The sequence below is a fragment of the Myzus persicae genome, unplaced genomic scaffold (assembly GCF_001856785.1).
Source record: "Myzus persicae strain clone G006 unplaced genomic scaffold, MPER_G0061.0, whole genome shotgun sequence".
Lineage (NCBI taxonomy): Eukaryota > Metazoa > Arthropoda > Insecta > Hemiptera > Aphididae > Myzus > Myzus persicae.
Genome location: NW_019104133.1, coordinates 874 through 145052, shown reverse-complemented (window position 1 = coordinate 145052; position 144179 = coordinate 874). Strand labels below are relative to the sequence as shown.

At 30.5% G+C, this 144179-nt stretch overlaps 1 protein-coding gene and 1 long non-coding RNA gene across 2 annotated transcripts; one reads left to right on the top strand and one right to left on the bottom strand.

Moving 5' to 3' along the window:
* Positions 1-17804: 17804 nt before the first annotated feature.
* Positions 17805-54313, bottom strand: LOC111039107 (the record flags this gene model as incomplete). The annotated part of the gene is made up of 3 exons (XM_022322430.1): positions 17805-17987; positions 32672-32734; positions 54179-54313. Coding segments are annotated over 3 exons (285 nt in total), but the record flags the coding sequence as incomplete, so codon positions are not given.
* A 19766-nt stretch (positions 54314-74079) lies between these two features.
* Positions 74080-142818, top strand: LOC111039091. Its single transcript, XR_002605069.1, has 3 exons — positions 74080-74576; positions 96282-96442; positions 142420-142818. It is a non-coding gene; the product is annotated as an uncharacterized LOC111039091 (long non-coding RNA).
* Positions 142819-144179: the final 1361 nt, after the last annotated feature.

Genomic DNA, 144179 nt, shown 5'->3' with positions numbered 1-144179 from the left:
AAGCTTGTGGGTTTTATCCTCGCTAACTCTAACGATATAAATATTATTATTATACATAAATCGAAATCGAAAATTTTTTTTACAGGTTGATGTAAATTATAAGAATATTAAATTAATTCGATATGTATGCAATTCGTGTTAACTATTTATTATAATACATGACCTGTCCTACAAGATATTTTATAAGATACACATAATAATTTAATCTAATTTATAAAATTGCACCTATTGCTCGTGTAGAAGAAAGTTTGTTGGTAGCTGATAAGCATTGTATCTTCTGGGTCTCTTAAGATAATGCATCTTAAGTCTAAAATATACAAATCTTGTTACAATTCCACCTGTCGTTATTCTCTATGGGTTCCTCCCATAATTGAATTGTTAACCAAAGCTTCTCGATTCCGATGCAAGTTCTTTGATAGATCCTGAATATGAATTCTCCCGTCTTTTCTAAATCGATTTTATGATATCAGCTGTGTGGGCTATTTTCGCTCGATGTTCATTGGTTTTACCCGGTTGTTGAACGGACATACGTCGTCTGATGACCGCGAATATTGCAATGGTGACCGATAAACACTTGTTATTTCACTCGAAATATGCACACGGAGATGTATAGTTTCGTTCGATTGGATATTTAGATCTCAAACAGTTTAATTTAACAGGGTATGGTTGTTAGCCTAAACCTATTGAGTTTAATCCCCCCCCCCCCAACTGGAGGATCACTAAAGATTAGGACTGAGCTATTGCAATACATACATTTAACTGAATTGATGTGGGTGCACTGCATTCCTTACGCCGAGAACCAACTCACATAAATATTACATTTTGAAATATAAAAATATTCAAGATATTTTACGATATTGGGATATTTACCTATCTACTGGGTATACCTATAAGTATTTATGCATGACTGAATGTCTTAATAAGTTAATACTAAAAAGTAAAATAAACTAAACATAGTTTTTCAAAATACATGGTTATTACCATTATTAATATTAGTACTTACACCTAAATATAGGTGTTATACAATATTAATATCAATATTATAATAGATACATTTTTTGGAGGTAGTTTTCATGAACCTTATTCATTCTTTTAAATTTAACCATAACACATGTAAAAATATGAAGTAAACCGTGCTTACACTTTATTAAAAAAACTGCTATTCTGCTCAATCATTACGAAATTGATTATGCTTGGAAATATTCGCAAAATGTTTGAATTTGAACTTAATTATATTTCGAATTTCAAACTGTTTGAATTGCTTAAAGTTTGAGGTGTTTGAGGGTTCAATGTATTCAATATGTTTAAATAAACTATGGTGAAGTACTGAATTCTGACTTCGAAATTGTTCGTTGCATGGGTTGATCTATTAAAGTTGGTTCATACGACTATCAATAGTATTGTTATTTTAATTATTACGGTTTGCTATTTATTATCTACAAACAATCTTTCATTTACTAAACAGATTCCACTATACATCTCTGAATATAATTTGTATACATATATAAATTCACTTAAATCTCTATTAAGTATATATAATTTTGCATAATGTAGAATGTGTTCTACTGCCGTTTAATGAAATCGAAACAATAATTAATAAAAGTTATAATATAGCTAATATAATACAGAAACTTCGAAGAGAACAAAGACAAAAACAGGGCGTGTGCATAATTTAATTATTAAATACTAATGATTTATAATTATAATCAAACACGTGGTGCTTCATGAAACGGTATCTGACTTAGTGACTTATACACCAGTATAGAATATATGCGGTATGCCATATCGGGCGGTATATGTCTCGTCCTATAATATTATGCAATAAATGAGATTTTCAACGTATTTGAACGTAACGTCGTCACCGCTGTGTAAAACGTTCCTTATCGGATCGGAAAAATGATACGTACTCAAGTCAGATATTAATATATTACAATGATGTTTTTTTATTAAATATATTAATACGTTGGATCTTAAATATCCATGTACATTTATTTTAAAACATATTATTTTTTATCAATTGCATTTGAATCATTTTTTTCATTTAATGGTCGTCGAAGAAACAAGGCAGATAAAATATACATTGCAATAGTAATATTATCATATTCTTAGTCTTGAATTTATTATTTAGATTAATTTATATAATACTTTAAAGTGTATTTATTATTTTCTATTTTCTATTTTAAAAATTATTATTTGCTTTTATTTTTATTTTTAAATTAAAATTATGTTTACAGTATGTATATAATACATGTATGATTTAAGCTACATAAAAATTACTACTTTTAATTAAATAAATAAAAAATGTTTCATTACAATATTTGAAGAGTATATTATGAACTTAGTGGTAGTACTCGTATATGTAAACAGAGAAATATTGCAACCAATTAACAAATAAGTATATACCTATAATATCTGGACACCCTCCCAAAAAACATACAAAATACGCCACTGACTCAAGTAAATGTAATGTTTTGTATATAATGTAATTATTATTATGTTTGGCGTTTATCGGACATTTGAGCCCCTCCTCCTCGTGGTTATTGGCGTTTACCGCCGGACAATTCACTCGATCGGAATTCGATCTTTGAAAATAAATATTCTAGCTTATAGGTGCCGCAAAAACGTATTTTTTTGTTGACGTATAGAATTTAATGCACCTATATATAAATACATAATATATAAGTAATTTAATGACATTTCGTCATCACCACCGACGGTTTACTGCAATTCGTATTATATCGTACTAGCACTTATCCTCGAACTTAGGATAAATTCATATAGGGTGATTCACCAACCATGCCCAACCCTTTTTGTATTCTTCAATAAAACTGCAGTTACTCAAAATCTGATTCTTGGAATTTTTAAATGTAATTAAAGACAGTATTTTAATATTATTTTTGGCAAGTGTGGATTTATTTGAATAGAACCGTTACAAATTTTTTTTTTTTTTTGAACCTTAAAGTTTAAAAAAAAATATTTATATTTTAATACAATTTGAATAACTATGAAGATACTGGTAACCAACGGACGGACATAACAGGGAAACTCATGTTTAGAAACCTAAAAATGAATAAATGTCCAAAATTCCAAAATACCTAAAACATTCGGCACCTGTGTTTCTAATGTCTCTGTGAAGTGCTATAAAATAGTCGAATTTTAAAATAATGTTAGTTACGCAGTATTTTCGGGACAGTTACGATAAAGGAGTAAAATAAATTCCTAATTAAAAAATATTATATACGTCTTAAATAATTATAATACTACAACACATTACAGCACTTCCCAAGAATTAAATTTGAGTCTAACAAAGGTAAATTTGGTTGCACCATGTCAGGACATCAATTTTCCGTTAGACCAACATATTTTCTATGACAGCTTACAAGGTTACGAGCTTACAGGTTCAAACATTTGAGCATGTTGGTGTAGACTTACGAACACCAGTTTTTATGAGTGGAATGTTATACGTCGCTTTTTTGCGAGTGAAAAGTAAAAGCCGTTTAAAAGTGATTTTACCTCAAGAAAATCCTCGTCACTCTCTTATTAATGCAGCGTGGAAAGAAACACGACTATTCTTATTATACTGCACAATATAACCATCAACAGGACAAGAAATAGATTTCAACGATGAATCTAATTTCTTGAAAATTCCGGATCAGTTGAAATGATTTTAACCTGACCTACATAATTGATCGGAAATCCCTGATTTATTATTAACCTCACTGAAAATTTAATCCTTATAGAATCCCTATATGAATCATCCTTATTTTTATTTTGCTGTGAGCTAAATAAAGATAAATGTAAAAAGTATACCTAACTGTAACATTTTGTTACTCAAATAAATATTTAAAAAAAACTGAACGTCTATCTGGTAGCTCTATCACCTGATACTATTATAATATATGAGTATATGACACGTTAACGTGTGTATAGAGGTGAATCAACTTTTTTTCCATTATATTTACTATTGTATTCGTTGAATCGATGTTGGTCATCCCGGACCTAAACATCTTTAAATTCTAATACACATACACCCACATATATATATACTATAGACTTACATTATGTAAATTGTGTGAGTACATTATACGAGTATTGGGTGTTTTTTTTTATCGTGGACCACGTAATGTCTTAAAATAAAATACGAGGATTTTGAGATACGTAGTTTCTTCACTTACTGACAACCGTGGGAAAATGTTAACCAATGTGCTCCTAAACTTTTAAAAAATCAATACATTTTTTGAATTTAATAACATGAACTGCCAGCTTATTTAGTGGTCTACGATAAAAGAACCACCCTGTGTGTATAATATATGTATGGCATAGGGCTTTTGTTATTCTCGGAAGTCAAAGTACAGGCAAAACCAAGATAAACATAAAAACTTTATGTCGAAGAATCGGCTGAATATATTATATTATAATATTATGACCATTTCCCATACAATTTATAAAAAAATCGAGCTTTGCTGCTATTTATATGAATGTGTACTGTGTTTTGTGGTAAAATGTCGCCGGAGTTATCATTTTTCGGGTCTGTATCACCGAAACGTTTATGCAGAAGTTACATATAATTTTTGGACACGAAAACGTCAAGCCGAAAACGGTGTTTGAATTTGATCGCTTAAATATTATTGTGTAATAATAATAATAGGTATATTAAATAATATTATTTTTGTTTTTATTTTTGAGACTCATCTCTTTATCGCGATCACTATGCATTAATCATTTATATTAATCAGCGATTCGACTCGAATATGGGATTTTTAAGTGATTTGTTTGTTATTTAAGTTTATTGCCTGCAATTCGTAGCAGTTTTGTGTTATAGAGAAGTCCAAATAGGCAAATATTATCCTTTGATCTTTCTTGAAAATTATTGCATATCAGTAATAACGGTTGAATTCGTACTGGAACCTAGTTTAGTTTTTTTATTGTAATTTGCAAGTATAATTTTAATAGTAGTTTCGTCGATTTTTGTATTATTACTTCTTAATAAATTTGAAATCATACTTATTGCCGTTTGTTCGAAGAAGCAATAGAATGGTTGTCTTTTAAAAAGCTACGATGAATGGCATTTCAAAATACATTTTGCAAATAGGAATTCAAGAATGTTTTATTTATGTTATTCAGTCTATGTAGACTTATGAGTATTATTCAACTTTCTGGGCTTCAACAAAACAGTTCGATGAAGATTCTGAATTTGTTCTTTCAGTCCGAATTATGACATTCTAAAGTTTAGTACCCAAAAATAATATAGAGCCAGCCTTATTTCCTATACATTCGTGAAAATTGAGTCGTCCTTCATATTATCTTGAAAAAAATATTCCAAGAAAAAATAATTCTGTCAAGGTTGGACTTAATGAATTTTCTTTTTCGTCAACCCAATTCGAGGGATTTTTTACTATTAACATCATTGAAAAAATAAGAGTCATTAAATATATACAAACTAAACAGTAAACAGTATCTACAAAGCAAAACAAGGAATTCTAAAGAAAATAAAGGGATGATAATCAAAGACTGTCCGGTTGTAGCACACAATTAATAATTTTAAATGTTTAACTTTTATTTTATGAAGAATATTTATTATATTTTGTTCATACATATTTTTATTTACTACTTTTCATTTTTCATTTTTCATTTTCTGGATTATTATTTATAAGTTGATAAATTTGGTAAGATAACCTATGTATATTTTTTTAGTTACTTTTTTTTGTTATTTTCACTACTGCAACGATAGTCCTATAGTCTTGTAGTCACATTAAGCTCATCAGTTACATACCCACTTAATGTACAATGTTAAAAATTCAAGGGAAACAGAAACAAGTTCGAGATATCGAGTCTTAATAGTTAATGTAATGTTATAATCCTTCAAGGGGGATTTCGCCTACGTTTGAGACAATAAGAATCTACTTTAGGTATATTCAAATTTAATACTATAATTTAATTTACCAATTATTTGTATATTATCAATTCGATATTCAAGTCAGATATTACAGCAGACAGCTGGTAATAACATAACTGGTATCAGTCTTATGCTATAATATAATTGTGTCCGGACTCCATAACCATCACAATCACCACCGCTGCAGTTTATGGGGACCTCAAAAGTCACTTCCCGGTTGTTTTGTAAGAAAACCGATAAGAACAAAGCAAATATGAAATAGCAGTGGTGAACCATGGTGTGGTGAAGTGGTTTATCGTGAGGAGATCGACTCTTAGTTGTGGGATGGAATATAATTTAATGAAATTTATGACTATGTAAAATAATATGACAGTGACTGAATTTATCGATTATTGATACTGGTAGGTGGGCGAAAGTTTACTAAACTATCCTATAAAAAAACTCAAATTCAACACGCCTCTGTGAAATAGTGTGTATGTGCTAACTGATACTGTTGAACTATAAACACCCCATGATGGTCGACGCCAGACGCTCGTGTTTCTAGGAAAAAAATCTACATAAACCTATTCTCTGTTCAAAATAAAAAACGCAGTTGGTGGCCAACTTGAGAGCAAGTAAATAAATTTACAGACAACAAAATATCGTCGAAAATAAGGTACCGTAATCTTAATACTACTTAAGTCTTAGCTAGTGCAGTAAGTGCATGCGATTACAGTCCGATAAAACTGTTCCGCCCGCACGCGGGCCTCATTCATACACACTAGCTAGGGCATAGCGAACAATAATAATAAAATACTAAAATAAAAAAGAAATTATGAAATAAAATTTAAACTTGAAACATTATGAATTTGTTTAGAAAAAAATGCCCTTTCTGGGATTTCAATATTTCAGGGCCTAGAGCCTGGCATTAAGCTCAGTGCTGAATCCAGTCCCGCGGCCAAGTTGATTTCCTTAACAAAAGCAGCATTTATGTCTTCACTCCGAGAGTTTCTGGGATGGTTCGTCCGATTCGTCGCTATATTTTGTACACACACCAGAAGACCACTGCAGCTGAAAATGCAACCACAAGATAAGAAAAAAAAATAGGAATAAGGAACACATAATAAATTCCTATAAAACAAATACGTATTTTTTAATAATAAATAATAGTAATAATTCGTCGATTTATAGAAGATTATGCATTACGTGTGTAATTACATTCTGAGACAATTTTTGAAACTATGCAAGACAGTAAAAACTGATATTATTTTCACCTAAAATGAAATAGATCCTCATATCTGTCTAGAAATTTTGGTTAGATAGGTAGCTCTAAGATTATTTTATTGCGTACCACTAAACAAAGTACCAAGTGCCTATATAATGACTGCAGTAACGAGCAACAACCAAGAAATCAGATCAAATGAATTAAGGCTTTGGGTACAGATTGCAGATAGGTGTAATTCAGAATTGAGTAGAAGAGCTATCGCTGGTTTTTATACTCTCGTATTCTCGGACTTCATCGGCCGAAAACCCGTCATCACCTTTCTGCTTGTGTCGTTCATCATCAGCTGGTCAATGATTTACTTAGTGACATGCGTCTGACATCAGTACGACTGAATCATGGACGGATAGGCTATTTTTGGCCTACTGGGAATTTTTAAAAGGGCCCCTATACGATACGTCACGCCATAAAAAAGGGACCCATTGCCCAAATACGGAGGGGGCCTAACGATAAATTCCTGCCTTCCCGGTGGGCCTATTCGTCTGATTCCCGGCACCTGTCTGGGCAGTCGGTGGCATTACCTCCACCGTCTGATGTACATTGGCGAGATAGTGATCTTGTGTACAATTTTTTTTCTTTGTTATTATCATAAACAAAATTATGGTGTAACGTTGTCGTCGAGGTGATTTTCATATTTTCAATCCACTTAACTGACTACTTATGTGGTATAATGTTAAAAACATATAACAAAAAAATACTGGCCCACCATATTTATTATTCAAATGTTATACATTATACAAGTATGATAGTAAAGTATATTAACACATTGTAATGGTTTTGTTAGTTACATTGATTGTATTTTAATTTTTTAAACTCAGCCTTTGGTGGGAGATCCATAAAGCAATTATAAATTAATGACGCCTGTACCTTTCTCTTCAAAGATGTTTTAAACTATAAACTATTAAAACAATTATAAATTATAATTATGATTTTTGATATTATATTCCGTTAGCTTAATATCGCGATAAATTAGTATCTATGAGTCATTAAAACATTTATTTGTGAATAAATGTGATAGAATATAGTAAAGTAATAAGATGTAAGTTTTAAATATATATTTATTATTTATTGCCACGATAAATCGATGAATTTGGACTGAAAAACATGACGAAAGCTCTGAAGTTTTTTCATTGTCTTACATAATTTGACACTGTTACATTATTTCAACGAGCAAAATTCTCAGAACTTTTGTAAATTTTTAGTGATTCATTTTCGTTGGTATTTTTGATAAATATATACGGTTTGTTCGTGTAAAAAATAAAATACATTAAGTTATTATAATGTCTTACCTCTGGTTCATGGTCATATATTCTCTGTCGTCTGTCAATAAATTTATAAATTGAAACTCGATTTTCCCACAAATTACGATTTCTATTTATCTCACGTTCATTATAATTAGTTTACATTTCGTAGCATACTTGCATTATGCGTAGGTTTAAAATATACAATATATATATTATATATAATATTATTCATCAACTCAAAATTATGTTGTAATTAATATTTTCTAACTATTCGCGACTCGCGTTATTTGTCGACACCCATACACTTAAACTGCAGTCCCTACATATTTATGTTTGTATTGAAGTCTGTGGACTAATAATAAGTATTAAAGTAATGTAAATACCTACCCACCCATACTTTACATTATTATTGTAGATTTAACTTTTAAATAAAAACTAGTTTCACTTTTGACGAACATTTTTCCATTTAAGCAAAATAAAAAAATCGTTTTAAAATTCGATTTTTGAGACATAATAGGACTTCAAGAGTTTCTTTGGAATTAATTAACACTTTCTATTAATGGAGAATAATGTGATACATTGAGACGGTTCTAAAAAAGTTATAGGTTAATTAAGGAAAAATAATAAGTCAAGTTAGTAAAAATGTACTAACTTGCTAACTTTACTCGCCTCACTACATATGACAATGTTCTTTCAGACTTCTGTATAATAAATGTGAAGTTGCATAATATTTTAAATAATTTATTTGTGAATATTGGGAAAGTATTGAATGATTACGTAAACATAAAGCATTTAAGGCTGCTTTAGGAAATCAACGATTCTTTCAGTTTTCTTTTCCATATTTCTATTTCAGCCATGGTTGGTACTCAATAAAAAAAAAACGAAGTATACCATCCTTCTCAACATTTGCCCACTGCTGGGAAATTAGGAGAATCGTAGAATTTATGTGTTTATTGTTGATTTGCGTTTCTATGGCGATAAAATTCGGTTATGGTCAGAATGGAAGTTGTTTCTAGCATGAAAATGATAATAATATGAATCCACATTATTTTATTATATTATCATGTCAATGCGTCATACATGTTATCTGGCCTTGCTATATTATCATAAACCTAGCGAAACGCGTTGATGATATTTAGCAATAATTTAGTCAGCACATTATAGATGTAGTAACATAATAGCGTAGATAATATTACCATACATTTATACTGAAAAATGCGCATTTTAATAATTCTGTAACTTCTATGGATAGTACATAAAAAATGTGTCATATTGATTATATAATTTTTGTTTTCGTAAAGCATCGATAACAATCGAGGATAGTTTGACCCTCTGAAACGCTATTACGAACACACACACACATACAAGTTTGTAGTTTGTACCCAAAAAGACGGTTCGCTATTTAGAGGTGTCCGTTAGGGAAGGTTTCGCTGTACAATACTATGGGACAAGCTAGGTCTATACGCGGAATACTCATATTATGCGAGTAAAAAGGTGACACGATATAACTCGATATTCATAATATTCATATTCGACCGTATAGGACATATACGTAGGCACCTGCTTTGTATTGTAACATAATATTATACACGATCCAAATGATAACGATTTTCACGAAAACCCGCGGATGGATGAGTTTCTATCTACGAGAGCTGTATATGTATTTATTATATCCATTTCTCGTGATCCTTATGGCTTATACCTGCAGTCACCATATGTCACAAACTACAAAGTATACGGTATTTGTGGCACGGGAAAACATCAAATACAAAAATGTATAATAATAGTATGGGCACGTCGCAGTCGTGGGAACCTAAACATTGTACATCATAGGAGTTCAAATTAAAAAGCACCGATTTTATATAATATCGAACAGGCGACAAACAAAAAAAAAAATTATATTAGGTATGTGATTACTTTTATTGTCTTCTTGCGCGTCTTATATCGATTCAAAATTAGTTACAGAAATCGAGGGTAATATTTCGAGTGATCTTGCATTGTTCAAAATAGGGTGGACAATGCTCAATGGCCATTTCTCCCAGATTTTCCGAGGCGTTATATTGGTTTAAGAGCTCGTGTTCCAGTGTTTGAGTTCTTATTCAGGACTTTGTGTTGCTAAAGGGATTGACTATCAGGCATTAACATATTATTGATGTCTCAGAATGAATTTAACTCGAGTCTAGTGCATTTTAATATATTTTTTTTTTGTCGATAAATGTTTATCATTAATTAAAAAAAATCAATGGTAATCAAAGTAATCATGCACACGATTACACGGATGAGTGTATAATGTATTTACATGAACAAAATACTTTCTTTATTTAGTTAACTGCTTTCATCGACAAGTTTACCATCAATGTAGATGTATAATATATATTAGATTGTTGTCATTTCGAAAATATTAAGAGAAAAAATATCCATCGATGATGACCGCGGGTGGTTTGATAGTGTGCGTCCTCCGTTTACCTGGTATAAGCTGGTCAACAGGTCAACTGAATGAATTTTGCTTCTGTTGAATCAAGTGCAGCTTATGGCTTGTGTTTAACACCCAACACCACAACTTTAATAACTATAAGTCCTCATCCACGATGCTATACTGTGAGTATCTACTGCACGTATTTTTAAATGGCTTTTCATATACTATTTATTTTTTACTATCACCTCCCAAAATCAGCGTCTCTATTTGGCATAGTATTTTTTTTATGAGAAACATTTATCTAATGTGCCTTTAAAATAAAGAATAATTATTCGTTAAAAGATTTGAATCGTATTTTGTTTTTGATGTTTAATTACTTTAATAAATTATTATTTTTAATGTCCATGCATATTTTCTGTACAAAATAATTTCGAAGTCTTACCTCTGCCAGGCGTCCCACGACAGCTAATTTTTTTTCAATTTGACTCAGTGAAATATTATTGCAAATTTGTATAGTTCTAGAGCTAACACTTTACGGCGAAACGCCGCACACATTGAATAGATAACAAAATTGCCAGTCCGTCATTTTATATAACATATTCTCTGTGTGGGTAGATAATGTTTACTATTTCATATTGTATCCACCCACAAATTTTCTAAGGCGTCGCATACTTGTAGAAAAAAAGCGTTTCCAATTCCCGTTTCTTCACTACCTACGATGAAACTTATTACATTTTTGTCGCTCGAACGATAAACGGAGGAGGACATTTTTTCACTGTGAATGTACACAAAGAATTTCATACACACTACACACCAAAAAGAACGTCTTACGTGATGTAAAAAAAAGATGACTTAGATAGGATTGCAGTATAGAGTACATAGTATTTATGTGTATACTACTTCCACATATTTTATTTTATCCTATTCTATATCTATATTAACAATGTGGGACGAGAGTAGCCCAATTACATAGGAATATAATCATATAAATACTTTTTTTTTTACTCAAATTACTGTATGCGTAGATATAATAACAAGTACAAATATTAAAAGACGATGGATCGTCAATCATTCTCATACGCACGGTCCTATAATTTATTATTCCTATATTAGGGGCGTACCTAGACATTTTTCAAAGGGGGGTCAGCATCTTTTAACATATAAAAATATTATACAATTAGTGGTTTACCCCTTATACATTTTAAATTCTGTCAATCCACGGGTAGAGGCCCAGACCCGAACTTCCCTCCCCCCTTGGGTACGCCCTGTTAATAATTGGCCCGATCTCTAAGCAATTGGTGTTGAGTTTAGTTATATTAAATGGATACTACGCGTGACGGACTGCAGAGTATGGAAGGGACTTTGAAGTTAATCAAAGAAAGTAGTACGGGTGAGTCAATATTGTCATCTACTGTAGTAGTTTCCCGAGAAAAGTTAAATTAGCAACTTTCCGTCTTTCAACTACAGTACTCAGACCACAAGCGTGCTTATTAATGCGGATAACAATCACGAGGCGGATTGTCAATATTTAAAATTACACAGTATTGTACAGCTTGCATAAAGTTAATATACATAAATCGACTTTTGGACAGTAGACAAAGCACGATATTAGCTTTTGAATGCACGAATAGATAATAAGTATATATACATATAACATGTACTATTATGATACGCACATAAAAAATTGCGGTTATAAACGTTTGAAAGTATCAACTTTGATCGTAAAAAGTGAACGGTAGGTACAAACAGTTTTGAAATAAATATATTTTGTATATATGTATACATAATGTGTAGTAATGTAATGATAATGAACACTGTGCGGGGTACCTATATGTAGTTCACAGGGAGTAGACCATTAAATATTCAGTGTGATGCTATGGAAATTTTGGATTTTCAGTACTAGCACAACAATTTTTAACGATACCCAAACGTCCAAATACGTATTACAACCTACCTCATAAGACAACAATAATATAGTATGGCATATGAATTTTAATACCATCAGATCGTGATTAAATTATTTGTGCTAGATATCAAAATACCAAGATAATTGAATAGAACTTTTTTTCTTCCTCGCTCAAAAAAAAAAATTAGATTTGTCTGCCGAAACACAGTCATTTTGGTTTACACTTCGATTGGAATGCAATGAGTAAAGACACTCATTATTTTTATATTTACGTCGAGTAGGTAAGTACCTTGTTTACCATTGGGGTGTTTTTTTATAAAATATGTATGTTTATCCCATTACCATAAGCGGAGTGCAACTTACAACTTTTAATACACATCACAAAAATAAGCACCTATTATGCAAATACGGAACGTTTTTGAAAAAATAATTCGTTTTTTATACACGGTCCATGATTAATGCGCTGTTGTTTTAAAGGCAGTATAATATTATTATGATCCGAGGGGCAATAAATACGATAAAAAAAAAAAAATTATAAATAAATTTAATTCTAGTTTTATTTTCAGAGGCGTACTAATGTGTACTACGTATAACCACGTTTTCTAGCAGGTCGGCGATCGTATTTATCATACTATTACGTCGGAAGACATATTATATGTTGTTACTTATATTGTTTTTTTTAAGTTATAAAACCACATGAGGTCGTCGACTATGCATAGTAATTGCCGTACCAGAATATAAATATATTATAATCAGGCCATCGGGGTAGTAGAGTTGTTGCACATTTTGCAATTTTGTTTTTCTTATTCGGATTTATTGCTAAAATAGTTTACAAATGTGTTTTGTTTACAGTACGTGAGTATGGTTTTGTGTTGTTACAAATTACAATAATGTATAATTTTAGGCCTTTACCATATCAGGCATGTACGTTTGATGAAAAATGTTTCTTATACTTTTAATTTAACTTAAAAAAGGATGAAACTAATTGTGTGTTTTGTGTGAATTTTTAAATTGTATTTATTATGTTTATGCAATTTACTTAGTCTAAATTATAAAAAGGGTTAACGATGATTGTTGATTATTTATTTATTTTAGTACATGTTTAAAAATGTAATGTTCGTCATAATTTTGTATACATTTTTTAATGCAACGAATCTGACCTACTTTTAATTATATGAATTACGCAGGCATAATATACATATTAAGTATGAATACATATATTAAAAAATAATGTCCGAGAATGCGTTTTTGTGGTTTGATGACATTTCCAAGGAAATATAAGCCTGTTCTGCGTGATTCGAATTTTTGAAATGTCGAATGTTACGAGACGACCTTTGTTCTCGTCGAAGTGCGCCTGTCATCAGCTGCAACTCTTCCGCCGCCACCACCACCACCAACGTTCACCGAAAAATTGACCTTTATTTCCATCGGGTTTTGTAATGCAAATGACATTATTATCATTGACGTGATAATATATTTATGTAATAAATCAAAAATTGTGTTTATATCGCAAATAAATAATATACTTAAATTTAATATTTACTCGATAATTATATTTGTAGGTATCTAGTAAAGGCGATAGATGAATGTCATCATTGGCGTTATTATCATTTGTTCGAACATAATATATCATAAGAACAGAACAATCGTACAAAGTACCTATGTAATTTTATTTCATTTAGTTCATTGAGTTCATCGCATACAAAAAGGTTTAAATAAATCAAATATATATTGATAGTTGAGGGTTGAAGAAGACGACTATTGAGGAAAATTGAAAGATAAGGATTACTTCTTCAAATTCTGTCTGGATATCATCAGATGCAATTTCTCATATTTAGACACTACCGGGTAAACAAAATTGTTTGGGCAATTAATAAACTTTAACAAATGTTCAAAGAAAAAAAGAAAAATAGTTAGAATCCTTGTTTTGTATTTATGAATAGGTTTTGTTATTTATGTTTCTCAAGCATAATGGGCATGTATAATAACAAATCGATCATTTACTAATACATACAAATTATAGTTTGTAAGTATTTCGTTTTAAAATTATAATAAAAGTATTATTTTCAAGAATATTATTGATTTGCGTAGAAGCAAATAAATCTCTGAGTATAGAAGCCTTTAAACTTATTTTAGAATGAAATTATAAAATAAATAAATAAATAAATAAACAAAAAATAATAGTATAATAATTTTAAACATACATTTAATGTCTTTCATCTTTCTTCCTATATTAGGAAATTTAAACAATATGTAGGTAGGTAGTCTTGTTAAAATATTAATTTAGAAACAAATTTGTTTGAATAATAAATGCTATACAAATGTTAAATTTCCTACTTTAATTTAATATGTAGACTGTAGGTACACCATGAAACCGTAAATAGTTTTTATTATTTGTGATTACCTGAAAATATCGTACCCGATGCTTCAGAAAACTCCATTTTTTTTTTGAAAAATGTAATATCACAATGTTTCAAATCATAATTAATAAAAGCTGTACAATTTATTGTATCGCTTATAATATTTAAGCAATTTTTACAAAAAGTTTGCATTAAATATTAATGGATTAAGGTAATGGGTAACTAAAAATCATGTGGAAGTGAAATATTCAAAATTTGCCCAAATAGCTGTTGTTAATTATTAAAACTATTCAAGACGTACAATTAAAAAAAAAATTTTAATGTGATATGCTTAAAACTTAGCTTTTTATTTATACATGAAAAAAAAATGTTTTTAAACAATATTCTGTATCGGAGTTAATACTTACGTGAGTACGTTGGAGGATCACAAAGGAAAAATATGAAAATATGTACTAAAAAATTATTTTACGACTTAAGTCATAAATATATCCTTTAAACTCGAATATGTAAAAATCCGCAACAATAATTTTTCGAATTTTTATTCACAACGTTGTGTAATGTATTTTGCGCTTACCCAGCATCAATAAAGTCGAGTAGAGAAAATATGCAAACCACAAAAGTCCTCGGCATACACAATCCGTATACATAACTAAACATGATATTGTAAGACAAAAGCTGCAGTAATATCGTGATCAATAATAATAATAATAATACGTGCAATAATATTTTTCAATGTCCTATGGTGAGAGGTGAAGCGAACAAATGTCTGCAGGGCGAGTCTCGGGGGCAACTTTACTGTCTTCCGCACTCCGACGCTATTCATAATATTTAATTTGACGTGTATTATTATATGCAGTCATGGTGTAATTTCTTGGAAAAAATTTTAAATATTCTTTTAGTTATTACTTATTACCATCTTGAACTTCTGCAAGAGATCATTACTAGGAATTATATAATATTTTGTATACGTGTTTGAAATTAAAAAGAAAACACTGTGATATCTCATTGTATAGAGTTCCGTAAGTGACCAGGGAAAATTACAGTGTTGTAGCTAAATTGCCTATCTAGGAATTCATGTGATCAAAATATTGCTATCGAAAACCATAAAAAACAATAAGCGTTTTCGCCCTACTTTAACCGAGTGTCGAGATGAAATAATTTTCAATTTTTTTCTCATGAATATGTTATATATGATTTAAATATGGATGAAATTTAATACATTTTTTTTTACCCAAATTTATGTTTTGTTTATAGTACTTACCTGGAAGTTGGAAGTACCGAAGATCGTTAACCAATTTTTTGTGGTTACTTAAATGTACCGATATCTATCTTGCTATATTTTTTTAACACGAAGAACATGCATAAATTCATTTTTAGCTTAATAAAAAAAAACAATAACCGTTGTCTTCTTTTTAATAACTAAATAATAAATTACCCTCTATAACTATTATTAAGTGTGAAAAATATATTTTACTTTGTAAAATGTAAAATACTAGGTCAACTCTTCACACCAAACTAACTATTTCATTACAAATTACAATTTTTATTTGTATGTAAATTGTAAATAGCAGTTTAGTAAAAAGTTATGGTTATAACACCTTCACAATCATTACTTCCTTTAATGATGTACATATTTCCTTAAATTTAGCACGTAAAAGACCAACGGTATTTACAAGTCCAAAGATTTAATTAGCAATATTTCACCATTTCATCAAGTACAAGTTAAGTTTTGTGGCAAAGAACAGTCTAATTTACCATAATAAATAATGATAACAAATTGGTCCGTTTCCCGTTCAGACAAATTACTCGAATTAAAAGTTTGTTTAAGACAACTTAAAATTTGCTGCCCCACAAAGTTTTTTTGCCGTTTTTTCGTCTGCTCTGCATATACAAATTGATCCGGCCCAGAATATATATTATTATATATTTTAACAATATCTTAAGGTTTATTACATCGTCAGTGTACCCATACTAGCAGATGATGATGGCTAGGAGGCGCATTTCAGTTGGTCGAAGTAAGCAGAATGATAGGTCTCTTGAATAATAAATAAAATGTAGGAATGGAAAAGAACACGGAATCAGTCCGATCGCCGATACGGACGAGTGAAACTTTATAATGATATGATTTGAATTTTTATGATATGCAGTTTTGTGGGGTCAGGTGACTATAGGTACTCACTACTACTCACCCTTAAATCAGGCCTTGAGAATAACATTAAATTTCTTTCATCATACGAAATGAAATGTTTACAAACAAAGTTAATATTTTTTACTGGGTGTTACAAACACGAATAAAAAATATATATCTTAAGTATATTTGTATTTACCTAAATGTACATATGTAAAAAAAAGAAACTGTAACTAATGGCGTTTGTAGGGCCAATGTATTATTACCGATGTATTTTAAGATAAATAATAAAAAAAAAAAAAAATATATATATATATGGTTCTTGAGGGAGGATGATGTTCCAAAATATAATGGAGAAGCTTTTCAAGCATTGCAGTGTGGAATGGAAAAAAAATAAGGGATCACTTCCATTTTATTGTCTATCCCACCCCAACCCCCCCTCTGCTTTATAACTACGCATGTTCCATTAAAAAAGGTAAACTTGATATTTTTTAAAAATGTATTTATTAAATTGAACTTAAGTTTACGTAATTGGACGAACTTATTCTTGGACAAGTATAAATTGTTGACAAACTGAAAGAAGTAGACATTACTGTTTACTTTTATTATTTATTGTAGTAGCTATACGAAAACGACATAATTATATATATAATATATTATAATATTGTCATGCTTTTAGTTTTTGATTTTCATGTGTTGTTGCATGATATTTCGAAATCCGGAAAAGCTTTCTTCAAAATATTTGCAGTAATCGAATGATCGGCCGGTCCATATTGCTGAAACAGAAAACAAATGATTTTTAAGCTATAGCGGCTTAATTATTTAAGTAAAAATGCACAGAGTTGTTTGTGAATTTTTTCTACAACACGTGTCAAAGTTAAACGAGTTGTATCGTCATTGGAGAAATATTATTATGGACCGATATCGTATATGATTCAATAGTTCTAGTGAATGGGATAAAAAAACCAGTTTTTATACTATGATATTATGACCACGAAGTTAAAGTATTTTAAGAGTTTTGATCGTTGTTGCGTTGCGTATGCAAGTTGACGTTTGGCTTACGAGAATTTGAAGCGGCGCAAGATTGTGCAGTAGTATTGTCGTCGTATTGTGTACACGAATTGCGAATCGAGTTGCATAATATGAATGCGTTATATACCTACCTACTTAAGTATTTTATTATGCAATGGGGGAAAAATGCAAATGTAAACATTTCTACGACTGGAGAAGAAGAATTCGGTGGTATAAAAAAAAAAAATATACCTAATGTCTTACGCTATGAACTCGCGTTAAATGAATGGATTGCGTTTTTCGTTTTCGTAGAGGAGTATAATATTATGTATAGGTACGTACATTACGCGTGGTGTGAATAAAAAAGAGAACAAAAAGCGATTGCCGTACCTATAGCTTATAATATAGTAAATTCACAGACATGTTACCCTGCTGCCATATACAGACAAAAGGTTAATTTCGAATTCTGGATAACGTATATACATTCTCCGACGTGGTAGCGTTCTTTCATGTTTTCGTTAGACCTTTCCCAAAAGCGTTTCCCCTTTATAAACACATTTTCAAGCATTTAGTGAGTTATTTTATTTTCTCAGTTTTTAAAAAAAATTTTTTTTTTTAAATAATAATACGACTACGTAGGTCTCTGAACAGTTTTTATTCTACTTCCTCTACATTGCCAAACGGAGCATGAAAGTTGTTGGTGAAGTTCCAGTGATAACGTCAACGTATATTTTGTTTAAAAAATCATGTTGAAATATTATGCAAGGTTTTCTATGGCGCGCAAAAAAACAGCGTCTATAGTTTTTATACGATTTCCGTGTGATTGCACCTCGTGTTCATATTATCATACAATATTATACGTTGATACTTCAGTATATTGCGATACGAAGTATGAGCTTGAAAACCGTAACTGGTATCGTTACCCAAACGGCCTAATGATACTAGCAAAATGTAAGGATTAATCGTTAAATTTTAGCGATGAGATTTTTTTTTTACTAGGCATTTTCGCCGAGATGGAGACGGATCGTCGAGTGTCCTTTCTGAAAATATACGTCACGCGAGACGTTGAAGTCATTATATTATATTTTAGATCGTATTATCGTCGGGCTAATGGTGCATATACATCCGCGGGTGTATATATTGGGTGCTATGTACGAATGACATGACGATGTGTTTTTTAAATTTACAAACAGTCTTTTGTTACTTATATTCACCACTCTAATTCCTTTAATTATCTCTCGTAACGATTAGCGGTAGACCGCGAAATTAATGTAATATGTAACACACTCTTTGTTGGTGTTCCGAGCCTCACATAAAACAATTTTATTTTAAGTTTCCCACCGCGTATGGTATGCTATACGCAATATAAAACTTCAAATTATCACGCAACCCACACACGTACACTACAACATATGTCCCAACTCTGGTACATTACACGTCTCCCGTGTTATGGTTAGTTAAACGATCTATGTAATATGTCCCCAAAGAGTTGATGATCGAAAATTAATCGAGCTGGACAACCCGATATTAGTAGCGTACGATTCGGCCACTGGTCTTTTAACTGACTGATACATGACTCCATTATTCTATATACTTTAACTCTGAGTAAAAACATTTAAGACCATATCCTTTCATTTCTAGAAGAGCTCTGATAGGCCGGGTGAATGTAGTTAGGTGCAAAGTCTGGTATAAAGCGCGTGATTGATGTTTGCAACCGGAAGCCGAGGACATACCATTCGCAGATACGGCTGGAAGATCAAAGGAGTTTGAGTTTGTTCCGGAATGAGATTTTCCTAATATCCGTTCATCTGTATAAGCTTGTACCTTATTAACCTGCCCACGTATTGCGCAGTCTGAATTCATTTGTACATTTTATTCATTAAGTTTTCACATCATCATTTTCGAAAGCAAAAGAAAACCCAGTAGATGTAAACAAGAATTTAGAGATTTCGTTCGTTCTTCGGGTGAGCACCCTTGGAGGTAGGCGCACACGGATCTCCTGTCTAGAGCTGGACACTTATAAGTATTTGGTTTCAGTGTTGCTAGGAATGTAAAAGTTGTCTTTAATAGTCAAAATCAAAAGTGTTTTTTCTTTAAAAATGTAAGTTCCTCTGTTTTTTTCTTATTTTACCATCCTCAAATCAGCTTTTTATAATTATTATTATACAATGTTTTAAAAAAGGTAGTTTGTAGGATAGCCTCAACATTTAATATGTTTAAGCTGCATATGGGAAGTTGGTACAAACATTTTGTCGAACGGCAAGTAGGTATGAACAAAATAATTATTATCGTATGACAATCTTTTAAAAATCGAAAATGTTCCTATCGTTAGATTGTCCAATGCCAGTAACGGAAATAGCCAACATTTTCAGGGCCTTCTCAGGACTCCGAAGAACAATTTTAGTGTAAATGTACATATAGCGTACATGGCCTTTATATTGTATTAGTGAGATTGTTAAGAGAACTTATATCTGTGTGTGTGTTGTCTTACTATAATACTTGTAACATAAGCACAATTTACAATTTTAGAATACTTAAAACTTGCTTTAAAAATATTTTAAAAAACCCGGGCAGGGAGCTTAAATAATATTTTTACTTTTAGACTTGATAATAGATAACTAATTCACTATGTATCATGCGGCTATAAAAATGGATACGTTACGTTCAGATAATATTTCTTGAGGGGAAGGGGATTCTAACCTCATTTCGATTCACGCCACCGTCGATATTGCTGTATTTTCTGAGTTGTCGAAAACAACTGTTTCTGGATACCGAAAAGACGAACTGAATGCATATATTATTAATTGCTTCTCTTTTTAATTACTTAAATCCGGACTCGCGGACCGGTATGAAACAAAATCAATTAGTTGTTTAGCCTCATATCATTCTGTATACAAGAGAGTGATTATCGTAATATTCAAGGTTTTCACACCGATATGATGTAATGCACACACAAATTCTATTTATAGTCCAGTTTTATTGATACTTTACTTACAACACCACGTATATAGTGGGAGTTATGCAGTGTACCTGTACACACGATTTTTCTCCACACGCCCACACGCATTCCTGTGTTTATATAGGTATACCTATACACGTCATACGGACTATCGTATTACGACCTCGGGGGTATAGGGCCGTGTGTAATTCGACCATGGGATAATATTGACATATATATCCTCCTTTCAATCGACGACGGCACCGGCGACAGTGGTGGGTAGTATACGTTTCTTGGATACTTAAAAATCCAATTTCTATTTCGCGACACTCGAGATCGTTTTCAAACGCCGCCACAAAGCACGCCGAGCGGCACAAACCGCATCGTTACACACGAACTGGAGTCGTATCATAAAAGTGAGAGTCGATGCGAGTGTGTGTCGACAGACCCATCTTCAAAGCCTATACATACATCATTCACGGGCTCGACACACCCGTTGCGCGACGAAGACATGGTACGAATCATCGAATTGTCTCGATCGGATAATAATCGTTTTAAAACCGTAACAATTATACGACGGGTGTCGTTCTGGCGGGGGAGCGGGGAGCAGGGGATGTATTTACGTTTTGTTTGCATTGCTCCTAGCATAAGAGTTTTGACGGATTTAAATGATCATTGTGTACGGCTCGATTTGATTATACAGCGTCGAGGGACGACGCTTTCGCGCTTAATTAAACGATGGAACGCCCGAGGACAATTTTAGAGAATCTTTTTTCCGTGTTTCGTTTAATCACGTCGCCGAGACGGATCGCGGACACCGTAAAATGCAGGAATCGTAGACGTCTTATCATTATTATGTTAATAGCGACGATTCCGACTGAAACATTGTCTGACAGCCACGGAGCTGTCACCGTTTAATCCGATCGGTCGTATTATTACTCAAGTTTGTGCGCCGTACGTGTATACGTCTACCTGCGAGGAGTTTGATGGGCGGGAGCCCGTTGATATATTTGTAGAAGAGTGGCAGGGATGGGGGACGGGGAGGAATAATAATTTTGTCAACGTTTCGTTTAATTTCACTAGCTCAACATCATTGGTAAATGTATTTAACACTCACAGTGTTTGATCAAATACCGGAAAAAAGTACACAATATTTTTATTTTTTATTTTTACGCTGGGGTTCAGCGTGGCTAATGAAAAAAGCTCGATTATAAAAACGCGTATAATTTATTTAAATTACCATATTGATGATGAGTTAAAAAAATTCATCAATTTATTTTAATTTAATTTTGAATTATATATTAAAACGACCACATTGATCAATATGATGTTTATTAAAATAAATGTACCAATTAATTTTTATCGTATTTTTAATACTTAAAAGTTGTTTTCAGTCCACGTTGAAACACATTATAATTTAAAAAAAAACATTTGGAACCTTTTTTCCGTTAACCCACAGTTTATTCTCGTCAATGACATTTTTTTAATTAATATTTTTAAAAATGATATACATATAAAATTTGAATTATTGTTTTTATTAATCTATACCTTATTGAAAAATACATTTTTTTCGTTTTAATGTTTCTTAAAAATCTCAGAACCAATTTAACAGGCTTAATTACTATGTATAAACTGAAAAAGTTATAATGTTTTTACAATACATTTATTTATAACTGGCAGCAGGTAAGTATTGACTGTATGCATATAATTTATGGGTGTATCACGTATCAATGAAGTAGTTAAAGAACTGTATATTTTTTTCAGAAAATGAAGAATAACTAGGGAATAACGAAGTTTGTTTTAAATTTTTTTATTGTTGCATGAAATCGTGTTGCATTACAGATTTAACTTTTAAGTAATATTTATAATTTTGAAAACTCTTAAATCGTTTCATGTTTGTCATTATTAAATAAGAGTTTTAGTATTCGTTGTAGTGGTGTTATTTATTATAGTTGAATTAAATTTAGCTAATTTTTAGTATACTAATTAGTGTCAACAATAGATGCCGAACTCAAGACAAAAACGATGCGCTAGGTTACCATACCTTGAAATTGTGGGGGGGAGGTTAATCATTGGTGTTCACAATATGTGCAATCCTGTTTATTGTTTTGATAATATATTTTTTATTAAAGTGACGATAATAACACAATGTTTAGTATAACAATTTACGTGAAAGAAATATTTTATCATAAACATAACCTGTTAGTATCATAATATTATAGGTGTATAAAAATTCATTGACAAATTTTTTGTACCATTAAAATTACACAATTTAGTCATCAAAACTCAGAAGAATTTAATCAATAAAATAACTATATAACGTACAGTGTTCGACGGTGTTTTTTGTACTTAAATGTACATAAAGTTATCTACTTAATATATGTAATTGTGAACTTCTATAAATCAATAAATAATCGGTGACTTATGAATAAAACTATTTGAATACTAAATGGAAATTAATGATTCAATGTTTTAAATATTCACATAATATTTAGACCTAAATTGGTACATATATATACTTCATTGTCTTTTTCGAGTTTTGTGATGTAAAATAAAAAAAATAAAATTAATTTTCGTAATTTGATTGTACAGGCAAATCAACAAATATTTAAAATTAAAATTATTTGTGGATATTTTAATAGCTAATAATAAGTACGGAAAGAATATTAGTTTTCAAAAAATATTAATTAAAAAACAGTTATTGATGGAGATACCTACTCGTCATTGAAGACATGTACACTTTAAAATATGTAAAAATATGTTAAATATTTGTATTTTTTGTTCTTCGTTGGCTACCTTTAAAAGCATGTTATTACTCAATAATGTTTGAGCTTTTGAGTTTCACGAAAGCAAATATCAAATTAATTTATAAAATGTATAAATTCAAGACACGAAAATAGTATTTCAAAGTATTTAAATATTAATAGGTATTTAATACTTTAATATTTGGAATAATAATTGACATCGGTAACGTCTGAAATGTTATCAAAATCCATCTATATAAATATTGCAGTACTTAAAAGCCTTATGATCAATCATACTGTGATCAAATGTCCAAACTTCTCCAAAGCACGTAAAATCATCGGCCTCACTGAAGCATTCACTCAAAGAAGAAATAACACAGTAATTTATGTATTTTATGTTAATTTAAATTTGGCAAAATTTTTAAATAACTGTGAATATACTGTTTTTAAGATGGCCCACTTATAAAAACTGATAATAAGTATATAAAAAATTACATATAAGCTACTAACGTGACTACGAACTAGAAAAAATTAATAAATATAAAATACGGCACTTGGTGTTTTTCGGTTTGTCAGTGTTTCTCAGTTAATGGACAAGTCAGTACTAGTGGTCGGGTGCAATCCCAGAGACCCAAAAAACGAATTAATTGGTATAATTTTTATCGAAAGTAGTGCACTCTTTTGCACGTATATATAGTGAATTGGAGAATATACACCGGAGACTGATCTTTAAATACTAGGTATAGGTATAATTTTATTTTCATTTATTATATTATATCGAAAAAATACAGAAGGAACAGTCACTAACAAACTATACGGTACAGTAAATTATTATGTAATTGAAATTAATACGATATTAATGTGACCAAAGCGGCGAAATGGCCGGTCGACTTTGTCTATTCACCGAAATATTTCAGTTGTTCCGACTATCGCACCCAGCCGGCCCTTGTGATACTAAAGCTTAGTTCTCATAAGACGCAATGAACACCACTTGTATAGAAAGAGATATTTATTATTTATAAACGCGTTGCGACACACCGTTGGGTCGTTTGAATCAATAAAATTAATTTCGATTATTGGACAAAAAAACATTAATTGTATACTCTGTCGGATACGCGGATTTGTATTTGTTTGCGTGTGTACATCAAAAATTCAATTATTCGAGATACATATTTACTCTGTTGCAGTGAAATATTCGTTGGGGATCAGTTTCAAAATTAAGTCGTTGGTATAAATATTTAAACAGTATGTTGTTTTACATTTGGTTCGTAAGTCTGAATAAAAAAAACAAAATACACAATCTCGAATGCGGTAGCAGAACACGACGGCAGTTGCGGGGAACGCGATGTAATCGTGTAATTTATGAGGGTTACGGTTTTTATTTTTCGTGTACACACAACAACACAACATCAGAACTGTTTTAAAACGAAAACGTTAATGTAGAAATGTTTAAGAGCTAGTAAATTATACGTTTTACGTTACCTCACAACAATAACGAATATAACGAAACCAGAATTATAATAAATTTTATTTTTTATGAAAACAATAAACTCACGAATTACTCCGTACGTGGTTTGTACAGAGATTAAGTTTTATATAATAACATATAAAGTGGTCGCCGCTTAATGCAATCACTTTGTCGGTACTGAAAAAAACGGATAACATGAACCGACCACCGAAAATTCACGAAAATTTAAGTATTCGCGTAATACACTAATTCAGCCCGTCCTTACACTATTCGAAAACAATATATAGTACGCGATTGACGTTATTGACCGTGATTACGGTAAGTGGTGACCTCAGTTTGTGTTTAATAAATTGCGAAAATTGCGGTTTTTGGAGTAATACGCGAGTACGATGAGTGACCATTCGTTTAAACGTTGCAGCCATCGGAAAATCGTCCGAGTCGCACAGCACATAGTTGTCGTTATTATCATCCCGATTGGGGTCGCCGTACGTCATTACGCATTTAACTCGGTCGACGGTACACACACGACGACACGTTATTTGTTTGGCATCAAAATCGTAAGTGTGCATGGTTGCCGGGACACGAGGTCGATTTATACTCTTCCGCAAGTAAATCGAATTGGAATTGCTTAGGAAAATCTGATTTATTATGTCTCTCGTTCGATTCAATGCCGCGGAACAATACATTTGTTGTAATAAACGTCGTATTATATAAACATAAACCAATATGGCTTTATCTCAATATAATTTTCAAGTTTTCACGCAAAAAGGATCATAACGGAAAACTAATATGATTTATGTGTATAAGACAATTAAAAAATTTAATTCATTATTAAAAACTGTAGAAGGTACAGTATAACGGCACATATAGCAATAAAAAATGTCGATATCTTTATCGTATCATATCGCATCGTGTTTGGATTGTGTTGTATGCTCTCAGGGCTCATACGTCAAATTCCAGAAAGCTGAAGAATGTTCAGAGGGCGATAGAAATCTGCAAAACGATTCGAATCGAGTTTACACGGTGGCGAGATGAACAGGAAATTACAAGATTTTAGATTGTTCGTGTTATTGTTACAGTCACCAAGCCATTATTATTATCGTCACTACAGTATATACCGTCGTAATGTGTTAAGTTTGTTTTGCTCCGTTAGTTTTGTGTGCACCACATTTTTCGCCGAGTATTATTTTATCCTGGTGAAATTAAAAATTATTCAGTGGTAGGTATATATTGACAAATAAATGATTGAATTTTTCGATTTTCAATGTACCAGCACGCACCCATGTCTGAGACTGATTTACCGGTATTTTTACACGGAATCTTGAAAATGTGGTTATTAGTTTATTTTTGATATGGCACTTGCAGTGGTATATTATTATTTATTAATAATAAAAATGTAACGAATATTATTTAAAACTTTCAACATTCGGACCCTACAAAGTGTCAGCTTCCAGCAACCTACATTTTTACCCAACCGTAAAAAGTGTCAGAGTTTTTTATTTCAAACAATGGATCAGTTAAAATGACCATTTGTTTACACACCATCCGCGCCTGTCTGATGACGGCGTGATGTATAGGCAATATAGGTACACGGCTGCGTAGAACTACGCGTTTTAAAATCGACATTTCCGTATTTTTTATAAAACTTTTATATAGGTATTATACTTTGTTATTACATTTATTTTATTACTTCGCTCGTCAGTGCATTAGTATGGATTTTCTTGTTACTTTAAATACTATTTTAAAGGGTACCACAAGAAATAACAGGTATTTTGCAATAGGTCTGTGACGACTAACACAAATTTCCTAACCCAGAAATCTCTGGTTGACCGAATGAAGTATTGTTTTGTGTTAATACCCGCGGTGCATCCAATTTTGTTTTCATAACATCAAAAATAAAATAACGTTACAAATTGTATTCCGGCCCTTAAAACGGTCCAAATACTCCCATGCAATAGATATCATGAGCTGTTTAATTATATATCTCGTATAGGTACATATTTTAAATTTTTCCTTATCAAGATTCAATTGAATTTGTGTAACGAGAAACACAAAGTTAGACTATATATTCTGAGTTAATATACATATTATAATTTCTGAGCTTGCAAATATGTAAGAGAGAAATTTTACTTCATTTTATTCAAATGTTTTTTAAAAATTAAATTTAGTAGTTACTACAAGATGCAGTCTTACACGTATTGTATTAATTTTTCACTTATTAAAAAAAATAAAATATATCGTCATGTAACAGTTGTATAAGATATGTTAAAAATATTAACGTTTGATGAAAATGACTATTTGCATGTTTACTGTTCTTAGGGCACAAAATAAACATAGCGGCTATGCTAAGGATAAATGTTAATGTATCTATTATATACTTATGGATCATGGCGTGCAACTCCGACAGATTATATTTTAAGTAATGGTATGCAAATTGGACGTATTATTATATGTTTTTTTTTTTGGCACGCTATTCTACGCAACTAGGAGCACAGCCTCGTCGGCACATATAATAATATATATAGTACCCTCGTTTTCTGTGAATAATTTCGCCCGATTTTCAGAGTGTTTTTGATAGCCCGAACAATAGTTGTTATAGATATGGTTCGGATGGCGGAAAAATGCTTTCAACCTGTATGCGAAGAGCCCGTAAAAAATATGGACCCAGCTAGGGCATTAATTTTTGTGCCAGTCGTAGCGTAAAAGTACCACCGCCGTTAATATAGACTTAGTGCTGTTTATTTTATCATATATATACATGCACCGGGTCTATTGTGCGAATCCTTTGGATTACTATCGATTGCCGTGCGTGAGCGTCGAGAACGAAACTGGGGCTTAACAAACACTGCAATATAATTATTAGACACACGAGACCATCTCTAGAGGCCACAACGAAAACAATTCGTGTTGTTCAACGGTTTTCACTGACTCTCGAGCCGGTCTGTAAATAATATTATACGTGCACGTTTATTATTGTGCTAATATACCGCCCGGCCGAGACGAATACGCTGGTATAATACGAATTATAGGCGTATTACGTACGATGACGGACGTTTTTTTTCTCGATACGAGAATAGTTATTCGTTTTTTTTCAGTCCACGGTTGGTTTGAAAAACAAAAACAAAAACCCGAAAGTATTTCGTACGGGATTTCAAGAAAGTTGCGATACTCAAAATATGCGTTGCCTTTGGAAAAGAAATATTTTTTAAATAATGAGCGCAGACACTTAAACGATCGACGATAAAGATGCGTCGTCGCGATTTATGCACAGCGTACGCCTGCAAGTGTTAAATACCTAGTAATGAATGTGCTGATGTACGTGGATGAAAATTATTTCGAAAAAATGACGAAAGTGGTTTGTTTGTTTTCTGTATACTCGCGATGGAGCATTGCGAAAGAGTTTTGGACGTGCGTGTCGAATGGCTATATTTTTCATTGCATCGATTAGAAACAAAATGCGGCTCAACTCGTTGAGGTAACTGATATGCAGGTATACTATACACAACCACAGAGTAATACGATAAGATACGAGGACAGAGTATATGCAACCTTCTTCCCCACGGAAGTTATCAGGTCAATAAAAAGTATAACAAAACCACGTCGATTATTTAATCAATCAAATAGACGGTAAATTGTTGACACAGCCTATAAAGTCAAAATTGAAAAATTCCTCACATCTATTCAAATGATTACGTGCATGTGCTGCACACGAGTATTATAATTATATGATTAAATAATTCAAATCGCGAGTTTCATACATCATATTACAATAAAATTCATATTGTTGCAATTTTTTGTTTGTGAACAAAATCTACATTTTTAAACGAGTTCGAAAGCTTAAAAATATTTACACGGTCGTAACATATTTCAATATTATTCAAATTTGTTTAATGTTTATCACACTAGTGTACCAAAAAGGACATATTATACGCCGTTTGTTATATTTCTGTTTTTCGACTGATAATAATATATATGTGTGTTGGTGTGGGTGTGTATTTTAGTATATTTAATAACCTCGGAATTAAAACCACGCTATAGCATTATTATCGCGATGAAAACTCGAATAAATGCATTTAACAATTCCACCTACGGCGGGCACAATGAAAATGTATTTAATTTGTAGAATTAGTGAACAAATCAGTGAGGGAAGTTCGGAGATAATTCAAAAGTTTTTGCTGAATACTGCGCTATTACGCAAAAAAAAGTTAATCTAGTACGTTTTAGTAAACAAGTTCGATGGCGAATAAACACACACACGGACTGAGAACACATATTTTCTTTAACCGTCGACACGATAACGTTGAACAAACACAAATACAAACAATTCAATATTGTTACTGTTTTATACGACACAACGAACTGAACGGGGGAAAAAGATATTATGTATTGAAACGATTGTGTGTGTACCCTAAGAAATTGAATTTCAAAAATTTCAAACAAGTGTGCGCCCATGCTCGAATAAATATGGTCACATGGACACTGTCGCTGTCCAGTAATTCGGGTTCCGAATATCCGAACATCGGTTTGGTTTAGACGAGATTAATGAAAACCTTGCTTGGTGAGATTACAGTGACAACCGTGACAAACGACGCACGTGCAACGGTATATGACCCAAGTGTTTCGACCTAGATACGAGCTTGAAAAAAAAAAAAAACACGAATCAAAAAACGGTTGCTGGCACGACGACTTCGGCCAAATCTAAAGTATAAAAAATCTAAAAACGGCAAAACTAAATTTTCTATTTATTATTACTTAAATGTAACATGTATTTGTAAATTATTATGTAATTTAATAAAAATAAATATTTATACAGATAATCATCTGTAATGGTGTGGAATTTACTCGTATTTTATATGGATGGGGTTTATTGTTTCGGAATGCATCATATTTTTATACAATATATTCTATGTCACACATTATTTTTAGTTTTCTTCAATAATTTCTCTTACTTACATTTAAAAACATTTTATTTCTTGAATAATATGTCCCCTGGGAATATTACGGCATTTTTGTTTCATCCGGGGTGACTTTTATCACAAAAAAGGTTTTTGTTTTGTTTTAAAAACGTACGATTTGTATTTTCCAACACAATAAGGAAATAGGACGATCAACACAATATTCATAATCAATAACATGGTATAGAATCACATGACGACTGAAGACATCCTGTGATGGAAACCCTCCAGAACAGATGATTTGTGTATTATTTATCTCGAAATTTAGGAAGTAATATCGGCACCATCACAAAAAAGCTAGCAAATTAATTAGCTCAAAAAAAAAAAAAAAAATCAACAATTATTACAATCATGGTTGCTATTTTTTCGCGCACTACGTGATTATATTACTTACGAGTGAATATGGCGCAGCGAAAGGAAATACAGAAGGGTTTGACCGATTTTATTTCGGACCTAGTTTGACGTACACACAAATCGCCCGCCACCCTTTTGTTTCAGACGTCTTGGGACGTCTGCGGGAGACGAAACAAAAACAACAACAACAATCGAATATTGTTTATTATTTTTTTTTTGTTTTCAAAGTTTTCATGAACCCTCAATATCGGCCCTCACGGTATTTTATTTTTTCAATCGTATCTCTTCCGTTTCACGCATCGGTTATTAAATTTTCATTCAGTATTGGTGTACACAGTAAGTATTTCAAGATGACACACTATGACAGCATTCCGAGCAGAGCTTTTTTATTTCACTTGAGCAGATGTTCATTATTTGAAACTAATTACTATCGCTGACGAAGTTGATGCCAATTGACGTTAAACTTATAAATACATATTTCGGGTAAGGTAAGTATTATATTTTATCGATTTAACTCTAAGGTCGTGCGCGTTTGTGTGTAAGCACACGCATTCTGACAATGAATCGCGTGGCCACAGCCCATAATATTTTGCGGTTTCCATTGCGTTGGTCAAAACACGGTAACGGTATTATTTTAGAAAAACTAACGAAAACATCGCTGCCAGTGCTTTAATAATGTTTTTTATTATCATTTCAAGCCCAGTAGGTCTGTATGTATAATAAGTACCTAATTAAGTTATAGTAAGTATGAATCGACTGTGTTGAGTGCATTTTGGGAAAAAATATAATTTGACGACATTAATAATTCGGCTTAAGAGAAATATAACTACATTTTATCAATTGCCGCGGTTTTGCACTCGGACAAATACATTTTAGGTAAGGCCAGTAGTTTTTGGTAATTCAGTCGACTTTTAATCATGTCATAAACGTACTGTTTGTTATTCATAAATCTCTTTCCATAATGGCCCTTTCGCCCATTAAATATACTTGATAATATAGTTGGTAAAATAAATGTTCATTACTGTGCAGCGTACACAGCACCTCTGCATTAAGTTTTTGACAGTTTATGACATAATATTGGATGTGATTTCATTCCTGGCCCAGATGGTACCCCTCGCATTATTTTAAAAAGCGTGTCAGTTTGTGTTAGTGGTAATTTTATTTCCACCTTTTTAAGTTATTCATGACCCTTTGACAACAAGACAATTTTTTTTTATTAACTATGCATCGGTCGTTAACGAACGACCCACGCCAAACGTTTCAAATTATCGTTTTGACAATTTTTTTTCCAATTAGTATATCTACCTGCTATACATAACAACAGCGTCGGCGTTTTGAAAACTAATTATCATACCAATTTTGAGTGTAAAATGTTCACGGCGCAGTTATAGTGATTAATGAACTGCAGTTTGGGAGTTTCGTGCCAAGAGATAAGTTGATATTCAGCAGTAGGTTAGGTTATCTATTAATCGTTTTTTTTTTGCGATTTGGAGGTCCGTTATTAGCGGCGTGTGTAAGAGTTGGTCGGTCAAGTTAATAAATGTCGGTCAGTATCAAGGAAGGAGTTCGACGTACGGTGTAGATCAGAGCATATATAATTAAAAAACTTGGTCGTCTGGGAACCACCACCGTAGTCATGGTTTTATAGTTTAACACCTATCATAAAACTAAATTAAAAAATATACGATATATATATATATATAATAAGAAAGTAAATGCCGCTCCGTCGAAAAATGAGTTTAATTTTAAAATTTAATAAAACAGCATACCTATACGATACGCTTAAATAGACCAATGTCGAGTGAGTGCGACAAAAAATTTTCATTAAAAAAAAAATAACACATTGCCATTTTCTTCGCTACCACCACATTAATAAATTAATTAAATAAGGCAGGTTAGTGACTGAAGGTGAGTTTACAAAGGGATATTTTCCCACCATGAATGCATAAATAAATATTCCTGTAATTTATGATGGACGGTTGTTACGTACAATAATTTGTCGAACTAGTAGATTTGATGCACGGGATCGGACATGAGGATTTTCTCCTGTAGGCTGAAATGTAATCAAATAGCAAAAATGTTTAGTTTATGTATTTATATCCGCGAAAACCATTTCAAAGTTTCAATGGTTATTAAGCAATCAATAATAATAAAAATAATAATAATAATAATAATAACAATAATAATAATAATAATAATGTGAGTAGTACATAATATGATGTAGACCTACTATAAGTTATTAGGAAATAATTTGAAAAAAAAAAATTTCCATTGTTACGAATCAGTTATACAATTTTTGTTTATTTTAATTTCGGTTATTATTATAATTTATAATACAACCTACGCACACAACATTTGTATTATTTGTATACTCATTTAAATAGTTCATATTGATTGTTATGCCAAGGCACGTATGATGGTCGGGAATTTATAGTTTCTCCGAAATGTTGTTATCATCGTTTGGAGACTAAATGATGTCGAGTGATTTATTATAGAGTAGTAAATATATTAGTAGGAAATATATATTTGGGTGGGCAACCGTCTGAACAATAATATTTTATAAAATCACATTGAAACAATCAAAATTCGTCGAATTCCATGTAGTTGAACCCTCGTGCAGTAGTATTAATACACCGATGACGTTCACAAAACGGTGTAATTGGTAGTTATTTTTACTCTACGACTGTGCAGACACAACTATAGCAGGATCAAATGACCCGAAGGACATATTATAATGACTATTGTTTCTAAACAGTTTTTTTTTTATTTTACCGTCCTGCGCACGACCGCGCGGGAATATAGCAACTTTAAATATTATAATTCGGGAGAATAATGTGCGAATGGTGCATTGAAACCGTAGTTTCATCGGCACAGTGAATTTCCTCGCGAACAATACGCATATAATTACAGCTTTAACCGGAACCACGTTGTCGGTATACGCGGTTGATCTACTCTTATATATAATAATATAATATACGTTGAAATTCTGCCGTTGACGCAACGACGACCCCACCGAACTACCGTTTACTGACAATTTTAAGCGCAATAGCATATAATAATACAGTTGTGAAACAGTGCGAAGTCGAGGGGCGGGCATGGTTGAGGGGGGGGGGGGTCGTTTGAAGTTCGAAACGTAGTATAGGTGATAATGCCCGCACAACAAACTTAAGCCACGCGGTTACACCGTATTAGTGTGTTACAGATATATGTATAGTATATAAACGGTCGCCACGACGGCCATTAATTTAAACGTCGACAATTAAACGTCACATCGGTCAAGACGACAGCAAAATACGATGTTAATAGCATTATACCTGTACCGACGAGGAAATTAAAGGCGAGGGGTCGGCGGTCACAGTCAAAGGTCGCGAGAGTCGCAACAACGATGATAATAATAATAATAATAATAATAACAATAATAACAGTCCACCGTTCATCGGACCGTAATTTCGCAAGATTAATAATATAATAATATTATGATTACGACGACTGCGAACGCGATCGGAGCGGAGCGGACGACGACGGGGGCCCCGCTGATGGCGGTGTTTGGCGCACAGATAAACGGGCACTTTCGATTTGCGGGAAACGTTATTAGCTTCGGTGTGCATAATAATATTATTATTGTTGTTGTTATGATTAAATCGGCAATGGCATTCAAATAATATGTGTATAGGTACGTCACATTGTGCGAGAGCGATTCAATATTGTTTCCTGCAGATTTGAAACGATATCCGCCACGGATCGCTTCTGCAAAACCCTGTCGCGCGCACCATTGATAACGTTTAAACGGTGCGGTTTCGTTCACGTCGTCGTCTGTGTCATTTATCCGACACTTTCGACATTTTTGGCACCGCCAGTGTCTTTAAACTCGACTCCGTGAAAATTCAAAACGTACCTCCGCCGATCCGTCTACTCCGTTTCGACGCGATGAAAAAAAAAAAAAAAATCGATGATGGCGTTTCAAGTGGTGCTGAATACGAATACAACGCGAACAATATATATATATATGTGTGTGTATAAAATATAGAATAATATTAGCAACTGTCAACGCGCATAACAATATAGGGTCAAATGTGACACGACTGAACGTTATATTAAAAATATAGAAGTTTTATTTTTATTTTTATGTATCATTTATTGAAACGTTACAATAACTTGCAAGACGTATACATTTAATTTCAATAAATGTTGAACGCATCGGTAATTCGTTGAAAAAAAAATGCAATCATACTGCGATAAACACGATTTTTAAAAAATCTCTCAAGTTTTTTATAGATGTAAACTTTCAAAGTAAATTGACTCTAAAAACCGTTCCGAACATAAAAAAAAATATTGTGTTCAAAGCTGTACAAAAAGTCGCTCGAGAACTAAACGTCGTCACTTGTTCCAAGAATAGTAACAATTATGTTATAGACCACCATAATATGACACTACAAACTCCTTCTCGGTCACTCTATAAATAATAAATATGAAATGTTGACGGAAATCTACTAAAGTATAAGAGGCGTTGGCATTCGTAATGAGACTTTCAAAACGACGACATCGAGTGTAAGTCATCGAACGTAAAAGCTTCCTTTCGTATATTTATGCTGGTAACATGTTTGAAAATAGAACAAAAAACTCATGAACTTATTTGCTTTATTTTATTATTGCGCAGATCATTTATCTACCATAACTATATTGTTTTAATTATATTTAACATGTCCTTAATTTAGTTGAGAAACAATGAGTTTTATATAAGAAAAAATATTATTATAATGTAGATCTGATAAATATATTTTATTAAAAAAAATGATAGTCATGCAAATTTTTGTTTTTGATAGAAGACGGAAATCTATAATATTATTATTGCTTTATGTAACGGAAGGGTCAAATTTTACGGTAAACGGCCATACCCTAAAAAGCTGTAATTCGTACATTATTTTCAAATTTATTGCAGCAACTTTTGAACTCTATGTTCACACACAATAATAATTGTTTGCACATTATAGATACCTATACGTTTACTATATTTTCCCGCGTTTAGGATTTCTGTTGGGATATAGCCAAATTTAATAATTATTATATACGATTAACAATCTGTTTTCATGTAGTCGTTGCGGTTTATCCTTTTAAATGGGGTCTGATATTATTCTTAATATTCGGGAACGCATTCAAACTACACAGCCTTGCCGAATAATGATTTGTGTTTTATCAGCAATTCCTAATGAGGCTCTAGAAAAGTTCACGTCCAATCGAATTCACTTCTCACAGAGAATAAGTTTTTGTTTATTCCTTATTTATAAAGTGACCAACGTGGTACCATGTTTAACTCATTTTATTGATTCGTTTAGGGGGGTTTTTTTTAAAAATTTTTCTTTTTATATTATAAACGTACACATCCCATCGAGTTGATTTAGTTACAGTGATTAGAGGCATAGGAGTATTTCAATCTGAACGGTACTGATTGCGAACATTTGAATAGCAAATTATAATTAATTGTAGCATATACGATACACATTGCAGTGAATTTATTACTCCGTGGATTAAGGACTCTACACACAAATACTCCATTAAACCAAAATCATACCAATTATTTTATTAGGTTTCTCCTATCGATTATTAGTAATTAAGGCAGTAGAATCATTGTGTCTGACCTAATATTATTCCAACATAGTGACCATGTATCAAAACACTTTATATACGTTCTGCTGAATTTATTATTTCATGTATAAAATATTATTTCCACTTCAGTTCTCAATCATGAAACTCTAAACAGTTTCTTCTATGAATATTAATTTTATAACAATAAGATAAATACATTTTTCAACTCATGTAGTTTAAAAACTTAAAAAAGTATAAAGGCCAAGATTTTCAGCGCCGGTTTACATACTTTATTTTTATCCATCCTTTTCAAATAATATTATTTTCGATAAATAAAAACATTGATAACTAATAAAAAGAGAAAAGATAACAATTTAGGAAAATACGAAAAAATGGAATAAATAAATTCAGTAAAATCAAAATGTACCCACAAAGGAGTCGTGTAAAAAATGAAAGGGGAAAAATGTTCAATAGCTTGGTACTTATTATAATATACATTATATATTTTTTTCAAGCTATCCATAGTTTATCAAATAATTTAATATATTTTTTAAATTTAATAAAAAAAAATTAAAATTAAATGTATTTAATGCCGATACCACATAATTTACCAATGTACTTAAATATATTAAATTATACATTATGGAGCCAAATAAAAAAAAGAAAGTTTTTCAATATTAAAACTCTTTAACAAATAGAACATATTAAAAGTTGTATTAAAAAGCAAAACAGATTTTTTCTTTTATGTCATATAAATACATATTTTTAATTTCAGACGAAGAATTTTGGGAGTATATTTGATAAATCCATCGGTACCATGGTGCATTTGAATGTATCATTAGCCCCCGGAGAATACCATAATAAGACATGCAGTTGTATCCTTTAAACATTTAATATTAAATTTAAATTGTATGTAATAAAGTAAAAAGAATCATCCCCGTATATGCTTATCTTTTTTTCATCAATCATCTTTTTTTTATATAATTATAATTATAAGCATAAAACAATATACATCAGCAGCTGGGTGTTTTACAACAATTTGTAATTACTTTAGTGTTATACCGTTATGCGCTTACTAGGATACTTCATTTTACTAATGTTCAAAAGTGAGAAAAACTTGTTTAAGCCTTTTGCAGGAAACACTCTCGCTTTTTAGATTAATTATTATGTCGCAGTAAATACTGATTTTAATTAGTTTATGATAAAGGTATTACAAAAATATTTAATTTTCAAAATGGTTATCTTCGATAATATCAAACCATTATCGTGTTACTGCAAATAATCCCTAATATATATAAAGGGCGTCTATATATTGTGATGACTGTCAACGTCATTACTTGTTCCCCGAGTATTATATATATTTTTTAAATATGAAAATATGGTTATCATATTAACTTTTTCTGTAAAAGTAGGCTAAATTTATTAAGTTTTCTATTCTTGTTTTTACAATACTGTTTCCATTTTACAATATTTTTTAAAAATAAAATCCCCCTTTTTTAAACACGCGGTAACATTGGTGGTCATTGGGTGTGGGGTGGTACGGTAGGGAGTTTTTCTTTTGAATAGGTTTAGTAGGGTTTTCTTCTATTGGCGGGATTGTAACACGTGTTTTTGTATGTGTGGCAAAGATGTGTTGCTAGAAACCCGGATGGTTACCAATCCAGAAGCTAGCAAAACTACCTTCTCATAACTGCTTAACTCGTATTACTTTGATATTTATGAAAACTCGTAATTTTATTTTCTTGTAATTATTATTAGTGGTCTTTAACTAACGATCAAATAAGAAAATAAATAAATAATTAAAAAAAAGGGGTCTAACAGCTGCAACAAGCGAAAAACATCTGTGAAGCATTGAAATGTTGGGCAGATCTGACTTCACTCATTCTCATGGCCATTTTTATTAAACTTGAGTAAATAGTGAAAAACTCCCAACAAAGTCACGGATATGTCAAAAAGAAAAAAAATTAATCAACTAAGAGCATTAAAACTCACGCGGATCGCATAGAATATTTTAAAATATATTCTTCAACATACTGATGTAGCTGTTTTGCCTATACGATACGCCGTCCATGATACAGGATATTTAATATATACCTATACTTAATGTAAGAAAACATGATTGAAGAAATAGAGCGTTCCGCATTTTTTTTCGCTCAGGTCAGTTTTTTATGCGAGTGTTTTAATATTTATTTCTATAGAGTCGGTATTATTATTAATTCTAAAAATATTATTCGATGAATAAATTGTGTGTTCAACATTTCAAGTTAATGAAAATAAATAATGATCGAAAATCAACATATTATTTTCACTTTGATATTATAAACAATCTGTAATAATCTCAAGTTGTTGAAGTTAACAATTGTAGCATGCAGAGAGTAGATTGAAATTGACGTTGATTTGTGAATCCAAAAAAATGGAGTGTAATATTCGCTGTGAATTGTATTAGTGGCATAAAAAAGAAGTGTTAGAAATCGGAAAATGTATCATTCATAATTTACATTTTTCTTTCGAAGGCGATTTAAAATCTCATTATAAATACGTTTACATAATATTATTAAAATGTATCCTGTAAGCATGAAAATAAATTCCGATGAATATTATTTAAACAATTTTTTTCGTATAGATCAGGATCGCATACATTTTATAATAATGTTCAGAGCATAAAAATCTTTAAGCGCTCCGGTAGGTTTATCTGTCGGTAGGCACGCTCGGAGGGTTTATAATAATGTACACTTGTTTGTTAAAGCTTTCATTGTTTTCGAGGGATTTGGTAGATATTAAAACGTGCGAGTTTTATTTTTAAACCTCATCATATTCAGAGGTCTACGCCGCAAAACAGGTGGACATAACCTACAAACTACATGAAATTACATCACACGAATTGTAGACGATAATATTAATTATTGAGTATAATAAAGTGCACAAGGAAAATTCATTTAACGTCCAACGCGATTTTTTTGGTCATTTTTTTATACTGTCTGAACTTTGAAGTGAGTATCAAACTAGATTTTATAAATTTTATCTATATTTTTTCCAATAGAAAGGTTTTTTTTAACGAGTATTTACATTGAAGCAGAAAGGTTTCGTAAAAGGTTCGAATTTATTAAAAATAGATATCGATATAATTGTTATTTATTTATTAATTTTTAAAGTTAGGAAAATGTGTGAAGAGTGTATTGATGTACCACCGTGCACTGTTCCGATTGAATCTGAACTTAAAACGCACTTACATATAGTACATAATTCACGACGTAAACATTATGCTTTTCATTGTATATACGATATCAATAGAAAACATATATATTGGAACTTGGTTTAAGATCGAGTCGTCTACATATTGTATTGATTCACAATTACGACGTTTTTGTCTCACATTTACCTACATTATTCAACAACTATCAATAGACACGGCACTTTCAACAACAGTCCCGCAAAACTCTAGTTATCACCTTCCTCGACAAATTTTTCAGCTGATAATCGGAAAAAGACGATCTTGTTTTAGAACACAGAGATTACACTTGCTAAGTAAAAAAAGAAACACAACTAATCTTTCATCCTTGTTCGCCCTTCGGACATTAATTGCGCAAGCATACATCAAAATGTCAATATACTAAAATTCTCTTAACAACCCAAAAATTCTTTAAGGAAAGATACAAAGAAAAACAAAATTCTTACTTTTATTATTTGTAAAAAGCCCTAGCTTTTTCTAACCTATTAATAAGAAAAATTGTATCCGGCACCGATTTCTCGATTAACAGGTCCCTCCACACTCTTTTCCGACATGCTTGACACATGACACGTTTGTTGAATCTATCTTATCCTAAAATTAACCTTAGACTACCTACTAAACACAAGCACACGGTTAAAAAAATGTCATATACTATTAAAAACTTTCTAATAACAAGGCATCGCAGGACATGACTTAATAATATAAATACCGAAAAGGTATACACTCGGGTATACATTACAGGCGCACACATCTATAACTTATATCCTTCCCGTTTATCTTACATTACATACCTTTCTCTTGGAAAAACGCTGTCAATATTCACAAACTAGCCAAGCCTATAAACTTCCATCGTAATACCGACAAATTAACCGACTCGCTTCCTTCTCAAAATGTCTTGAAAACATTATACTTAAAAGGAATTATCCAATTATTACAGATGAATAAATAATTCCAAGTACTCAGTTTGCTTGAATAATTAACTATTTAGCCTTCCATCAAATACCTCCAGCATCAGTAAGAATTATAGATAATATATTGTATCTTCAGTAAAAAAAAATCACTTTTATAAAATAGCACAATAAGTTTATTGTGTTTGTATTTTACGGTGTAAATGTTATTATTATTTTTTTAATAAAAAAAAATATATTGTTTTATACCTGGATATCGGGAAGACATCGATGAGTAGAGAGAACTCGTCGGCAGACGTTCAACTCAAATGATTGCATAGTTTTTATTAAATGATCGCGTTAATACTCATTCTCGATTTATTTGAAAGCTATAAGATTCGTATCAAGACGATATAGAGAGTTTTCCAAAACGCATTACATTCGACGAACGAGTAAACTATATGAACGGCACCATATAGTATATAATATAATACTGTTGGAAAACTTTTTATAGGAAACTCTTTGCATTCCCGCTGTGTCTTTTTTTGCAGCGGTCGTCGTACTAATATCACGCTGTACGCCGGTATTATTATAAAAACATTATCGACCTAGTTTCAAAAACGCATGTCGTCGTCGTATTACCGTGTGCGTTAAATATTATCGTCCAACAGACTTTGCAAACATTTACCGTTATTTACAATCATTTGCTTACATCTGTTACGCGTGTAATGTAACGTTATCAATAATTTTGGTAATCATCAAAAAGTTCTATAGGTTGTCTACGGTAATAACGTTCAAAAAATATAATGTCATCGGGTATAATATGCTCTTCCGCAGACTTCAATAAAATCTGGAAAAATCCAACTATATATGAAGGGGAAGAAAAAAACCTTTTCAAATAGAAGATTTGTTTTGAACATTTCCTATCGGGTAAACTTATAAGTTTATTAGGCTATCCGTGTTCATACGTCGGGTAAATCTCACCAATCGTGTTCAGTTGAACGACGTGTTGTAAAAATTAAAATAGGTCTATTTTATCAAATTAAAGGGTCTACAAGGATTGCAGATGCACTCAATATGTATACACTGCTGCTGGCACTTTAGTCACTTTTTTTTTACCAAAAAGTCTCTTTTTCATTAACCGATTTTACGGTTTCGATGGTTATTAACTTCGCATACGTTTCAATACTATTTTATACGCACAGAGAGTATATTATATATTATATGAAGTACGATTGTAACATTTGGCTTTCGTCCCCAACAACAATAGGTTCGGAATGTATTGCTTTTCAACGTATTTGCATATAGGCACCGAAATGATTACTGAAACGGTTTAACCAGGACCACAACCCCTTTGAATACCGAAAAACTAATTATATGCGCTTTGTCAAAGCACCATAAACAGGTATGTTTTTTTCCTGGTTACCTTTATTAAATTTTCTGTAAAAAATGCGAAGAGTTAATAAATCATGCTGATGTACTATTACGATCGTACAATATTATATTGAACGAGTTGGTTAGGTGGTTAGGTGTTCAGACAAGATTATATCTATTGATTAAAAAACCAAAATGATTATATTTAACATTTATATATATTATATTATACGTATGTATGAAAATATTGTCGGAGTAATGTTCAAGGGGTATTGATGTATGAATATTTTCGTTTCCCATTTTACATAGTATAAACACTAATAATATTAATAATTAAATCAGTCCAAGCCCATGGTATATATTTTTCACGATTTTCAAATTTAATACTTTAAAATTAATTAGTTTACACCGTGTGTTTTATATCTCATTTGCATATTTCTAATTAAATGAGTAACTGGAAATGACAATTTTCATTACATCTTTGTTTAAAACATATATAAACGTTTTATACATTCGTACGTCTCGAACGCGTATACATTAATTAGTTTTTAAAGAAGCATATCGAAAATTAAACTTTTTGTCATATCATATAATTATATGCACATTGCATATATATACAAGCATGTATTCTGATGTGTATTTAAGATTGTGAACTCATAGGCTCCCACACGAATAGGTTCAGTAAGGTAATTATTTTCTTGAAGTATAAATAATAATAATAATAATAACAAAAATGTTTTTATTAATAGAACGTGAGGATTATGATTCATGAATGACATTATATTGTTGTGTTCGATAAAATATACTTTTAAAATACCATAAATATATAATATAAATGTATACCTACTTTTTTCATTAAATTGTTTAACCCTTTAAAATTCGGAATTCCTGAATTAAAAAAATTAACATTTTAAAATAAAATACATACTTTTTTATGACAGATAAGAATAACATATTATTTAAATGCATGTTTGTTATCAAAACCACATAATATATATTATATATGTATGTTTCATGTTTATAAGCATACCGATTTGATTACAAAATTATCCCGTGATTTTATTCTTTTACATGCACTTTTTAAATCCTTCCCGTTATTATATGGATTTTTTCATAGAAAATATTCCTACATCAGCAGTTTTGATTATTTATGTATTATAATTTAAAACCGGTTATAAATTGATGAAACTGTTAAACGCAGACAATAAAAAAACAAATTTAATGTTTGTTAAGGAATAAGTACACACAGAATATTTATTTTAGTATATTCGAAAAGTGCATGAATATTAAATATCGTACTTTATTTTAATATGTGGAAGTTTTCATAAATTCATATGAATTTATGTACTATGTTACTAATGTTATTAAATTTTATCTGTGTGCTTTTGTGCAAGAAAAGTAGTTAGGTACAAATTTCAATTTGATAAGTTTGTAAATTTCCAAATTTGATTAACTCATTTATATAGCACTGATGGAATAATCAAAATAACCAAGTTATGTTCACTCAATTAGTTTTGCATATTTCAGAGCACTTTCATTTTGTTAACTTCAATACCACTATGTACACAATACATGCACATCAGCACATTGCATGTGATAAAATACGACTCAAAATGTATTGGACTCAACACAGAAATTTAATGAAAACTTTAATTCTCATGATTTTATTAAATTAATTTAATCAACAATTTATTAATGTTAATCATTTCACAGAAACTAATTTCCGACTTCGCTGATTTACATCATCGTGTGGAGTATTGTAAAAATAATAAATAAATAACTAAAAAGCCCGTGTAAAATGTTATAATAGTATCTGAATAAACTGTTTAAATTTCATTGTAAGCAAATTACCTATCCTACAGCACAATATAATAGGTAACTATATATTATAGTGTATTAATATATAACACGTTAGACGATTAATAAATAGCAGATACTACCTATATTGAAAACGGAAAATATATATTTTGTTCAACCTTCGTATGAGTTTCATCATTTTTGAATAGTTTTATTTAAAAAAAGTGTATCTATTAAACATAATATTATTATGCGATCTGGAAAACAAAATTATGTACATTATGTATAATTTATTTGTTGTACTTGTTTTTGTATTTTAATTTAATATTATAATGAACAATAAACTAATATTATAGTAAGTATAGTCATTTTCACGAAAAGTGGCGGATGACTGCAGCGCTTGCAGTGGTTGATTTAACCGTAAATAGTGATTCTCATTATTTCATAAGCTATATTACGGAGCGGACTTATTCATAAAATATTGGAAAACGATAATATAAGTACCTATACATGCGGTATTGTTTTTTTGAAACTCTTCACAAATATGATTAGTAAATATAACTACACAAATCTCATCCGTTCAAAAGCCCAAAAGTACGCGAAATATTACAAATAATTGTTTAAATAACCCTTTACACGAATTCTAACCACTGGGAGCGCTGCAATCACCCGCCACTTTTTGAGAAAGCGACTGATAGTCTGGTATGAATTTAACGGGGTAATTGCTTAAGTTTGGAGGCCTTGGAAAAAAATGTGGTTGTAGTTTAGGAACTAGTCTACACTATAACTACCCAAAATTACATTAGAAGATAAGAGCGTTGATAATTTGTTCTCCTGAATTCAATACGAAAAATGGTATTAATTAATAAACTATTAATAAGATGTTTCGACCATCTGTACATTTTTTTAAGCGAATAGTAGGTCAGGTAATAGGCATAGTTCAGTTATATAACTGAAATATCAGGCTTTTTATTGTGTTTTTAGTTTTTATTTCGCATAAGGCTTTATTCTCGTCTTCAATTTAAATTTAACTGATGGGGTTTCTTTGAACTTGTGCTTTATTTTCGCTACGGTACTACTAAACGTTAATATTGTCATCTACCTTGATCAACAACATTTTATAAAGAATTACGTAATTAATAGTTATTTGAATTATAAAAATAAAAAACTCGAGAATATTTTATAATGCGGCATTCTTGCTCGGTATTTTAGTAAAAACAACTTTTTTTTACCCCGTTGAAATATGTATACCTAATTTGTTTGTACTATAAAGAGTTTTTATACTGTTATATAAATTACACTTATTTATTATGAAATTCTTTGAAGGCTACATATTTTAACGAGTAATTATTTTGTAGAATACACAAGAATAGTTGACTCTTGACGAGAAACTAAATCACAAAAAGGGGTTACATTATTTTTTCTACCAGCAAAACATATTTATAGCAAATTTTTCTAAACGTTGAACAGATTCCACTTATGTTTCTAATATATAAAATTTATCGAATAGTTTTATTGAAATTCTTCTGCAGTTTACATAATAACGCAGATATATACGTAAAAAATAACAGTTTTCAATAATACTGAATAAATTCATACACGAGTAACTAATTTAATTGAATTTTATGTCGAACGGAAACGATTTTTGCGGAAAAACTACGATTTTGTTTTAGTCTATATAAATTACGCGTTACGTGTACAGACAAGACAACATTTTTTACATTAATAGATTGTTGAAAATATGTAATACGTTTTGGAGGATTACATTTAGTAAACTATATTTATATTATATACATATATACATATATTTTTTTAAAGAAAACATAAATCATAACGTTGAGCGTGTATATTCATCGACCAATGCGAATTATTACACCGTCTTTAGAGTGTTCCACTTACCAAGTATTTCAGCTTATTGCATTCCATGGTATGTTTACGATCACGCCAAAGAGATGTCCGTAAAAATGTGCAGTACAATATATTATATAGTGACCGAGATTGTGTAATGTCCGTTTATCATATACAGAACGCACGTGTACTATTACGAGCATATACAGGATATTACGCTCGTTTCGTTTGTTGTAAAATATATAATATACTATGTACAGTTGTACACCGATACACACAGGACAGCGATTTTTTTTTTCTCAACATTATTCATTGGACAAGTCAATTGTTCGCTATTTTTTTTATATCTGTAATTTTTTATGTTTTTTCTTACTCTACAACCCATATTTTTTATTTGAAACCATGAAAAACGACAAAAATCGACCTGGGTTGCGGTGACCGCGTTTGCGTTAAAACACACAAATTTATTGTATATTTTTTATATCACATTTACGACACATACCCGACGAGGGACATGGCGCGAGAATGACAATAATCGTAAACAATATTCTCGTCTCGTTTGACGCGATGAAATCCGACCAGATTTTACGTGTCTGACGATACTGAGATGACGTATACTATATAGTGACACAATTAACAGCCATCCGATACATCATAACCCAAGTGCCGCTGTTCCAGGCATGCAAGCAGGTGGATGGGTGCGCGGGTGTGGGTGTATGGTAGGTGTGCTCTAAGGCGGAATCGGTTAGACGAGAACGGAATAAAACTAAAAATCGCATAAACAATGTGAGCTCGATAAACACGATTACATATTATTATTGTTATTATTATTATTATTATGATCGTTTCAATTCTTGTGGCGTGCTACGCCATATCTGTAAATTATATTTTTATTGGAATGATAGGTATGCGCACCATTGCATTATACAATGCAATCGATATAATATGCGAGCAGTACGTTTGTAGGTATGATGTTTTTCTCCGAAACGATTTTGTTTTTACGAAGTTTTTCTAGGATAGTAATAATTTGAAATCCTTTCACGTGAAAACTTCACATACAGACACAATATAATACACTGTAAATACGCATACGGCGTGTCAAAAATGTAATACAGATAAAATACAATAACGTAACAATCACATTTTCATTTTGTTAAAAAAAATAAAAAAATAAAACAAAATAAAAGTTGTCCACAATGGCGGAAAAAAATACACAAATGTCAGATATATAATATTATGCGGTGGAAATGTACGCATATTCGCGGGGGTGGAATTTTTAATAAACTTATAGAAACAGAGCTTTTTGTTTGTTAAAAGAGCTTTAATATGAATTCATCCAAAATGCGATTAAACAAACTCGCTTCATAATAATACACTCTGTTTATTTTTATACAGATAATACAAAATAAGCTACACGACACTGTTGCAGTCACGAGATGTGGAGCGCTCGTCTGGTTTGGATCGTTTTAGCGAGTGATATATGCACTAGTATTTATTTTAATTATTATGGAGAGAAAAAGAAATCAATGCATTTTAAAAGATCGAATAACCATAGTTTGCCATTATAATTCAAATATGCTCGTAAGTCGTAAGGATAGTATAAAAAAAAGAAGTTGATTGAAGTTAATTAAATTAATGTTCTCAAAACAATGGTAACTATAGTACGCTTATTATTATGATGATGGCGTTAGCATATTTTTGATCACCGTTGTTTGTGTTGTACATTCAATACAATTCAGTGAAATCAGCGTTAATGATAGGCAGTTGGAGCTTTATTTTATAGCTTGTTGATTTTAGCGGAGAAGCCGCCCACTGACGAGCGACACTCCTCTACGTAAAACAATTAATCCAAAACAAATTTGAAATGTTCGGGAAAACTCACATTTTTAACTACGGGTGAAGTAGAAACGTACAGAATTTGATACGGCCATGACTCCATGGACTACGACACTACTATATAAATATATAATATTATTATAACAAGAAACATTTTATACTGTCATGTACAGTTACGCCTTAGAATTCGATCAAGCCTATTCGTCACACCGATCAAATATTATTAAACGTCCACATTATCGATTTAATGTTTTAGTATGTCTATATATTTGTACTTTATCGGAAGTTTATTAGAAATAAATTATATAAGATTCTGGACATCAAATATTTAGTACCACCGTATAGTAGCGTTTGATGTTGTTTCAATACAACAAAAATAGAGATTCGCAAAGGCCGTTTTCTTCTTAAAGAATGAAAAGTAATTAAAACTTAAAAGCTTTTAATAATTTCTAGAATTCCGTAGCCTTATAATATTATAGAAGAGATGCAGACGTCAATCCGTTTGAAAATATAAACAAATCGAAAAATTCACAATAATAATACTGTGCATTGGGTGTAACATTACATTAATGATACGAACTAGTCGAATCGAGACGTTGTCCACTTTACTGTACGGAAGTAAATATTATGTGATACTATTTAAATCGAATTCTCATATTATTATATTTCTTGCGTAAATTCCAACGTTAATACCACGAAGCTACAAAATTATACACACTCGTTTACCGCACACTTTTCATCCTATGCTAAGACCAATATAATAATAAATAACAACGAGTTTTATTATTTTATCGTTTATAACCGAAACATTACATGTCATGTCTATTGTCTAAACACAGTGCGATTCACCAGTCATGCCCACCCTCATTTTTCTCAGATTTTTTGTTCTACTTACTCTAAGAGTGTCCCGTGTAGATACAAGCTTTTGTTTTTTTTTTTTAAATTCGAACGAGTGCAGTTTCTCAGTAATAAAAATATTTGTTCTGAGGATTATAATCCTTAAAAATGATTTGACAAAGAAGTAAAATACACGTACACTTATAGTAAAATCTTACAAATTATTAATGCTGATAGATCAATAATATTCACTTAAATTTAAAAACACCATAGCCTCCGTATGTATTATACAAACCCATTATCATAGACTTATTATCCATATAACTCAAAGTTAAATACCAACCTGCTTAAAAAAATGTTAATTATGTAACCAAAAATGTTCAGAAAAATTATCCACTAAATAATTTACATTAGAAAAAGAAGGGGGGAGGAGAAACTGAAGTTTCTATATCTCCACACGACAGGAGTGTTGAGAGTAAATAGATCAAAACATATCAGGAATTTTAAAATATGGTCTTCGAGCATGCCTATTTCAGAATTTCAAAAATCAGATTTTGAGTAACTGCGATATTTAAGAATAAAGGGCGGGATGATGTTTGATGAATCACCCTGTATAAAATAACGCGAGGCTATATATATTTGTACACTATATATTGTATTGTACTGGCCAATAGCTGCTTGGAAAAATTACGTCCGACGACAAAACGGTCGCAGTTTAATTCCGAAACGTTACCGCCATCTAACATAATAATATATTATAATATACACAGCGTATACGGTATATTATTTTTATGATGGCGTCCGATGGTATACAATGTGGCGCCAGTTTTCTGCCGTTTACTTTTTGAATACTCTATAGAATTTCTATGTCAAACATTGAGCGCGTTATATAGTTCGGCTCGGCAAAGTTGAGCTTATATTATATTTACCTCCTCGAATCCGGGCCCTTCGGGGGGTCGATAGTCTCTCGGGCGTATCAATTTGATACCTACGTCCTATACCTACTACGTAGTAACCGCGGAAACTCTAGACGTGAAATTTATATATGTCAATCTAAACCGGACGGACGATTATAATATTGTAGAAACCAGAAGGATTCGTACCCCCCCAAGAGAAGGCATAAGCACTAATTGATTGATATTCAACCCAACTGCAGACCGCGGCCATGCGCAGAGATATTGCTTTTATATTATATGTCTATTTTACGGACACACGATTTCAGAACCATCCATAATATCCTATAATATATCCAGAGTGATCAGAATTTTATTTGATAGTAATTTTCTCATATCATTATAGACCAAACAGAGCATTGTGTTTTTCACAAATACATTGAAAGAAAAAATGTAGAATCGTTTATAATATTAGTCCACGTTTAAATAATAAATTCAAAACAAAATGTAATAGCTTTTCTTTTTAAATATATTATAACTAAAAAATAATTAATACTTAATTTTAACTAATGCTAAAAATGTCAACAAAATATTAGAAATAGTTGTTACAAATAGCAGCGGACTGGATAATATGACTGGAGGGTTATTGTTGACCTTTTATGCTATGCAGGTTATGCTGGTATAATATTGTTTAGAACTATTATTCAATGCATTATAATTTATAAGTATTCATTGACGATGGTAAATGAATAAATAAAGCAAACAATAGAAGGTACATTAATATTTGATATAAATGTTTCCAATTAAACGTGTTGGAAATTTATTAGATTGGTTGATGGTGATTAGGTGATCAATGATCATTCATCATCGTATACTTAAACTCTTGTTGTTTTAAACATTTGGTAAACCTTAATCAAAATCATCCAATTCTTTCTTTCCGAAGGCTTTAATTTATAAATAATGGGATTACGTATTGTACTGAAAAATAAGTTCAAATAAATCAAAAACGATTTAAAAAACTCAAATAATTTAATAACTAGAAAAATGTGTTAGTAATAACTAATAGAAGACAATAATCGGATTAGCTATTCGATTAGCTAAATCATTCTTTTGAACACGCAACGGACTATAAAATTATTATAACATCGAACACCTCATCCGTGTAAATAACGATTGTAATGATTATATTGATATAATATTGTCGAGTGTTAGTCAATATGCAATTAACAATTACATTATTTGTATAAACCTATTCGGTAAGTTTAGTTTCATGATTTAATTGATGGCTAGACCGCGGTTTGATGAATCAGTTATCTATCATAGTTTTATCTTTTAACATATCAATTATGGCACTTCGTTGCGGTGACGTGTGATGATTCTGAGGCGACCTTTTCGATACAGTGTTGCATTCACACGGGCGGTCGATAACACCAGACTGCGTTACATAATGAAATACGTTTGACTAATGTTTATGACCTTTAAGTAGATATTTTGACTTTTGAGACCTAAAACGGGTGGAGTGACGGCACAGCGTTCCACAACGATAAACCACATTGCAAAGCGCGAGAACTCGCGTTCGTCTCGAAATCGGAAGATAAATAATAATTCTGCATATATATGTTGTATAATGCGTATACTAGTTTACACGTTGATATTTTTACACTTTTCCAAATTTACTGACATAAATTATGTACTTATACAATATCATATATGATGGGTGATAAGATTTTCAACTAAACACATTTAGTAATTCGACAGTTGAATGCTTTTTTTCGTCATAAATAAAATGTTAATCCATTTATTGGTTAAGCCTAACCCATTACCCTTAAAAACAATTGAAATTTTTACTGTCATATATTATAATATTAATTGAATAGGAGAGTATTACAGTAGTAATATAATATTATAAAAATAATCGATATGGAAACGAAATCACATTTTCGGTTTCAATCATTATAATTATTTGTTCGCGTGTGCCTTTCATAAATGTACGTATTAAGACTATCGCCGTTGACCGTATAATATTTTTCAAATATATTATTATAATGTTGCGTAACGATTGTGTAGACAATGCAGTGATTGATTGATGGTGCCCCGGTGAGAATACAATGACGGCAAGTAATACCGACCTTGAATCATTTATTAATAATTATATTTATATACGCGTACACGACATCAGGATCGGTCCTAAACGACCAGTTTTGTTTTTATTTTAGAACTTTCAGAGCTAATAGCAACAAAGATTGCAGTATCGGTTTATTTTCATTCGTCTCGTTAGTCTTGTCTGTTATCATTTTTTTTCCAGCTGAGGGAGACCATGGCTTCACGATTTTACTTTATTTATTGATAAGATATTTTTTCAATATATTAACAGGTAAAGGTAATTAAAAACGGGCATTTTAAGATTTTCTCATTAGTTTTGCAAAGAAAAAGTATTGTAAAAAACAAAAACAGATTATTTAATGCAATACTCAACTCAATACTTATAATGTAAAAAAAAAAAAACGAACTCGAATAGAATACATATTAAAATGGTGATGGATTATTTTAAAATATTTAAAGAACTCACGTAGGAATCATAAATTATGAAGAATTCACTAAAAAAAACAAAAACTTATTCAACGGATTTTGGAAAAAGAAAAAGAAATATTAGAACCATATGCATAATTGATCACAAATTGTGAGTTATTTTATTGGGAATTATTTATTATGGTAGCATTATTTTAATTTATACTAATTAACAGTCTAACATGAATTAAATTTTAATCATGATGGATCTAAATAATATAATATTACATTTTCATCGACTAAAATATGTACTACAAGTATTAAAAACAGGAATCTTAAAAGCGATTTAAAAGAATATCAATTTTAAATTTAAATTTATGATTACATTTTTATGTAGAATAAATAAATATTTTTACCGAAAGCCCATTTCTATATTATACATAAAAACGATTTTTTTTATTAAGTAATTTTACAAGAGAACGACTGAGTTTCTTAAAAGTTAAAATATTTAAACATCAATAATTTATGATTTTATATTATACACGCATTATACAAAACATTTTTATTTTCATTTAAGTTTTAAATTTAGATGAAATAAAATTCAACCAAATTTAATAAGTTCATAATTCAGGTTAGATTAGTTTGATAAAGATTTATTAGTTTTCACAAAAGTCTTTAAAAAAAGTTTGTTAATTATTATAGATATTTAAAAATTGATAAGTATGTTAAATTTGTGTTATCAATTAGAAAGTAGACATTTTTTTTGTTTTAGTGACCTATGCGCTTGAAACTTTAAAACTGGTTATTTAAATAATAATACTATAAGCATGGTAATGAGGTTAAGATAGTTTTAAAATATCGATAACTGTAAAAGGATTGAAACCTGAATAATAAAGCTTTTTCTATTTTTAGATTTCTATATTTTTTTCGTCAAACTTCTAGAACACTTGCATAGGTACAATAATAATTGATTTACGGAGCCGATTATAATAAGTCCAAGAATAGCTAAATTTAATAAAAATTGGCACAAAATCGATTTTTTATTTATGCTCGTGACCAAAAGTAATGAGGTAAAATATTTATAAAAAAATATTGTAACTAATATCTCAACTTTGACCCAGTGGGACGTAGTTAACCAGCCACTCTGCGAATACCATTTTTATGCGTTTTTCGCTAAGTGATCGAAGTCAAAAGTACTATACTATGAATAATTGTACTTAAGGCTCCTATGCTCATAATTTTTCTATTACTTAACCAATATATTATTAATTTTATTCAATGTAAAATTAGGTAGCTACAGTTGCGCATGTTTTTACTATACTCAAAGAAATAATTACAGTTAGTATTAATAAATTACTTAGTATGTTTCAGTAATGGGTTTGAAAATATTGAAATTTATTTTTGAACCATGTTATTTAACTTTTATACTTTTAACTATTAATTAAATTATCATATACATGTTGGTTCACCAAGCATGATCACCCATATTTTTCGACAATGATTTAGTTATTCAAAATCAGATACTGGAAATATATAAATATACATAAAAACCAATAGGTTTTCAAATTATCGGGATTTTTTGTACTACTCAAGGGACTCTCCTTTGGAGATCCAAGATTATGTATTTTTTAAATGGCAATCCCCGATTATTTAGAGTTTATTTTTTGATAATGTTGAAGTATATGAATCAAAATTCTAATGGGTGGATAGTATTTGAGTATAAAAGGGTTATAATGGGTTGGAAGATATGAAAGCTTATTAATTGGAAAATTAGTGTATAATATTGATCTAACAAAATGCATAGTTAATTATTAACTTGTAATAGTTGTACAAGTATTATACATTCTAGATCCAACATATTATATATATATTTATTATATTTTTGTAAAAATATTCTAAAAGATATTCTATATTACTCTTAATACACACATTTTAATAATTAAGAAACAACTCGTTTGAATTTCGATTTAGATAGGTAAATTTTCAAAAAATTATCCAATTAAATAATGAATAATTTAAAGTAAAAAAGAGGGGTTTTAATTTGAGAGACAGTTTTGTAGTCACTGAACACTCCGTAAGTAGTTAAAAAATTCTCAAGAATTTTAGTACATGGTATTTCACTTATTTAAAAAATCCAAAAATCAAAATTTGAATAAAGTCATAATTTGTGAAAAAATGGGAGTAAGCATGCTTGGTTATCAGTAATCACTGAATGTAGTGTATAATACAAAAAAAGATAATAAGAAAAAAGAACGCTTTTTCGCTGTTAGAATATCGCAAATATATTAGTTAGGTAATTTATTGATAATTCGTTTTATCGATACTCGAAATTATTTCTCAATATATATAATTTACCGTTGGAATCGACGTTTTGTTTATAAGTGAAACAGAGAATCGGATTTATTATGGGGTCATGTAAATTCAATGAAACATTAAATAAATTTTAACGTCAACTTTATAATATAAAACTCGGTTGCTAGTTTGAATGTGTTTCAGACGTGTTCTAAGAAAATATTATTTAACACAGACTATTGCCAATTTTTTAAGACTACATTGCAAAGGTCAGAGATGTAATAACTAATGTGTACTGTCTGGTACTACCAGCACAAGAAATATGTTTTTAAATAATCCTTAAATACAACATACTACGATAAGTATACTACCTATATGTAATCTTTAAATAATTTATGTAAATTTCGACTCACAACAGATGCGCCTTCGACGAGGATGGATTTTTCGCCGTGTTCCAACCAGCCACCTCCGAGAATTCTAGTCGTGACATTTAGTTCGTCTGGCTTCACGCATTTTTTGAAGTTATCATAGACGTCAGCTAAAACAAACAAATAAACAAATTGTAAACATCATAATATAGTATAGTTACAAACGATTTTAGACTCGGATCATATCATAAACCGTTTTTCAACGATGACGGAATCTCGATCGTACGTTATATCATAATAATCATAATTTATGTATTTAAGTGCGTGAATTTAGCATCTTATCATTGCGCGGTAAATGGAAATAACAAATTGGACTTGAAAAAATTAATTTCAAAGTTTTTGCTAGTTGATTTTCAGTATTAGTATAAGTTTATCGTTTATGGGGTTAGGCGTGCCCGAGCATTGGAACTAAGGATCCAAATCGGCCCGGACAATTTACAAGTCATAATATCGGTATTTTGCGAGTTGATATTAAAAATGTCAAACATACCCCTCCCTCTTCCGGCTGCTTAAACTCATTACTTACTACTATCACAGGTATTGTCAAAGAGCGGCAGACTTACGTAACACAAGACGAGAGTTATTCGTTCGGATAACGATATATGACGATTTTCGGTATAGAACGCATGGAATATAATACGAAAGAATATGGGCGAACAGCCAGGCGTAATGCATTATATATATTATTATGTTTTCCCGTCGACCGAACTACGGCCTATAGTAATATATAATGTGATAGTTTATTTTCTTACAACATATATATATATATATATAATATATATGTATAGATACCGACCGAATCGTCGCTGTGCGTCACGTTAGAATACGCACGGAAAAACATGAGAGTACGATCTCACGAGTTTTCCACTGCAGTCGGCACATCGGTGAGTTGTAGAGCGAGTCTAAAATGTGAGCGCGCGAAGGGTATATGACGACAATACCGAAGGCACACTTTCGAGTAAAAGCATTTGTATACTGCAATATACGGTTTATATAGGATCATAATATAGAGATCGAATAGAACGTTGTTTTAAATTTAAAAAAATGTTAATTTATAGATTAAGAAATAATAATTACACAATATTCTCAGTACGAAGCACGGATTAATTTGGTATTATTTTACCTTCAAAACTATAATATTGATTGCTATTATAATCTGAAACTACCGTATACGCACGACACATCCATCATTTCATCCACTACAGACTTCGGGGATAGTTACTCTTTTTTCACTTTTTCCAGAAATTTCCCAGTTTTTTCTAAGAAATCATATTTTGGGGAACTTTAAATTTAACCAACATTTCCAAACTTTTCCGAAAAAAAAACTCAGTTCTAAAACTATAACGTATATGTGATTGGGTGGGATAGAACTTTTTTTTCGTAACCGTGATGGATTTTTCATTACAACGTTAAAACGTAATAATTTTGCGTTACAGTACCTATAGATTGACCCAAGCAAAGAATGAATAACAAAATTAAGTAACCATAACCATCAAAAAAAATCTGGATACAAATTTTTTTAAAACGTAAAATCGGATTTATCGTAAGTTATAGCAACCGACATATTTTTATGCCACATGTAGTTTTATTATAATTTAATAAAATAGTATTAAATATAAAATAAAATAATATGATTCAATGTTTTTTCGTACGGCAAAGAAAATAAAATGTACCTAGTAGACCTTTACTAGGGATCGATTAAATTTTACTTCCAGCTTCTGGGAAACATCGATCATTAAGCATAGGTATATATTCACGTATGCAATACTCGTGTAACGTATTAGCTACCTATCGTGTTGTGTTTGAGACACGATTGAGAATAAAACACCTTTTTTGCAACACGATTGAGCATAAAAAACTTTGCAACGTTGCCATTTTCAATTTTGGACTGCACAATACAAAAATATTTAGTTATATAATTATTATAATTCAAAATATAACATGATTGCAGAGTCAACTATATAGTCACATTTATAATATTACATAGATTTGTTCGATAATAATAATAATAATAATAATAATAATAATAATAATAATAAAATGTTCATACTTTCTCTAGTTACTGCCTATCGTGAAGTTGAAATTTATAATAATAAATTAAATTGATATGCCTTGGTGTCTGTTTCCAAGTTGGCTAAAATATATTAATGAAGATTCCGTATTCTTACGATTTAAATATTGGTTGAAAGTTTGGAATATTAGGTCCGGAACTAATTTATTAATCGATAACATTGTCGATAAAGCTGGGCTCGGCTCACGGCTCGAGTCTGATATCAAAATACTTGGTGTAATAATACGCGAAAACAATAAATTTCCTAATTTCGACAACGTGAATAACCTCGTATAAAATAAAATATTCTATGCTCAATCGTGTTGCTAAAAAGGTATAGGCTCCATCGCTTTATGCTCAATCGTGGTTTACCGCGTGTCGTTTGCAAATTATTTTATTCCAAAATAGAACATATACCTAACTTTCAAACCACGAAGTCGGTCAGTCTTCGTTGGTCGGTGTTAATTTATTTCGATCAAACTAAACGATAATTATTGCAAAACCTTACTTTTATTGTTCTAATCGATGAGACAAAAATCGATATTTCTGTTAGGGTCAGGAGCCCTGTTCTCGAGATCGTTTGATAAAATATCACGTGTGATATTTGCTTATTATCACCAAAATATAAGGTTTTGTATTCTGGAATACATATTTGATAAACGATTGTTTATTTTCAGTGATAATTTGTCACGAGGGTTTTGCGTTGCGATATATTTTCATCAACAATTTTTTCTGTCGTATACCATTTACCTAAATAATAATTATTTGAAGGCTGTAAAATGAGATTCGGAAGAATATTATACCTAATATATCGCGTAAATTATATTTCACTGGGCGCTCATGATATTATAATATAATATTATGCCGTGCATCAAGATTACGATATTACGTAAGTTCTGTTCGTAAACACATTTGTTTGGTTTGTAATAATTAAATACACGAATATATGTCACATCATAACGTCCCGCGAGAATTATTATTGGTTTGGTTCGGCCTTTAAACCATACTGACGTCTGTCTCGAAGCTGTAAGTATTTTAGTCTTTTACAATATAATATTATATGAACACTAACTATACACGATGGTCTAAAGAGATCCACAACGACGATAAATAATTATTTAACGCAGCTGCAACGGGAGTTAGTCATTACGATATTCAGAAAAATGTCTTAGGGCCGATAGAACCGAGTGCATGACGAAACAACTACTTTAATGAATTACAGAAGTTTAGATTAATTTCACTGATGGACAGTAGTTTTTCGGCTCTGTTTTATCGATCTGCTGCACGGACGTTTCATTAAAAAGCTTACCGGGCTCTTTCAGATTCTCTTTCCGTGAATATTTTTCACAGTACTTAAAGCGTTAAAAGGAATCTCGAGAAGAAAATTGTAATCCTCATATTGTTCTTTAAGTAGGGCTTTACAATAATCAAAAAATCCCGTTTTTCCCGAAAAGTTTGCTGCGATTGCGTTTGGCGACGCGACAATTCCCATGTCAATTGTAATAATGAGATTAATTGTGTTTGAAATGATGTGCCATCAGTTATTTTAAAAATGTGTAATCAACTATAGTATGAATACATTTTAAATACCTATCACTATTTTTTTTAACAGTTTAGGTACTTCTAAATAACAAGGATAACATTGAACCTTAATATGCACTTTCGTATTTATTAAGATATTAAATTCATCACTTTCAAATTTATTTTAAATGCTAAATTCGGTTACAACCAAACATATATAGTACACATATATATGTGTACTAACCAATATTTTTTTAGTTATTATGAAAATTGTATACCTTATACAATGACAATCAAGATGATAATTGCAACATAATAGTATTTGATTCAATCGTACTTTCAGTCATTTTTTTTCACCAAAAATAAATTACAATTTACAATCATACCTTTATTCACAAACATTTTGAAAACCGTTATTTACATGATAAATATTGTGTTAATGAATGAACTGCGATATGAATAATTTATTTGAAATTATAATAACAATAACAAGGCACAACTAACAGGGAAAAAGTTGGATAATGATATAAACAGAAGAAATAGAAATGATAAAATAAAACACGTAAATAAATATATGTTGACCGCTAATTTATTATCATGCAACGGTTAAAAGGAAAGGGTTGAATTAAATTTCTGGGCATAAAAAGCTGATATCCATATTTTTCACTTGATACTGGAATAGTCTAAAAACATGTTTATACGATCGCGTACGAATCAATTTAAAAAGCACGTTCTGTACAACTGCAGACGATAAATATTTAACATTTTGTTACAAGAATGAATATCGACTTATAATACTCGTCACAATACAATAATATAGTTTTTAGACAATCTGTACTTGATACACATGAACAGTTGGGGCGAGGAGTTTTTATAGGAGTCGAGTCATCAACGTACCACCGTCATGGAATTTGTTTTAAATGAAAAATACAAATAAAAACTGCACTTATAGAGTTTATCTGAGACTTAATATACGGAATAGGTACCTATACTAAATCTGAGATATAACCGTAACTAGTAGGCTAGTAGGAATTTAACGAAATAATTCTGTGGTGACACAACGCGCAGTTATGCGCATACAAGGATATTTGCAACAGCTTTCGACAACAACAAAAAATGTCACCAGAGTGTCGTCTACTGTGAAATACTTTTCAATATCCAAACGTATAGAGGTTTTCAGCCAGCTATAACATTCCCAGCGCAGACAGCATGGCGCCCCAGCGATGATTGCCTTCAGCTCCTCAAAAATAGTACACTTAAGTGCATTGGAGACCGCCGAGCTGTGTTAGTACAATTCAACAGATTACAGTTGTAAAAGTCTATGAAACAACTATTGAGCAGGGTATCTCATCATATATGTCCATTGTCCTCACCAATTTTTTTTTTACTAGCGTCAAACTAATGTTAACGAAACTTATTAGAATAACAAAGAGCTACACGTGTTACAACATGTGTTTGAAGTATATTTTTGGTTTTACTAACGTTCAAAACATAATAAGCTAAAATGTTTAATTTCGTGTACCCAACTTAAATATTTGAAAATCCAATTGATATAAATATTTTAAAAGTTGAATTATTAATTTCCATTAAAAATTCACTCAGTTATCCAAGTTTTAAAGTTTACGAGGCGTAGGGCAGATGGGTAAAATACATAGGAGGGTTCGGGGGAAATATGCGGTCAGGTAACCTGTATAATAATATATGAAAAGCAGAAACCTAAAACGTAATTTTATTTACTAATTAGCAAATAGTCGGTTTCGGTCAACTATACTTAACGATTCGATTAGATTTCAAATGACCGGTGTTCATTAGGGGGCCCCCTATACAATATTTGTTTTGTTTTTTATCTCGATGTATTGTTTATCAAATAACGCGTAAGAGAGAATACTCTAAAAAAACATAGTCTCGGCGGTATCATTCCCAGAAATGTCTACACAAGACCGGAAGAGGCTGTTTGCAGTTTTTTCAAGGGGGGCGAGCTAGTCGAGAATTGACGATTGAAGTCCAACACCAAGACCTTCAAAGAAAAGCTCATATCCGGCGCTCGGAGTTATAACGAGGTCATATTATTACTATAACAATTATGATCGACAGAAGAGGAAAAAAAATTGATCAAATTATTTAAAATAATATTATTATGTAAACCTTACGTAGTACACTCCGCGGTGGGTCGCACTGGGAGTTGCCTAGAAATCGGTCACGTCACGCACCGGGTGGTGGTGGTGGTGGCGGCGGCGGATTTTGTTTCATATTTCAACGGTTGGCCGTATGCATACAGGACGATTTTGTTGTTTTTAGTAAGTACACGATTTAGTATGACACTGTGCGTATAGATATATTTAAGAATTTGATTTTTTTTCGGAAACTTGAATTTAAATAATATATGATTATAAGATATAACAATACTTGAACCATATTATATATTGAAGGTATCAGTTTTCAAAATATTTTTACTGACCTGTCTCCCGCCAAAATCATCGGAAAATTTTTATGACTATCGATCTGATATGTTGGACCTGCGATAATCGCACTGATGTATTGGACAACATGTAAATATTGTCAAACTTACCTAATATTTGGCCATTTTCCGAAATTAGATAGGTACAATGAGTGTATCGACGTACACTTTCAGATTAAATAAAACGTAAATACTCGCAGTTGGTGAGAAATATACAGCGTTTGTTGTAATAATAACCGTTTTAAGAATCGAGAAATCAAAAACACAAAAAAGGTGAACAACATTTAGGGAACTATAAATAGACACGATAGGTCTTTGATGATCGTGTCAAGAGTATCACTCTGTATAATACCTACTTTTATTATTATTACTAATATATTGTGGCGTAAAAAGAGCTCGACGGCGACGAGCAAAAAAAGGAAAAAAAATGTACATTATGTGATTGGCAGCCGTCATGAAAAGGCACTATGCGGTGAATTTATGCCGCCGAGACGTCGGTCGTCACGCACGATTCCGTCGAAAAACGCCATCGTTATGCCGCCGCCAGAGTGTATAATAATAATCGTAATAGGTAGTAATATTATAGACGAACGAACGCGACCGCGGGCGTTCTGACCTATTTCGAGGGGGCAAGGGTAGCTTTACCGAAACGACTATCAGTATTATATTCCATTATATCAACACTATTATCAATAAACAAATCGTCCGAATTTCTCCCCAGCCAACGTGTTTGTATAGGTCCGCAAATTCTCAACAAATTGTCGGCGCGGTCTTACGATGGATAGGTATGCTAGATACTACTATTGAATTTTTTTATAAAGGTAAACACTCATTTTTAAACTATTTTTTATTCATAGCTGTCATGTAATTTATTGATTTTTTAATTTTTTTGAATTAACATTTTTTATTTCATTTCTGAAGCAGAACATTTTCCGGAGAATCACTTCAGTGCAAATTGAATTTCGAACGAAGAGTTACTAATAATTACTTGCAGCTTAGACGAGCAGAGTAGTAGTGTATCAATATTTTGTGGGGTGCCCTCTTGCTGTGCCCCTCATCTAAACTTATAATAAAGCTCTAATAGTTATAACTAATGAACCATACCTATATTACAGATACTTATTTATTATAACAATGTGACGGTAAAATTCGCAATACTATCATAAGAAAATAAATAGTTTATCGACACTAATACGTACAATAGTCAGTAGTATTATTATTATTTCCATATAATAATCTACATTAATATCTCTACATATAATAACAAAGGATTCCATTGATAAGAATGATTTAGGATGGTAGCCCACAGTGATAAATCCATTATTCGGAAATGTCGACTTATTCAATACTTTATTGTGCATTAAGCATACTATTATTATCTCAGCATATCATATTATTAAACCGAGTACAACAACTTCGCAGTATTCAATTTCATCGTGGCTTTATCTATATTATACTATATTCGAATGCTTCGAGTATGTATTATGCAAATAGTTGGGTAAATAAATAGGCATAACGTATACATTTATACATATTAAATATAGATTGTATGTGCATCGTTAGGTTAGTGCATATTGTGAAAATCTCATTTTCGCATTCTACGGATAATAATATCATCAAGAGTCGTTTCACAATCATAATAATCGTAAAACGAAATTAAACAATTCCTGCGATGCGCACTTATATCTGTTGGTTCGTAATAGAAACTATGCATACTTATACAAACAGACACCCAAGACAAAATGTTCTCACAACGCGAGGACGCTAAGAAACATAGACGGCCTACTGTAATGAGTTAATTTATCACCAATTTGAAATCGTTATGATTTTTGACAAATCGTATTTAAAAATCATTGCATTCGAAAAACCTCCGAACACTGGCCAGAACTGCCCCTCGAAAAGTCTTCACAATTGTTTGCAGTTATCTCAGTAGTTTTTCCATCCGCTTAGGAAAACTACCGAGAGAATTGAAAATACACCTCTTTGAAATAAGTACCCTAAAGAGATTTATTACCTTTAACGGTGTTACGTGCGGCGTTCGCATCGTTTATTTCTACGGACGAGGTTTTCCGGCGTCCGTAAAAAAAAAATTCATAAGACACCTTACACGGGCTTTATTACTACAATTTTCGAAAGAGTCAATGGTCCGGTGAAAAAAATTCCGAGTGCAATATCAGGTTCATCGATTTTGATAAATATACAAAGCGTCCTAACCACTTTTGTGGCCGATGACGAAGCAATGTGCATAAAAATAATATTTGTTAAATCGGAAAAAAAAATCGGACGGTTACCTATATGTCTGGCTGACATCCAAATCTGAAACTGATCATCGCTCGTCGACGGGACTCCCATTCATAGCGGAGATGTCGTCGTTCGACTGCCACTAAATATTGTATGTGCATATGTATATACACAAACCGTCCGTTGTGTTATAAAATATACGTTTAGTACGCTTACGGTGTTGGGACAAACAAGAGCTCGGTGATGGAAGTCAACGTGAGTGGAGGTCAAGCTTCTCTCTGCCGAATCACAACGCGGAAATGAATAATCGATGTGCACAGGTATTTACTTAAGGGGTGCAGGTGGGGGGAGGGGGGTCGGAGGCCTACCCACCGCGATCGTAGGGACGGTTGGCGAGTGGGCGAGTTTGGTCAGTCCGGAGAGCTTAGGAGTTTCGGCACGATTGTCCACGTATGATCTGATCTATATAGCGAACGACACACAAAGCGAACAACAAATGTATATGTATGTCAATCTGCACCGACTGCCTTTTTTCATAGGTACACTAATTATTATTATCAGCACACGTGACTTATAGAATTATTATTAATATTCATATCGTTATTGTGATTTACGAGTTTTCGTAGATCACATAACAATATAACACAGTTCGATTTATCATTCATTTTAATGCAATTATGCATCACGTCCCGTGTTTGCTTTTCGAGTGAAGTCAAATGAGAAGTGAAATCTAAAAAGTCAATAACACCAGTAGAACAACGCTAATTGATAATAATATAGGAAATCTGTACATGTTAGTTAAACTTATATAAATAGGGTCCAGTTTTGACTACAGATCCAGTAGCACATTAAAATCAAGTAAAACGTGTAAAAAATGTTATCTGTTAAACTTTGATATATAGCGAATGTTATTAAATTACATTTTAAATTAAATCCCTGTAATGGTTGAAATTCTAATACTGTAGCTATTTTAATGGTCACATATTTCTAGTTCGGAAGTAGCCAAACTCCGTTATAAAAGATTTAGAAGTCGTCTCCGTGGACATCTTTATCTTAATCCCATCTGATAGAGAACTTGATGGCTTCCAATAATCTCCCTGAAAATCCCCCTTGTCGCCTAAAATGGAAATGGCGCGGGGACCTTATAACTTAAACTAGTCACAGATAATGAACGGAAATCATCCTAACACATACGAAGCGTCGTCAATAGTTTTTTTATCATACGCTTAATATACGTACAAATTGTATATTTTTATTTTCTCATAAAAAAAAATCGGAAAGGACGAGGTCATCCCAAAAACTAAAAAGAACAAATAACGAGAACATCGAAGTTACAAATTGTCTGTAATGCATTGGCGGTTGGAGGGCTTTGTTAAAAAAAAAAAAGAAAAATGGTCAGTCTTACGACTATATTCTGAGGCTTTATATTACGAAAACGTCAAATGAGAGCTATGTTGTATTAAAACAATAGTTTTCTATTATATTCACAGGGTTGGTGTCGGAGTCACCCCGAACAATAATATAATTGATCCTCGCCGTTGCACTAGTGGCGGCGGTCCCGGCGCCTTCGGATGCGCCGAGGTGCCGCCAGTATACACAATATACATATTCTCTGTTATTATTATTTAATTAATTAAAATATTTCGGTTGAGCACAACGGTTTTTACTTTGCGCTAAATTGTAATAGGAGCCGACTGGATATTATGTACACTGTACACTATATTATGTAACTTTACGGTATACACGCTACGAATATCATAATTTAATAATAAATTAAGTTGCTTCCACGAAAGCGCTCCACGATAGAATGGTAATAAGCAATGAATAATAAACTCTCGACGTACAGCAGCTATTTTCCCTAACGATCTCTATATATCGTTGTACATTTTTTGTTTTGCTTTGACACTACGTAGCTGTGTCATGTCCGTTTGGCGTCGAACACACACGAAATATCCATTACCGGTCGACGAGGACGGACGAATTTTTATTGATATTATTGTACATATATACAACGCGATTCGACTGGTTTTTGTACATGCGAATATAAAAGTAATCTGCGTACATCGATTATGTCGAAACAAAAGGGGGACAATGCACATCGAAAGATGTTCAACCGTCGAAATCCGACGAAATGTTGTGTCAGCATAAATCCTCATCGACATCGACAACGTTGCAGGATGTGACGACTGTTTTAATAAAATATAATAATATGTGGATGACACAACTTATAGTCGGATTTTCTCTCGAGTCCCATATTATATAGTCTACATTATAGCCGTGGCTATATGACTGGTGGGCCCGTGAAATATTTATTTTAGTATATCATTTAGAAAAAACAGCGAATGATTTTGATTTAAGGGGCCTTGACAGTTTGTATTAAATTTAGAGGGGCTCAAGACAAAAAAGTATAAGAAGCAATGGTCCACAACATGCCAACGTATTGACGACAAATAGTTTCGCGACTTCCGGCTAAGTCTTATGGACCGCCGTTGCAGACATAAGTAAATTATTTAAATTTTTTTGTTAGGTCGTTTTACGGACTTGATGACACCAAACAAACACATAGACGACCGTGTTTTTCCTATGCACGCGGAACTCATGTAAAATTCGTGTATATATATTACGACATGGGTTTCGGAAACATATGGCCCACATTAAATGTCGGTAGCCGAATGTGTTTTTTATGCAACGTAACGAGATTTTTTTTACCCAAAGGTCTGGCATTCATTCATTTTTATGGGTACTGTTTTTTTTTTGTTTTGTAATTGTTGATACTGCATGGAACCATTCAAATTTGAATAATAGGTACACTATTACCATACTCGATTGGCGCATGTATTGTCACTGAAAAAATAATTCCAACAAAACCGAAAATATTAATATTTTAGTGGATATACCGTTGTTCTGAAAACCAAATCCCAACCGAGATATTCTCATACATACTTTGTGAAAAATGAAAGAAGTATTAAGGTTCAATAATTTCGCAAAGTAGTTTTATAACTCAATGGTTTCACAACATGCACATAATATAATACATATTATTTATATAATATGTATATATATATATACACGTGCAATTCATTAGGGCATTGTGAATAATGAAACATCAACTGTGTATAAACAAACCAACATTTTGGGTTTTATGGTATTAAAATAAAAGGTTTTATACCATTAAACAACGTTCAACTTGGGATTTCTTAAAGATCTCCTTAACAAAAACTTATTTTAGAATGTTTTCGTTAGTTTAATTCTAGGACTTGTTGGTAAGGTCTTATTATATTATATGGAAACATTTCATTAGTGAATCGCAGTCAATCGAGATTATTTTAAAACTAAATATTTTCATTATAAAATAGTTTTACATTATTATTATAACATTTTTATTTTATTTTATTAACGTTGGTTAAACATTCAAAATTGATACAATTTAGTTGTTTTGTTGTTATTTAAAAAATGTTATTCATTGGAACTTCAAACATTTGATCACTATGTATATTGTGATTTACTATAAGGTACACAATGAAATTTTCAGAATATTTGGACAAATGTTAAGTTATTAAAAACCACGAACATAAAATAAACGCCGAAATACGCATGGCACGTCGGTAAATTGACTAAAAGTTACCTAATAACAAGTATAGTAACATATTATGAAATAATAATAAATTTATTATTTTTTAATAAATGCAAATTTTTTGGACAAAAAAAATTAGTATAACCTGCTGGATTATAAATAGAAAAATGAATCATTATTTCAATGTGATATCAGAATCATTTTTTATATTAGATGATTTATCAATTTATCATTGAATTCGAATTCAACACATCGATGTACTGTAGTGGTTTTTTACTCAATGACGAGGTACACTCGAAGACATACTTACTACGCAGCAGAAAGACTTCCCCGGTTTTTTTTTATTTTTTACATTTCGGTAAACAATAAAGAAGTGTATAAAAGATCACAAAAACATTTCCCTGTTCAATATTTTCGTAATTTGTACATATTTGAACTCGTTTTATTTTCAACTGACTGAGTTTGCAAACGGTTTATCAAAAGATAATCGGCGTTGAATCAAAATGAGAATTTGCGATTATTTCTGTAACGAGATTTGTTATATAATTCGATTTTTGATTGGAAAAATAAATAGAAATTATAGACTACACAAGAGCCAAAGAGAAATCATAAACATTCGTTCAAATAAAGAAGTTCAGCAACATAATATGTTTTAACAGATTGATGTTCATTTTTCTTACGTTCGTCACACATACCTATGTATGTTTTTTTCTGTTTTAGGTTTTTGATGATATATTTAGAACAATATATATAACACAGCTCAAAAGTAGAGGTTTCGTGTACTGAAATCGTGACATAAAAATTACAACTTCAACCGTGTACATCGTACGATTTGACACGTACAATAATTAAAACTGTCCACCTGTCAAAAAATATTTCTCGCCCAAGCTCGACTAAATATTATTAAAAATTAGTACTTATTTCTATTCAAGCGACGAAATGTATGTGTATGGTGTTAAGACAATAATACAAATAAATACCACACACTAAGAATACTCAACAAGTATTAAACTATTCTCATCTGTAATAAATCAAGTCATTGATGTTTAATTAAATACTACCAAAAACAACGCAGTCGTAAGATTGTTGATTTAAGAAAAATAGAAAATGTTTATTTTAAAAACGTGTCGAATGATATAACCATGTTTTAATATCTTTTTTTTTGGCATAAAAATAAATGTTTATTTAGAAACATTTCATTAGATTCCAAATAGCTTAATTTTCCATGAATTTAAAGAAGTGTCTCTCTGGGTGTATTTCAAATATGAAATTGTTATATTAAACATGTAAGACACTGCACAGTGCACAGTTGAGAATGTTTACAAGTGAACAACTGAACGTGTCAGATTTATTATTCAATCGCATACTTGCATTAGTCTCTTTCATAAGAAAAAAATCCACAAGACCTACAATCCTAAAATACAAACAAACTTTTCGCATTTCATACTACCCCACAGGCCTTTCACCATTCTTATTTAAAATACGTTTTTATTAAAAACATCCTTAAAATAATATTTGTTCTATCTTTATTCATAGCAACATAAATCTGAGAATACGATTTGGTCTTAAATTGTTCAAGAATTCAGAAAATTATTGAAAAGATTTTATTTTAAATTTATTATATTGTCAATTGTTTATTAAATGTACAATGGCGCTATTATAAATATTAAATCAAATTTATACGTTTATTCAAAAGTCGGAACAGATTTAATCTGGTCTAAATCACAGGTCAGCTACAACTCATTAGAGTAAATATACTTAAAATGTGAAAACGTATTGATTTAAATTTACATTTTGTAATTATAAAATTATATACCTCTTTATATTATTAAAATAGTGTACATTTGCACAGAATATGAACGAACGATTACAGTAATAATCACAATTGGAATACTGCGAGTAAAATAAAATAAAGTTATTTTATTTTATGCTTACAATAATTGCCTCATCTTAGTTTTGTTTTTATTTCATCGAGTTTATTAAGACTCGGAACTACCTAAGTAAGTGTATCTTTAAAATCAAAATACTCGTTTTAAACATCAGAGTTAGTAGTAGGTCACGTAGTACATTAAAGTAAAACTTAGAAGTCGTGGTGAACGTAGGTAGTAAATGATAATTCACTCCGTATAAAATGTTTTTGATACTTTGAATTTATTTATCTATTTATGCAGTGTCATAATTTAAATAACTCCAGACGTTATTGTCCACCCGAATCATCCGGTGGCAGATGATAAACAACAATTGTGGTTTGAGCGAGTTTAATTCACTAAATCTATAAGGGACAGGACACTGTGAAGTTTGGTGTGCTCAATTATCAGCAAATCCATCTGACAGCCAGAAGTTTTTTGTTTAGGCGTATTTAATTAAATTTATATACTAGTATAATAACCGAGAAATGTAATAACTGCATGTTTGATTTAAATTTAATCATTAATTTTAAATTTATATTTTCTGCATTTTTGGGATAATTCGTTTTGTTTTTATTTTCTAATGAACAAATAATTACAATGCCGTAGGTATACAACAAAATCATACTCAAAACTGCTAGTAACATTCTTAAATCTTCTGATACTGTTGGGATATACCTAAACCTTAAGGCAAAGTTTGATTAAACTTAAGAAACTTCATGAAATCCGAATCGAATTTTAATGTTTATATTAGAAATCTTCCAAACTTCAACTTTTTGGAAGGAGGTTTTTTTTAAAAGTTGGTTCCACACAACACAATATTTATATTTAAGTTATTTAAAGTACTATTAATAAAACAATTTCACCCTAAGAGTAGGATAAAACCATGTTTGATTTATAACTGCGCATATACAATGATTTTATAAGTTATTAAATACATTTAAAAAATGTAAAAAAAACATTAAATTAATTTAAAATGTATTTAGACAAAATAAATTATATCAACGATTCTTGTGATGATATTTTAAATATGGATAAATAATAATTTTGAAGAAAAAAAAAATTAAATATTATAACTCAAGCCAAATGTAATAACATATTATTTAATTTAATAATATTTTGATATCAATAGGTACACCATTTTATTCGTTCAATTTAGATTCTCGGAATGTATTAAAAATGGGTACCTTATTAAATTAATGTATTTCATTTTTCTCGGGTTGTTCATTATATTAGTGAATTGAGACAAACAGTATAATACGATAAACAATGGATGAATAACAAAAACCTAAACCGTAAATAAAAAAAAAATGTTTAGCTATTTAAATTCATTCAATTTATTTTACACTGATATATTTTTATATCATATTCATGGGTTGTATAGATCTCTCAATACAGAACTGAAACACACATTTTTGATGAGATATGTTCAGTTTAAATCCTTTCCCAAAACACATTATTATTATTTTTCTTATGTCGTAGCAATGTACATTTTCTGCATACAATAAATAGTGTTATTATAAATTCATAAATACTGATTTTCTAATAATTGAAGACCAACATTTACACGATAGTTATATATGAACACTACCTTGCTAACTTGTTTTAATCAGTAGATTCGTTGTGGTTTTCACACCGATTTGAATTATTTCCTCTAAGAACGTAAAATATGAAATACTTAAACTCAAAAGTCATATATTCCCCACGAAATAATAATGTGTGATATACGCCGCATCTAAAAGAAAAATGAGCGTATAGGCAGAAATTGACTCTTTACATATCATAAACCAATAACTATACTAAAAAATGCAACAGAAAACGATATTGCACTCTCGTGCACTTATGTTTGCTTCGTGACATAATACGATTGACGATACTTGCCGTGTATATAGAATCGGATATTATTGGCAGTCAAAACTAGTTCAAGAACAACGCAATGTTATTATTTGCGGTTGTCTTTTGAAAGCAAGTCAGAAGCGATTTATTCGGTTATTTGAAACGGAAAAAAGTACTATTTCAAACGTGCTCTGAAAGATTTGTAAATCGTCCAAAACTGCATAAAAATATGTAATGCATTGCACCATGCGACAGTGTGATATATTATCGTCATTAGTATACTGTCCGAAAACAAATGACATCGGTTACTGCACAGCCCGACTGCCGGATGTCCGGATGACGAACCATTAAATCCAAAATCATAAATATATAATACGATTAATTACAAAACAAACGAGTAAAATCGGCAGGTGTATTATCACACAGCCGCGGTATTATCAAGGATACATCGATAGAGATAACCGACGTGTCAAGACTTTTGAGTTTCCTGGTTATTTTTCCGCAGAAGTAAAGTTGTACAATATACTAAAGAAAATATTATAGGCCGGTGAATCATAATATTTATGTGGCATGCCAGCTGAATATTTACATTATAAACGCCCCGAACTCATCAATATTTGTTTGGCGGTAGTGTATATACCTACTCGTCACAATGGAAAAGACATTTTTGATCAAAACTTTCGGCTGATAACAAATTAACGTATCAAATGTTTAGTTTGTAATTAAAGTGTTTTGAAAACATTGTGTGTTTAGAATCGATAATCACAAAAAAGTTTTGTCATCTACCGATTCACCATTGTTTGTTGGTTGAAAAAAGTTTAAAACTTGACGTGAAGAACTTCAATAAATTGGTTGATTATTTAAATGTATACACTACATATGATATCATGTTAATATATAGTATACTTATACTCGCGTGTGCAGGTTGAAAGGGAATTATATATGGATAGTATAATACACATATAAGTTATTTAACATTCACTCAATAAATACATTTTAAATTTTAGTCTTTGAAAAAAATCATATACAAGTAAGAATAAAATCTACGAATCAACGTATAAAAAACAAACAGTCTGAAATCATTGAGTTTTAATTGTATAATAGTGAACGACGAAAAACACAATTATAACTTACGCAGCAATATATCGATAAATAATGTGTTTTCCAGTACAACATGCTATAGCGTTTTGTTTTTATTTTATTAAGACTATAGCTATATACTACTTAAAGTCAATAGTTCACAGAATTTCGGATACCCAAAAGTTTGAAAATTCGGTAGACAACGAGAGTACATTAGATCTATTAATTTTTTATTTACGTATTGTGACGAAACAAACCACACGACAAGTTATTAAGAAACCATGATGACTTCATAATATAACATGGTATTTGGGGTGCACACAGGACATATTATTGTATTATATTAAATTATAATTGAGATCTCTATACGGCAGTCATAAACGATCTAATCGTATTATGTGTATCGATACGTCATATTCACATCGTCGTGTCAACTAAATTACAGATAGTACAAAACGCACCGAAATAAAACCACAACGGCTGTGTAAATTGGTCGTAATCACAGTGCAAAAATGATAAATCAAAACGAATTGAAATGAAAAAATGTCATAATTGGCTCAAAGCTCGTTTTAACACGAATTTCGAGCCCTATAAACGCTGTTTTTTTTGTTACATATCTCGTTATAACATCTATAACAATCACGTGTCTATGTCATGTCGATTGACGTGATTGTATACTTAATTTTGGTCCCATTACACTGCACGCATGTGTTTAATATGATACACATACTAATTTACACATTTTATATACAATAATTACCTATTATTATATGCTATATATTTTTTAGGATCCTAAATTGAATACATAAATGGGAGAACAAAAATATACAGCATAAAATAGTAGATACCTCGTTAAGTTGTTGTGTAATCGTAAATCGCTGAATAGCGGCCAATTTCGTAATAAGCGGTACGGTTTATTGGATGATATCATATCGACATTTTAACAAGGCCCATACTCGCAATTTTGAAAAAAGTAAACATTTTTAAGATATTTATCATACAACATTTTTAATCACTGTTTAACAAAACATACTTGAAAATATTGTTACTATTACTTTTTAGTCTTCATTTTTATAATTTTTATCTTTTGAATGGTAACATACATTTAAAATTTAAATTTTAGAATATATTGCGGGGTACCCTATGTGTCACTCCATTTGCCCAAACATTAAACACGAGTTACTTCAGTAGAGGAAACTCTATTTAAATATAACATATTTAAGAAAAAAAGAACTGCTTGTAATTCAAAAAAGTAAACAGCTAAAAAATTGGTAATGATAAAAACTAGGCTAGTAAAAGTATCTTTATAATGAATTGAAATAAATTGAAAAATATATTTATAATTACGAAATCACTTATTGATTAATGACCGTGGTTACTCATAAATGAATCACTCTGTTTAGGGCTATTTTATAGCATTGCAAAAATCTGCGTATAAAAGATGTGAGTACATCTCATACGGTAATAATTCATACGGTTTCATTGAAATCTAATCGTCCCAGCGGAGATAAATGATTTCCCAAAAAAAAGGGAATAAAGTTGTAACCACGGATTTACGGGAACAATAAGGGTAAATCTGAAAACTTTATGACGTTATTAACTTAGTATGATTGACGTGGAATTATCGAATGCGAAAAAACCGCAGTAACCGAATTCCACAATCTTCGCTCAATCAGGAAAACTTTGTAATCATGTCATTGATGTACAGTTTTCAGAAATTGATCGATGAGCAACCATCACGTTTTATAGTGGATAATAAAAACTTATTATTACATCATCCACTTTGATACTGCATAGTTATAGATTTTTTAATAAAATTCAAATTATAGGTATGCAATTGTACAGTCGGTTTAAACTTCAAGTACAGATCGATTTAAATTATTTGGTAATAAACGAATAATAAGTGTATATAGTAATTGTATGAAAGTATTTGTTGATCTTTAATTCCGTTCGGACAACTTAAGTTACCTATTCAAGTAATCTACAGAATAGGATTTCGTATTTTTTTTACAACTATTTAAAAAAAAAACCAATTGTCTCTAAATTATTTTTTAATGGCATTTTTCGCCGAATTGGCGACGAGGTAATTCAGACAGAGATTATAAAATCACGTCAATAATACCGAAACGGTATTTCGGGGATATTATATTTCCACAGTATCGTACCCCGCACTCGGAATCATCATTCACCCGTTCAATTTCGTATCGCTCGTAAGTCTCAATTCTACCCACGTAAATGTTTCGATTTAATTATAAAATAATGGTTGATGACATCTGAATGAGAGTGAAATTATAATCAAAAGCGCAATAAAACGTAAACGTATATACATAGTGTATATTGTAATTATATAGCACGCGCTTTAATTATACGCGATCTGGATCGAGGGGGGGGAAATAAACGGTTAAAAGTACGACTGCGACGGTTTTCAGACTTAACGAATATCTAATGAACATTTTCAAAAAACCGACAACATAAGAACGAAAAAGCGGTGAGGCGATTTCGAAAAGAAAGAACACAATCTTCATATTATCACTTTGTTGAATACTATAAATAGCAATTAGCGTAAATAGTTGACAATCGTTTGAGTATACACAATTCACGATGATATCATTACACATGCTCATACTGAATTATTTTGTATTGCATAATTATAATCAGCGTCTTGAAACGAATAGGTTACATACAAAATATTTAAAGCCACTAAATAGCTGGAATAGAGCTGAATAATAAGCTGGATACACACCAGAACTATATGTGTAATACTTAATAGAAAAAAAAATAATAAGAATGATATCATGACGTATAAACCGACAAGTTTAATTAAATTTTTACAACAACATAATATTATACGTCGCATAGCGCACGATTCTGCAATATTACTGTTTCGTCGTTCGGACAAAATTAACATGGATAATCTTTGATTTTTTTTTCTCAAAAATGTTAGGACAAAAATAATTTTGAAAAATTGAAATCACTCGAGCGCGGACGCTCGCACATTGTATACCTATCATACGAATTTCTGTGTGTACCTATGTATTGTTTATCGACGAGTGATTTTTGCGGAAAATAACGGAAAAGAAAAACGGCGGCCGTGCCCGGAGCCTCGCACAGATAGTGCGCCGATCGTTGGAAAACGTGATGATAAAAATAAAAAGGGGGAGCGCGCAGGTGAAAACGTTCCGGCGACGGCAGCGGCTTCGGCGAGTGTGCGACGGGCGCGCAACAGTGTTCAAAAGCTCTGCGAGACGACCACAACCCGCAGTGTTGTACGCGCCCGGCCGAGTTGCCCATTTGTTTTGCCCCGTTGGAACTTTCGTTTTCGGATTTTCGGTTTTTCGTTTTTCCATCCTCCTCCGAAAACCCGCCAATCGCCGTCGTCGATATACGTACATAGAAAATCGAGCCCCCGTCCGCACACCGATCGCGTCGTTGCTCTCTCGTCTCCGAAATATTATCGTTTAATAACGCGCGCCCCCCCAACACCCGTCGACTTCTTCTTGCACTGCATGTTATTTTTTTATCGTCAAACACTGCAGAATAGATCGTCGAGTACGTCGTGGCCAAACGCCACCACGTCATGGTCTTGGTTTTGAATCGTACACGATAAACGCAATAACATATTTAAAAAAAAAGTCTTCGATCACCTACCTCACGACAAACAGCCGAAAAAATTACAGAAACCGATTGCGACCGTTGCCCAAAAATCAACAAGACCCGTGAGTATATCGATTTGTTTTTGACATTTGATATTATAATGTATCGTTTTTTTATTTTTAAAAATATGCAGTTGCAGCATTGTAATCTGAACTTAGAAACGTGCTAACGTTTTCAATATAATATTTATCATTCGTAACATCACTTTTAGTGTATTATTCATCCTTTTGATTGAATCGTATAATATATTATAATCAAATAACGAAATAAAATATTATGGGTCGTAACTTAAACCGTAGTTTAGTCATACTTTTAAAGTAGACAGTGTTACCGGTGGTTTTTAATAAAAATTCTCCGAGATGCGGATTAGTATTATAATTTATAATGATTCGGAGTATGTATTATGTCTTCTGAAGTAAGTGCCCATAAAGCTAAAAATAACCATAATTTACAAGTAAAAATTAATATTGCACCAAACGTAGCAGATATTACAAAAGAAAATAATAAAAAGGACACCATATAATATATTATAAATTTATAATACATACTATTGTTCAGCAAAATTTTTATACCAGTGATTAATTCTGAAAGTATTAAATATTAATTCTAGTTGAGATTACATTTTTAATCCATATTGCATCTGTATAAATATCAATGAGACATTTTTAAAGGAAGATCTCTATACACTTTCCAAAATAATCCCATTCTTTTAGCAAGATATTAATTTAATTATGCTTTTCAAGTAGTAGTAGTAACTTGTGCGATATTGAACTTGATAAGATTGCGAAATATTTTCCGTTATTTTGATGCACAATACTTACATACAATATAATAAACAGACGGAATTGTAGTTTTAAAGTTATTTGAAGATTAGTCGAGATGTGTAGTATGTTTTCAATATAACTTAAACAAAATATAACTCCTATCCATACCTTATAAAAGTTGTTAACTTTAGCTAAACATGTCATTTGTGTGGATAATAAATAAGAAACCAGAATTACCTACACTCAATAGTTTTAGGTTTGACTACAATTCATAATTAGTTGATATTTTTTTTCTGTAATTGTTCTCTGTAAGTGTTACGAATCAATATCAATGTATGCGGATAAACAATTAGCTTTTAATGACTTTGTAAAATCAAACTAATATATTACGGTAAAATACAACTTTAATGATCCGTTCATTTTACAACAATTTTGTGTACTGGTTCAATCAATACATTGTTTATATGTTTCGTAAAATAGGTTTCAACGCTTACGTAAATATAAACGATGTCCGAATAAACGCACATACTTTTTCGATGCTCATACTAAATAGCAGTTGGCGATTTTCTCATGACTTGACTTTTACATAATTCTTTATGAACTTCATACACTTGAGGTTCACAAAAGATTTATTTTTCCTTCAAAAACTACTCACTTGTCACAGGGTATAAGTATTACCAAATTAAACCATAATTATACCTTTTCTAAAAGTGAAAGGGTTTAATAAAAAATAAAAATAAATTTAAAAATGGTTGAACACACTTGTACACATTATTAATGTAAAACAAATAGTGGATGGGTGTACATTAAATTTTAACAAATACAAGTCTAAACACAGACATTGATTCCTTAGACGTATGTAACCGTTTTAACAACAGTCAATAAAATAATCGGATTTCCATATTATACACTAAATAGCGACATCATCGCCATCGATTTTTTAGCTCTTTATTTCCAGCTTGAAAGTTCACAATACAAATTTACTACACGAATGATAGATATATGATTATCCTGAAGTTTGTTTCGAGTTTACATAGAAAAGAGACAAGTTTACGGTGTACGCAATTAAGACGCAGACACGCGATAACAATGGCGTTAAATGTATTCGCCTACTCGTTTCGGGTACATATAATAATAAATCGCTCGAACGTGTTTTTCCATTAAACCGTCGAAAAATGAACATTTTATTTTAAAATCATTCCGACTGAACTACTGAAGTAAAATGTCTGAGGAACCGTAGTTTCTGTAAGCTCGCGCACGCGTGTATTTATTACCCGTTTTAATTTTACATTATCTTTTGGCTCGGGTTCGTTTTTTTTCTCTATAAATTAATTACATTTTTTTTCGCCGATATGGCTGGTTTTCAACGAAAAATTTACCGTCAAGAGACGAGATTTGTGTACATAAATATAAGCTTCGGCACTGATTAAATTTCAATTAACGTCAAAAATGCCCATTGAAGTGTACCTATAGGAAGCGCATCGCGGACTTCTATAATTCCTCTAGTGCACGGCCAATTTCAAAGTTTTTCCTCGCGAAAACTTTGCACGCGCTGTACCCCCCCCCTCATTTTTTCGTCTACCAATCACGACAAACCACTTCACATTTTCGCATAAATATTTTCGAACAGCTCTCGACCATTATTATTATAATATAGAGTATACAATTACAAATACTTATCTAATAAAATGGCGGGTGAAGAAAGGGAGCGAGAGAGAGGAGCGCATGTGACGAAATTAATTCCAAAGGATTTTGAGCGATGAGACTTTATTGGCCGTCAAAGGGTTTGTCGCGGGCGGTTTAGTCAAAATTCGCACACATTTTGTGTACATCGTTATGCCTCTGTGAGTTCGTTCAAAGCGTAAACTCGTCGTATACATAGGTATCTCCCGAGAACGGGTTAGTGTAGGGGGCAGATGGTTAAAGAAATAAAAATGCGTTTACGAAAGTATTATAATTTTTAATAATGTAATAAAATGGACGGCGTGTTCGTTTGCCCGACTTTTCGGGCGTGGCAAAATATCGTCTCTGCGGGCACAAATACATATTATACAAATCGCGTACATTATCGTACACGTCGTCGTGTTGTGCACCTATTATATAGGTATGTGAATGTGTGATTTACGGCTCATGATATCGGCGAAGGGTTGACGGACGGGGGACAGACACGAGTTCAATGCGTGTGTGAGAGATAACACAAAAACGGCGTACGTCACAACGACAATATATAAATATTATTATTATTGTATTATTATGCGAAATGGTGAGCGTGCATAGTGTTTGCCGCATTTCGGAATCATAAACCGGAACTTTGAGAGCACCTACAGTTTTTCATTTACCGGATTGCTTAATTCGATTATTATTGTTATGTAGTCGTAACTTACGCATATTATTATAATATTGATTGTACAATGTACATATATAGATATATTTTATCCGGAATAAAGTTATTACATCACATAATAAAATATTTATCCAAGTTAATAATCATATAAATTCAGAAAATCCGATCATAATATTATATATGAATCCGGATATCCGGGAATCGTACATTTATATATTATATACTTTTCTCGGATCGTAAAGTTTAAATACGTACGTTAAAATAGTGTAAGGCGAACCATGCCTCGAGCACGTAAAAACCTATTAAATAATTTTACAGACATGACTTTTTTTCTCGCAGTGACTTGTTTTTATGAAACAAAATAATTTGAATATAAATTGTCGGGTGGCTCGCAAACGCGCCTACGATGCTCGTCACGTGTCCGGTGGATGATCATCTCGAAATGTCTCGATTGGTTTGTGCAATCAGATTGGTAGGCCGATCGATGCACGCGCGTCCGAGTCGTCCGACAAACTTTTGCCATTATTCACCGACCAGCCACTACGACGGCCGCACGTGTAGTCCGATCGAAAAATCTCGATCCGATCCGAAATCGTGTACCTCACCACGGTACTGGATTTTAATTATTTTGTAGTGAATAATAATCGAATAAATAAAAGACGATTGCAAACCTCGGCGGACTTATTCCGGAGATACGTGCACTGGTGGTAAGATGATTGCTTTACAGCTAATTGCATCGCTGCGGATTAAAACTGGTGCGCAGCAATATTCGCATATAATTCAATCAGCCGTATTGGGGGTTGTGTTAATTTATCATTAATATTGACATTACGTCGATAAACACCGGAAAACTTGACAGTTCAATTATATATACATATATTGGTAGTTGGTACGATTCTCTGAATAACAAACAAAATATATACTACTATTATAGTATAATACAGCTACATACCACTATTACTACTAATAATAATTTATACTACAAATGATTAATGGAGAAATAGCTGATCGAATGTTTTTTATCATTAAACGTTTCGATTTAAATAAGGGCCTTTTAATGTGAATGTTCATTTAATGTCTTTGTTGGAGAAAAAAAAACGCTCTAGGTAATCCCAAAGAGAATATTACAAAAACGCTTTACGCTTACTGCAGTAAAATAATATTAGCTCTCATTGTGACATATTTTCTGTATTTCTGAAAGCTATTATCAATACGTTTGATATACCTACGCACTTATTGTAATCAACCACAGCGAAACTTCTATACATATCCAATACCAATATACCAGAAACCAATATAAAGTGACGTTTTTTAAACAGACACAGTTTTGAATATAGGTATACATTATATTAAATACTTGAAGATTTCAAAAATGAAATAGCAGACTTGATATTTTCAATTTCTGCATTCTGCAAGTGTCCGTTACACCGAGGTTTCACAGCACTAACCACTTTTAAATACTTATTAATCATAATGTTACAGTTCAGATATTATCGTTAAAAAATAAATAGTATTAATAACAATATTTAATTAAAACAAAAATGCAATTATTAGGTATTGTTTATCTTTTATATTTCTATATAATAGTATGGATAGTATGCCGCCGTAATAAACATACAATTTATTTTTCATTTATTATTTGCAGTAATGTATACTATATACGCTATATATACATACCTATGAAAATGTTTTTGTTTCACTTGGAATAATAATTAATTATACAATTGAATCGTAATAGAGGGCAGATTTTATATTTCAAGCTGCAAATATTTTTAAAAAAAACTTAGGAAACAGATGTTATTTTAAAGGAATTTTTTATTTATTTTGTGAGTGAATATCTAGAATGAAACAAAAATATTTTGGAAATGTAAAGGTCCAGCACAATGCTTCTACGAGTATGGTAATTTTTCTTCTTCAAAAAATAATGAATTAACGCATTTTCTTAAAAAAAATTGTTCTATTAAATAAAAAATATCACTAATAATATTGATATTGTATACTGCAGATATTCACCGAATAAGAATGTATACATATTTACACGGAATTGTAATCAATGGTAACTTTCATTAATATAGTATAATATATTATACAATAGTATTAGGTAGGATTTCATGTATTTTACATAATAATAAGTTAATTAAAACTATAATTAATTTCGCCAAGAATGATCTAATTATTTGCTAAAAATGTATTTGATCACAAATACAATTTTATAACATAGCTAATGCTCTGGTGAATCTATAAACTAGATTAACTGACTGAAAATAATAAAATAATCAATGCCGACATTTTGTTGCCTACGTTACTTTCGTCATTTAAATCTATTTAACCAGCAGTAGGTTTGTTATTGTATACATTTTGATCGATGCCTCCTAATAAGAATTGTTTATTTCACAGGCGTGGCTGGTAGAAAAACGTGTGTTGAATAGTTTAAGGGCGTAGGCTGCATAATATAATACATTTACAGAGTTTATTTAACAGAATTCCTTACACCAAGAATAAAACTAGTATTTTCTTCGTTTATTAAGTTTTGTCATTTGTCATCTACCAAAAATCAAACTACCGCCAGGAACCTGCTTCTCGAAAGACATCTGCAATTTCTAAATATACTTATATATATATATATATATATATAAGCATCTCAAATAATGCATATAGTTTATAGAGGTTTTTATGTCTCATTTAATATCATTTAAAATCGAAAAAAATCTGTTTTTATTCATTGAAGATGTTTTTTTTGAATTTGCATTACTATTAGAACATTGTACTCAATAAAATGTAAAGACATATACATTTAACGTGTTATGGATTAGATTGAAAAATGTGTCAATTTTTTCAGCATAAGTGTCTGTGTAATTGAAAAATCTAACAATTTTTGCGTTCGGTTGATTAAAAACAACTAAAAATTGTTCTTCTGAAAAAACTTACATATGCACCAACCTGTGTGGCAAAAATTAAAGCTAGACGATGTTCAACAAAATTAACTGAGACGGGTTAGGCAGCTGCAGCAATTACTCAACGCCCGCGCCACAGTGCAATTGCAAATATGGCCGAGTCGTTTATCTTTAGGTAGACTTAATCAGTCCTCGTTAAATCATACAAATACAGGGCGATGCCTATCCACAAACGATATCGTCAACTCTCGTTCTGCGGGCTAACTTTCAAATGAAATGTATTTTGCTTTAATCCAAAATTGTGTTTTTGAGACTCTCTTTAGTTGAGCAGTTCGGTTCTAGTGAAACGCAGTATAATGTTTACACCTATATATTATACCTTACGCGAAGCGTATTTGTGTAAACGTTTTTAAAAACGGTTTGCAGAAGTTTTCAACGGAAAAAAAATCAATAAATCGACGGCGGAAACGACGAAACGAGTCGTAAGAAATACATCGGAAACATACGTACTTAGAGTCATATACAACAACACCGTCACGATTCGAATCCCCATAAACACAGAATTTCGGTGACTATTTTGAAGGCTTTTTATGTACCGGGAACAGGATTTGCGAGTACACGCTGTGCACGTTGTTTCGGGGAATTCCCGTTTTTTCGTTTCGGAGCTATTTAAGGAAACATCTAGACGAAGGTAGGTACGGTTCGTCACGTCTTATTGCAATAAGAGCCCGTGGGCTCAGTCTCGACGGTGGCGGCGGGCGTGGTTTTAATAATATATAAGATTGTAAAGCTCCTTCCCTCTACCACCACCAACCCCCTGCGGGCCAACCGACGTGCGACTGTGACGACGATACAAGCGCGCGTCACGATGTCATCCTCCAGAACCCCAACATCTGGACCAGCGTAGAGGGGGGGAGGGGGTGGGTTGGAAGGATTTGCCGCAGTTTATGATTTAGCTTTCCTTTAAACCGTAAAATATATTCTTCGTATACTCATAATATTTTAGCGTCTGTCAAAATGAGTGAGTGTAACACGCGTGTATTTCGGAAAATGTTTTAATAGCATTAATATAGCGGCGGATCGAGGACGCGAGAGCTTTTTTTTAAGTCTGACTACTCTCGGTGATGGTTTTCGTCTACGAATCGGACACCGCGCGTGTTATTTCCCCGACCCCGAGAAGCGACTTTTTTTGAATTTCCCCCGGCAGTTGACGTCGACACGAATAAAATCGTAGGCCAACACCCGTTTTTCGTCAAGAAAATAGTAGGTACCCGTCTCAAAATGTGACCTCTGTGACACATACATACATATATACAGTAACATTAAGTATGGTCTAAATAGGCAGATTTGTGGATCGTGGGGGATGTGGGATGAAACATAAAACAGACACATATTATATTGTTTTGTTTCGAGTGAAATTATCATTCACTACGCCAATGCGCATTAGCTATCGCAAGAAAGAGCAATATTTTTGAAAAATTACAAAAACATGATGCCCAGGGAGCCGCACAGGTTTAAACAACATTTTTTTTAGTTGAAGTTGTTTGTATAGACAATATATTATAGAATATTAGAATAAAAATAGCATTATTATTTCATTGAAAAATTGGTAGGCATTAAAAACATAACGATACGTCTTAAATTTAGAAAATATAGAAAAACTTTATTTCATTAATTCATTATTATTATTATTATTATTATTATTGCTTATACAAATATAATGTTATTTATTTAACTAAAGACAATAACACACAAAACAACGTATGTACTTGATATTAGTGGAAATTGTCCAAAGAGCCGCAAGTTGCATATTAAAAAGCCTCAGGTTCCCGACTCCTGGCCTATATGCAGACATACGAGTGTGTATTAGATTTGTACAAAGCTCAGCTGATATTTTATACACGGCCGCAACGGCACACCTGTACAGAAATCCTCCTCCCCCTGCACCTCCACCCATCACGGTACACATCGCATGGTCGGTTATACGTGCGACGGGTCGATAAGTCCTTAAACCACGAGTATCTTATAAATACATATATATATATATAATATAAATTATAGTCCTGATGACGGCCAAACTTCGGTCCCTTTGGGGCCGGATGGGAATTATTTTCGACCACTCTGGGTGGCTTTCGGCCACGAGTCGCGGAGTGGGAAGCGGGCGGGACGGCGGCGAGCGTTCGTTTTCACGCGACCAAATCAATCAACCCTCGCACATTTACAAAGGGGAACCGTATGTGTACAGGGTGAGCCGCCTTGCCGATTTTCCGATTTCCCTCGTACACGGTGAAACGGGGAAAACGCGAAGTCTCGCATTGTATACACCCAAGTGCGGATATGGATCGAATGAGCGAGCGAAGAAGTTTTGGAACGGACACGTCCAGTATAGTCGTGTATTAATCGCGTCACTTTCGACCGTGTGAGTACGAACGCCGTCCACGAATAGTAGTACCGAAATTTGGTTTATCGTGTCCCATTACTCACGGGACGTTTATAAATATTATTTCCCCTGATAATATTTAAGGTTTAATGATTTATGATTTATGACGGACCACCGCGGAGTTGATAATAATAATCAAAACTATGTCAGCGCGAAACGATTGCGTTTTGAAGCGACCTCAAACACACGGTATTGAACCACCCCTCGCGAGGTTAATAACCGCTGTAGACTACGATGCGCCTAATGTTATTTTAATTAATTTCCTCCGTCAGATGCATCGTCAAAGACGTTATAGAGACGATGAAATTTGAAATTGTTGGAAAATGACGCGTGCCGCGTTGAAATTGGCACTACAGACGATATTATACTGCAGGGCGTTCCCGATGATTCATCTCCGGTAATAACTTATTTTTTTGTCAAATTAATTAAACTGCATGTTTGGATATTTAATTGTTTTTTGTGTAAATTACATTTCCTCAAAAGTTATTTAGTTGGCCGACTAGTAGGCTTTATATAGGACACATGACGTATATCAAACAGTAATTATTGTAGGTAATTGGTTTCCATATATGTCGTTAATATTCAAATTTTAAACAACACTTCGGCATAATTTAAAATGCATAACTCTATTAATATTTAATGGAAATTATAATTAAAATTGTTTAGGAAAATCAGCTACCTCAAATATTTATATAATACCTAAAACACAAAAAATGAAAATTGAATAAATGTGACCATCCTATATATACAGAAATAATTTGCAAAAATCATATTCACATAAAAAAAATCTGACAGAGACCGAGCGGTGTAAGCACTCACACTCGTCTTGTATCGCTCACAAATGATAAATCGTCGCATTTAAAAACGATTATGAGTAGAGCTTGGTTGTAACTGGGCTTTGGCTGACATTTCATCAAAATCAAGTTTGTTGACGGGTTTTTTCAAAACTTTACTGTTCGACGGCTGTTGTAGGTTTTCATCACAGAGTTCGAAGAAAATCAAAAAACTATATATTCGAAGAAGAAGTACGTAGGTCGAACGTATAATGAACGTCAACACACCGTTTTCCGTTCTATGTTGGGTGCCACATGAGTTTTTTCAAACACTGTAGTTTTACCAGCCGAAGTAGACGTTTTTGTATGAAATGGTATGATTTAATTGTTTTGTGCAGAAAAAAACCAGTTAAATTAATAAAAACCATGTTCAGATATGCACTCATCGGTTTAGCCATATAAACACAATATCGTAAATGGATGACAAATCAAAGTCGTATGTCCATCGGTATCATAAAATAATATTATGTCGACATCAATATGCAAATTAAATCGATCTCTTGTTGACGTATGCTCTGAACTTTTTGCAGAGGAATGGCCTTAGTTTACATATCAAAGGATATCACAAGCATTTCAAAATGAGTAAACAATACTTACAAATATTTTTTAACAACGCATGTCATTCATCGTTCCGCCAAAAGGTCATTCGCATCATTAAAATGAATAATAAAAAAAAATAGGTTAAGCTCATCATTGAGACATCAAAACTTAGTTGCATTAAGAATATTGTCAATAGAGTGTGAGATTGCGGGAGATCATAACTTTAACGACTTCGCCAACGAGTTACCCAAACAGAAGGCGAGGAAATGTGCATAAATATAACTTTATAATCCATTTTGAAAATGACCGAGCACAAATATGTATGCAATTTTGTTTTATGTCAATAACTTAACTGACTTTATTTTAGTTTAGTTTAATGAAAATAATTAAAACCATTACTTTATTGTACAAATATGTGCCTACACCTACGTTTTATATTTTGTTCTTATATTTATAAACGATTATCATGATACTTACTATTATTATATTATTGAATAAATAATATACAGAGTGATTCACCAAGCATGCTAACGCCCATTTTTACATTTATTAAAATTCTAATTTTTGAAAATTTTGAATACACTTAAATACCATAATTTCCAATTCTAGAGATTTTACATTAGAAGTCTTAAGAAGTTTCATGTGGAATAATACAAACGTCTGTTTTTAAAAAATGTTTATATTTAGGATAGTAATTTAGTCGGTCGTAAACACGATAATACAAAAATATAAAATGGATATAATATTAATATCGGGTCTAGTATTTGTTTTATTTTTATAAATTATCAATGATAGATTAATATAAATTACTACAAATTTTAAATTAACATAGCCCCCATATCTTCCGAACCGATTATCATGGACCTATATTATTCTTGGTAGAGTTAAATAACTCAAAAATTACTCGTTTGAATTTTTATACGTCAACATTTTCAGAAAAAACGAGAGGAGGATTCTCCATTGAAAGATATAATTTTGTATCATCACACAATACTAGTTCCTTGAGTTTTAAAAAAAAAATCTTATGAGTCTCAAAATGTAGTCTTCAGGTGCAGTGTATTAAAAATTAATTGTATCCAAAATGTATTCAAATTAGAGTTTGAATGAAGTCGTTACGAAAAAAAAAGGTACGAGCATGCTTGATCTCAAGCATGATGAATCTTCCTGCAGTATATTATGTTCAATTAAAAAAAAAAAATGTAAACAATTTGTTTTGACGAGCTGGCACACTCTGAATTATCATCACTGTGCGTATAATAATAATAATAATAATAATAATAATAATATCAAATACAGAGATTACACGTCATCATTATAGTGTATAGTACACCGACGGCGTATAGGGAAACGTTATTAATTCGACCACCGGTCGTCGATCACGACACGGTCCGGCGGAATTTTAATCGTCCGAGAACACGGGACCCACGCGGACCCCGACAGGCTAAAAGCTTATATACAGGCCTCGCAGATTATCTACTGGATTATGTACTGCAGATTACGTCGTCGGTCGTGATGATTTTTCCAACAATAATTTCCGACAAGAGGAATTCATAAAACGTTTTAATTTTAATGCCACCCGTTTATGCGCGTGTAACGATTGTATTGTGATCGCATTTTGCACACGATGGGTACTCGAAATGTCGCGGCTGACTGCGCGGCGTATATTTACCTCGTGATATAATTATAATAATACTCGTATAATATATTTTTTAACGTTCGAATTAAAATTATTCTTCATTAGGACGGCAACGTAATATAATATTATCTCGTACGAGGAGCCACACAAATTCTATACTAATTCATACAATACACACTAATAACTATATACAAATCTAAAAAGCGACGCACGAGTGGGATTTAAAAAATGTTTTTCTCGCGATAATTTTTTGCTTGAAAACATTTTTGTTATTAATGACAAGAACGTCGAGTAAAACTACCAACATTTTCCTGTATATATAAACATACAATAATAACAATAATAATAATAATAATAATAATGATAATAATTTAAAACGCTTTATGCGTGTTAACATAATAACGGTCGGAAATCGTTACCATCTGGCGTAACTTTTTTTTTCCTCTTAAGTTTATGATTTTCCAAAATGCAAATTGATAAAATTTTAAACGCGACTAAAATACTCACGCACGTCATAAATAATACAATATATTTTAATATTTATAGCCGGATGATTTGAAAATAAATCGTTTTTTATTTATTGGCAGAAGGTTCAAGTGCAGTAGTATATTTTTTCCCTACTTTCAAAATCCGTTAACTTTTTAGAGAACTTTAAAACTAATGACATTTCCAAACGATTTAGTACACATTGAATTGGAAAAAAAAAACCTAATATTATGTAAATACGAGCTGTATTGTGTGTGTGCGCGTTGGAAACGTGTAAGAAGCTCAAATCAAAATAATTTTCGTAGGTATTTGCAATACCGTGCTAAAAGTTGTCGATTTTTTTTTCGAAAATAAATATACGCGTGTATTGTATATATATTTCGTAACTTGCGAATAAGTTTGTAATAAATTAAAAATGTCGACTAGAGTTACAAATGTAACGCCGAAATAAGTAAGCTGTTAACGCTTATCAATACCAATATAGTTTAAAATAATGATACATTTGAAGTTGATTCATCATTAACACTGCATTCCCTGCATTCCGTATTTTATGAATCCAAAATTATAGATATCTTTGGCAATTATTTGAAATATAATTCAATACTGAAATAAATATACTCACAAATAATATAAGTATTCAACGTCAACATACATTACAAAATTGAAATAATAGTGTTTTACTTGCTAATATTTTTTTTATTATTATTACTAAATTATTTCACAGATTTAAAAAATGTAAAAATTAGTTCAAAAATGTATTTCAGTGTTCGTGAAAGTTTAAATTTAGAAATCAGCTTTTGTTTCAATTTTTGAATCATTTGCTCGTCCAACATTTTTAATATTTTGTTAATTGTACTGATATCGTTAATGAATTATTCATCACCTTATTTTTGTTAATACATTAATAATTTTGTCAATTATGACGTGTGATATTTCATTTGTCAAAAAACCAGATATTCTATTATATTATACCCTAAACATTAAATTATGCTTTATGGAATGCTATAATAATATATTTCATGTAAGTTAATTAATGTTCGTCATATTTTTACCCGATAAATACTATTGGTCCAATTTAATAATAACTAATAGTCTACGACTGTCAACTTATTAGTGATCAATGATGATAAATGATTATACAAAGAATATGGATCTTCCAGATAGGTATGGATAAAATTAAAATTTATATAGGTCGAGAAATCATGTTACTAGTTAGAAAACATGATTTTATTTTGTTTTCTTTATATTTCATATGTTACCTAATAAAAAAATTTGAAAATAATTTAAATTTGAAAAACAAATAAGTACTAGCCTTTACAGTTTTAATTTTCAAAACTAACAAATAACCCTCTATTTGAGTGTGTAAATAAAAATGAATTCACTTAATTATTAATTCAATACAATTTCATTAACAGAATTTTACTCTCCTAAATAAATATAAAGCGTATACACATATATCTAAATATTATGAATTATAGCCTATAGAACAACTTTATTGTAATACAAATGAATTAGGTATACATTGCTTGTACGATATACAACTTTACTATCTATGATATAATAATTTAAAACAAACGATTTTATCGTATTGATATCCTGTAAATTGATAACACAACGAAAATCTTCATTGATACGATTTCAATATAGCATACGTACTAAAAGTATACGTATTTGCTTATTAATTTAGTGGGTTTTTACGTATTATCAAATTAATAATATAATATAAAAATAAAAATTAATTTTTAAAATTTTAATTGGTATACATAATATTGTTATTCGTCCCGGACGAGACAATATCATACATGGTTCGTACATCCACGAACGATCTCTCCACCAAAATAAAATCATTATTCATTTAAAATGTATATACCTATTTCAATTTTTTTTTCGATGGTTGGTTTAAAATGAACCGTACCTATATAATAGAACTACTCGTGAGTCCAACGAAACCCAATACCGTAACGCCGTTGGGACATTATATTCATACAAATTTCAAGCGATAGGTGTCACAGCGGATATAATATAACCGACAAACAATAGTGAGTGTGGCGACGGTTTAGTATAATTCATCATCTCGTATCAATATGCAAACACCCTGTAAAGTCGGACAATTACGATATGTTTTCCACTTTACGCGATACATTATTTTTTCACGCAACCGTCTGATATTGTGTACACACTCGATTACTACACCTTATTATAACGATAATAATATTATTATGTGCATTAGATTATAATATTGTCGTAATATAATATTATCATGGCCCACGGCGGTACCGACGACGAACAATCAACACACATACACATAGACACACACACACACACACACACAGCTAGATATACATACAAACAAATTTATAATATGTATATTGTATATAAACATCGATCGTCGCAGTTTTTACACAACTCAGGTCGCAGACGACCATATATGCTTTAAATCGGAATATTATGTGAATTCATTACAACATACTTATGTATAATATATGCATTCAAATCGAGAAGACTTTCTGAAGACTGAAGGGTCAATTGTCGGTGACAGGATCCCCTAAAAAAATAAAAAATTTGGAGCGGCTGCAAATGGGTACTGGGTAGCAATTTCTTTTTTTGGTTGTTATAAAAATTGTTACGCAACAACCACCATAATATTAAACTATAAAATAATTAAAAAATTAAAATTTTTATAAAGCGGTGCCAAAGCCACTGACATTATCACTTATGCGCTGGACGCAGAACAAAAAACAAAAAAAAAAAAAAAAAACGATTTCTGTATAATATAAGTTGAGTTTCTAAGGATGCAAATATTACGTATTTATTGCGACCTATCCATCAAAAATGATTTCTTTATTATTATTTTCAAGACTCTTATTACGGTCTTATACCGTCTGTACACTGCTTCAGCTGCTATAGAATATCAATGGTAAAACTTTATTATTATTAGTGAAAATATATATATTTTATACTTATTTTACGAAACCGCTGAAGTTTATTGAAACCCAGCACCGTCGAGTTTTTGGAAACTTAACGAAACCTCTCAAGAATGAAAGTTATTCAGAGAAATGACAATAACAATTATACATACAATTGACGCGCGAAAAGTTTTCACGTCAATGTATTAAAATGTAATACACTCGCACACTCGCACACACACACACACACACACAGACACACACACACACACACAGACACACATACACACAGACAGACACACACACACACACACACAAACACACACACACAACGATAATAAATTGAAACACAAGTACACCGCAACTACTTCTGTCTGATAGTGGTACACAGTGTAAATACGTTAATATTTTTTAGGTATACGTAATATGCATGAAAATAATCGACTAGGCTGTTATAATTCAATTATATTTCGAGCGCGGTACATGATTTTCTTCGGAAAGTGTCATTGTCGGTGTGCGATATGAGTACCTTACAACTGCGACACCTGTCGTTCGGGTAAGCATTATCGAGGCGCCAATAACAACAATAATACTAAATAACAATAATAATTATTATATACAATTCGGGCGTGATAATAATAAAAAAAATTCCATAAACGTAAAACCGTTTTCACCGGACACGTACGCGCCGTGACCTAGATTAATTCTGTATGACATATATAGTATTTTTTGTATTTTTGAAAACATACAATCTGTAAATATAATATTTACAATAAGCATTTTTGATAACACTATTATATTTAAGATAGTTAAAAATCCACTCGAGGATTCTCCTTCCCTTGGAGGAACTCCTACGACATTTAGTTTTTTATCGATATATATTGGGTTTTTTTTTTTTTGTTTTGACATTGGTATTAAATTAAGTCCATATACTATGCCGTTTTTAGGTGGAGGGAGGATTTCCCTGAAATATGAGGGATGGATATAATTATATTATGAACAGTATTGTTCGATCAAAAGGCCACGACGAATAACTCGATTCACAAAAATTAATTTTTAACTGTGCCGCAGTAACGTCCAAAATGTTATCCTCTACAAACGGGCACGATTTTGGAAGGAAACAAAACTGAAAAAAAGTTGTAATCGAAAAAGCAATGTAAAAGATACGTGAATAAGAAAAAAACAAAAAAAAAGGTTAAATTAAATTTGGGAAAAGTGCCTTGATGTCGTTTTAATGGAATCTATTTAGGTTTACAGCCGTTACGAAATGAATACACTTGACCGGACGAAAGGGCACGTACAGAAAACTATGCGTGGTAAGGAATTAGACCAAACAACAAATTCCGTAGGTACCTAGTTATTACACCGCATTAATGTGATAGATAAACATTACAACGAAAAAATATTCACAAAAACAATTTATCCACGACCTATGGTATGAACTCGAAAAATCCTTATTTTTATAAAACAAATAATAAGATTATGTGAAGTATAACGTGATGCACATTTCTGCGTAAAAGGATATTTTAGACACAAATTTGCATTACTATTAACTGCGAAACATAGTAACATTACCATAAAAACTAATAACGTTTTTTTAAATAATATAACCCAATAGCTTTGTAGGATAGTAGGAATTTTTATTTCATTAATATAACGTTTTTAAAATTGAATTCTAATTGGATTCGATCTATAAATATATAATAAAATGATAAAGGACATTATAACATAAAGGATTGTAAACACAATTAGTAGCAATTTACTTTTTGAAGTATGAAGATAATCTAATATAATCAACAATCAAAATGACCTTCCGATCTTTGCTTATAAATTAAAAAGTTCGAATGTGGGCAGTTAATTAATTAAAAGTAATAACTGATAATTATATTATATTTACATGGATTCAATTATAATCTATAAAATTATAAAAAGTATATAACAAAGACCAAAATCGGTCTAAAACCGTAAAGTATTTTTCTAATAACAAAGTGAAGGACGATATTGTGTTGGATAACAATTTAGTGGGGGCCATGCGGAAAGCAAAATACATTACTGTTTAACGACAAGAGGATTAAAATATTGCACTACAATCTGTATCAACATTAAACACGACGTGTAGACTTTATAATTATTATAAAATCGTTTACTACATTGAAATATAAGCACTAAAACGCGATCGGAATAAACGATAACAAAAACGCTAACAGGAATAAACTAATAAATATAAAACTGACCAAATCGCCTCGTGATGAACCACACATTATGTGATGGGACTCAAAAATAAGATAGGATAAGATATTTAGCAATATATTTAGGGCATACGAAATTCTAAGACTATAATGGAATAAATGGTATTTTCTCTAATAATTGTCAACCTAATTAAAGTTCTTTTTCGTTTCATCATCCATAAAATATAAGATTATGAGTTTTACAATCATTCTTTTTTTTCATTATGGTGGAGATACAATAATTGTTGTTAATATTATATATCTCTATTAAACTCGTGCATAAAAAAAAGTTTTGAGCATTTTATTTTCTACGTAATATAACTGCCATGGTAACCCAAAAGTATAGAACAAATAATTTTTATTAATTAAACACTTAAAAGTCTCTACTATCTAAAAAAAAGTTTTGTACATTTTATCTTTATACATCTTAAATTACAGATTTTTTCAAGATACAGAGGGAAGCCGATCCTCGGGTAATGGGGGCGAAGCCCATCGGGTGGTAGGCATAGTTCGACGGCAATGTTGAACCAATGGGTAAACGAAGTGATCAGTGGATAGACCCAATAGACTTAAATAAAAAACAACACTTTTTATAACCATATTTAATTTGAGTTTATCAGAATAGCTTATATACATCAATAATTCTCAATCTTCTATTGCTCGAGTTGAAAATATGTTCATTACGTTTCTTGTTTATAACATATGTTTAAGAAGACGGCAGGGCACTAGCAGGAAGTGCATTTTGATATTATATCCATTAAAAAGTCCTGTAAGTATAAAATATACCGAATGACGATAACCGTGTTTTAATTGTATAAAAAACATTATAGAAAATCACGTCATCAAATACGGAAATGGACAAAAACTTATAAACTTAAACCATTCTGAATGTATACAATTTTAAAATGCCACACAATCAACTTATTTTATTCAAACACTAAGGCCGTTATCCTGGTACTGCGTGGGGGAACGGTTGGTTGAAACACGTTTTGTGTGTGTGGCAATAGGATTTGTTGCTAAAAATACGGGTGGTCACCCATCCGAGTGCTAACGACGACGGCCGGTACCTACGCTCGGAGCGTTGACGCAGATTGAGCGTACCACCGAGCCACACCAAGCCGAAGATAAACTTATTATACTAGTAATTTACATCTCTGTAGGAATACCTCTCGGGAGACCCACAAAGTTATTATATTATAGGAGTTGTCGTAGCGGTGAACGTAACAATGATGACCCAATTATGTAATGTCGAACTTCTGTGTAAACGTATACTGTTATTATGTAGATGTATAAAATATGTGTTCGCAATTCACTCGTTTTTAAATTGAGCGGACAAATTCATTGTGCAAATAACATATAATTATACGTAACGACAGAAAGAAAGACTAAAAACGAAGTTTTATTTTCGAGTAACCTGATAGAAAGTTAACCGTACCTTCGGCACGACAAAGCAAAATTTTCGACAAAACATCATGTTTTTTAATTAAAATTTGATTTTCATTATAAACTGAAACCAGATGACACGTCACTTCGCGTCGCAATAAAAAGAGCCGTGCAAAGCCATTCGCACCCCCCCCCCTCTCCCCCTGCACACATCGCCGAAGATAATAACAATATTTTTAACTCGTATAAAGTCGAAGTTAGCAGCCTGAGCACGGACGAACAGTCCGCTTTCAGTTTGGAAATTTTGGGGCTCGTCGTAGCAGCCGCGGGGACTCCAAATGGGACTTTCGTTTGCCATGCTAACAAAACAAGAATAATAATTGTCGAGCGACCATATTGACACACACTAGCTACCTATAATTTGTCATTACTCATTAGTAATGGCATCTCTTAACTTTCTAAGTATACAACATTATATGATTGTACTTATGGAGTATTTTTTTAATCGATGGTAATAGTAATTTTTATTGCACCACACTATACTATACAATAAAACCGCGATGTAGATGAGCTGAACACGTAAAGCTTGAGTCCATTTTGATATTATACCAATGACCATGTATGCAGTTATTAACAGTGGTTATGATACGTAATACAATGTCGACAATGTATTCCGCCGCGGATTTCGGGCGTTCTCCGAATTTGTAACTGTCTGGCGTGAACAATAGCCACCATAATACGTATATTGTTACGAGCTAGCATCAGTCGCGGGTGGATAATGTTTTAAAATAATATATCAGTCCTGCAGTGGAGGGCGTTACTGTATAGCTGGGGTCTAGGCCAAAATAGCGAAAATCATCGTTTCGAGAATATAAAAATAGAGAACAGTATCGAATGTGACGCGATGGCACACACGACAAAAAAACCTAACGAAGATTAATGAACACTATGAAACATAATATTGTAATTTCGTTTTCTATGCGCGCACTGTAAAACAACAACAAAAAAAGGAAGAAATAAACACATTTTAAATACCTATGTAAGTAATAATAAAGCACATTACACCGTATAATACCTATATTATAACTACCACTGCAGTTATTGTTTTATAATTTATACCGTTAACTTTAATCGTTGCGATTTTTCATTACCCTGTGCGACCGTGTTGGTGTAATGTATAATCAAAACAACGGCCTATTGTTAATTTTATACGATTGCTAAACGTTTGTCGTGAAAATAGTTAAGACTGTACAGGCGATAGTTATGGCCTGTCGAATATAAAATATTATACTACCAAATAAAACTCAATATACATAGTGACTATATTCAAGCGTTTCAATTCGTTTTTTGCTAAAAATCAAAAAATATACCAACGGCTACGGTATAACAGATTTCGAGTATGAATAAGGTGCAGTCGAATTTCCACAACATCTATTTTTAATAGACATAAATAATATTTCGTGGTGATGATGGAAACACGACTACACGAGCTGTGTATAATAATTAAAAAACATATTATAGTCAGCACCGAAAGGATTACCGAAACATTTATTGTATTACAGAGATATCTCAATAAATGTTGTTCAGTCGGCCAAAGCGTAATACGTTTTAAAGACAAACCTAATTGCTCTCAAATTTTTTTTTTTTTAGTGTACATTTCGTAGGGTTTTATGCGTTTATTAGATTTCAGATTCTTATAACGGAACGTGATTATTGGCTTCACAGTGGCAGATGCTCAATTTTCTATTTTGACGAAAACACTTTTTCTGCAGTAAAAACAGCAGGAAAACTTTCACGTAGCCACACCTCTGAGAGTTGAAAATTGAACGCATTCTTTTCGTAGATGTTTTGTTTTTTTTTGAGAAAATCGAAAGTGAAAAACCAAAAACTTATGCCGGAAAACGAACGTGATGTAAGACTGAAACCTTGGCCGATTTCGGGGGAGCCAAACGTTTAGAATCATTCAAAGTTCCTCATTTTTCAAATTCAGCATACGATTGACCATCAGTTTTAACTTTAAACACAAACGAGTCACTGTTATTTAATACATTGTGTAGTTTCAGAACACCACGACAATGTACCTACTTCAAAGTTTAATCGAAACCACAGTGTCCTATATAGGTGAATCTGGACACTGTATAAAATGACTATTTAATGCGTCCAAATCACCCTCGAAGAACCCGTGCGATCCTCTTTACTGCTCCCTCAAACCACCACAATAGTTACCTTATGTATAGAAATATTAGCGGCGCTGCTGCAGAAATCGTGTAATCTGAATCTCTCTATGGACATGATTAGGCTATGTTATTTTTAAAAATCGACTACATTCCGTCACAAGCCGGACGAATTTCTAACGATATTGTACGGAAAATATTTTTTTTTAAAAACCGACACAAATTTTGGGATTGTATTTAAAAAGAATGTTACTTTTACCCTCCGACCGATCGACAATAATAAAATTAATTATCCCGGACTTTAGGACAAAATGAACAAAACTTATTTTTCATAATTATTGCAAAATATATTTTATCTAGTCACTGTGAAAATATTTTTAAAATTAAATACTGATAAACTTTATAATTGTATTTTAATTTTACGCATGGGCGTTGTGAAATGGAAATACTAGATGATTACCACCCGCACCGTTCCTTGTTTCCGGATGTATAACCACGACAATGGTCTTATCGAGTCAACAAAGTTTAAGAAAAATAAAAGTATGAATTATCTTAAAAAATAAATATACCAACATTAATGATCAGGTCTTTAAAAAATGTGTAATTAATAATTAATTAGAATAATTCAAGTGAATATAAAATCTGCAATTAACGATGTAGGAAACAATAAAAAATATTTCAGCTATTATAATTTTTCTTTTTTTTTTAAATTGTTGAGATGGTTGAAAATATTTATTGAAGATGTCACCTATTATAATATCATTTTTCATAATTATTATTCGTGTAACTTCGACAACTATTCAATAAACTTTCTGCAATACAGGGTTCAAACTCTAATATTTTACTAAAATTCTAATGCGATTCGTTACAACATGGAATGGGAATTTTAAATTTCACGACGATTGCTGTAATAACATAGTTTAAATCTATTATACCTACACAGTATTTCCAAAAATAATTGTTACATTTTAAGCACGATTTACTATATAAATTAAAATATAATCCAACGTAAATCATTATTAGGTATTGCTTATTATATTATATTTGATTTTAGATTATAGTCAACAAAAATGAGAGCAAGACCTGAGTAAGCTACCCACACACAATATTAATAACAATGTGTTTGATTTTTTTTGCAGAGAAAAAATGTTAACATTATAATAAGGAGGAGGAAGCGGACGAGAGAATAAATGGTTAAAATCTACCCAACACGTGCTTGAACGGAAAATCAAAAACATCGTTGTTACGACGTTATATTTTGCAGCAGAATATAGTGTACAGAGCAGAACACTGAATTACGGTAAATATTATAATAATGTATAATTCTTAAGTCGTATGGAATAATAACAACTACGGGTTGTCGCCACGGCGATGATAGTAGATTAATATAACTTTTAATTAATTTACGCCCTCGCGGTTGTCACCAACACGATGATGTAATTTGATGCGAATAATTAATCACATTAAACGGGGTAGAGTCGGTGGAGGGAGTGGAGTCCCGGGGACATTGTGCAGGTGCAGCCCCACGTGCACACTGCATCGGGTATACACGAGTTTACCGATTTGATGTGTATAATAATATTAATAAACGTCTAATTGCATTTGTCATGATATTGTTTAATAAACAATACATCATAAACATTATACGCCTCGACACACACGGCCGTCGAGCTCGTCGTCAACATTTTGGCGGCAAAACAAGCGAAAGCTGCACGAGACAGCACTACGAACAACAATTTCTGCGAAAATTCGGAAATTCCGTGGGCACATACGTTGCTCGGCATTTTCGAGCTTCTGCTGACCAGATACATCGATAAAATTCTCGATTAAAATATAATTCACTGCGACAACGATTGTGTACTTTTTTGTAATAAAACAAATTAATCGTAAATTCGGACAGTAATTGTTAACGTCATTTAATAACGTCGTGGACAGCTAAAACCGATTCATAAACACCATTTCGAATCGCCATTCGTCAAAAATGTGTGACATAAATCACAAACCGTGTTCAAGTAATCCCGATTGAGCTTTTACCTATATATATATTACAACAGTGTATCGGCGATACCGTCATTATTTTATTCCTCGCTGCGATAACCGCTCGCTGGGCAATCGTCTGACGACGAGGCGCATAAACCCTGCACAGCAGTATACTTCGGAAATGCACCCAGTGATAAAAATCACATATTGTTAATATGTGTGTAACCCTATACCGTCCCGGAAGTCTGTAAATAGTTGTGCGAGTGAAGTGCGAAAGAGGAAACCAACTCACACCACTTGGTGACTTGCAGTGAGTGGAGCTCATCGGGAGGATTACTCTTATACCACACTGTACTGAAGATAACTATACTAGGGTATTCCACTGTAACCACGGTGTTCAGAATGTATTGTCTACTGTTATTCACCAAATTATATAATATTGTTGAGGTAAAACGATTTCGCTAGTACACGTAGTCATTATATGATATTTAAATTGCGCACGACGCGTATATTTTATATACTTACGGAAAAAACGTGTGCGATTTGAATTTCGATTCCGTATATATTGTACATTATACGGCGGTCGGTTTTCCGCGCCCGCCAAGCACTCGATGACCTTTGTGCAAAGATATACAAAGAAATAAAGAAGATTTCGATGTGAAAACAACCGAATATGTATATACCTAAGACCTAAGTAGTAAATACTCGTACCTTCGCTGATCGTAACGCGGTATTTGCGAAACGTCGTTTCCATAATAATGCCTTATCGCTGGTTTATGTTTTGGCTCGATGCAGTAAAATGTTTTCGAACGATCCAAAACGAACCGAGAGATTATATACGATTGCTCGCCATATTATATCAAAACAATAACAACATAAAATACATTCTCCAATATCACAGGTATATAATGGCGGTCGTTAGACACGTTCATTTCATTGATAACACGACCGACCTACGACGATTCGACAAAACCATGATCACTCATTTACCCCGGTCTAACGTTTAACTCTCTCTCTCTCTCTCTCTCTTTCTCTTACATAAATAGGTATATATACCATAGTAATCCGTTACCACAGTTCGTTTATTAAATAGCTAATTCTAATGATTTTTCATTAGTCACTGAGTTTATTCACAGTGTGCAATTCCATAATTGTATTCAATCGTTTAAGAGACTTTTCTTTGATTCAATTAGTTATAAATAATTTATGATAATCCGATTTTTCATTTACTATTATAGTAGGTATTGTTAGTTATTATCACAAGATTTACAGGAAAAACATTATAAAATTATAATAATTTTACAAATTTTTACAATGTTTTAATTTTTGTATCATTTTTGTTTTTGGCAATGATATCAAAAAACAAAGTCTAATGCGCCCCGTAGGAAAATATTCTTCTTTCTAATAAAAAAAACAATTATCAAAATCTGACAATTCTACAAGGCCTGAGAATTATTCCAGTGAAGTTATTTTTTCAATATAATACACCGTAATATACCCTCTCCCCTCCCCCAAATAGATTTTGGGCAGTAAATTAGTGGACAAGTATTATAACTAGGGTGGCAAAAATATAATTATTTGGAATTGCGGAAAATGTTAAAAACCGATACCTGCGGTCCCCTTAAATAAAATAAGTGAAAAATATAACTACTGCCTGCCTATTGACACGCGATTGATATATGTTTGCAAAATATATAATTATGATGTTCTGAAAGTTATACATATGCAATATGCATTTCAAAAAGATATTAATATAGGTGGATACTCATAAATAAAATAGGTATAGTTCAAAATGAACAGGGCAAGAGAAACACAATAGGGTATTGAAAAATATTTGACTCGACTCACGAGAATAATTCGAATCCTACCTCGTAAAATACTTGAATTACAAAAATAAATAAATACAAAATATAAGTATACATTTTACTTTATAGGAACACAATGATTTAAAAAGGTTTGAATCAATTGATTTTAAACAGAATGGCTATGGAATATAAAAAACATAAATTTATTAATATTAACTTCTTTTTTCTGTATTGACATTTCAGTAGAACTTTTAAATGTCATAATATACACTTTTATGTATTAGATACTAATATTATTTAATATCTAATTTTAAAATCATCAAATTTATATTAAATATACAGCGAAAATTGTATATATGAATATACTTAAAGGTAATAAAGCTTGCTTTGAAGTCAGTTATATGGATATAAAAAGTAAACGAAATATATACCGTAAAATTAATAAGATAATTATCCTTCGAATTGTTTAATGAAATATTATTTACTAAAAAATAAGCATGGAATTTAATTTCTTCAAGTTTATATTAACTCTAATAATATTAATAAAAAGTCAAAAGTTAAATGCAATATCAAAACGACGTTCTGAAGTGTATGGTTCAATAACAAAAAAAAATATTCTTACTTATATCTTGGGTTATATAATTTTTTAAACAAATATTGGTTATGTCAATAAACTTATTTGATTTAAGATACCTATAGGTAGAGACTACAAAAAAAATAAATACAGTGAAAAAGAGCAGTGCAGTATTTTAAAAATCACTCGCATACGGTTAAGTACCTACATATATGTCAGAATAAACAAACGACTTTACTCTAGGGAAACATATATTTTAATATAAACACGAATAATAATTTATATCAATCACAATGGATGGAAAACTCTGGTTGTTTTCAAATCGGAGATAACACCCGAAGTAGCAACAGAAATCGTGAATAATATGGGATTTAATATAATATAATAATTGTACTCATAATGTTGGATTTGATTTTGTGTGTATCTATGTACATTATCATAAGTGCAAGCAAATCTTAGCACAATGTAATATGTTCTGGTTCGCGAATAAAAGCGTCAAGAACTGAAATAAAAAATATAATCGACCAGAACGTGCTACGGAAACGGTTTGAAGAAACTAAAACTATATATAGATGAGAATCAAACCCACGCAGTATTTGAATCAAATTGTCTCGTCCGACAAAATATAATTCGTGTTTAATAATGAGTAAGGAGAGTAAGGTAAGATTAAGGTTCTGGATAGTGGCGGGTTAATGTGTTTTTCGTGTACCTACTGCAGAAACTTAGTGATATAATGTTATCAAACGTGTCAATTTAAGTGATTTTAATGATATTTTATCACAACAGTTTACAAAGATAGGGTCTAATAAAATATTAACAGTACAATAAATATTTGTATAATATTATGTTGTTGTAAGTCTGATAGCAAATAAACTTGAGCCTCTGATACGACACAGAAAAAATAGGCATTATACATAAACAACGCTCGAGTAATATATAAAATAGGTAGGTAGGTACCTGGACATAATTTTAGAAAAATGATATTATCGATTTCGTTAAAGATTACAAGAGCATTAGTCGACAAGAAATGTATCACGAGAACGCGAGCAAAACCAAAAATAAAAAGCTGTCTGACAAAGTACATTTTAAGAATATCAATTTTAAAATATAATAAAAACAATTTTAATATTCTTACTCTCTGTTGCTTTTTATATTTGTTTTTTCTATTATTATTATTATTAACGGACGAACAATTATATAAGTCAGATAGACGGTGCACGCCTGTGCGATTGTCACTTGGATGATTCGGCATGATAGATTATTTTCAGCTTTTAAGACGAAATAGTTCCAGTGAAATTGGTTTTCATGCTGTTATTATTATACAGTGGGAAATATTTTTCTTTGGAAAAATGCATTTAAAAAAAATCAGAGATCAACAATGGTGGTTACAAATTGGAAATGAAAGCGATGACACAATTTTAAGTTCTGTTTAGTGGAAGCAAATAATATCAGAAATGTAAAATTAAAACTTTTATTATATTATTTTCACAGATTACAATATAATTAAATCAGTGGATGAGAGCCAAGTGAAAAAAGTCAACATTTCAGGAGAGCAATTTAAAAATTTTATAAAACCTTAAAATACTTAATTTTAAACTTATTAATCGCTATTTCGCGCTATAAATTATATTTTTATACATTTATTTATTTATTTATTTATTTTTAAATATGATAAGTAACATACCATAGATAGACACAAACTATTTTTTCTTCCAAGAAACATATCATTTTAATTATACTTGTTGAATATCTCATTTGATAATAGACCTACAGATATCATACTTGAACACAAAAAAATATTCATCTGTTATACTACCTATACATAACATGTAAGACCTGAAAGTTTAAATTTTTTCACATAATATCATTTTAAATAATTATGCGAAAAAACAAATAAATAAGGAATACACACTTGTTACTCGTGTGCAAGTGTCTTTATAAAGTTAGTAGCTAAAATGAATTGTACCTGTACAGAAAAATGTAGGAATTGAACACCCAATTAAGTACAATAGTAGAATTGGAAACATAAACAACAATAATGAAACTTAATCGCACAGCGCATTATCGACAACGGTCGATGGGATAATATCACATCATTAGCATTTTTTTTTTTAATCAAGACCACAAAGAAAAAGTTTAAAGTCTTAAAATTGTCAATAAATTGTATTTATAATTAGGTGAAGTAATCAACTGATTCAAAACATTCGCAGAAATGCCAAATCATCAATACGGCCGTAAACGATTACTCACCATATAAAATAGAAAATGGTAAAACATATTCGATTAAATTAACGAAATTGATTTCCAATAACTTAATACTATTTATCCACTAAATGATTATAATATTATACTATTGTTGTTCGTATTTTATTAAATATCACACAATGTATTTACCAAACATAGTTCTTGTTTTATTTACTTTTTATGATACACTTTACAGATACAATGAAAGAACTATAAAACTATGGTAGTATATCAAAGAGTCTGAATTTAGAATTGCTTAATTTTATTGATTCTGTACCAATAGTACAGTAATGGTTTTTAGTGAATTGTTTAATTATATATTTTAACATAAACTACTAAACATTTTATGGAAGTTATTTACATACGGTGCCACAACTTCAAATGTCTCAACATTTATAAATAGTTTGAATAACTTCTATTTGATACCTAACAAATAGTATTTATGAAAATAAAAATAAATCTGCAAGTTACACTCAGAACATATATATAATATATATATATATATACAATGCATAGAAAATTAATCTGTTCAAATAAAAACATTTTTTTTTTATTCAAATACGTAAAAACCCGTAATCACATGTTCCACATTTTTGATTTTCGAGGAAGTAAGAAAATAGTATTTCCGTTAAGCTATAAAAAAACACGACCAGAATTGCAATTGAATCGAAAATTGGCTATTAAAGATACATTTGGTCATCCTATTACCTACCAGTGAATTTTAACAATAGAAAATGACATTTTTATTATTATATTACAAACTACTGCACGTTCGTTTCAAGAAACTTTATTCCGCATATGCTTCTAATCTTGTACAAAGTGACATAGGAAAACTTCTAAAATAAAAAGCGTATTCAGAGCGAAATAAAATAAAATAGTCACATTTTCTCTAGGAAAAAAAATATCATGTTAACGATCAACTTTAGTATCACTGTTAGATCTCTATCTCTATCAGCACACGACACACACACACAATATATACATTCAAACGTCTCTTTTTAGCTGAGAACGAAGGATTGGCCGTCGTTGATTGTGCGTAAGAAGAATAGCTATAATGACACGTCATTGTGCGTAGCAGCGAATAAGTAGCGTTAGGACACTTGATAAACCTTATAGTGTCTGATTATAATTTGAAAAATGAAACGCACCGTGTGAAACTAGGTATCTAGGGGGTGTGATGGCAAAAACTTTTCATGCAGTGTGCCTAACAGTAGTTTATTAAAACGAATTGATATATGAAATACATAATTCAGAAATTGAGAATTAATTGGTTTTCGAATTGGACTTGAATTTCGACTATTCTGTAAGTAGAGGCTAAATTAAGAAAGTCGTAGTACATTTTAGAAACGATATTGTACATGTTATATAAACAAAAAAAACATTTAATACATTATCAAAACAAAACAAGTCAAATAAAGCTATTATTGGAGCTGATACGTCCAAAGAAACTACGTAGTTGTTGAATTTGAGTCTGATCATCATAGTGCTTTTGCATGTCACTCGCGTGACTACGATTGAGTGGAAATATGCAAAGCAAGACACACACACACACACTTACACACACACACACATAGCATGTCACTGTGCCAAGATGTTCACATCGTAATTAATACTATTCCGTTTATTAGACTTGTAATATAAAACAAACGCAGAGCTTAGCTATATAGTGTATTCTGATTTTTTTAAATAAACACGAAGATCGGATTAGTCAGTTTTCGGTTTTTTTGGCGTTCATCAACAAATCAATAACGAATGATGTATATCTTAAATTGTTATAATACGACTTCGAAAAAAATTATAAAACCATCCACCATCATTTGTATATTGTGATTTGTGATACATTTATCAAGCGAATAGGAATCACATAAAAAATACACTTAATGAACATTAAAAACAATATATTTACAATAATATACGAAACACACACCAGGTTTATTATTATCCTCGAATCCAAAAAGCAAAATCTCGAGTGCTAACATACCAAAATATATAATATATCTTTATACTTCAAATAAATTATATATATATATGTATAATGTTGTCGTAAAAAAACTAACGATAATATAATAATATAGGTATGGATCACAATTTACTGTAAATGTAGATTGCAACTAGTAAGGAAATCAAATTAATTTTTTAATTTTGTCGTTCAAAAACATTTCTTTGTTTGATATAAATATTAAAAGGTCGATGAAATATAATTACTCATTTACTTCCAGAAACTATAGACTTACATGGATACTTATATAAATACCTGTCTATACCTACATTATATGTTATAATATAAAAGTGTAATTTTTAGAATAAATAAAATAAATTGATAATAATATAACTATGGCACCACCCGTGGTAAATTCAAGTATTTATTTACATTAGTAATTGTGTAGATTAAACAAGATGACCTGTTTCTATGGTTTTATAACGATAAAACCCTAAATGTACAATGCAATGTTAATATTTACTGAAAAAAAAAACCATTACGGTGAACAAATATACTCCATACTCTTACTTTTATTTTTACAAGTAAAGCATTCAAATGTTCATAAAAAAGTAAATACCGAGGTATATGTATTAAGACATAAATATAATGGCATACACAAGTGTTCCAAACCTAACCGTTTGTTTGTTAATTTTACAGTTTTGTGAATACGTTTGACTTAATGAATGTCGAACAGTAATTCGTTATTATTGATGTATAGGAAATTCATAAAATATATGTATAAAACGTGTAAGTGTGAATATAAATTATTTAATGACATCGTAGTTTTTTATGTGTGATCATAATGATGTAAAATCTGACGACTATGTAATATACTATACCTACTATTCAATTCCACTTATATATTTTATAATATACTACTATATGTCATCGTCACTCGTCATTCATTTCACGACTGTAAACATTGCATATGTTAATCGTTCGTGTTAAAATTTTATAAACGTAAAAAAAATGTGATGCTAATTGTTGTCCGAGTTAGATCGGTAATACCTACTAATCGTCGTGTTAGACACGTCTTAATATAATTTACGGTTTGTGAGAACAAATGTGAGAATGAATTAAAAAATATTCCCTGTTTTTGATGTTCGTGTTGTGTGATCAAAAGTTTTATACAAGGTGAGTATTTTTGTGTGAGAGGCGAACGGTTAAACCGTAATTTTCACGGAATGTGTAATGGGTAATTTTTTTAATTTTTGATCAAAGTATCAAGGATATCAAACATAATGAGATGACTGTGGTAAAAAATGAAAATGATGTGCAACTGCGTAAGAACAAATATATAAACAAATATACTTAATACTATCATACACTTTTCGTTCTTATTCAGTAATATCATTTCTAACAACAAATATATATATTTTTTTATATCCATCGCAAATATCTTTAATGTGTATAAGGACATACCTTATACAAAAATTATTACATTTTAAATACACAATAAACACATTTAAAAAACTACACATTTTAAAACTAAATGAAAAATTGGTTATTATATATTAGTATTCCATAAGCTAAATACCAACGTGGAGTGGGATTATCTTTAACATTTGTACATTTGTATCCGGTATTATATATTTTAATCACAGTACCTACTATAGTATTTATTTAAAATAATATTTACGAAGATAATATAAACAAATACCTACAGATGTAAATAAAACAAAATATATTCAGTTTGTATAATTTTAAAAGAAAATTATTTTACAACATTATATAATGGAATTCTATAATTAAATTATACCAATGGCTAAGAGCCAAAATGCCAAAATGCCATAGTACAATAATATGGTTCCGGGTCATGGACGTTCGGTAACAAAAAAAAAAAAAACAATAATAACAACACAAAATATTAGTGGAATAAATTATTTTGAAAAGAACACTAAAAACATTATAGTATCTATTCATACTTGGTCTAGTTTTTTTTTTATTTTAAGAAATAAAAAGGTATAGACACTAATTAATGAGTGACTATTAATAAATATAAGTCCAAAAAAACCATAAAGTAATAATACTATTACTATAATTATAATAATTATGGTGTTGGTCAACAGACAACGATAAAATAGCATCAGCAGAGAATATAAGAATGGATGAAATACAATTTAAATAAAAACCGTCAAGCTAGGTCCCCTCTCTCCTCAACAGTTAGTATCCAGTGTCATCGTGATGGAATAGGTACGATACTAAATGTTTTCAATTGCAATAATTCAATAATAAACCCATTATATATGATGAAAAACGATTCTGAGCTATAGGTTATCAAAAAATTATTTTAATAATAATACGAAATAATATATGATAATAATATTAAAATTTCTGGGAAATGTGATACTTTTGACCCCTTAATGTACTAACTAGATCCGATTCGCTACCTGAAAGTTGATAATCGGAAAATTTTTTTTATTAGTTATAGGATCTTTAAGGCATAGAAAACACACACAAACATATCATTCTAAAACCAATACAGTTATTGTTTCGCACAAAAACGAATAAAAGTATAATAATAATAAGACTAAAATTACTTAATTATATTTGAATTCTATTATTTACCTAACTTATTATATCTATTTTAATCATTTTTAATAAACTATTACATGACTACTTCAAAAAACTTCAAATATTCTTTGTATTAGTTGTTCAACTTTTCTTTTAGACAAAGAATTTTAATATATGTTTACAAGAGTAACTGAAGTGACTCATAATATTAAAAATGTTTATTTTAAACCAAATTTTACTTAAAATATATTTTATTTTATTTTATTTATAATTGTGAAAATTATTTTGATAAGAAAACTCTAATTTAAATACGTAATCAGTTCAGTTAACTATCCAAATTATATCTTTTTATTTTGTTTGAGAAAAAAAATTTGATATTTTTTGAAAATTACAAAACAACCTAGTGGACAGTATACACTACCTATACTCAAACATTATTCGAGTTTAACACTACAAACACAAGTTTAATACATTGGCTCTCTATGTTATTGACTTTATTACCAAGTGTAGGAACTACACAATTTGCGAATTTCAACTTTCAAGGGATGAATGAGATTTAGTCACTTCCTATAAATATACACTGTCCAAAAGTGCTGTCCGTAAACGAAGAGTTATGTCGGTCGTTATTTCTTACTGACTCAGTAAAACGTGTACCCCAAATAGACTAATATAGATAGTCCTACTATTTGGCACATATTATGAATAAAATATAAAATGTTTTTTTTTTCATTTGAACTCAAAAAAAAAAACTTTATTAATAATTTAGGCTTGTATTACCAAGATAATTATTGGAAAAATATTTAATATTAATTGAAAACAATACGAACAGTAAACGTGAATAAAACGATCTGTGAATTAGTCTCAATATTCTATCAATTTTTTACTTGTTAAACACTTAAATATAATACATTTAAAGATTGGTATTTTATCGAAAGTTTTGTTTATGAAACGTATCAATTTCTCCCCACAAGTCGTACACAACCCTCATTGATTTCCGGGGCAGAAGTTCAGAGATCACACGTAGTACCCATACTCGGATAACATATTTATTTTGGTCAATATACAGTATATAGTCCAGTAAAAACCAATATGTTTCGAACGAACCGTAATATTTCTACATTTTACTGAAAAATAACGGGTTTAACTTCCACCGAATGGATTATTCTCAAACAATCTAAGTATCGTAACTTATACAGACAAATATATACACATATGTATCACTGCGTGGTAAACTCATTCTTTTTACCGTGGTATGTACAAAATATTTTCGATAGTCCTACAGATTGAAAAAGTCTAATGATAACGGGGAGTATTATGTCTTTCATCTCGAAGAACAACAAAGTGTTTTTTGAAAGAGTTTTTCTGTCATAAAATAATAATGACGTACTATTGTAACGAGAGATGAGTTTAAGACAAAGCATAAAAAAATAAAATTACGTTAGTAGGTACTAACCTAATCCAACCCACCTATCAATTTCAAAATGTTTGAAAACCAATAATTTTATTTCATCATGATGTGATATGCGAATTTAATTAGTTATCTGCAACGTCAATGCACTATAATATTATAATATAATGATGATGATGTCCTTTGTTTAAATAACTACTAGTAAACTGAATCGCATCCGCGTTGGACGATATTGATCTATATAGTGTTGTTATAATTAGTATTATTGTTTTATTTTGTCAGCTTATACACATCATACTCACTTCAATCCTTTTACTGTCCCATCGGGATTTACCCTCGATCAATAATGTAAAAGGTTAAGAGTATAATGCCATACTTTTTTTTATTTTTAGTCTAATAATACAAGGTGATCCATTTTAGAGTCTACAATAATGATAGGCGTCAAAAATTCTTCGTATTTTTGCAGGAAATATTATTTTTTACATTCATTCTAAAAGAACATTTTTTTCGTTCATATTTGTGTCTCTTATTTTTTTGAACGACAAACCACACATTTCTGAAGCAGAATATTATTTAGAGTATACTTCAATACATAAAATTCGAATTTCGAACAAATAATATTCGTATTTGAAGATGAGATGAGCGGAGTAAAGTGCTGAGTGGTACAGAAGTATATCCCAAAATATTGGTAAACTACTCCACTCATAAAAACTTTAAGTACTTAACTATTTATCATTAATAAGCTACTAATAAGAAATTAGATTTCTATCTATCTAAGTACTCAAAATAAAATTTTAAATGATACTATAAAAAATCAAAAGTATAATTTTAATTCAAAAATGTTGTTTGTATTGATATTAAATTATATAAAAGCATCATTTTCAAACCTTTTCAAAATAATGAAATACACTATAATGATCTAAATGTAGACATATTAGCATCATAATTTATGTAAATCGATAGATACAATATTTATGAAAAAAGTTATACTTGTACATAAAGATAAAAATAATTGTCTTTATATTTTTTTTTAAGTAGAGCAAATTACAAACTTGACAACATTTTGATTGATTACAAATGTATGAGTATACACATTAAAACTACCAAGTTTACAAAGTAAAAATTAATTTTACTTAAGTGTTATAGTAATTACATAACAGAAATTAAGTTAATATACCTACTACACATATTTGATTAGACACTAATTGTAAATTTCAAAAAGAACCACGTGTTTCTATTTACATATAAAGTCGCTGAGTTTTTATAACGACTCCGATCAATCATCGAAAGACACGTTGGATGGTTATCACTGAGTTATATGAGTTATTTTTTAAATCAATAAAGTGTATTAAATATAAGAATAATGTACTCTAAACAAAAAGAAGCTTCAAACTTTCAAGATAATTCATTTTATGCTTAGGTACAGAAAGTTATTTTTGTTTCAACATTTGATGTATTTTTAAACGAAAGACTTACGAGAGTTCCATATATACTTTGTAGATTTAAAAAATTCTAAGAAAATGATAAATAATAAAAAAGAAAAAGTACACAAAAAAGTATGAGTACATTATTTTTAAAAAGATTTATTTTAAAACAATTCTTAAGGTACTATAGGTACCTACATTATGAAAGATATTTTTAAAAACTCGTGGAAGTCACTACATCTGCTGTAGGGTAAAATGTATGTCACTATAATGGATGTTACACTTGAATTTTATGATAAATCTTCGAAAACAAAAAATTATATTGGTGTCTGTGTGTCGGTCACTTTTTTTATTTATATTAATATTAGTAATTTATTTTTCTAATAGTAGAACGGAAGGTTCAACTAATTTTTTACAAAAACATCGCAAGTAGGTACAATGCTATTAATTATAAATTATTATATAAAATACATATTGTATATATATATATATAAGTATTGTTAAATTACCTTATAAGTAAAGACCACGTAGGTACCATAGAACGGTATGAATAAAATCGTTGGATATTTAGCTTAAAAATTAGTTGACATACATTAAAATCTATTAGATAAAAATTTGAACTTTTATAGTCTAGGAAAAAATTGTGGATTTTACAATAAATGAGGAATTTAGTTGTACATTTTCAAGCTTTTTGACCAGCCATACCAAATTTTATCAACATTTATAGAAAAAAACCGAAAATCTCATTATGTAAGTATCTATGAAAAATTATAATTTAAGTAATAGGGTAATGTTTCAAGTTTCTACAATTAATATTTCTGGGATAATAACAAAATAACAATTGTTATTAAGCAACTCAATAAAAAACGGATCAACCCTGTATTATTCACACACTAAAAACGATGTTTGACTTTAAAACCAATACAATACAATTTCTTAAACAGATAAATACAGAACCTACTACGTAGATATGTTATGATTATTCATTTTTTCAATTTAAGTTTTAGCGTTTTTGTTTTAAATAAATTGAATTTAGTTTAGTCCCATTAGAAAGGAGCTATCTGAATTGTGATGTAATATATTGTTTATTTCTTGTTTCCTTATATTTATTTATTTTTTGAATTAAAGTTATTAAAATATGTCAGAGATACAAAAATAATATGATGTTTAACATAAAATGATAAATTGACGGCATGGACTTTTTTTTTAAATAAATCATACAACTATTATTATCAATTTTTACCCGGCATAAAATATTGTTCGTTAATTAAAAAGTATAAATTATAGGTTTATTCTTAAGACAACTTTTAATAATAATACAATCTTTTTAAATGAAGGTATAGCAGTAGAGGGCGTTAATTTTCATCAGTACATTTATAGTTGCAACGTTTAAAATCGTATGATAATAATAAAATTGTTCAAATTAATGAAGTATTCTATAAAATGTTCACGTAAAACATTTAACGGTTTTTCCCCCGAAGGCTGTTACATAAACGTGAGAAGAGTGAAAAAGAAGTCGCTCAAAAAATATTATTTTCCAACTATTTTGATGAAATTACAAGTTGAGTACCAAACGTTTTAATATAATATAATATAATAATATATATTGTGTACAATATTAGACTAAATCAAAAATTGTTGGAATTATTTATTCGAATTACTTCTATGAAAAATTAATTACCTATATATAGACAATTAAAATAATTAAAACCTTAAAAATGATATTAATATTGAATTCTTGATTAAAATAATCTAATAGGTACTTTGTACTACATTTTTACACATTCGTTATAACAAAATTGAAAATGATATAGATAGGTACTTATATTATAGTGACAAGTTACAGTACAAAAAAAATATCGTTAACAGCGCATTTTTTTAGTTAGTTGGATAATAAAATAAACATGTGAAATTTAAGATGTTCAATTCCGCTAGGTTTATAAATTGTAAAACATATCCGATTCCTTAATACACCTTATAGTCAAATGCATACAAATTGGAGTTTACTCGTCTTAATTAAAAATAACGATTATAATAATGTTTAAACTTTAAATTATTTAATAGACACACTAAGTACATAAATGTTGCATATCATAATATATATAGTTTTAGATTCGATATAATCATAAAAGTTATATCATCGACAAATAATTTACAACTGAACAGCTTTAAAGTGACCAATAAATAACGCAGTTACTGCCATGGAACTACAATAATAATAACTCGTAGGTGGACAAAACAAATTATAAAAAATGAGTTATTTTTTCATCGACTAGAGTGACCGTATATAAAATTATGCACATTACAACACGGTCAATTAATACTATCACAAAATCACCAATACATACGACAAAAAAGTTTTTTTCCATTTTATTCTATCATTTTTTTGTTAATGAAAATTTCACAAATATTAAACTGTGGATTTAAAACGACATCATATAGAGGTGTGTTATCTCTGGCTCATTCATGAAACAAAATCGAAGTAACGAATATCTGTCATAAATTAGTGTAACTATAATTTAGATTAAAAATGTTACTTTTAAAAATGAAATGAAATCATACATTTGGAGGGCACATCGTTATCTGCAATATATTTTTTAAAATTGTATTTATCAGTAAAAAAACTATCAAAACTCAAAGCTACCAAACAAAAATATATTTAAAATAACTTATACGTCGTGGTATGTTTCGTAAAATAAAATTTTGCCACCGACGTCCTTGAAATTATCGTTTCCTTTAATTTCTACAGTATTCGTCTTCACAATAAATAAGAAACTTTTTATAAACTATATATTCAACGGCACCGGTCAACTATATACACTATACAGTTATGCGAATAGCAGATATAAAATTACTATATACAACAACAAACAAGTTATATAACGTATAAAGTAATACAATTATATTATTTGGTTATTATAAAATATAAAAAATATGTATGGTTACCATAATTCTGAAAATTACAAGAAATAAAACATTGTTACCTCCTCCCAAAATCTAAACTACGTATACATTTATAATTTTTCAACAGTTGCAATTATTTAGTCTGTTAAAAATAAATATCAATTTCTGTAATTGCAAACTTTATTTATAAATCCATACGTAAAATTCTTAATAATTAAGTGTACAGTATAATAAGTATCGTACATTTGAAGTCCAACGAGTAAATAATAAAGACTTACGATCTGATTTTACAATTGAAATATTTTTATATTTTGTTTTACAATAGAACCTATCTTGTACGACTCGAAATTTACAATATTATAAATTTATTATCACTATAACTACCCACTAAAGTCTAGAACACGAATATCTTATATATACAATTATCCGGTTAGGTTAGGGTTAGGGTTAGCTGTCTAACAAAAACTATTCCAGGAAATTGTTTTGCTATAAATTGAAATGTAAGAATGAAAACTATTGTTCTTTAAGTTTCAACTAAATTTTCATAAATATTTGCCAACCTTTTAAGTACCTCTATTAAGTTTAAAATCGTCTAATTTATTGAGAAAATGAAATACTAAACATACAAAGCACAACGTTTGTAGATATAGTAAATAAAATAGACGTAATAATTAATTTTAGGTAGACCTTATATATTTTCCTAAAAATATTAAACATATTGCCAAGAAAAGGAGCATAGCTGTCAAAACCTCATGACAATTCGCAGATCCCGAACAAATTCAATATTAAATTCAACATAATATTATTCAGTTTAGTATTGAACATTCGTAGATAGATATATATAAATCGTGAAGTTTTGATGATAAATATATCACATTATTTTGCGGTTGCAAAAATACAGTACCAAACTGATTCATTAATATTTATTGTTAATTAAAAATGCTTTGCCTTTTGTGAGCTATCCAAGTTCAAACCCGCAACTTACACTTGAATAATTTGTTACGTACCTGTTTATCCTACACATAAGTTTAGCATCGTTTACACCATCATACATTTATATTTTTGGTACTTATAATGTTAACCATGTTATATTTTACTTTAAACATTTATAACAAACAATATTTCTGAAAACATTGTTGATATAAAACTAACTAACTCGAGAAGCAAGCCAAATATGAAAATGTTATGTGATTTAAAAAAATCTAATTATAAATGCCCGAACAAATATGAAATGAAACATATTAGTACTTACAACTTACAGATTCTTTGACAAGATATAAACGGAAATTATATTTATGTGTCATAACATAATCTTTATCACACAGATCAAAGTATTTCAATAGTATATTATATCACAAATTAGTTGAGTCTAAAAGATATAAATATTATTATGTTTTGAATTAATACGAGGTATATTTCCATTTTTCAGTTAGTCAACAATATTTTAAATAATTAAATAATTCACAATAAATAGGTAAGCTGAATATTACCATTTAAAAAACTTAAGTGTGATGATTTATAATAAACAAACCATATCGACGATGAAATGATGAAATAATTAAAAGCGAAAAAAAATATGATTAAGTATGTTAATTAAAATATGTTAATTCGTATTCTTAAAAAAAAAAAATATACGAAACAATTTGCTGTTTTCATTTTAATTGATCGAAAATTAAAAATAAAACTGGATTATACAAGTAAAACGCTTTTCGTTTATTAATATAAAACAATGCATAATTTTAGATAAGTCCGCGAACAAACCGTTAAGTACGGTAAGGAACTCAACCATATCCAACAATCATAAAAGTTAACATTTATAACAATAAGAAGGTACTACAGAATAAAACAAATTAAAATTAATGAATAGGAAATACTATAAAAGAAATGTTGGCAGTGTACGTTTCATTGTGAAATTAATGAATACAACTATAATTTGAATTTGATTAAATGATTACTTGAGTTTATAAATATTCTTATGATGTGAAAAAATAATACAATTATTGGTTTACAATTAAATTTTTATTGGATACATTACATTGTATGGAAAGAAGAAGTAATGTAATAAATGTAACTTAACATTATATCGATCAAATGTAAATCATTGAATAAAAACATTATTATGTATTTAGTAGAATAGGACTTTTAAAAAATGTTTATCTCTACGATTATTTTAATGACTACAAATACCATACATTATATTGTAAGTAACGATATGTCATTTTACAAAAACTATTACATATTTAGTTTTTAAAAATTACCGTTTTTCATACAGGTGGACTATACTTTTTTATTTGTATTTTACACATAAAAAAATGATAAGTATTATTATTTTTTATATTTAAGCTTTTGAAAATTTAAAAAAAATTGAATATAATTAATTCGTTTTACCTTTTTACGGAACATTATATTAGCATTTATTTTTTTAGGATTTGAACTATGAGTATATTAGGGCCTAGGATTTTAATACGAAGTCAATACATAATCGTCGTTTTTTCAATGCAATGATTTATTATATAAATACAACTATGAAAGTATGTGATTATTTCTTGTCTGCTGTTTTTTGTGTATTATTATTATTTTGTATAGATCCCACTGTGAGGGCTTTGAATAATGAGTAATATACAGATCAATATTTAGTTTAAGGAAATATCAATAGTCTATACATTTTTTCTTAACTTAAAAAAAATAAATAACGCAACAATAACAATTCATAAGTCGCGTGGACAATGGTAGAAACAATATTTTGAAAGTAAATGAGTAATGTTACACATGTACAAATAAAAAAATTCGGCAAACGTTATACCGGAAATAAAAAACAAACAATAGCTTAAAAATAATGACTTAAATTATATTGTTCTTTAAAAATGATATACCAAATTCTGTAATCAGATATAATAAGTTTCAAGCAAAAAAAATCGTCATTTGAGGCTGTAGGATTAAACGAGTATTGTTTACATAGAAATTTGTGTTATACTTTTTGAAACGATGTCAAACTATGGGTAGTATAAATATATTATTTGTTTACATTATACGTATACATACAGATAAGCTGTGTGATGTGCAATACACCATTTAATTGAAAAAAATGTATATAATATCGACTACTAAGTACTTATACGTCATACATAAATAATATGGAAAAGAATGGTTTATTGTTTGTAAAAAAAATACCATCTATTCGGATCAATTTTGAGGACAGTGTTTTTTGGTGGTTATTGTTTTTATATATAAATTACAATCTATAAAATCAATAACAATAAGTAAACTCGGTGATTGCAATAATAAATAAATAAAAACTAGTTGACGTGATGGAAGTGATACTACTTCAACCGGGGTGCTATTTATACCAAATGATGCATGCGACAATAAAATCATTATAGTAGAGTTTACGATCACACAAGTTATAATACTTCCAACCACTAGTGTTTTATCTCATTGTTTGAGTATAACATATACTTGGCAAACTGTTTTACTAATCTACCATTATAAAGTATACTATTTTGAAAACGATGAGATCTATTTTATTGAGATATGATAAACAGTATAATATTATGCCGTGCTCATCATGAAGTAAAGAAAACTTAATTGTATAAGTATCTTGAAATATTATACATAAAATTAATTATTTTTATTAGTGTAATAAGGTTAAACATTTATGTCCGTTAATATAATATGTACTTAATAATAACCTAACATTTGAAAGACGTAACTCATAAGCAATGTACAAACTTGAAATAATTCTATGAAATCAAATTGCTAACTGTTAAGAATTGAAGAGCATTTTTTTAACTAAAAGTGATCACCGATAGACAACAATTTTACATACCTAAAAACTTATTAATGATACGATTTGTTGTATCGATAAAATAACTTGAATGGAGTAAATTAATAAACAATACCTACTTTAATTACCAAGTGTATTAGGGTACATTAGTAAATAATCGTGTTTCGTCGTATAATCAATAAGTTCCCAAAATACGTTTTGTATTAAAGACAAATAAAATGAGAAGATTGTCTCTTACAGAATTCATATCAGGGATATGATGAGGCCAAAATAGCGACTAGCTATCATCGTGTCTCCTGCATAAATGTTGAACTTCAAATAAAATCAAAACATTATTTCCAAAACACATATAATATTTTACAATATTTTTTTACGATTTGCCTTACTCGCTGTAGAATATCATGTGCAAAAAATTAATATAATAATCAAATAGCCGTTCAAACAGCTACAGGTTAAGAGCCAAGAGGATGCATAATAACTCAATAAAAAAGGTGAACTCGTACAAGTGGATCCATCGTCACAAGTCACAAACACGTATTCTGTTAACGGGACTCATTTGCACAGCAACTACAATGGGTATAGTACGACCGTACTTATACTAGTTAAATAGATTATAATAAATAATAGGTTCAACAATATTACCCTTTAGTAATGTGAGTGATACTATTGATTAAAACTGTCGAGACGACTTTTTGTCAGAACAGTACCTGTGTATAATATGATATAACTTCAATAATAAACAACAATAATAATAATTAGTCTGATAATAATAGCAATCGGTTGCACAACAATAATAATAATTAGTCTGATAATAATAACAATCAGTTGCACAACAATAATAATAATAACGATGATGTCAAAATTTGGCATTTAATGACATCAATAGCACAATCGTATAAATACGTAACCTCAAACATTGTGACCAGAACAGTGTTATCTGTAATCCACGAAACTACAACGGATGCGACGGTCTTCGGGACGGCGACGCTTTGACAGCAGGTCAAATATATGCACCAATTAATATACTTATGTTATTACATATTATATTGCACGTGCAATAAGAAAGCGTAGAAAGTAGACGGTAGAACGTTTTACACGTCCTTAATCTGTAGAACGAGAAGACGATGTGAACAAACGAAACATAAAGGCCAACGCCAGCGGTTTTCAAAGACCGGTCACGATGTGCTTGTCACAAAGAAGACGTTTGGAAAAAATAGACAGCCGATCGACGGGCTAAAAAATATGATCGATTAATAAAAATTATTTTGCACATTGCGCATGCAAATCATATCAAACATTCGGAATTCTATAACTTTGGTCATTTTTTTTCTAACATAGAAAATCGGTACAACCTCTACAATTCACGAACAAATACAAATAAAAATAAGTTGAGACCAAAAAAAAAAGGAAAATGTACAGTACGTAACTACTTAAAAGAAACAAATCATAAAATATAAATGAATATATTCTTTAGAATTGCACAGGATTTCAAACATACGATTTGTAGTCACAGATGTTTCAAAACCAATTATCGGGTCATCTGGATATATTTCTCGGGTCACTTTAATAATTTCTCGGTAGTCATTCGCAATCGATGTCAAACACACGTGGTCATGTTGTTAAAAGCGACGTATCCTCCATGAAACCTGTCGTTAAAACATCAAGGTATTACGAATTGTAACAAAAGGTTCCCCAGATATGACACAACCTGACGAAGCACCCGAGGACAGTAAGCACAACACCAAACATCACATTCAGATCACACCAGAATCTCAATAGTTTCATGCCAGCCACGATGCTTGACACCAGACAAACTCAACGCAGTTGAATCCGGGTACTCTTTAGTTACTCGACCATCAAACAATGCCAGTGATCATCAACACTAAACTTGGTTAAGAAAACATTACAGACGTCGTCTTGCTGAACAATATCACGAAGATCAAAATCAGGGTTTCGCATCCGAATTAATACGATGCCTGTATCCCGTTAAAGTAACCGATGCCGTTGAGAACATGAAATGTTTACAACCCCTGATACATAGCCGATGAGTTGAACAACAATTTGTCAAGGATTTATGTATTGACAAACGAGGCGTAGGTAGTATGAACTTAGCTAAAAAGGTTCATAGCAATATAATTTTTAAGTAGAAAATATGAAACGAAAGTAGTTATATCATAAAATTGCTATAGAAAATATTTCAAAAAAGACAATTCATGTTGTTAAGCTTTACAGAAATCGAGTATAGATATCGTTTGCCAGTTAGGAATCTGATTGTGAAGACCCAGTAAAATAGTATAATATAAATACTTCATATTATTTAGAAACTTATTTTTAACATTGATTAGATGTCATGAGTGTCTTCCATTAAAAACCATAAATTAAATTAAATTAAATATATTCCAAGTTCACCGCAGTTAAATATAATTACGTAGACAATTTACGACGAGTTAATTAAGTATTAAATATAAATTTATAACTCAACTGATTTGACAAATGGTGAAATGGCACGAAAAAATATAAATATTAACTAAATGAAATAATGCGATTTGGAATAGGATTTTTTATACACAATTCGAGACTCTGTATGATATTAAATAAAGACAAATCAATATAATTTCAAGTACTAAAACAAATGAATTGTGAGTTGAATATATGGGGGAAACGTACGCATTACCACAAAAGTTCTATTCATATTATAAAAATATTTTTAAATATAGCGTCCTGGTATCACGATTAGTACCTCAGAATTTAACTGCAATTATTAATGTCAAAGTTTTGTCTCCCACTAAACATTTCTGGAAAAAAGTATTGTTTTGATAAATGAAAAAAGAATCAAGTTGATGACTTGATTGGCTGTCGAGATCTACTTCAAAATTATTATCCTAGCTCGGCGATACCAATTATTGACAAATGTGTTAATGTTTTTCTTGTTCCCTCATCACAATTTTTGTTATCACTTATCATTAATTCATCATTTTGTCAGTTACACATTCCGATTTTTCCTGGTTAACCGCCAGCAGAGAAAGCTCTGCGTGAAAAATACTACTCCTCCGATTCATTCCGACTTGAAACATTGAGTTACATTTTACTTTTTACGTTTTACCCCAAACACGAATGTCGTAGTGTTGAACTGCTGAATAGTGTGCGCAACATTCCACTTCCGAAAAAAAATAGGATGTTGAAACTGGTGGTTGACCTTGAAGGAGCGTTAAGATTCTTCCCATAAAAGTTATACAATGAAATACCTATACTATCGCTTATAAACCTAATGTTTTCTCCTTACCTACATACAGGACAAAATAAAATATGAAACTAGATGTTCCTGATTGAATTAAAAATATATCTAGTTCTACAAGTTTTAACTTTCACATTGAATGAGGCATTACGGGTACATTGATTGGCTTTCAAATTTGATATCTTTGCTAAATAATAATACATTTTATGTTTTTATTTAATATAACACAAAGCAAAGGCTTAAGGGATAAATTGACATATTATATATATATATAGATATGGATCACATGAGATTAAGTAAAAGGTTAACTAATACTACAGTATACCTACTATATGAACAGTTAAAAGATATTACATTTGGTAGAATCGAATGGCGACAACGATACATTTGGTAAAAGGTAAATTTGAGTCAGAGTCCTGGATATTATAACATATCACATAATGATTAAAATATCAAGCAAAGGAATCATCGTCATTCATTTTTCATGTAAATCAAATTTTTTAACTAATTAGTAATAACTGTACACTTCATACTTACCTGAAGAATACCAATTAATAAAATACATTTTAAAAATTGACAGTCAACCATTAAAATCAAAATATGAAAAATATAACTTTTTATAAGTCGCAACAAGTATGAAAATTATAATTAGATCTATTATTTTGTTCAAGTAGGTATACAATTTAAACATTTAATTTATTCATAATTTATGCATAATTAATATAATAATAGTACCTGGTTTTTGTTCCTATAAACAACATCAAAAAAATGTCTTATACTTTTTATTTCAACTTACATTAACTCAATAAAAAAATATTTTGTAAGACACAATATTTGGAAAACTCTTGATTTTAACTTGAAAACAATATAATTTCATTTATTCTTACCTGAAACAAAAAAAAATTATTTATAATAATGTATTTATCTTTAATATTATGCGGATACACGTTATGGCCGTAATCGTTATTATAAAAAAAAAAAAACAATTACATAATATAGGTACGATTGGTTATAAAAGCACAAATCAAATTATTGATTACTTTAACTCTTAGTTAGTTTGTGTTGATATATTATATACCCAATAAAATAAAACACATTGACAGACTCTTATATTCAAAAATGCGTCAATATCAGGTAAGCATTTAACTTATTCTTTGGTCGCCTAAGTTGCGAATCAAAATAAACTCAAACAAATCTGTACATGCACCACTCATGTTAAAAATATCCAACCCTCTATACCTCCACTTTCAAGAATTACTAATTCCAAACTTTTTGGAAGTCAAACATTTCGATATTACGCTCGATAAAATACAGATTTGGGGCATTCACTTAAAATAAAAAAATATAAATTCTCAACAGCCGAATATATATATACTTTAAGCAATTATAAAATCAAAGCTCTCAATCCCCACAAAACTCATTATATACAAATGTCTTTTAAGGCCTACATGGGCATATGCGATTCAAATTCGGGGTTGTGTAAAGCCATACTAAATGTGTGCAATATAGAAGCGTTCCAATCGATCACTTTCCGTATGATAAACTTCAGCTCAGTGGTATTGTATACTACTACGCACGCTCCAGCCAGAATTCAAAATTGAAACTGCAGGTAATTAGTTACCCACTTAACATTATAAAACATTCAAATTCTACAGACCCCATTAAGAGGAAGTCGTACATGCATGTGTCGTCTCCGTCCTGCACACATACGATATCTCAAATTGTCGTTCACCAAATTCAATAGTGTGCTGTTAGTTTTGATATTAGAGTTACTTATCATACAATTTAAAGGAAAGTTATTATCAAGGGCCAAAAGTAGTCTTTAGTTGATATTATTAATTTGAAGTTAGTTATGATCATTTTAAAATGTACAGTTTCAAAAAGGTCATAACTTACTTAAAAATAATAATATCAATAAAAACCTTCTTGGGGTCCTAAATAATAATCTTACCTACAATTAAATTTTATAATAGGTAAATTCACTCTTATATCAAAACTAACAGCACACTATTGAATCTGGTGAACGACAATTTATATGTCGTACTTGTGTAAGACGGAGACAACAGATGAGTGTACAATGTTCACTAAATAGTCTAAAACATTCGGAGGCTAAAAAAAAATTATGTAGAGGCCTAATATTATTCACATATTTTAAACAATAAATAAAAAAAAAAAACGGAGGCTAAAAAAAAATTATGTAGAGGCCTAATATTATTCACATATTTTAAACAATAAATAAAAAAAAAAAAATAGAGTAAACAAATTAACACATTGAGATTTATAACTCGATGGTTTGTGTCCTCGTAGTATTATATCCTTGTTCATTTATTCTACATGCTAAATATTTATCTTATTTGCTTATTGTGCATTGATGCACAGATTGTAAATATTCGCTTAGTTAAAAAAACATTATTTTCCTGCTCTCGCTGTGTTAAAGCACTCGACTGTTTGAGCAGAATAAACCAATTATTATTAAAAAAAAAAAAAACCATTCCGTTTATCAAGTATAGATTGTTCTTAATTTCTACCAACAGTCGTTCAAAACTATTCTTTGCCAATATAATGTATTAGTAGTATTAGACGGGAAATGTTATTTTTATGTAACAGTCTATAGTTGAGATTTCAACAGACTACAGAAGTTACGACTGACACAAAGTAACAAGAAAACCAAGTATAGACCTCTATAACCGATGGAAATAGTGTCATCAATAATATTCTCAACTGTAACAATGAGCAACGCCACAAACTAAATAACAAAGAGGAATGATTCACGTAATTTTCTCGAATTCGCTGAGCCGTGCGTATAAAGCGAATCAACTTAAGTCGATGAATTAAATTATTTTAATCAACTTCGAGATTCTAGTTTTTTTTAGTTTTTGTTGTTACCTACTTTTTATCTTTAAACATTTGTGTAATTATTATCTATGACCAAATATTTATTTTTGAATTAATATAACTTTATACTCTGAATTTGTTTTTGGCAATTAATAGAGTTGACAAAAAAAATTGTAGATTATAGGATTCCATGAATTCCAGAAAACTCATAATAGAATCCTAAATCAATAAATACATACATGTATATATACGTATGAGCCCATACCATCCCTACTCGTTTAGAAACGAATACATTATTCTCTCTTATCCTATCGAAGTATAATATTCTGACACCTCAGGGAAATCATTTTGAATACACAAGAAAGAGAGATGAATTATTACGCAAAGGCTTAATATAAATATATTTGTAAACACTCGAATATGTATGTATACTAAAGAGGCATATTTTGTTTGCTTTAAAATAACCCTAGGTATATATATATATATATATATGTAATATGTATATTATATATATTATTCATACATTTGTGACCAATATAGAAAACAAACAAGAAAATGTAATTAAAACAGTTAAAATAATGATATATTTTTCTATAGTATACATATATTTTAATTCTAATCAATGGTTTCAATGATTTATTTAAAGTGCGTTTATGTATTTTTTTTGATCTTATTAATTTTAAGTTTCTTTGACGTACGTCATCTAAAACTTATTATCGCCAGAATTACAGTTATTAACATTTGGAAAATAGATAACAATTGGTAATAATATATTAATAATAAAAGATACTATTTACTACGTTCTAGTGTGTTCATGTACTATGTACATTGTGTAATATAGCTGTAAGATTTCTAATGTATAACTTATTTAGAATTATGTAGCTTTTATTTAAAAAAAAAAATTTTAAAAATAAATTGCTTAACAACAAATCTTGGCTAAATTTTTGAATACAAACTATGTACAAGTCAACTAAACTAAAAGTTATCCTTTTGTAATACACAAGAGTGATGGAAAAATATACAGAATGTCCTCATAAACTTTATTATAGGTACGTCTAACAAAAATCTATCAAATAAAAGATAGAAACACGTTGTTGTAAAATAAAATGAAATTGAATAGTATCAGTAAGTGTGATCGATTTCCATAAACAAATCAATAACATAATAAGACCTATATTACTCATCGTGAAGTAAAATATTTTTACACATAATATAAATATAGGTGACTCATATAATGTTCTGATATGGTACGAGTCAAGTGGATAAGACTAAAGAAATTCCATTATCTCACCGACAAGAAAAAGCATCGTAAAAAATCTGTATAAAAGTGATACTGCAACGCATCGTAAACAAAATAAATTGATATATTTTTATTTTAAACATGTTCCTATTGTTTGAAAACTTGAACGAAAATAAAGGTGGTAACGAAACAAAACGGAATTACTTTAATGGAAACGTTCAATAATCAATATACAGCACCTTACAGCATAAAATAAAAAACAAATCTCAAGGAATATTTTAGTTAGTTCGGTTCCAAACTATAACTTAAACATTCAATTTCAATATGATTATTTAAATGGAATGTTTAAAATATAATTCATAAATTAATAAACCTAATAAATAACATTATAATAATAAACTATTTATACCCGCTTTTATGTTGATAGTTTGAAATGAACTATTTTATACGATTTCATATTTAAAGATAAAACCTTACTATAGTATAATATGCTATAATATATATATATATATATTACTATATTGAGTCTCCACAATTAATGGCGAAGTTATTGTTCAAACCAATTAACTTAGGGTTTAAATGTTTAATATATAGTCGAATTTATAGGTACATTCTTTGGATTATTGATGTTATTTTAATTGTTCATTATATACATACAATTAAAATGGTTCAAGAGTGAAATAATTAAACCACTATGTATAGTTAAGTAAATTGTGAATTAATTGTTGGCCCTGATTGCAGGAAAGTTAAGTGTCCAAAAACTATACGTAAATCAATCCCTTCAAACATAACTCCTTGTGATTTAGAATGTATGTTATGATAAAATAAGTTAAGACCTCGACAAATCCTTATACGAAGAAATTTTAAATTAAAAATTATTTGGAACAAGTTTTTTTTAAAAGTTTAGTTAATGAGTTGACCCGAAGCGAGTTTTACTTTAAATTATTTAAACAAAAATATAAACCTGTCGGATCTGCTGTAAGTAGTTGGCTCATGTTGAACGAGAAAGTGAGATAAATCCCCTGTGTTGAGCTTAGGAAACGAAAGTAAGGGATTCTTATGATTTAAATAAGCATGAATGATTTATGATAACAAACTATTCTGTAGTTAATGAATGAAAATCAAATGAAAACTATGAAGTAGTGGGCACGATTTTATAAGATTGAATGAAATCATACATGTTTTGATACAAAATTTAAAAACAGTTCTTAAGAAATGAATTAACAATTATTAAGCCAGGAAAAATTCTTAATTAAGAGTAACGCATAACAATATGTGAGTACACAGTCGGCATTAAAATTATATTATATTAAGTATACTATAGTACTATTAAATACTATATTAAGTATACTATAGTACTATTAAATACTATATTAAGTATACTATAGTACTATTTATTAAGTACTATATTAAGTATACTATAGTACTATTAAAAACTATATGAAGTACACTATAGTGCTTACATTTAGTATACTACAAGTAAATATTATGTATTGTCAAGTAACTTTTTGGTTACATACTTCTTATTTATGACGTATAAATGACCGAATGCTTCTTATCAAAATATCCAAACAAATACTTTATTTATTAGTAATATATATTTATGCTATACACAAAATACTATCTAATAAACTTATTTGTATATTTTATAAACCATCCATCAAAATTTAATTTAAGGCAAGGATTATGAAAAAACCACCATTTTTTTTTTATTATATCTCAAGAAATAAAAGTTTTGAGAAGCAAAGTTTTATATGGCCTCCAGTAACATCAATTTAAAAATTAAGTTCTAAATTAAGATTAAATAGATTTTTTTCAATTTGATTTTCATTTTGCGCTCAAATTCAATATTCGCCAGTCAATTTGTAACTAATTTACCTACCGCACATCAAATATCACGACATTTTTAGATTTCCCAAGAGATCGTACACAATATTAGGAATAAAGGTAAATAAAAATAAAATAAAAAAACTTTACGCACACTATACGTACACAAAATATGTTGGTTATTCAATAACCTTGGGATTTTATAAATATTAAATACAATACATACACTATATATTACTTACCCAGTTATTTTCAATTCAAATTGTAGAATACCAATTTATTACAAAATACGCTGTACCTTTTTAAATTAAGTATAATGTTATACTGTAAAGTTGGTATAAACGTATAGCTATGTGCCTGTGTAGCTAATTTTATTACAGATTGATGACATTAATCATATTATTTATCATATTCAACCACTAAAATATTGTTCTAACCATGCATATGCTATAAACGTACACAGACGCGCGTAAAGGAAAAGCTTTTGATCAACTACATATTTCCCTCGGTACCGCGTTGTATAATTGCCTATTTTGGTATAGTCATAGTACGCCAAACAGCTAAATAACTTTTTGATCGAAATATTACATTTTATACGAAATAAATGTTTGAAATATTTCAAAGAATGAACACTTTGACCAAATCCGAAAATTAAAAGTACCTACCCACTGAAAATTGTAACATATACCTAATGCTGAAGAAACAGCTAGGCGAGACGTGAAAATGTCATAGTGCTTAATACCATACAGCAGTTGATATCGAAGCGATGAAAAAGATCCAAAGAATTTAAATAATACATTTACTTTAGGTTAAACGGTTACCTCGTGCAGGTAAAAATCTGTATTTCATCTATATTGACCTAGATGAAAAGAGCAGTATAAAATTATATTTTACCGAGATTAAGGGATTTGCAGGATACAGTGAGCTCGCAGGTTGTGTCAATCATTAGGTTAGCTAATATTATACTGATGGCAAAACATTTTTAAAAACCATTTGAGTAAGGTAAAAAAAGAAACAGAGAGCGACCAATGTACGATAAGCCAATAACAATGCGATGACCGCCGGATAATGATCGATTATAATAGAATAGTACCTACTAATATTATAATATTTCAGAATTGATGAAATATAAACGAAATGGATTTAACACAAATAAAAATTATTTGTACAACACGTATGTACAAAGTCTTTTTTAGTATGTGTTGAGAAATCCAAAAAAACATAATTTAGGAAATAAATGTAACGACATATTAAAATGTCAAGACGGTAAATCACGAGCAGAGAAACCAGGAGCTTTGGGAGGGGGGGGGACTTTGAACTATGACAGACAATGTAAAAGGAGAATTTTTTACCGATTTATTAAAAAAATCTCCCGGACGAATGGACATTTTAAATTGGACTCGGACACAATGATATATAATATAATGAATAAAAAGTTGTTAAATAATAAAAGAACAGGAGCGATGTCCAGGGGAAACAATACAGATTTAATTCAATTTGGCACCCACCCCGTTCAGAAATTCTCTCACTGCTCACCGGCAAATATAGGTATACTACTACTACACACGCGCCGACGGACAAAATTAAAGCTACACACGCAGAGAATGAAATACACACAATGTACGTATATCTGACCAGCGGCATAAATCCACACACCCACAACAATCGTGTTAGCCATGCAACTACGTGACCGACGCGCAGCGGTTAGCATATGCCCCTACGTGCGGGTGAGTCGATCGACGACGGAAATTTTAATTTAGGACGACGGTCAATCGGCGGCAATGGCCGCGATACCTGCAGGTGATGGATTGGCGTAAGCTGAGGCCGTGGAGATTACCCCCCACAAACCGCCGCAAAAAAACGCCGTCCACAACCCCCAAACACCGCCCGCGACCGTTCGATGAGTTTGAAAAATCACTCGGAGCATAAACGATTCCGAGGGCGTATTCCGCGTGCGGAAGGGTTGTTTTTAGATGCGTGTTATGACCGTATTATAAAAAGTTTTATCACTTGGACCGAGTAAATTATAGTGATCGATTATTTATTTTTGTTTGACGTAAAATACAAATTTCTGACCACAGAATAATTTGTAAATTTATTTGTACATAGACAAAATTATGGTTTTGATGAATTTCGTCAACATTTGAAATTCAAAAGCTATAAAGAGATTGTGACCATGTATTTTGGGTATTTATTAATTATTCTAGAGACCGCTCGTGAGAAAATAATGATCGAGTATTATATACATTGACTTATTGGCATGAATCGAAAAAAAAATGTTAATTAATAGCTCAAAAACAGCAAAAACGTTTAGAAAATTGTATCATGTCTAAAAAATACTGATATACATGTTTGACGATTTAAGTATCTACATTCTACCGTTATAAATTTTTGAATTACTGCAATAAAGCCAAATCGTTTTAGTTAGAAATGGTTGGTGCCTTAATATTCCAGTTTCCAAGTTTACTTTGGATCTTCACAACACAACTCAAAATCCTATACCAAGAGTTATTATAATATTATGTTTGACGATAAAGACATATCATATCTAGGATTTTTCAGAATTTTACACATACAAACTAAACGCTGTTTGTACGTATCTATAATTGAACATGAGCGTAGTACATTTGAAAAATGTAAGTGATGACATAAAAATCAACTTTAATTTGTTTTAAACATATTATAACATAATATAACCTACTAAAGTATGTATTACAACGGCATAACCCAGCGAGTCTAGGTTATATACTTATATAAAAAGGTAATGTTGCTCCCTGTTTATGCGTTTAACTATACTTAAAGTATCATTATACAGATATTCAAAACATAAGTTAATTGCATTACCTTCATTTTTATTTAACTCATAAAATTAATACAAATAATTGATAAATAAAAAAAATATACTTCGTTAATATACTCGTAGAATACAAAAAAATAAAACATTGTTATGTTGTAACTCGTGAATAATAATAATCTTATAAATGATGATGTTCGTACAATGTGATGGTATTTGTAATTTTCTATTGTTATAATAATTGAGTAATAAAAAAATTGAACGGCACATAAAATGTTATAATTAATAACCATGCTATAAACTATACTATGGTGAATACAAGAAAATTCATTAAATCTAATAAAAAAAATTAATGACTGAATGACAACAAAAGATCAGGTAGCCTGGTAAAATGTTAATATTGGCATAATATAAATGCTTGCAACTCGGAAAAAAAAACGAAATGACAACCGGGAATATACGAAATGATGAAGTTGTATGCTTTATAACGAAAACACCACACATACGACAAAAAAAGTAAAATGTAGCACAACGTTTTGTAAATTGTATTTTGTATAAAAATTTTCATACTTTGTATTATATGGCTTTTTTTCTCCATTACTCCCTTCCCACCACGCGTATCGTGTTTCTTACCTTTGTACAAGTATGTTACAACATATAATGTAGGTGGAGTAAAAAAGAAAAATATATTTAATAAACGTAGACGATAAAATAACCTTGTCCTATAAGTTACAACAAACTGCAGGGAGTATTGTAAATTATAATTAAAATACACGCGCTGAATTCAAAACCGTAATTATAATAATAACTTGTCGTCCACAGTAATATATACTTTTTTTTAATTTCTAAATGTGTATATTTATTAAAAATATAAATATATCAAAATACTTTCCAATGTACACTAATTTAGTTGCCTGACCAACATTTAAATTTGATCATCTGACACTATAGGTGAATCAACAAACACGATATTAAATTGGGTTCTCCTGTTAAATGGATTTTGTTAATCTATAAACAAACACGGCTACGGGATTTTAAATATACGTTGTCACAATGGGGGGTTTATCATAACAATAACAATAATGGTAAAATATTAAATGACCTTTCACATAACATAATATACAGCAAAAGTCTTCCCTCATTACTTTCGTTGACTATTTTTCCCTTTTTTTTATCAGTTCCCGGTCATAAAATGTGTTTAAAAATTGTTTGCAGTCATAGAGTATTGTTTTTTTTTTACTAATTGAATACATTTTAAAATATATAGGTAAATATTTATAATTCAATTTGTTTTCCATAAAAAAGTACTCAGAATCTGGGCAGACAATGGTTTACTCCTATAGATATTAAAATTGTTTTGTATTCTATTATAATTATTAAAGTAATACTAAAAATATAAGAAATCCAATTTTATTTTATGTTTCTAGAATAAAATATTACTTGAGTCATGAATCATGACTCATAACGGTACGTTTTCCCTGCAGCGTCTGAACGTTGGTGTATGGACTCCGCACAGGGAAATCGCGGTACATTAAATCATAATACTATGACTAAGCCACAAATAAAAAAATCGTTAATTCGTTAAGTTCTTGATTCCGTATCTTTGAAGTTACTTAAATTGTATCTAAGAATTTGTGTTTCTTAGGCTTTCCATTACCAATATGATAAAATATATAAATAAAAAATCATTAACTGCAATATTTACATTTAAAAAAATATCAAAACACATCAGACGGTAGTTAAAAAAAATTCATATCGATGAAAGTAATAAATTAAGTAAAATAAATAATTATTAAACATTGTATTTTGATGTGTTTGGAAGGGATGATGAGTGGGATTAAGGCAAGACCATCAGAATTTGTGAGGTACTTTATTATGTTTGGCGTTACTTCAAGGCCTCTTGAATAGAAATATTAAATATGCCAACCCCATAATAATTGTGTTTATATAAGAGCACGGTAAATCTTACAAGCCCCTTAAAAAAAAAATCAATGAAGGAGAATTATAAAAGATAATAAGACTTAAGGAGATAACGAATGAGAAAATCTTTTTGAATAATATTCAAGTAATTAAGGGCATTAGGTAGTACATATTATAGAAATTAGTTAACGGTCTGCAATTTTGCATTGTATATTAGGCTGTAAAAATATTAAAATGACCACTCAATATAAAATAAAAAATAAAAATGCATATTGTTTCAGTAATAGAATGTATACTCTCAGAACATTTTATTAGAATCCTATCAAGTCATATCTTTTGTGATTTTACACTATGGCTTTTCTGCGATGATACTCGTAAAAACTATAGGCAGAAACACATTGCAACGGTTCAAAATCTTATCAAAAAAATATTGATAACGATGAAAATGAGATTTACTCATTTGGCGGCAACAATCAAGCGATTGGTGACCTGGCTGCCGTCGCCCGTCACTTGACGAGCCGCTCGAATGGCATGACCGACCAAATCGCAAACCCGGAAAATCGCGCCGTATACAACAAAATCAACATAAAATAAACTTTGCACAGCACTCACCGGGTCTCCGCCATTAGTTCGTTTCCGTTTTTAATTTTGATTTTCCGCAACCAATCGTACGGCCGGCGAGTTAAAAAAAAAATTAATTTGAAAGGAGTTACATTTTTCAAACCGGTTTGATACTCAACATGTGGTGGACACTAGACATATACCTCATAATACTAGACAACAACTTAGTATAACAACAGCATTGCGAGCACAATTAAATGTATAAAATATCTTTAATCGTTACTATGAGTGGCATAAAAACATGTCGCAGTGATATGTAGACCGCCTTGACGAAAAAATACGGCTATGAAGCCTGTCTTGAAAACAAAATAAAATAATCTATATATTTAAACAATATCTTACCCTACTACCCCGCACTGCCATACATATTGAGTTAACGATTAAACAAAAAACGTTGTCTAAGTAATACATTGTATTTTCATCGATTATCTTATCAGCGCAATGTTATTTTAATAGTCTCTTTATCATTTCAAACATTAAATAGAATGTAATAGACTTTTTCAACTCGAATTTGTTTCATATATGAGTAGGTAAATAAATGATAAATGTAATTCTATACAGGTAAATGCTTCCATTGATATATTTTTTTTTATTATTACTATTACTACCCAAGTCTTTTGAATTTGAACATTCAATTGATATAACTGATTGTAATCAGCTTACGTTTTTCGTTTTAATTGCTGTGTGGGGAGGGTTGTTACGTGTTGCGTAGTGATAGTTAAGTGTTTTTCCTTTTAAAAATAATGTACAATACAACTTTCAAATTGAATGAGCATGTAAAAAGTATCAAACAATCGTCTACAGTCATAAATTTCGTTTATTTTTATTGGGTATTAATGTATGCATCGTTACATGTGATAACCTTTGACCTATACTAAAGCATCGTCATTCAAGAAGACATGTTGTGTATTTCAATGATAGAACCTCAACACATAATCAACGTGCGTGTCGTCATTGCAATACTAAATACTTTTTAACAAATCTCGCATATTATTTACTATTGTAAAAAATGATTTATTTACACACCTAACACATACGATGACAATTACGTTCATATTGTATAATATACGAGTCCCGAGAGTTGAATGCATGATTACATATTGTAAAAGACACGCGAGATATAAAAATAACAATAAAAAAATTAAACAGTCAATTCAAAAGAGAACAAAACTATAATAAATACCCATATAATATAAAGTAAGTCTTGTTGCAAGCTATAATAACCTTAGCAGTTGATGCTGTACCATGAATAAAAAAATAAAAAATAAATATAGAAAGTAAATAAATAAAAATACGATGTAATACGTATGGTATTCATATAAATAATATTATTTTACGAATGAAACATAGAATCAACCACGAAATATTTTTTTTAAAAATGGGTATAATATAATGAAATGTACTTAATACATTGTTGTCGACACGGTCGTTCGTGTTGTACAAAATATTTAATATTTCCAAACAGCGAACGGCGACGTCCCTAAAAAAACATTGGCGAAAGGTGTCAAATTCGCAGCAGAACATTATTAGATAAATTTGTCAATTTTTCCGAACGTTATAAATTCATATTACGAAATTCGTAGCGACTACGTACAATATTCAGGCGACATTGGTCGTCAATCATTTTAACCGCAGTTCGCTGTTACCCGAATCCGTTCCACCACCGGTTAACTGCGTTCATTGGAACGACTGTCGTATGAGGTTAGGTTAGCATGCGTATATTATCACAAAGACAATGTGCAGAGAACCATAGCAACGGTGACAGTGTGTGTTCGAAAAGACGATCGTTTACAATATGTAGCAAAACATTCGATACCCGCGCCCGGTACGAAGACGAAATTAAAAAAACTGATGATATCGACAAACGGGGGTTCCGGGGTGTATTCGTACAGGGCAGACATTATACGAAATGCAATGTCGTAATATCGTCCAGTGTACCCGCCCTACATTAATAACGCGCCAATATCAAACTCGTATCGGTATCTCGTCGATCGTTTCTAGAGACGTTTTGTACCATAAAGATTTTGCCGGTCCAGTAAACGTCCGACTGAACACGTTTTACGAGCGCAATGCGACTTTTGTGACTTTTGTACAATAGTATTATTAATACTTTGAACGGTTTAAATTTCAATCCCGTCAAAACGTTTTTTGCAATTGATTTTTTCGTGACCTTTGTAAATCGACCGGAATACACTGTTTCCGTGTCAGTTTGAGATCGATATTACCGAATTAGTCAGAGAAGGGTGACCCCGTATCGCATAAAAAATAATTGGATGTTGGCTATTGACTGATGAAAACTTTCTGCTCTGTTAGAAGTTTTTAAAATATACACGAAATTTGTATGCAATTGGTTTTCAATTATACCTTGGTTTTGACTTTAATCAAATTCCCAAAGGTCAGACGGGATTAAAAGCATCAGTTGGTTATACTCAAAACGAAGATGTACATTTAACAGAGGTAAAAATTCGCAGTTTCGCTTGAAATTCTGCATCAAAATGGTCAATTTGATATTTTTGTTACGGGTTGTATAAAGTATAATTAAATACAAATTTTGGCTCTGTTCCTTTTTTACTCAGACGTTGTCGAATATGTAAAAACACAACAATTCTGTGCATAGGTAGGTAGATTTTCATAACCATATGAGGTGATATTTTATCATGTATATGAATTTATGCAAAAAAGGTTTTACCAAGTTATAATAAAAACTAATTTAGCAATACATTTTTTATCACTTAAATATTTTAGAGAGCAATAAGAGTTATTTTTCTATAAAATTCAGTTTTAATAATAATATTAATTCAATATATAGTAAAAGCTTGAGAGTTTCCGGTTTTTTAAAAAGGACTTATTCAGATTTTAAAGCCATAAATTGTCTTGTCACGCTCTATAGCGCATTCGTGAGATTGATTTTGGATGTTAGGTCTGTGGTATATGAAACCCATATCTGTCCAATCAAATTTAAAAACTCGAGAAATTACCAAGGAGCTTTATTCACATGTTTGGGTACAAAATTGGTTTTATAAATACGTCAACCACTGGGATTGCTAACCGCATGGGCTTACTCTCTTTAGCTAAACGACGAAAATATTTCGCTGTAGTGTCTGTGTATAAATTATTAAGAGGTAAGACAAATTGTAAGAAGTTTTTATCTCTAATTGGGATCTCACGTTTCTGTATTTAACTCAAGGAATAATAAATCAAATTTTCATGTTCCCTCTTCTTAAATTAATTATTTCAATAATGGTCAGATATTCTGTTAGCCAAAGTCATAAAACGATATAAAACATTTATATTATAATTATTTTCATTATGATCCAATACCTAAATTGAAGATTATAATTTCAATTGAATGTAAATAATTGTAATTGATAGTCTATTTATTAGTATTTAAGGTTTAACAATGTTCGTTGTATCTATTACTCTTAGCAAGGTTTAAAATTATTAATATGAAAATATTGATTAATACCGCAAAACTACAGTGGATAAAATAATGTTTTGTATCTTGAAGCACTGTAATAAAAATAAATAGTAACAATTAAATCGAATATGACACGTAAACACATTGTATATTATGCCATAAATCATTATGATTAAATTAAATTCATGCTTGCATACACAGACTAATACATACATCAAATGTATTTTTTTCGAATGTTTATCATTGAAAAGCTAAATAATGTTTAATATATACTATTGTATTTGGTCAAATATTGTTCCTGCCTAAATACTACACTAATTTAAACGGGTATTATAAGTTCTATTTATTTTACTGCAATTATAATAAAGAAGATTTTCAGTGACGGTATAAAATGAAATGCTGTGCAGTCACACTACAGACGAATCGAAAGTATATCGTTTATTTATTCAACTAAATAACCTTAGGTCGTATTAGGTACGTCGGTTATAAAAAACAGCAGCCGTTAGTCGTTACACACAAGCCATATGCCTGGCCGGTCCAACACGAACATAACACTTATCCCGACCGAAAAGCATCCCAGCGACATGTGCCAGCGACATATTTCCCGTCTTAATACAAATACCTACTCATCCCCACACAAACCAGAGCTAATAGCGTGTGCGCGGAACGAGTTTGTATCTAAATAATAACAATAATGTATAGCACACGCGTGCCAGTCAAAACGCGCGTGTTCGCGTTTAAATGTATGACAACGACCCACACGTGCAGCTATAATAACGGTATAGGTGCTCCTCCTATTATTTAGTGTGAGCGCAATTTGTTTTTCCGCGTTGTGCGCAATCCGACGGAGGAGTTTTCCTCGGAAAATTAGACGTATTGCACGAACATAAGATACCTAAGAAGTGTTAGTTGACGTATATGCAACACAAAGGAATAAAAAATCCGCAACAACGCACAGCACGCGAAATTATCAAGTAACTCGTGCAGCGTATGACAATCCGTCACGTTTTGAATTTTTCCCAGCGTTTAGGCGTGCCCACCTCGAGGGTGCGGCTCTCAAGGAAATTGCCTTCCACTCACTCCAATTTTCAGAGGAAAACTAGCCTTACACTATCTTTACAACTCACGCGTACCACGCCCACTACACGATTGAACTTGTATTTCCACACACATATAAGCACGCACTCGCAAACATTATATAAACATACATACTTACATACATTCACACTCAAAACAAACAAACACACACACACACACACACACACCTCTACATATAAACACATTATATATTCTATCACAAGAATCAACAGACATTATTACCATCGATTCTTTTCTCAAATGTTCACTCAAACGTAGGTTACCTACCAGTGACGAAAACAATTAAAAATTGTTCAATCGGTTTTCTAAAAGATTGCACGTATAGAAAGTAATTAGCAAAATTCCAAACAAAACAAAAATCACTAAGCTCGTGTGGCTATAAAAGTTCATTTTTATTTTTGTAATAAAAAACTACATTTTTTATCTGACCAATTTGCTATGATAAGTAAAAAAAAACTTAAAATAAAATTTACAAAATTAAGGCATGGGTTAGACTAATTTAACATAATTTTGTAACTTATACATAACCTACGAATTTCATCATCCTTTTTTATGATACCCATTCAATATGTGCATTAACATAAAGTTTAAATATTGAACTCAATTAATGATTTCAACAAAAACTTTGAATCGTTAATACTAATTGACAAAATAAAAGTAATAACAATTATAATTAATTCGGTTATAACTTAAAAGATATAAAAGTACTTCACAAATTTACTTTTCTGTGAAAATAAGTTTATAGATTAAAAATAACAAATTTAAATAAAGTTGTTATATGTGAATTATACAATAAAATAACGTATATTATCCATTAGTTATTATAGCAGGTCACGCATTGTTTACAAACGGGCAATTTATAAAGTAATAAAATAAATTTGGTTATTTAACTAATATAAATGTAATGATAACCAAAACTCATATCATAGTATTATTAATCAGAATACTATATTTATATTATTTACAAATATGAAACATAAGAATACATTTATAGGTAGTCTGCTACTTCTCACCACCGCAGCAGGAGACGGACCGAAGTCTGCTAGTGTTGAGATCGGACAGGTGTCGTCCGAGCCGAGGGAATTATGTGGATAAGGACGTACTTAATATAAACTAAAAATTATCATTATGATAGTTACTCTTGTTAGCCATTAATTATAAAGAGCGGCAATCATAAATAAAAATAAAAAATACATAGAAAACATTTATACATCTGCTAAACAAATTGCTCAAAGATATATTTTAATGTACAAAATTATATGCAGAAATTATCGAAAGGGAATTGTCGTATATAAATCGGTTAGCAAATTAGCAACGAATCGAAAACAACGATTAGTCAAACTACTAAGAAACTCCGTTCGCACGTTAAGTATAATATGTGTATACATATGTAAAGATTAACGCATGAGGGAATTTAGTTAATGAGTGACTGTCACGACAATTTTGAAAAGCACCGTCGACAGGCAACATCCTTATAATATTAAAAAAATATATGATTTACATGGTAAAAGTTATAGTAAAATGAATGTAATTCTAGAATACAACAATTTACGAAACCCAATCTCGGCAGATAAGGTATAATAACAGTGTATGCAAAATGTATTTTTAACCGATTTCATATCTGCTAATTTGTCTATGTCACTGCTATTTCATTAAATATTTTTTTCTACTTGAAATCTATTTGTTGCGGATAAATAGATAAATTTCGTTGAGACGGCTGTAAACAACCCATTTCAAGGGTGACTATATATCGAGTTCTAAGGTTCCAACAAGTAGAACCGAAAAAAATGCATAACGAGTGCAGCAGCAGCAATTCGATATGTCAAAATCTATATATATATGGATTACTGTTGACGTGATAATAATCACATAAATGTACCTAAATAAATATAACTAACGTACTATAACACGGGCTTATTACAGTTCAAATAGCAAACCGAATGTGTCTAAATAAATAGAAAAACGTGCAAATTGAAATGTCAACATTCACCGGACGTCTGTATTTCGTAAGTCAACAAACGCTGGTATACACTAAACAGCAGTGCAACAATAGCCGGTATATAATTTCATAATATTAGGCAAACCATATGGTAGACTATGACTAATAGACTAGACCAATGGCTTTTATTTCCGTGCAATACACGTAAATTTGCATTTAACGTTACAATGTCACAGTATTGCAATTCCAGAAAGTAATGTATGTAAAACTAACTCACATCATATATTTTATTGGGTTTTTTTTTAAATGCAAGCATTAACCAAAGTTAATTAATTTTACTTTTTCTATAAGTACTCGACGTACATAATATAATGTGAAAAAACGATAAACCAACAAATAACTTCGATGAAATAATCTTTTTTTTCTAATGAAATTAGTTAAAAATTACAGAAAAATCATCTTATACATTCAAATGAAAATAATATTTACATATGCATGAAAAAATCGTAATTTAATAAATTGTGCTTGAACCGTCTCGCATATAATTGCATATATGATAGTATCTGTTATTTTTCTACGTATCCAAAATAACAGGGTTAAAAGTGATGATAACTTAAAATAATAATTCATAAAAAGCAATTCATTCTTCGATACAAGTTACCATTTTTAAGATTTAAAAGTTAATATTAACAAATTATGCTTAAACGTTGAATATTTTTAACAGTTTAATGACCTCGTAGAACGTTAAAATGAATAAGAACATTTAGGTATGACATAAAAACTATTCCTAAAAAAAAAACTAATAAATAAATAATTCAAGGAATTTATATCCAAAATACTCAAGACTTAATAATGTTTGTAATATAACATCTACGAAAAGGGTTTATTATATAAGTTTAATTTAAATTAGTTTAGAGGGATTACATAAACAAGTCCAAGAACGGAAGATTGATTTCCATAAATATTCCAATTGATATATAAGTTCAAAGATCAAAGAACAAAATTCTTAATAACGCGAAAAGTTTGATATAGAACATTTCTACATTAAGTACATTTATTCAGACTTTGTGAAAATCTATTAATATTTTGCGATGTCAACAATTCGAATGACAATATAATATTGTACAGACAGTAGATGTGAAATTAACATTTATAAACACGACTTTCTAATTGTACGCAAATATGTCCGAAAAGTCTATAAATCGTCTTGTTCAAAATATTAAACTCTTAAATATCTAATTTTGGTGAAAAATAATATATCCTAATACCTATACTTAAATAATTGTATCAGTTATAAAACATACAAGAAATTCTGCAACAATATTAAAAATAAATTTACGACGAAAAATATTAATACAACAACATAATAAATTAGGTAGGAACTAAAACCAACAAAGATAAAACTATAAAAGTCCTATAAGTTTGTACAAGTGTACCCAATAACATAATTGGAGACAAATAAAGCTATTCTAACCTCTGCGTTCCACGTAATATAATATACAAATTGTTGATAACACTCTATATTTATTTAATCGAGTCAAAAAGTAAAGTATAAAAGTAATATATACTTCGAATAATACTATATCATTAAACCTTCAATACGAATTAAGAATTGGTATAGTATATCAATAGTATCATAGTATATCTTAAGCATATAACTCATAAAAATTCATACTAATGGTTTTAATACTTGTTTTGTTAGCCACATTAACTTTGTACACTCGGTATTAAAATATAAACAGTTATAAATATATACAGATAATTTGTAAAAATACAATTTATTAATTTACATAAAATATGCAATCTTAGAATAAAACGGAAAAAATAATAACACATATTTTTAAACTGATCATTATTAAATAATATCTATTGCAAACATTGAATATAAAATTTAAAATAAAATTTTTTATTTTTTGAAAAGTAAACAATGACACCAAAATATAATCATTTAACATGGAAATATTTGTATGCGCAATACTTGAGCGTGTTTAATAATAATTATATTCTTATGATTCACGCCCGGGGTTTGTATATAAAATAATTATGCATAAGTATATTTTATACATAAGTACAAATGTACATAAATGGTGTATCAAATAGTTTATTAACATAGCGTTACCATATTTAACCGTGAAATTTAAGAAAAACACTTTATGTGCAACAAAAATAAATAGACAAATATTCCTTGATGATAAAGGAAAGTATATTACATTTTTGATCGTTGAACTTTTCATTCATACTGTCACCCTTTTCGTCGATGGTTAGGTCGACGTACAGGAATAATAAAACAGACATACTTTCTAAGTCCCTTTTAAAGTATAGTGGCCTTTTAGTAAATCTCATAGTCAAAAACTTTTATGTTCCATTTTTGGGTGTAATAAAAAACAAAATAAGGCAAAATCGTAAATAAAGTCTCCATAAACTTAATACAATATCACAAACCTTATGATTTATAACACATCAAATCGAACACGTGATAATAATATCATTGAAAATAAAATAATAAATGATAGTGTTAATTTATTACACAGATGTTGTTGTTATATTTTTTTTAGTTAGGTATGTTTTAATTATAAAAAGTGATATACAATAAATTGAATGATTAATATCCACATAAATGTAATATTCTATGTATGTGTGTGTGTACTGTGTGTATTATACATACTTCCTCTTTTCTTCCTGCCCCATTAAGGTACTTATTGAACAATTATTATAAAATTGTATAATATTTTTAACTTGTTGTATTTAAAAACATCACATTAAGTTATTGCACTTCGTGTATTTACAAATGGTTTTTAATTTTTATATCTGAAAACTTATCAGACTTATGTGATTTATAACTATTATTTTTTATCCATAAAAAAAACTCGGCGACCATAATCTAAAAGGACTTATTACAACATACATTTTCAACATATACTTTTTTTTTTTTTTTTTTTTTTTTTTTTAGTAATACACAATCTGTACACAATCGGCACAATAAGAGTATGAGCTGAGACACAATAAAAAAACATGAAATTATGAGCTAAGAAGCCACCCACCGATGACACTTATGTTAACATATACTTAAATTTAAAATATTCATAAAATATCGTAACACCAAAACGTGGCTCACATATATAAACTTATGCACATATATATTATATGGGGTATCTAGTATCTATCTATTAACACACAAACGCACTCACTAACAATAATAGTAAGAATCATACTTGTTATACCATATTTATACCTAATTATGTAAGACGAAATAATTCTGAATATAAATATTATAATAACAAGTTAAATAAAAATGTAAAAAAATAGAGCATTTCCAATTAAAACGAGTACTCATATCATAAAAAATGTGAGTTACGAATTTAAAAATTGGCGTGTAACGTGTAAGTATCTTCTTTGATAAATATTAACCTTTTCCCTTTACAAACAAATTTGGCAAACAAAATAAATGTAATAAAAATTTTGAAATTATATAACGATCATTTTAATGTATCAAATATAATTAAAGCACAATAAAGAAAAAAAAAACATTTTTAAGTAAGCCAACGCATGAGTATACGTGGCTAAATAGACACTAACCAAATTTAAATAAATCATGAGTTTTTTTTTTTTTAATGTATTTATTTAAAACCATGAAAAGAATTTGTTAGCATTACATCGAAAGCTTCGAGGAAACCCATACTCTAAACTTTTCCTCTAGAACAAGCATGTCAAACAATATGAACAATTAATTTTTAAAAAAAATGAATATAAAAAATGTTGACAATTTTCCTTTCGTTCCATAACTATATAAATAGTGACAGGTATAGATTATGTTACTATTCTGTCTAATTTTATGATAAACTGTAATTGAATAAGCATTGTATAGTATTGTACATAAATATAATGAATAAAATACAAAATTTGTATGAAATGTTTTTTTTCGATAAATTTTTATGTGCAGTCCGCATAGTAAGTTATTCAATATTACATATGGCCCAGTCAATACTTTGAGTTTTACATGCCAGCTCTAGAACTTAAATCTATGAATCATAAACATTTTTTTGTTCATAAGTAACCATGACAACGAAAATCGGTCGAAAACAAAAATCTTGTATCCAGCCCATTGTCCATTAACTTTATACTACTAGACAAGAACTGTGTATAAGAACAGAATTATGAGCGGCGTAACAACATCTCTCAGTGATTTAGCTTGTCTTGACGACAAAATACAATAATCTATACATCTATATAATATTATACCCTACTAAATCGCACTACTATGCATACAAGTAATCGAGAAAAAAAGCGCCCTCTATATTATTACGCTTTCCATACCCTCATCCCTTGTCTATAAGTATAAGGTCTATGATGCAGCCCAAAAACATATTTATGTTGATAGCAAATTTTCAATAATAAGTCAGGAGGTAGATAAATATTATTCATTGATGGGAAAACCAAATTTACCTATGTATTATTTACGTTTGATTTTCTCCTTCTACACACCAATGTAGTAATATTGCATATACGGAACGCCGTCTTATCAACTTTTGAATAGTACTGATCTTAATGAACTTGTATTCTAATATCACTTCCAAGCTACATACCATAAATTATTAATTATGACGTGAAATATATTTTTAATAACTAAAATGTACCACTTCAATCATTGGTGTCAGTTAATTAACATTATAACTCAACACTAAATATAAACAGAACATAATCTAACATTGAAAAAAAATGTATTCATTAAGAAATATAAAATAAATTGTCAATTTAAATAACTCAATATAAAAGGCAGAATGATATAAGAATACATCTCTTAAGATTTTAAGAACAAAAAATGGCTGAAAAAATAAATGCCGTTATCTGAGTCAATCATATGAATCTTAATTTATAACTCAATGATAATAATTATGGTAAAATTAATAGACGTAGTAATTTTTTTAATAATATTCCTTGTTCAATGTCACTCATAATTTAGTGGTAAAATTGATAAATGATTTTTTTTTTATTTCTTACGGTGTCAAAAATATTTTTATAGAAGATTTTTTCATTGATTTTTGAGAAATTTAATTTGTGATATTTTAGACTTTATTAACGGAGCCCTCCCTATCACATAAACCATGTTTTGTCCGATACAACGATTTGTTGACGTAATGTAGAAGAGGGGTTGTTAAATATATATATATATACAGCATTTAACCGACATTGAGGAGTGATTCATCATCGAGTGTTATTCATTCTATAACTTATATTTTTTTTTATCCAAAAGGGATGAAAAGTCAACCACTAGGATACGAAAAATCGAAATGAATGATTCCTGGGAATGATACCTTGATAAAATGAATAAATATAAATAATTATTAATTTACGCGCTCGCAAAAGTACTAAACCAAAATTTAATTATAAACCAAAAAAAAAAACTCAACTCCTAAAAAATATTACGACGGCAAACGAAAAAGTCATAAGCATATTATTATATATTTTATTATTTATTATACTTGTGCATGGTAGTGTAAACGAAGCGTTGGTTTTAAATTACCGTGTTTCAATATACTAATGCAATTTACCGAAGCAGAATGATATAATAGAACTATTGTCATTCAGGAATGAGCACTGTAAACCTCCAACAATGCGATACGAATTAATAACTCATAATACTCGAAATATACGTAACAATATTGTGTTTCGAAATTTCAACTGTGTGTGTGTCTGCACAGAATTAAAAAATTTTTTTTGGTACGTGATTCCAGGTGATGACCGCTGCCCAACAACAAGGCCTGGACACGACGATCGTCATGTCGTCGGAAGAACACGAAGACCACGAGCCGTCTAGTTCGAGAGATTTGTAAGTTAACCCTCATGTCGAATAAAAATTGGACCGGCGACAAGTCTCGCCGTTATTGTATCATACTTTATTTTAATTTTATTTTTAAGCATTTATTAGAGTATATACAATATGTAGCATTTTTACAATAAGCATATGCGCGAAAGATACTATTAACGTGGAATGCTTGAGGGGAGTAATACCCAGCAGTAATACTCAACGAAATTGTATCAAATAATATAATAATATGTTTAAGTTATTACAGTAATTATTCTCAGAACACGAGCTTTATAGGTATCGTAAAAATAACAACAACAACAAAAACAGTAATAATAATAGAAATAATAAAAGCAATAAATGTACATGCGTCGCTGACGGCGTGCAGGTGGAAAAGGTCAACCATTCCCCGCACGCGCGCGCACACACACACACACACACACACACACACACACACACACACACACACACACACACACACACACACACACACACCGTGGATGCGTTCTCTGCAGACACAACACAATTAAAACGCCTGACCTGACATATTCCGTTAACTTGTTAGCGTGTTTACCTGTATAAAGAACGAAAAAACGTACTCACAGACGCGGGGGTTAACAGACACGTCGGCGGGGGAAGTGTTGGCGTCAGTGCTAGGGGAGGGGCGGAATTCAAGTGAGCGCTTGTGAGTACACGCTTGAGAGTCTCACACATATTGTAAGCTTCACAAATCGTATACAATTTATATTATTACAATATGTTTTCGGAAGTCGATGAAAATCTGTCCCATCGTTTACCTACCTACACACACACACACACACACACACACACACACACACACACACACACACACACACACACACACACATTAATATAACAAATATACGTGTACCTATGTGTTGGTTGTACTATATATACTACGAAACCGACACATTGTTTCTGCATATTATATATTATTTATACACTGCAGTAGCGTTGTAGGACAAGTGAAAATGGGCCAAGAAAACGATAAGACATCGCGCTGGATTTTTGTTCTTACATTTTCGTATAGGTCCCCACAGACCTGTTTCTGTTCGTATACAAATAATGTGCGCTAGATATACAAAACGAGACAGAGTGGCGTCAAACGCCTTATAGACAAACGAATATAATATAATCATAACGCATAAACGTAAGTGTACGAACGCGGTCCCGGCTTCCCGCCACGTTAACATAGTTATTCGGAGGAGTGGCAGCTTTATACGGGTAGTACTTTTGTTTGTAACGCGACACATTTATCATCCCCCGCTCACATTAAACACACATCAAAAACTAACAGAACATACTCATATTCATATCTAATAAAATACTTTCCTTTACATATTTTTCATCTACAGTTAAGACCAACGAAAAAGGAATTTGATAACCGTCAGTATAGACTCGTTTTTTTCTATTACAATTCGTCGAACGTCGAAATGGCGTTTCCGGTAATCTATATAACTGAATAATGTATCGATATTGATATAACCGTACAGAATACTATATTAATATATTGTGGCAAAAATAAAATTGCCGTTGTCATGCAATTTTAAATTCACGAGTTTGTTATCGTCCTGGAAATTTACACCTGTAATGTATCAAAATTGCCTATACAACGCGCCCGCCAACGGAAAACCACAATTATAAAAATGTATAGTGTGCGCCCAAATT